This window comes from Ranitomeya imitator, chromosome 1 (genome assembly GCF_032444005.1).
Source record: "Ranitomeya imitator isolate aRanImi1 chromosome 1, aRanImi1.pri, whole genome shotgun sequence".
Classification (NCBI taxonomy): Eukaryota; Metazoa; Chordata; class Amphibia; order Anura; family Dendrobatidae; genus Ranitomeya; species Ranitomeya imitator.
This window is the reverse complement of record NC_091282.1, coordinates 192,402,731-192,546,909: the sequence shown is the minus strand read 5'-3', so window position 1 is coordinate 192,546,909 and position 144,179 is coordinate 192,402,731. Positions and strand designations below refer to the sequence as shown.

Sequence of the window (144,179 nt, the reverse complement as noted above, 5' to 3'; positions counted from 1 at the left end):
ATAGTAAGTTATCATTTCTAGATACAATCCAGGGTTATATTGTTGTAGAAAGAACAATGTGTTTTCTGTATTGTCACAGATCAGTTTCCAAATCTAACAATTAAAATTATCGATGGATCTGAACCTTTAACCCCTTAGGAAATTGTCAGTTTTTGAGCTTTTGTTTTTTTCTCCCTTTTCCTTGAGACATAACTTTTTATATTTCCACCCACATTGCACTATGAGGGCTTGTTTTTAATGTGACGAGATGATCTTTTCAATGACAACATTTATATTACCATATAATGCACTGAAAAATGGGAAAAAATCCAAGTGAGGGGAAATTGTGAAGAAAAAAAAAACACAATTCCAGATTTGTATTTTGCTTTTGATTTTTATGGCATTCATTGCACAGTAATATTGACATGAAAATATAATTTTCCATGTCAATATCATTATGTCCATACCAAACTTGGTAAGTTTTTCTAAGTGTTAACATTTTTGTCTGAAATTGTTACTAAATATATTTGCTTGTGTCGCCATTTTCAGAGATACGGTATGTAACATTTTTATTTTGCTGTTGGTGGAGCTGTCTGATGACTTGCTTTTTATCAGGCGAACTGATATTTTTGCAGATACTATTGATGTGGTCTGATCCAATATTCATAGTTTTATTAGCTCTCTACACTCCATATCTATAGGCCCCTCTCTAGTACGGACCTGCATACTAACATGTCTGATTTGAGCCTTATAAAAAGCATTTTCACTCTTTCATATTTCTGTACAGATGATTTACCATCTGATTGTGAGGAGAGCTCCACTACAGAGGAGAGGTGAGTTATGCCGGATGCATCTATCTTTATATAAGACCAAGACCTCGGTAAGAAATATTTCTCGTGGATTCATATATGATTCCTTATCTTCCCCAGAACACAACTATGTAACATCTCCGGCTATATCCTGGAAGACATTATTTCTCCTACTTCCTTCTACGTTACCCACTTCCAGGTAACTAAGGAAGAACTGGTGGAGCGACTGTACCATCTATACAACACGACAGTCTTCGAGAATAAGGTATCTTAGCATTGGTATCTGGGTGACGCGTGACTTATCCATTATCTCTCCCTTCAAATGGTCAATTCCATGACTGACGTTCTGAAGAGCATACTAACCCCTTTTGTCATGAATCTGACACTTAGCTATTGAATATCTCTGTTAAGAGTCCCTTAGTTTGGTAAATTATGTCACCCTCTTCTTATCTGTGGGATGAGTGGAGACCGTACATGAGCCACCATGCAGAGACAAAGTAATAAGCAACTTTTGGCTTGAAGGTCACAGGGTTTTGACACATACACACATATGTATATATATATATATATATATATATATATATATATATATATATTTAACCCCTTTACCCCCAAGGGTGGTTTGCACGTCAATGACCAGGCCACTTTTTACAATTCTGACCACTGTCCCTTTATGAGGTTATAGGTCTGGAACGCTTCAACGGATCCTGGTGATTCTGACATTGTTTTCTCGTGACATATTGTACTTCATGACAGTGGTAAAATTTATTTGATAGTACCTGCTTTTATTTGTGAAAAAAACGGAAATTTGGCGAAAATTTTGAAAATTTCGCAACTTTCAAAATTTGAATTTTTATGTAATTAAATCACAGAGATATGTCACACAAAATACTTAATAAGTAACATTTCCCACATGTCTACTTTACATCAGCATAATTTTGGAACCAAAATTTTTTTTTGTTAGGGAGTTATAAGGGTTAAAAGTTGACCAGCAATTTCTCATTTTTACAACACCATTTTTATTTTAGGGACCACATCTCATTTGAAGTCATTTTGAGGGGTCTATATGATAGAAAATACCCAAGTGTGACACCATTCTAAAAACTGCACCCCTCAAGGTGCTCAAAACCACATTCAAGAAGTTTATTAACCCTTCAGGTGTTTAATAGGAATTTTTGGAATGTTTAAATAAAAATGAACATTTAACTTTTTTTTCACAAAAATTTATTTCAGCTCCAATTTGATTTATTTTACCAAGGGTAACAGGAGAAAATGGACCCCAAAAGTTGTTGTACAATTTGTCCTGAGTACGCCAATACCCCATATGTGGGGGTAAACCACTGTTTGGGCGCATGACAGAGCTTGGAAGCGAAGGAGGGCAATTTGACTTTTCAATGCAAAATTGACAGGAATTGAGATGGGACGCCATGTTGCGTTTGGAGAGCCACTGATGTGCCTAAACATTGAAACCCCCCACAAGTGACACCATTTTGGAAAGTAGACCCCCTAAGGAACTTATCTAGAGGTGTGGTGAGCACTTTGACCCACCAAGTGCTTCACAGAAGTTTATAATGCAGAACCGTAAAAATAAAAAATCATATTTTTTCACAAAAATTATCTTTTCGCCCCCAATTTTTTATTTTCCGAAGGGTAAGAGAAGAAATTGGACCCCATAAGCTGTTGTCCAATTTGTCCTGAGTACGCTGATACCCCATATGTGGCGGTAAACCACTGTTTGGGCGCATGGGAGAGCTCGGAAGGGAAGGAGCGCCGTTTGACTTTTCAATGCAAAATTGACAGGAATTGAGATGGGACGTCATGTTGCGTTTGGAGAGCCACTGATGTGCCTAAACATTAAAACCCCCCACAAGTGACACCATTTTGGAAAGTAGACCCCCTAAGGAACTTATCTGGATGTGTGGTGAGCACTTTGACCCACCAAGGGCTTCACAGAAGTTTATAATGCAAAGCCATAAAAATAAAACAAAATTTTTTTCCCACAAAAATTATTTTTTAGCCCCCAGTTTTGTATTTTCCCTAGGGTAACAGGAGAAATTGGACCCCAAAAGTTGTTGTCCAATTTGTCCTGAGTACGCTGATACCCCATATGTGGGGGGGAACCACCGTTTGGGCGCATGGGAGGGCTCGGAAGGGAAAGAGCGCCATTTGGAATGCAGACTTAGATGGAATGGTCTGCAGGCGTCACATTGCGTTTGCAGAGCCCCTAATGTACCTAAACAGTAAAAAACCCCCACAAGTGACACCATTTTGGAAAGTAGACCCCCTAAGGAACTCATCTAGATGTGTTGTGAGAGCTTTGAACCCCCAAGTATTTCACTACAGTTTATAACGCAGAGCCGTGCAAATAAAAAATATTTTTTTTTCCACAAAAATTATATTTTAGCCCCCAGTTTTGTATTTTTCCAAGCGTAGCAGGAGAAATTGGACCCTAAATGTTGTTGTCCAATTTGTCCTGAGTAAGTACGCTAATACCCGATATGTGGGGGGGAACCACCGTTTGGGCGCATGGGAGGGCTCGGAAGGGAAGGAGCATCATTTGGAATGCAGACTTAGATGGATTGGTCTGCAGGCGTCACATTGCGTTTGCAGAGCCCCTAATGCACCTAAACAGTAGACCCCCCCACAAGTGACCCCATATTGGAAACTAGACCCCTCAATGAACTTATCTAGATGTGTTGTGAGAACTTTGAACCCCCAAGTGTTTCACTACAGTTTATAACGCAGAGCCGTGAAAATAAAAAATCTTTTTGTTTTCCCACAAAAATTATTTTTTAGCCCCCAGTTTTGTATTTTCCCAAGGGTAACAGGAGAAATTGGACCCCAAAAGTTGTTGTCCTATTTGTCCTGAGTACGCTGATACCCCATATGTTGGGGTAAACCCCTGTTTGGGCACACGGGAGAGCTCGGAAGGGAAGGAGCACTGTTTTACTTTTTCAACGCAGAATTGGCTGGAATTGAGATCGGACGCCATGTCGTGTTTGGAGAGCCCCTGATGTGCCTAAACAGTGGAAACCCCCCAATTATAACTGAAACCCTAATCCAAACACACCCCTAACCCTAATTCCAACGGTAGCCCTAACCACACCTCTAACCCTGACACACCCCTAACCCTAATCCCAACCCTATTCCCAACTGTAAATGTAATCTAAACCCTAACCCTAACTTTAGCCCCAACCCTAACTGTAGCCCCAACCCTAACCCTAGCCCTAGCCCTAACTCTAGCCCTAACTCTAGCCCTAACCCTAATCCTAACCCTAGCCCTAACCCTAATCCTAACCCTAGCCCTAGCCCTAACTCTAGCCCTAACCCTAGCCCTAACCCTAGCCCTAATCCTAACCCTAGCCCTAACCCTAGCCCTAATCCTAGCCCTAACTCTAGCCCTAACTCTAGCCCTAACCTTAGCCCTAACCCTAGCCCTAACCCTAGCCCTAATCCTAACCCTAACCCTAGCCCTAACCCTAGCCCTAATGGGAAAATGGAAATAAATACATTTTTTTAATTTTTCCCTAACTAAGGGGGTGATGAAGGGGGGTTTGATTTACTTTTATAGCGAGTTTTTTAGCGGATTTTTATGATTGGCAGCCGTCACACACTGAAAGACGCTTTTTATTGCAAAAAATATTTTTTGCATTACCAAATTTTGAGACCTATAATTTTTCCATATTTTGGTCCACAGAGTCATGTGAGGTCTTGTTTTTTGCGGGACGAGTTGACGTTTTTATTGGTAACATTTTCGGGCACGTGACATTTTTTGATCGCTTTTTATTCCGATTTTTGTGAGGAAGAATGACCAAAAACCAGCTATTCATGAATTTCTTTTGGGGGAGGCGTTTATACCGTTCCGCGTTTGGTAAAATTGATGAAGCAGTTTTATTCTTCGGGTCAGTACGATTACAGCGACACCTCATTTATATCATTTTTTTATGTTTTGGCGCTTTTATACGATAAAAACTATTTTATAGAAAAAATAATTATTTTTGCATCGCTTTATTCTCAGGACTATAACTTTTTAATTTTTTTGCTGATGATGCTGTATTGTGGTTCATTTTTTGCGGGACAAGATGACGTTTTCAGCGGTACCATGGTTATTTATATGTCTTTTTGATCGCGTGTTATTCCACTTTTTGTTCGGCGGTATGATAATAAAGCGTTGTTTTTTGCCTCGTTTTTTTTTTTTTTTTTTCTTACGGTGTTTACTGAAGGGGTTAACTAGTGGGCCAGTTTTATAGGTCGGGCCGTTACGGACGCGGCGATACTAAATATGTGTACTTTTATTGTTTTGTTTTTTTTTATTTAGATGACGAAATGTATTTATGGGAATAATATTTTTTATTTTTTTTCATTATTTAGGAATATTTTTTTTTATTTTTTTTTACACATTTGGAAATTTTTTTTTTAACTTTTTTACTTTGTCCAAGGGGGGGACATCACAGATCAGTGATCTGACAGTTTGCACAGCACTCTGTCAGATCACTGATCTGACTTGCAGCGCTGCAGGCTTCACAGTGCCTGCTCTGAGCAGGCTCTGTGAAGCCACCTCCCTCCCTGCAGGACCCGGATCCGCGGCCATCTTGGATCCGGGCCTGGAGCAGGGAGGGAGGGAGGTAAGACCCTCGCAGCAACGCGATCACATCGCGTTGCTGCGGGGGGCTCAGGGAAGCCCGCAGGGAGCCCCCTCCCTGCGCGGTGCTTCCCTGCACCGCCAGCACATCGCGATCATCTTTGATCGCGGTGTGCCGGGGGTTAATGTGCCGGGGGCGGTCCGTGACCGCTCCTGGCACATAGTGCCGGATGTCAGCTGCGATAAGCAGCTGACACCCGGCTGCGATAAGCAGCTGACACCCGGCTGCGATAAGCAGCTGACACCCGGCTGCGATAAGCAGCTGACACCCGGCCGCGATCGGCGGCGCTCCCCCCGTGAGCGCTGCCGATCGCTATGACGTACAGGGTGGAGCGCGGTAATTTGCTTTTTTGCACTGCATGCTGTGGCGGCACTGTCGGTCGAAGAGAGGGGAGAGTGGGTGTGGCTTACAGTGGCTGATGGGAGATTTGTATTCCTCTGCCTTTCAGTTGCCATCATGCAGTGGACACGTGAGGAGAGGTCATTTTGTGTTGAAGCGTATTTTTCAAATGCCCACTCGATCATTGCAGCGCAGCGTGCTTTTCGTTTACAATTCGCTGTTCCTCCACGCGGACGTGTTCCTGGACGGCAATCAATTGTAAATTGGGTGAATGCATTCAGAACAGCAGGGAATGTGTCATGTGTACGAAGGGGACCTGAGAGAAGGATTACAACACCACAAAACATCGAGAGAGTTAGAGCAGCAGTACTGCAATCTCCGAAACGCTCTGCTCGGAAGCAATCATTTGCTCTTGGCATTTCAAGACGCTCTCTCCACCGGATTCTTCATGATGAACTGAATTTTCACCCGTATAAAATGTGCGTGGTCCAACATTTGTCAGCATGGGACTATTACTATTACTAGGCACTGCTCCTAATAGCCAGATTCCTACTCCACACTGATGAGGGGCAAAAACCCCAAAACAGCTGTCTGTGGATGGATACCATGCTTGGCATAGGTGGCTTTCCTTCATAGGATGCTGCCCTTCCCGTGGTTGTTCCTTCCCGGGGAAAGGCCTGGCTATTCACTGCTTGCGTCGAGAAACACGTGATGGTGTCTCCGCAGCTTCTTTACATGCATCTGCATATTTCCCATAAGGGATGGGGGCAGTGTTCTGGAATCACTGCGTTGAGAAACACGTGATGGTGTCTCCGCGGTGTTGGATGTTTTGGTCTCCCCGAGGCCAATCATCTGTGCCTTTATAGCCTTTTTACTAGGCACTGCTCCTAATAGCCAGATTCCTACTCCACACTGATGAGGGGCAAAAACCCCGAAACAGCTGTCTGTGGATGGATACCATGCTTGGCATAGGTGGCTTTCCTTCATAGGATGCTGTCCTTCCCGTGGTTGTTCCTTCCCGGGGAAAGGCCTGGCTATTCACTGCTTGCGTCGAGAAACACGTGATGGTGTCTCCGCAGCTTCTTTACATGCATCTGCATATTTCCCATAAGGGATGGGGACAGTGTTCTGGAATCACTGCGTTGAGAAACACGTGATGGTGTCTCCGCGGTGTTGGATGTTTTGGTCTCCCCGAGGCCAATCATCTGTGCCTTTATAGCATGGGACTATTTGACACGGCGGACCTCTTGTGAAGACATGTTAGCAACGATACCCCGTGACGCAATTGTGTTTTTTTCTGATGAGGCACATTTTCACCTCAGTGGGTGTGTAAACAAACAAAATATGCGTTACTGGAGTGAAACAAACCCCAGAGAAGTTCACGAGAGACCTCTGCATTCGGACCGCGTCACTGTGTGGTGCGCCATATCACGAGTAGGCATCATTGGTCCTTACTTTTTTCAGGATAATGGTCGTGCCATAACTGTGAACTCCGAACGGTACTTGTCTATGATACAGGATTATTTTCAGCCGGCTCTTGAGGCAATGGAACTAGAGGATACATGGTTCCAACAGGATGGTGCCACTGCACACACAGCGAGGGTTACCATGAATTGTTTGAGGCAAATGTTTCCTGGACGGCTTATCTCTTTGAGGGGAGATGTGAACTGGCCAGCACGCTCACCAGATTTAGCCCCATGCGATTTTTTCCTTTGGGGTTACCTGAAGTCTAAGGTGTATATCAACCGTCCCAACACCTTGGAAGACCTAAGGAACAATATTGAAGCTGAAATTGGCAGAATACCAGTTGACATGCTTGTTAGAGTTCATGAAAACTTCAGAAAACGTATGCAGCCGTGTGTGGATAGCGAAGGTCGACATTTGCCAGATACACTATTTAAAACCATGTAATTTAAAAATTCCATTACTGTTCAGTATAATTAAAATATAAAACAAATTTTTCTAATGATCACAATTTTTTTATTTCATTCCCAAATCAGCAAATTACCGCGCTCCACCCTGTACTATCCCGTCCAGGGTCAGATAGGCCCAGGGCACCTGGACGGGATAGTACGTCTAAGGCCACAGAGGGGTTAAATATAACATTTTGTTGGCATCTGGACAATCTTGAAAAAGTTTATTTTTGCTATCTCATTTTGCACTTCTCCATAGACCCCAGGCTCGCTCCATACAAGGAGAGCAGTGCTGAAAATCAGGCATTAGAGTTAGTTTGTTAGATTGGGGTCAAAGAGTTTCCAGGTTTAATGGAATTGGTTTCCTCTATTCTAGCTCCCTGAGAAAATGGACATTGTGTGGAATAAGAGGCTGACAAAAGCATCCGGTCAATGCCGCCACATGGAGCAGAACAACCAACGTTTCTCAGTTATTGAGCTTTCTGATAAAGTCTGTGATTCTGCAGGTAGGTTTCACGTCACGTCCATCCTGCGGCTTCATAAGACAACCTGTATGCAGGGCACAAAGCTGCTACTTGCAATGTAATACATCTTATATCAAGCAGGGTGTACTTAGCTTTTCTAATGTCTGTATAAACTCTTATTTTAGAGCGACTACGATCCGTGCTTGTGCACGAGATGTGCCATGCTGCCTGCTGGATAATTAATGGTGAAGACAGAGACAACCATGGCCCATTATGGCAGGCTTACACAAGAAGGGTAAATGATATCCACCCTGAGCTGCCTGAAGTGACGATGTGTCACAGTTATACCATCAACTATAATTACAAATACCAATGTTCCCTGTGTGATAACAAGTAAGTAGATTGTATGATTCATCGTGTCATGAAACACAATCGCTGTGAAGAGACGTCAGTCCAGTGCTGTTGGTATAAGGTTTTTGTACTTTACTACTATCAGAGCGGACCGACGTCTGGGGGCTGTAGGGATTAGGACGTTATATATTATATTTTCTGTCCAGGGATCAGATTTTAATATATGGTTTCAATTTGTTCTTTTTATTGTAACCCATGGTATTAACCAACCTTCACTCCAGCCTGGTAACCAATATTCCTCCTCTATTTCTAGATTCGGCCGTTTTCGACAGATAGCTCTGAAGAAATGTTATTGCCGCCGCTGTGGATGCCGATTAGTTCAACTGCCCACCAGCTAAACATGTAACTATTCTCCAGAATATTTAGTCGTTAACTTTGTTTCATTATAATTTAAAGTTCAGATACCTTTATACATTTTTGCCCGAGTAGCGACACAATGAGTATCTGTGTTCACCACCAGCACCAGCAATTAGCAGCAAACACTCAGATTCCATCCTCATAGGTTACCAGATAAATACTGGATACATTTTCCATGACTTGCTGGATATGTAATGATTAGCAATTCTCATAATATCTACAATGCCTTTGCAAATCCTTTAATTTCAAGTTTAGCTGAATGTAATTTTTTTTAAATATTTTCAGGTTCACTATTTGATCATTGACATGTATGTAAGCATCGTCACCTCATCTACCTGTGATGGAGGTAAGAAAGAATCCTCCACTATTGTCAACAATCAATAATAAGTTATTGTAAAAATATTGAGAATCCTGAGTATCTAATTTAGTCTCTTATTGCCTTATATTATTTAAAGTTTAAATACCTTTGTTTATTTTGCCTTTTTTTCACCATGTAGAAAGACAATGAGTGAATGTCTTCATCACAAGTAATTGCAAGCAAACATTCAGAATCCACCAATTCTGATTCACACAAAGCTTCAAACATGAATTTTCCAGGTAAATATTTCTGTGTATAATACAACATTGTTACAATTTCATGTCCATGTGAACTAGTGAGGTGATAGCCAGCAATAAAATAATAAAGTTACCTTTGCTTTAGTTTGTTACATTTGATAACAAGTATATATTTTCAATTTTATAAAAAGATGTCTTTTAAATTGTTTTCAGATTAATGAGAAAGGCGCCTTATCACTTCTATATAAGCACGACGCCTGGTTGTTCTGGAAAAAAGAGGTGAATATCTGCACGGGCCTACGCTGAGAACATTATCAGAGAGAGTTTCCTTGACCAAGACATTCTCCATATGTTTATTTTTCAAAGCGGTGACGACCCAGCATTAGATTTGGCGATGGACAATAGTAGTCATATATTGCTTTGTTTTTTTTCCCATTTTTCTGGGTTAAATATAAGAACCATTCAAAAATGAATATCTTAGTAGATCCTTATAGCTTTGAACTTTTGTTCTACAAATCGATGGCTTTTGCTAAACATATCACAATCAATGTTGTCTAGTTCTAACATTTGATAGTTGGTCTCTATTTATAATTATACAGTATAAAAAAATATGCATTTTTGAAATACATATCAGAATAACCAGAAACACCATCCAAACTTGGTGAGTTGCCTAACATATCCCTAACCAAGTGTGTTCCTAAGATACCTTAATCCCTTACTGACAGAGCCAATTTGGTACTTAATGATTAAACCAATTTTTACAATTGAACAGTGTCATTTTATGAGGTTATAGCTCTAGAACGCTTCAACCTATCCCACTGGTTCTGAGACTGTTTCTTCGTGACATATTGTACTTCATGTTAGTAGTAAAATTTCTTCGATATAACTTAAATTTATTTATGAAAAAAAGGAAATTTGGCAAAAATTTGAAGTTTTTGCATTTTTCAAACTTTTAATTTTTGTACCTTTAAATCAGGGAGTCATGTCACACAACAATAGTTAATAAATAGCATTTCCCACATGTCAACTTTACATCAGCACAATTTTGGAAACATAATTTTTTTTTGTTAGAACGTTATAAGGGTTAAAAGTTGACCAGCGATTTCTCATTTTTCCACCAAACTTTACAAAACCTTTTTTTAGGGACCACCTCACATTTGAAGTGAGTTAGGGGGTCAATATAACAGAAAATATCCAAAAGTGACACCATTCTAAAAACTGCACCCCTCAAGGTGCCCAAAACCACATTCAAGAACAGGGTCGGACTGGCCTGGCAGGGTATCGGGGAAATCCCCGGTGGACCCTTGTCTCTGGGGGCAGGAGAGAAGCAGAAGAAGTAGAAGAAAAAAAAACTGCAGTTTTTAGAGGCATGGGCCCTCTAAAAGCGCAGCCAGAGAAAGTGCAGCGGCGTGGGCGCGTGAATGCAGCTTTCACTACCTGAACTGCTTCAGTGCGCGTCCCGATAGTAGCTGCCAATTGTGAGCCCATCGTCACCGGTGTATGATGTAAATGTCATGCACCTCATGCGACGGGCGCACATCAGCCACCGGCCTCTGCTAGGTCGGCGACCATTTTACTATGTGTGCCGGTACCGAACTGCAGAGGGGAGGAGGAGAACGCCACCGCCGTGAGCGCAGGAAGGTAAGAGTAAACTTCTTTCTCTCTGTCTGTATATGTCACTCTATCTCTGTCTGTCTTGACTCTGTTGTCTGTCTGTCTCTGTCTTTCCATAAAGCCAGGATAAGGGGCCAAGATGGATAAATGGGGGGGGGCAGGAAAAAAGGACCAGGGTGGATATAAGAAGGGCAGCAGGATGGATATATGGGGGACAGGAAATAAGGCCCTGGATGGATATAAGGAGGGCAGCAGGATGGATATATGGGGGGCAGGAAATAAGAACCAGGATGGATATAAGGGGGAGGCAGGATGGATATATGGGGGGAGCAGGAAAAAGGACCAGAATGGATAATTGGGGGAAGCAAAAAAAGGACCAGGATGGATATAAGGAAGGCAGCAGGATGGATATATGCGGGACAGGAAATAAGGACCAGGATGGATATAAGGGGGCAGCAGGATGGATATATGGGGGGCAGCAAAAAAGGACCAGGATGGAAATAAGAGGGCAGAAGGATGGATATATGGGGGGCAGGATATAAGGACCAGGATGGATATAAGGGGGGCGGCAGGACAAAGCACTAGGATAGATACATGTGAGGGGCCAGGAAGGATACTTATGGGAAGATCAGGATATATATGGGGGCAGGAGAAAGGACCAGGATGCATATATATGGGGGACCAGGATGGATATATGGTAGAGCGAGGATGCATATACAGTATGGGGGGCCAGGATCGATATATGGAGGGGGCAGGATGGATTTATGGGAGGGGGCGGGACAAGTGAACAGGATGCATGTATATGGGGGGCCAGGATGCAGATATATGGGGGAGCCAGTATGCATATAAATGGGAAGCCAGGATGGATATATGGTAGAGCCAGGATGCATATACAGTACATGGGGGCCCAGGATCCATATTTGGGGGGCAAGGGTGGATTTATGGGGGGGCAGGAAAAGAGAACAAGTTGCATATATATGGGGGCCCAGAATGGATATATATGGGGGCCAGGAGGATATAGGTGGGCAGGACAAGGATGAATATATATGGTGGAGCCAGGATGCATATATATGGGGGGCAGGATGGAATTATGGGGAGGCAGGACAAGGGACCAGGATGCATATATATGGGGGCGAAGATGCATATTTATGGGGGGGTCCAGGATGCATACATTTGGGAAGCCAGGATTGATATATATTGGGGAGCCAGAATGGATATATATTGGGGAGCCAGGATGCATATATATTGGGGAGCCAGGATGGGTGTACATGGGGGGACCAGGATAGTTACGGTATATATGGGGTAGCCAGGATAGTTATATATGGGGGGTCAGGTTGGCTATATGGAGAGACAGGATGCATATATAAGTGGGATCAGGATGGATAATATATGGGGGAGCCAGGATGGATTAATCGGAGGTGAGGCCCGGACAATGGACCAGGATGGATATATGGGGGTGGGGCAGGATAAGGGACATATGGGGGCCAGTATGGATAGCTGGGGGCAGGATGGATATCTGGGAGCCAGGCTGCATAAGGGACATAGGGGGGCAGGCTGGCGCATATTATAAAATAAAGGGGACCAGGCTGGGAGAGATTATGAAATAAAGGGGTCCAGGATGAGGGACTTAATTACTGTTTGGGGGCCAGAATGAGAAACATGCTATATTAGTCTATGGTGACAAGTGGGGAAGATCATTTCTTTAGGGTCCAATTAAGGACATTATTACTACTGCAACATAATTTACTTTTTAGGAAAGTTTTTCATGGAGGGAACAAAATGGGGGTCCTGTTATGTGCAGGACGGCACTACGTCGCTTTTTTCTTCATCTGACGTAGTGTAGAAGTTGGGGAAAAAGTGGGGAATGTGCTCTGGAAGTGATCAGCAATTGATGAATGTGTTATTTTTTGCAGAGATGAGTCCTGGCTGGAAGAAGTGATGGTGGTCTGGCCTGGCAGAACAAGAAAAGCGAAGAAGGACTTCAACTAGAGACGTCACCGATGAGTCAGTTTATTACATGTACAGGCACACTATACACTATATACTGTGTACAGAATTCCTGTGCATAATGTCACCGATGATCACTGTATTACCTGTACACTGACACTATATACAGAGCTCTTGTGCATAATGTCACTGGTGATCCCTGTATTACCTGTACACTGAAACTATATACAGAGCTCCTGTGTATAATGTCACTGGTGATCACTGTATTACCTGTACACTGACACTATATACAGAGCTCTTGTGTATAATGTCACTGGTGATTACTGTATCACCTGTACGCTGACACTATATACACAACACCTGTGTAGAATGTCACTGGTGATCCCTGTATTAGATGTACATTGACTCTTATGTATAATGTCACTGGTGGTAATAACAGTGTTGTTAGTATTGTTGTTTGTATTCATGATCAGTATTGTAGTATTTAGTCACTATGTGACGGTAATATGTGGTCTGGTAACAGTGTGGTGGTATTTTTCCCTTATATGTGGTATTAGTCGGACACTATGTGGTGGTAATTTGTGGTCTGGTCACAGTATGGCGGTATTTATCCTGTTTGTGGTATTATTCAGTCACTATGTGGTGGAATTTATAGTCTAGTTATGATGTGGCTGTATTTCTCCTAGTATGTGGTATTATTTGCTGCCTATATGCTGGTATTATATAGTATTATTCAGTCACCATGTGATCTGTTCATGGTGTGGTGGTATTTCTTCTCTGTATGTGGTATTATTGGTCTTGGTATAGTAGATTGTGTTGTGTATGGTGGTCATTTGCTCTCTGATATTAATTAGGAGAAGATTCTTTATTTTATTTAGAGATTAAATACTTGGATCACAATGTCAGAGATGCACTTACAGGGGTTCTCCTGTGAAAAAAGTAATCACCTCTCCACAGGATTAGTGATAACATATTGATTGGTGGCTGGTGGGGGAACTTTTATCCCCATTAGACTGGAGTGGTATGTCCGACTTGACCACTGGTCCATTCATTCACTCTGTGGCTGCGAGCGCTGCTCTTGTTTTTTTCTGGAAGCCCCAAAGAAAATGAATGGAACAGCGGTCAGACATCTGAACTGCAGCTGCATTTTAAAATAGGGATAAGTGTAGTGATGAGCGAACGTGCTCGCCACTGCTTGTTACTCGCCCGAGTATCACTATGCTCGGTGTACTTGGCGAGCACCAAGCATTTCCGGGATTATTCGGCGGTAACTGGTGTCTCCACCCAGCATGGACTTTAGAGACCCAATCACGCTGCAGGGATTGTCTGCCAGGCCATTCAATGCCGCAGCCATCTTTGTTGTGGTCCTGCAGTGATTGGCTTGGCCGCACAGCATCATAACGAGTATAAGAAACCTGGCGCCGCCCTGCTCGCCGCATTCTGCTCTGGATTTAGCGAGAGTAGGGAGTGCTGCTGCCGAGATAGGGTCAGAATCGTGGTTTTTATAGTTAGTGTAGGCCTGCAACTCCTAAATTCACAACTCCTGAGAAACCAACAGTCCTTTTTAGGGCTAATTCATGGGTCTCCATATTGCTCCCACTGCAACCCTCCCAAAGCTCCATAACTGTCTGCTGCTGCAGGTTCTTTACTATATACCTAGTTGCATTTGTTTTTTTCCCAAAAATTCACCCCCCGCAAAAAAATATACAGCGTGTTCTGTCAGACTGAGGCCGGTTTAAAAATCATAGTTTGTCAGGCATACGTAGCATAGTTGTGTGTGCTAGCCTTGTGCCACCTTTTTATTTTTTGGGGTATTTTAAACTCACCAAACAAGGCCTCATATATCTGCGTGCTCCAAGTTTTGGCATTTTAGATTATTTTCCCACTGTTTTTGCTGTCTGTCACTCCAATTATATACTGCACTATTTAGCATAAAAAAATATAAAAAGGCCACATATTTGCCAATGTGGTATTTCTGTGACAGCCCTCATATATCTGCGTGTTCCAATTTTGGTCATTGTAGGTCGGTGTACCACTTTTTTTGCTGTCTGTTACTCTAATTATATACAGCAGTATTTAGCATAAACAAAATATAAAAAGGCCACATATTTGCCAGTGTGGTATTTCCGTGACAGCCCTCATATATCTGCGTGCTCCAAGTTAGGGCATTTTAGGCCGTTTTTCCACTGTTTTTGCTGTCTGTTACTCTAACTATATAAAGCACTATTTAGCATTTAAAAAAAAACAGGCCACATATTTGCCAGTGTGGTATTTACGTGACAGCCCTCATATATCTGCGTGCTCCAAGTTTGGGCATTGTAGGCCGGTGTACTACTTTTTTTGCTATCTGTTACTCTAATTATATACAGCACTATTTAGTTTTAAAAAATATAAAACGACGACATTTTTGCCAGTGTGGTATTTCCGTGACAGCCCTCATATATCGGTGTGCTTGAAGTTTGGGCAATGTAGGCCGGTGTACCATTTTTTTTTGCTGTCTGATACTCTAATTATACACAGCACTATTTAGCATAAATTAACTTCATAAAAAAGCCCCCAAAAATTGAATACAGTCTGTTATGTCAGGATGAGGCCTGCTTGGTGTTTGGGTTTGAAAAATCGTAGATTTGCAGGCATACTGATCAGATATTATTTCCCTACTAATAAATACATTTGTGTTGAGCATTTGAAATAGTGCAGTAGTCCATTTAAAATGGGCAAGGCAAGGGACAAGAGACGGGGAAGTGGACGTGATGCTGATGGTGCATGCAGAGGATGAGGCCGTTGACAAGGTGAAAGTGTGCAACAACAAAGACCCACATCTTCTCGCAAGACCTTCCTGTCCCAGTTTCTAGGGGACCGCAGCACACCACTATTGAAGCCAGAGCAGTGTGAATCGATTGTTGGCAGGATAGCGGATAATGCTTCCAGTCACTTAGCCGCCACCACCACCACCTTCCACACAGTCAAGTCAGAGTAGCCGTGAGTGTGGCCCGGATATTCCTCACCCTGATCCTCCTTCCTCTCACCATGTCGAGTGCCCTGAGACAACTGATCCCACACTTGGACACTCTGAAGAGCTATTCCGTTTTCCATTTCAAGATTCTGAACTCTCGGCCGGTCAACTTGAAGTGGGGACAGATGAGATCGCATGTAGAGATGCCCAAAGCTTTGACCAGCCCCAGTCACACGAAGGCGATGGTGGGAAAGTGTCAGAAGAGGTGGACGATGATGGGACACAATTGCCAGAAAGTCAGTAAGAGGAGCAGGTTGCGGACGTGGAAGACGAGGTGGTGGATGACTATGTGACTATGTGACTGACCCAACCTGGCAGGAGGACATGCAGACCGAGGGCAGCAGCACACATGGGGAAGGAGGCATATCACCCCAACAGGCAGGAAGCAGTGTGGTGGCCACAGGCAGAAGGCGTGCATCCATTCCCTCTAACACCAACATAAGGAAAGTTGCAATTCTAACTGTTGGATCTTGCCGAGTCTGGTTATTTTTTAAAGACTCTGACGATAACCCCAGACAGGCCATTTGCAGCAACTGCAATGCCCAAATCAGTAGGGGTAGCAAAACGGGTAGCAAAACAACCAGCGTGACCACCACCAACATGATCAGGCACATGTTAGCAAAGCACTCGACTTTGTGGGTCAACCCCAGGCTCCAGGACCACTGTCTGCAGGTGACACCACTCCTTCCACTGTTTTGCGTAGAAGCCAATCCCCAGTCCACTGTGCATGTGAAGATGCCTCTAGCCCTGCACCTGTTGTGGCCCACAGTCAGTCAAGCAGCACCATCATCAAGCCCGTCCAAGTCCTTGTCCCAGCACAGCCTTCAGTTGTCTATACCCCAGTTTTTGGAACGCAAGCGGAAATACCCAGCCAACAGCCCACAGGCCACAGTCCTAAATTCTAATATTTCTCTTCTGCTTGCGATAGAAATGCTGCCTTTTAGGCTAATTGAGACGGAAGCTTTCCGCAACCTGATGGCGGCGGCCGTCCCAAGGTACTCGGTCCCCAGTCGCCACTATTTCCCTCGGGGTGCCGTACTGGCATTATACCAGCATGTGTCATACAACAATGCTGTTACAGGGAAAGTCCACCTAACCACGGACACATGGTCAAGTGCATGTGGGCAGGGATGGTACAGCTCACTGACGGTACACTGGGTTAACATAGTGGAAGCCGGGACCCAGTCGTACCTTGGGATGGAACACATCCTCCCCAAGCCGAGGATTGCTGGCCCTATGTCAATCAGGGTTGCCTCCACAGTCTACAGCTCCTGCACCTTCTCCTTCTCCCCTTCATCCTCCATCTCTGAAATCAACACATCAGTCAGAAGCTGGAAGCACTGCAGCACTGCCTCAGCCAAGTGGCAACAGGCTGTGCTGAAGCTAATCTGCATAGGTGACAAACCGCACAATGCAGAAGAGTTGTGGACAGCGCTGAAAGAGCAGTCAGATGTTTGGATGACACCGCTGAACCTACAGCCAGGCATGGTCGTGTGTGACAATGGCCGTAACCTGGTGGCGGCTCTGAGGCAAGGTGCGCTCACCCACGTACCTTACTTGGCCCATGTGCTTAACCTCGTGGTTCAACGTTTTCTGAAAAGCTACCCGGAGCTGCTGGATCTGCTAGTGAAAGTTCGCCGTCTGTCTGCCCATTTTAGAAAGTCAGCTATAGCTTCAGCCGCCCTTGCCGTGTTTCAGCAGCGTTTGCAGCTTCCAGCACACAGGCTGGTGTGTGATGTCCCCACACGCTGGACCTATATGCTGCATATGTTGGAAAGGATCTGTGAGCAGAAGAGGGCAGTTGTTGACTACCAACATCAACAAGGCCATCGATATTCAGTTCACTCCACACATAAGACCTCAGAAGTGGACATGGATGTCCGAAATATATACCATCCTCCAAAACTTTGAGGACTGCACCAAGATGGTGAGCGGAGATGACGCCATAATTAGCATCACCATCCCGCTTCTCAGCATTCTGAAAAACTCTCTGCTCACAATTAAAGAGGATGCATATCAGGCAGAGCGCAAGGAAATGGAGCAAGGAACCATACAGGGGATTACATTCAGCCCAGCCTCATGTCTTCTCAACGTGGATTGGTAGTTAATGAGGAGGAGGAAGAACAGGAGCTACTTTCATGTGCTATAGACGGTACTACAAACACAGCTGTCATACCGTCTGTTCAGCAAGGATGGCCTGAGGACAGGGAGGAGGATGAGGAGGAGGACAGCATGGTCAGTCATCCTGTTGGTGAGGACATGGAAGTCTTGCCTGTTGGCAGTCTGGCACGCATGGCTGACTTTATATTGCGCTGCGTTTCACGTGATCCTCGCATTATAAAAATTTTGGGTGACACTCATTACTGGTTTGTGACAATTCTAGACCCACGCTACAAGGAGAACTTTCAATCTCATCTGCCAGAGGCAGAGAGGTGTACCAAAATGTTTCAGTACCAGAGGTTCCTTGTAGCGGAATTACTTAGAAAATTCCCATGTGAGAACGCTGGCAGCAGACGTCAGAGTTTGTTGTACAACCAAGGAGTCCAAGCGAGAGAGACAGAAGTACAATCCAGCTCAGGCAAGGGAACAATGGCAAAGTTCTGAGACAGTTTTCTCAGACCCTCCCATCGTGCTGGCACAGAGGCAAGGGGTACTGTCACAAGAAGTGCAATGTTTGGGAAGATGCTGAGGGAGTACCTTGCAGATCGTACAAACGTCCTCCGGGATTTCTCTGTGCCTTTTAATTATTGGGTATCCAAGCTGGACATGTTGCATGAACTGGCTCTCTACACCTTGGAGGTCCTGGCCTGCCTTGCTGCTAGCATTCTTTCAGCAGGTTTTTAGTGCTGCTGGTGACATTATAACAGATAAGCGCATCCGCCTGTCAACCGAAAATGCTGACAGGCTGACTCTTATAAAAATGAACAAGGGCTGGATTGGGAAAGACTTCTGTACACCACCAAGTGAAAACAGCAAAAAGTAACCTCAAATACATTCTCTCTTTTGGGGAGGTATATTCTCATGCACCTCTTCACAACCACACATGGGTTTACGCTTCCAGATTTGGTCAGTTTGTTGCTATCCTCTGTTATGATGCGGTGGTCTAGGAGCAACATGGAACGAGCTCTGAGGGAAGTGGTAACTGTACTGACCGCAGACCCTAAGCTCAACACAACACTAGAAGCAGCCGTGGAATGCTCCTAACTCTCCCTAGGCATCTCGTCACAGCCTAAGAGCTAACTACCCCTGAAGACAGAAGCAGGAAAACTATCTTGCCTTAGAGAAAATCCCCAAAGGATAGATTAGCCCCCACAAATAATGACTGTGAGTGGAGAGGAAAAAGACATACACAGAATGAAACCAGGATGAGCACAGGAGGCCAGTCTAGCTTGATAGATAGGACAGGATGGAACACTGTGCGGTCAGTATAAAATACTACAAAAATCCACGCAGAGTAAACAAAAAATCTCCACACCTGACTAAAGGTGTGGAGGGTCACTCTGCTTCCCAGAGCTTCCAGCAAGACAGAAAAATAATTCAAACTGAAAATACTGGACAAACAAAAAAAGCACAGAATGGATAAGTCCACAAACTATGGACAGAAAAAGTAAGCAAAAACTTAGCTTTGCTAAACTGGTCAGGATAACAGGGAACTCCAAAGAGATGTGAATCCAACCAGGAACCATTTACAAGTGGCACTAGCTGAAGGAACAGCCAGGCTTAAATAGGCGAGAGAGGAGACAATAAGTGGAGGCAGCTGAATACAGCTAACTCCAAGGAGCAGCCATACCACTTGAAACCACAAGAGGGAGCCCAAGAGCAGAACTCACAAAAGTGCCACTTACAACCACCGGAGGGAGCCCAGGAGCAGAATTCACAACAGTACGCCCCCCTTGAGGAGGGGTCACCGAACCCTCACCAGAGCCCCCAGGCCGATCAGGACGAGCCAAATGAAAAGCACGAACCAAATCGGTGGCATGGACATCGGAGGCAACAACCCAAGAATTATCCTCCTGGCCATACCCCTTCCACTTGACAAGATACTGAAGCCTCCGCCTCGAAAAACGAGAATCCAAAATCTTCTCAACCTCATATTCCAACTCCCCCTCAACCAACACCGGGGCAGGAGGGTCAACCGAGGGAACCACGGGCACCACATATCTCCGTAACAAAGATCTATGGAAAACATTATAAATGGCAAAAGAGGCTGGAAGAGCCAAAACGAAAAGACACCGGATTAATAATTTCAGAAATTTTATAAGGACCAATAAACCGAGGCTTAAACATAGGGGAGGAAACCTTCATAGGAACATGATGAGAAGACAACCAAACCAAATCCCCCACACGAAGCCGGGGACCAACACACCGACGGCGGTTAGCAAAACGTTGAGCCCTTTCCTGAGACAACGTCAAATTGTCCACCACATGAGTCCAAATCTGCTGCAGACTGTCCACCACAGAATCAACACCAGGACAATCAGAAGGCTCAACCTGCCCAGAAGAAAAACGAGGATGAAAACCAAAATTACAAAAGAAAGGTGAAACCAAAGTAGCCGAACTAGCCCGATTATTAAGGGCAAAATCGGCCAACGGCAAGAAAGCCACCCAATCATCCTGATCAGCAGACACAAAGCATCTTAAATAGGTCTCCAAGGTCTGATTAGTTCGCTCAGTTTGGCCATTACTCTGAGGATGAAACGCGGAAGAAAAAGACAAATCAATGCCCATCCTAGCACAAAAGGCCCGCCAAAATCTAGAGACAAACTGAGAACCTCTGTCAGAGACAATATTCTCCGGAATGCCATGCAAACGAACCACATGCTGAAAAAATAATGGAACCAGATCCGAGGAGGAAGGCAACTTAGGCAAAGGTACCAGATGGACCATTTTAGAGAACCGGTCACAAACAACCCAGATAACAGACATCTTCTGGGAAACAGGAAGATCCGAAATAAAATCCATGGAAATATGCGTCCAGGGCCTCTCAGGGACCGTCAAAGGCAAAAGCAACCCACTAGCGTGGGAACAGCAAGGCTTGGCCCGGGCGCAAGTCCCACAGGACTGCACAAAAGCACGCACATCGCGCAACAAGGAAGGCCACCAAAAGGACCTAGCAACCAAATCTCTGGTACCAAAAATCCCAGGATGACCAGCCAACACTGAACAATGAACCTCAGAAATAACCTTACTTGTCCATCTATCAGGAACGAACAGCTTCCCCACTGGACAGCGGTCAGGCCTATCAGCCTGAAATTCCTGAAGCACCCGCCGCAAATCAGGGGAGATAGCAGAAAGAATCACCCCCTCCTTAAGAATGCCAACCGGCTCAAGGACTCCAGGAGAATCAGGCGAAAAACTCCTAGAGAGGGCATCAGCCTTAACTTTCTTAGATCTCGGAAGATACGAGAACACAAAATCAAAACGGGATTAAAACAGGGATTATCGAGTCTGTCTAGGATTCAGCCGCTTGGCCGACTCGAGGTAAATCATATTCTTATGATCGGTCAGGACCACAACGCGGTGTTTAGCACCCTCAAGCCAATGTCGCCACTCCTCAAACGCCCACTTCATAGCCAACAATTCCCGATTGCCGACATCATAATTGTGTTCCGCAGGCGAAAACTTTCTGGAAAAAAAAGCACACGGTTTCATCAAAGAACCATCAGATTCCCTCTGAGACAAAACAGCCCCTGCCCCAATCTCAGAAGCGTCGACTTCAACCTGAAAAGGAAGAGAAACATCTGGCTGACGCAACACAGGGGCAGAAGTAAATCGGCGTTTAAGCTCCTGAAAGGACTCAACAGCCTCTGAGGACCAATTCGTTACATCAGCGCCTTTCTTTGTCAAATCAGTAAGGGGCTTAACCACACTGGAAAAGTTGGCAATGAAACGGCGATAAAAATTAGCAAAGTCCAAAAATTTTTAAAGGCCCTTCACAGATGTGGGTTTGATCCAGTCATGAATAGCTTGGACCTTAACAGGATCCATTTCTATAGACGAGGGAGAAAAAATAAAACCCAAAAAAGAGACCTTCTGAACTCCGAATAGGCACTTAGACCCCTTCACAAATAAAGCATTATCACGAAGGATCTGGAACACCATCCTGACCTGCTTCACATGAGACTCCCAATCATCGGAAGAAATCAAAATATCATCCAAATATACGACCATGAATTTATCAAGATAATTGCGGAAAATATCATGCATGAAAGACTGGAACACAGATGGAGCATTAGAAAGCCCAAATGGCATCACAAGATTCAAAATGGCCTTCGGGCGTATTAAATGCAGTTTTCCATTCGTCACCCTGTTTAATACGAACAAGATTATATGCCCCTCGGAGGTCAATCTTAGTAAACCACCTAGCCCCCTTAATCTTAGCAAACAAATCCGTAAGCAAGGGCAAGGGGTATTGGAATTTGACCGTGATTTTATTAAGAAGACGATAATCAATACAGGGTCTCAAGGAGCCATCCTTCTTAGCAACAAAAAAGAAACCCGCTCCCAAAGGTGACGAAGAGGGCCGAATATGCCCCTTCTCCAAAGACTCCTTAAAATAACTCCGCATGGCGGCATGCTCCGGCACAGACAGATTGAAAAGTCGGCCCTTAGGGAACTTGCAACCAGGAATCAAGTTAATAGCACAATCACAGTCCCTGTGCGGAGGAAGGGAACTGGACTTGGGCTCATCAAATACATCCAGGAAATCTGACAAAAACTCAGGAACCTCAGGAGAGGGGGAAGAGGAAATTGACATCAAAGGAACGTCACTATGTACCCCTTGACAACCCCAACTAGTCACCGACATAGTTTTCCAATCCAGCACCGGATTATGTTCCTGTAACCATGGGAAACCTAGTACAACAACATCATGCAGGTTATGCAACACCAGAAAACGGCAATCTTTCTGATGTGCTGGAGCCATGTACATAGTCATCTGTGTCCAGTACTGAGGTTTATTCTTGGCCAGGGGTGTAGCATCAATACCCCTCAAGGGAATAGGGCTTTGCAAAGGCTGTAAGGAAAAACCACAGCGCCTGGCGAATTCCAAGTCCATTAAGTTCAGGGCAGCGCCTGAATCCACAAATGCCATGACAGAAAAGAACGACAATGAGCAAATCAGGGTTACAGATAAGAGAAATTTAGGCTGTATAGTACTAATGGTAACAGACTTAGCGACTCTCTTAGTACGCTTTGGGCAATCAGAGATAACATGAGCAGAATCACCACAGTAGAAACACAGCCTATTCTGACGTCTGAATTCCTGCTGTTCTATTCTAGTCAAAATCCTATCACATTGCATAGGTTCAGGACTTTGCTCAGAGGATACTGCCATATGGTGCACAGCTTTGCGCTCGCGCAGACGCCGATCGATCTGAATGGCTAGAGACATAGATTCGCTCAAACCGGCAGGCGTAGGAAAGCCCACTATAACATCTTTAAGGGCTTCAGAAAGACCCTTTCTGAAAATAGCAGCCAGAGCCTCTTCATTCCATTTAGTGAGCACAGACCATTTTCTAAATTTCTGGCAGTATAACTCTGCCTCTTCCTGACCTTGACACAGGGCTAAAAGGGTTTTTTCTGCATGATTAGATTCGTCGTACAATAATCCGAGCGCTTGAAAAAATGTATCAACATTCAATAATGCCGGATCCCCTGCTTCAAGAGAAAAAGCCAAGTCTTGAGGGTCACCCCGCAGCAAGGATATGATTTTTACCTGTTGAATGGGATCACCAGAAGAACGGGGTTTCAAAGCAAAAAACAATCTGCAGTTATTTTTAAAGTTCAAAAACTTGGATCTGTCCCCAAAAAACAAATCAGGAGTAGGAATTCTAGGCTCTAAAGCCGGAGTCTGGACAACATAGTCCTGGATGCTCTGTACTCTTGCAGCAAGTTGATCCACACGAGAAAAAAAACCTTGAACATCCATGCCAAAGCATATATCCTGAACCACCCAGATATCAAGAGGAAAAAAAAAGACAAACTAGAGCACAGAAAAAAAAATGGTTCAGAACTTTCTTTTCCTTCTTTTGCGATGCAATTAATTCATTTTGGCCACTTGTACTGTTATGATGCGGTGGTCTAGGAGCAACATGGAACGAGCTCTGAGGGAAGTGGTAACTGTACTGACCGCAGACCCTAAGCTCAACACAACACTAGAAGCAGCCGTGGAATGCTCCTAACTCTCCCTAGGCATCTTGTCACAGCCTAAGAGCTAACTACCCCTGAAGACAGAAGCAGGAAAACTATCTTGCCTCAGAGAAAATCCCCAAAGGATAGATTAGCCCCCCACAAATAATGACTGTGAGTGGAGAGGAAAAAGACATACACAGAATGAAACCAGGATGAGCACAGGAGGCCAGTCTAGCTTGATAGATAGGACAGGATGGAACACTGTGCGGTCAGTATAAAACACTACAAAAATCCACGCAGAGTAAACAAAAAATCTCCACACCTGACTAATGGTGTGGAGGGTCACGCTGCTTCCCAGAGCTTCCAGCAAGACAGAAAAATAATTCAAACTGAAAATGCTGGACAAACAAAGAAAGCACAGAATGGATAAGTCCACAAACTATGGACAGAAAAAGTACCGTATATACTCGAGTATAAGCCGAGATTTTCAGCCCAAATTTTTGGGCTGAAAGTGCCCCTCTCGGCTTATACTCGAGTCAAGGTGGGTGGCAGGGTCGGCGGGTGAAGGGGTGAGGGCGCTGAGGCATGCTTACCTAGTCCCAGCGATCCTGGCGCTGTCCCTGCCGTCCCACGGTCTTCGGTGCTGCAGTTCTTCACCTCTTCAGCGGTCACGTGGGACCGCTCATTAGAAAAATGAATAGGCGGCTCCACCTCCCATAGGGGTGGAGCCGCGTATTCATTTCTCTAATCAGCGGTAACGGTGACCGCTGATAGAGAAAGAAGCTGCGGCACCGAAGACAGCTGTGACAGGCAGAGGGAGCGTCAGGATCGCTGGGACTAGGTAAGTATGTAATATTCACCTGTCCGCGTTCCAGCCGCCGGGCGCCGCTCCATCTTCCCGGCGTCTGCGCTCTGACTGTTCAGGTCAGAGGGCGCGATGACGCATATAGTGTGCGCGGCGCCCTCTGCCTGATCAGTCAGAGCGGAGACGCCGGGAAGATGGAGGCGCCGGGAGCTGCAAGCAAGAGAGGTGAGTATGTTTTTTTTTTTGTTTTTTTTATTGCAGCAGCAGCGGCGGCACAGATTTATGTGGAGCATCTATGGGACAAAATGAACGGTGCAGAGCACTGTATGGGGCAGAGCTATGGGACAAAAATGAACGGTGCAGAGCATATGTGGGGCACAGATATGGGACAATAATGAACGGTGCCGAGCACAGTATGGGGCACAGATATGGGGCAATACTGAACGGTGCAGAGCACAGTATGGGGCACAGCTATGGGACAAAATGAACGGTGCAGAGCACTATATGGGGCACAGCTATGGGACAAAATGTACGGTGCAGAGAACAGTATGGGGCACAGCTATGGGACAAAATGAACGGTGCCGATCACTATATGGGGCAGAGCTATGGGACAAAAATGAACGGTGCAGAGCATATGTGGGGCACAGCTATGGGACAATAATGAACGGTGCAGAGCATATGTGGGGCACAGCTATGGGACAATAATGAACGGTGCAGAGCACAGTATGGGGCACAGATATAGGACAAAATGAACGGTGCCGAGCACAGTATGGGGCACAGATATGGGACAAAATGAACGGTGCCGAGCACAGTATGGGGCACAGCTATGGGACAAAATGAACGGTGCAGAGCACTATATGGCACAGCTATGGGACAAAATGAACGGTGCAGAGCACTATATGGGGCACAGCTATGGGGAAATATGAACGGTGCAGAGCACTATATGGCACAGCTATGGGGAAATAATGATCTATTTTTATGTTTGAAATTCACCGGTAAATGCTGCATTTCCACCCTAGGCTTATACTCGAGTCAATAAGTTTTCCCAGTTTTTTGTGGCAAAATTAGGGGGGTCGGCTTATACTCGGGTCGGCTTATACTCGAGTATATACGGTAAGCAAAAACTTAGCTTTGCTGAACTGGTCAGGATAACAGGGAACTCCAAAGAGATGTGAATCCAACCAGGAACCATTTACAAGTGGCACTAGCTGAAGGAACAGCCAGGCTTAAATAGGCGAGAGAGGAGACGATAAGTGGAGGCAGCTGAATTCAGTTAACTCCAAGGAGCAGCCATACCACTTGAAACCACAAGAGGGAGCCCAAGAGCAGAACTCACAAAAGTGCCACTTACAACCACCGGAGGGAGCCCAGGAGCAGAATTCACAACAATCCTCCTCCTTATCCTCATCATCCATAACCAGTAGAGCACCAGAGTGAACGGATTCCATGATGCCAAAGGCACAATTTTTTTTTTTGCAAGGGTGTAAATATTATGCCCGTAACTAATTGGAAACCAAAGCAAATGTTACTCCCACAGCGGGAAAAATCATAAAAAAGAGATGTAAGTCTATTTATCCCCTGTATTCTTATATTTTCCATATCTCTGGACAGTTCTGTTAGGAGTTAGTGTATACCTCAACATTAGAAAATTATTCAAAGACTTTTAAATTATATTTTTATTTATAGCCCTGTCTCTGAGCTGTTGCTAGGGACAAACATATCTCGTTGGACACATTCAGGCTTCAAATCTATGAACCTGTGTTCGCCCCTCCCTTTTCTTATTTACTTTCATTGGTGGATTCACATCTTTTATTTCCTTGTTTAATTTCATTATGATTCAGCTTTATGTCTCCTCATTGCCCACCACTAGATCACCAGGCATATCGGCCTCTGGGCCGCTACAGGCAGTCAATTTTTTGGCAAGGGTGTCTCTGGTTGCCCATAGTATGTTTTTAATCAATGTATCCTCCTTGGGGAAATGTTTGTCAGCCCATAGGCACTTAGTGTATGGGCATTACAAGTGTAGGAGACACAATCCTTCACATTGGGCCTAGGTTTTAATGAGGCCTTCAGCAATGTCTCCTCATTCTCCACCACTAGACCACCAGGATTCAAGTGTTGTGTGCTGCTACAGAAAGTCAATTTTTTTGGCAAGGGTGTCTCGGATGCCCATAGTATGTTTTTAGTCAGTGTATCCCCCTTGGGGAAATGTTTGTCAGGCCAGAGACACTTAGTGTATGGGCATTACAAGTGTAGGAGACACAATCCTTTACAATGGGCCTAGGTTTGTATTGAGGCCTTCAGCAATATCTCCTCATTTTGCACCACTAGATCACCAGGGTTCACGTGTTCTGTGCCGCTACAGTCATTTTTTTTGGCAAGGGTGTCTTAGATGCCCATAGTATGTTTTTAATCAATGTATCCCCCTTGGGGAAATGTTTGTCAGCCCATAGGCCCTTAGTGTATGGGCATTACAAGTGTAGGAGACACAATCCTTTACATTGGGCCTAGGTTTGTAATGAGGCCTTCAGCAATGTCTCCTCATTTTGCACCACTAGATCACCAGGGTTCACGTGTTCTGTGCTTTTACAGTCATTTTTTGGGCAAGGGTGTCTTAGATGCCCATAGTATGTTTTTAATAAATGTATCCCTCTTGAGGAAATGTTTGTCAGCCCATAGATACTTAGTGTAACAAGTGTAGGAGACACAATCCTTTACATTGGGCCTAGGTTTTAATGAGGCCTTCAGCAATGTCTCTTCATTCTCCACCACTAGATCACCAGGGTTCACGTGTTCTGTGCTGCTACAGACAGTCAATTTTTTGGCAAGGGTTTCTTGGATACCCATAGTATGTTTTTAATCAATGTATCCCCCTTGGGGAAATGTTTGTCAGCCCATACGCACTTAGCGTATGGGCATTACAAGTGTAGGAGACACAATCCTTTACATTCAACCTAGGTTTGTAATGAGGCCTTCAGCAATGTCTCCTCATTCTCCACCACTAGATCACCAGGGTTCAAGTGTTCTGTGCTGCTACAGACAGTCTATTTTTTGCAAGGGTGTATTTTTTGTCAATTGTATGTTTTTAGTCAATGTATCCCCCTTGGGGAAATGTTTGTCAGCCCATACGCACTTAGCGTATGGGCATTACAAGTGTAGGAGACATAATCCTTTACATTCGGCCTAGGTTTGTAATGAGGCCTTCAGCAATGTCTCCTCATTCTCCATCACTAGATCATCAGGGTTCACGTGTTCTTTGCTGCTACAGTCAATTTTTTGGCAAGGGTGTCTATGATCCATATGAAATATTTTTACAAAATTTGCCCCCATGAGCAAATTCAGGCCAGGCACTCCATTACAAGTCTCAGAGACCCACACCCCTACATTGGGCCTACTTTTTAACTCTGTCTCCTGCAATGTCTGGTTAAAACTAGAGTTGCTACATAGTGTAAATCACTATATAAGACCAGACAAAAATGACTAAGACAGATGCAAAAAACTGGGGTACCTGTACATGCACAGTGTGCTCATACCTGCATAATTGGGGACGCACATGCAGTGTAGGTAATCTTCCAGGGGTAATCTGTCTTGGAGTTGCTTCTCTGATATTTCCGACGGACGATGTTTAAAAGCCTCTTGTGGATGATGTTAGTATATTGTATGTAGTTAATCTTCATATATATGTAATCACTATATGCATTTAATGCTTATATGTAATTATTAACCTTTGTATGTTAACATATACAAAAGTGTACGCACTCACACTATTCAATCATACTGTTCCTTGAATTTTGCAGTTTGCAATAACATTGCGTTGTATTGCAAGGATTAGCCTTATTTAAAGCCGCATCGGAACCTTAGTGTTAAAAACATGGCAAATAAAATTGCCAAATTCTCCTGTAAATAATTCTGCAAAGAGGGAACCATACCATTAAAAAATACGAGAGGATTTTCATGGGCCCATCCAGTATGTGAGTTCCAAGGTGTAATGGGGTGCATGACTGACTATGCAGCAGGGCTGGCCTTGCTGCCAATGTGTAAAGCAAAGGAGTACGGAGTACAAAATGCATATTGTGAAGTGGATTTTCATGGGCTCATCAAGTATGTGGGTTCCAAGGCCTAATGGGGTGCATATGATTGACTATGCAGCAGGGCTGGCCTTGCTGCCAATGTGTAAAACAACGGAGTACAAAATGCATATTGTGAAGTGGATTTTCAGGGGCCCATCCAGTATGTGGGATAAAAGGCTTATTGGGGTGCATATGAATTGGTAGCAGGACAGGCCTTGAATTCAATGCAACACTTTTTCAGGAGTCCCCCCTGGACATCTTATGAAAGGGGTATTGTGGTGCGTCGTAATTCTTGGCAGCCCATCCACTCACAGCATAGGTTGCCTGATGCACCAGTAAAAATAGGCTCTGTGACTTTAAGAGTCCCTCCTTCATAAATGAAACAAGATGGGTCTGCTTATGTGTCACAAACCACATGGCCAGCTAGAGTTGTGAAATGTTACAATGACATTTCCCAGTGAATGCATTTGTAGTGGTTGAAAGCAATGTTAAAGTTGAAAAAAACGCTTCAAAAACGCTGCGTCTGAACTAAGCCCAAGTGGTGGAGGAAATTTTCGGTCTGGGGTTAATTATTTGGCTTTACAGGCAAGTCATTAACCTGCAAAGGATGTACCTTGACATATTTTCCAGCAAAATCCGTTTTGGTTTCGTTTTAGTGTGTTTTTTATTGCACAGGGAAAAATGGCATGAATCACCAAAAAAAGTTTACAGCTGTGAACTAGGAGTCAGGAATGCTTCCAGGGGCGATCCCCATGATGTCCCTGTGTCATTTTAGCAGTGTTTCCATCATTTTCAGACGTTTTTAGACCTTAAAAGGACCCCCGGGGGAGGAATCACTGTAAAAATACTCAGATCTCCCATAGACTTACATTGGGCTCGTTGCTCGGGTCGAGTACCCAAGTATACCAATCAGCTCGACCCGACCAATGAGCACTCGAGCATTATAGTGCTCGCTCATCACTAGATAAGTATCCTGTCATGGATTAAACTTCCCCATTCTTCTGATCGGTGCAGTTTCTAATGGTCATATCTAAGCGATCACCTATCCTGTGGAGCCCATGGATTGGTGATAACTTGTTTTAACCATAGATCCTTTAATGTCAAATACCGTAATTGTACATCCGAGTTATTGGAGCGCACAGTAGATGTGCAGGAGCCGCCTGTGTTTTACAGTTGATCCAATTTTGTTTTATTTTCACAAGGGTATCAGGAGAAAATGGACCACAAAATTTGTTGTGCCATTTCTCCTGAGTACGCCGATACCCCATATGTGGGGGAAAGCCACTGTTTGGGTGCATGGCAGGGCTCAGAAGGGAGAGAGCATCATTTGACTTTTGGAATGCAAAATTGGCTGGAATCAATGGTTGGAGACCCCCCTAATGTACCTAAACAGTGGAACCCCCTCAAATCTAATCTCAACTCTAACCGCAACAGACCTCTAACCCTAACCATAACCCTAACCACACCCTAACCCCAACACACCGCTAACCCTATTCCCAACCCTAACCGTAATCCCAACCATAACCACAACCCTAACCCTAGCCCAACCCTAACCCTAGCCCCAACCCTAACTTTAGTCCAACCCTAACCCTAGCCCCAATCCTAATCCAAACTTTAACTCAACCCTAATTTTAGCCCAACCCTAACTTTAGCCCAATTCTAAATTTTGCCCAACTCTAACACTAATGGAAATAAATTCATTTTTTATTTTATTATTTTTACCTAAGGGAGTGATAAAGGGGGGTTTGATTTAATATTTTTTTATTTTGATCACTGTGATAGGGTCTATCACAGAGATCATAATGAACCAACAGGAACAATTTCCCATTGTTGCCGGGTGCCGGCCAGCAGATCTCAGCACTGCACATGCGCCTGCTATTTTCTTCCCGGAATAAGACTCTGGTGGCCTGGGAGACTTCACAGGGGATTGCAGGGACTTCGGAGGAAGCGGTGGGATCAGGGAACACCAGAGGAGAGAGAAATTAAATGGGAAATCTGACTTTTTTTTGTGGTCGCTGTTATACCATTAATAACGGCAACCGCATCACTGGGGTCAGTAAAATTCAACCCAAATCAAGTTCTCTGGGGTCTCAGAAGCAAGAGAATTCACATTATAAAAGACCCTTTCACTTCTATTTAAAACAACTGCTTTAAAAGGAATTTGTCATTAGGTTTTTTTTAGCCCATTTGAAAGCAGCAGAGACAGTGATTTCAGCGATGTATCACTTTCTGGGCTGCTTCTTGCAGTTTTGGCAAAATCACTATTTTATCTGCTGCAGATCTAGCAGTTCTCTAATGCTGAGCTATGTATAATCCCACTCACATCACTGATTGGTCACTTTCTGTATACATTCTGCATAGGCATAAAGCTGCCAATCAGTGGTGGGGACGGGGTTATAGAGAGGTCGTGAATATGGAGGACAACATGACAGCAGATTTAATTCTAGTGATAATCTCCTGCTGACTAAAACTGTGATTTAGTAAAAATTACAGCAAGCAACCCAGTAAGTGACACATCACTGGAATCAGGGTCTTTGCCCCTACATTATGTTGCTACAAGTAGCAAGAAACCAGAATTGTACTATTTACATCAATTCAAATTGCAACAGTATCCAATGAGGACAAAAAATAGAAATATAAACTAAAAAAAATGTTTCAAACAATACCTGTTTCCTTTGTGCAAAATATAGAAAGAAAAGAAAACATATTTGCTGCTGCCAGATTTGCAAAAATCCAAACTATCAAAATATAAAAAAAAATCAAATTCCAGAATCCGCACACTCTTTTATATGGGCAGTAGTATAATATTTAAATAAATTTATATATATATATATATATATATATATATATATATATAGTGCCTAGCGAAAGCATTCGGCCCCCTGGAACTTTTCAACCTTCTCCCACATATCATGCTTCAAACATAAAGATACCAAATGTAAATTTTTGGTGAATCAACAAGTGGAAATACAAAAACTGAAAAGTAGGGCGTGCAATATTATTCGGCCCCTTTCACTTAATACTTAGTTGCGCCACCTTTTCCTGTGATTACAGCTGTAAGTCGCTTGGGGTATGTCTCTATCAGTTTTCTTGCCCATTCTACCTTAGCAAACAGCTTGAGCTCAGTGACGTTTGATGGAGATCATTTGTGAACAGCAGTTTTCAGCTCTTTTCACAGATTCTCGATTGGATTGAGGTTTGGACTCTTACTTGGACATTCTAACACCTGAATACGTTTATTTGTGAACCATTCCATTGTAGATTTTGCTTTATGTTTGGGATTATTGTCTTGTTGGAAGACAAATCTCCGTCCCAGTCTCAGGTCTTTTGCAGACTCCAACAGGTTTTCTTCAAGAATGGTCCTGTATTTGGCTCCATCCATCTTCCCTTCAATTTTAACCATCTTCCCTGTCCCTGCTGAAGAGAAGCAGGCCCAAACCATGATGCTGCCACCACCATGTTTGACAGTGGGGATGGTGTGTTCAGGGTGATGAGCTGTGTTGCCTTTACGCCAAACATATCGTTTGGCATTGTTGCCAAAAAGCTCGATTTTGGTTTCATCTGACCAGAGCACCTTAATTCACATGTTTGGTGTGTCTCCCAGGTGGCTTGTTGCAAACTTTAAACAACACTTTTTATGGATATTTTGAGAAATGGCTTTCTTCTTGCCACTCTTCCATAAAGGCCAGATTTGTGCAGTGTTCGACTGATTGTTGTCCTATGGATAGACTGTCCACCTCAGCTGTAGCTCTCTGCAGTTCATCCAGAGTGATCATGGGCCTCTTGGCTGCATCTCTGATCAGTCTTCTCCCTGTTTGAGATAAAAGTTTAGAGGGACAGCCGGGTCTTGGTAGATTTGCAGTGGTAGATACTCCTTCAATTTCAATATGATCCCTTGCACGGTGCTCCTTGGGATGTTTAAAGTTTTGTACATCATTTTGTATCCAAATCCGGCTTTAAACTTCTCCACAACAGTATCACGGACCTGCCTGTTGTGTTCCCTGGTCTTCATGATGCTTTCTGTGCTTCAAATAGAACCCTAAGACTATCACAGCACAGGTGCATTTATACGGAGACTTGATTACACACAGGTGGATTATATTTATCATCATTAGGCATTTAGGACAACATTGGATCATTCAGAGATCCACAATGAACTTCTAGAGTGAGTTTGCTGCACTTAAAGTAAAGGGGCCGGTATCTTTATGTTTGAAGCATGATATGTGGGAAAAGGTTGAAAAGTTCCAGGGGGCCAAATACTTTTGCAAGGCACTGTATACACTGCTCAAAAAAATAAAGGGAATATAACTCCAAGTAAATCAGACTTCTGTGAAATCAAACTATCCACTTAGGAAGCAACACTGCATGACAATCAATTTCACATGCTGTTGTGCAAATGGAATAGACAACAGATGGAAATTATTGGCAATTATCAAGACAACCTCAATAAAGGAGTGGTTCTGCAGGTGGGGTCCACAGAACACATCTCCATATCAATGCTTTCTGGCTGATGTTTTGGTCACTTATGAATGTTGGTTGTGCTTTCACACTCGTGGTAGCATGAGATGGACTCTACAACCCACACAAGTGGGTCAGGTAGTGCAGCTCATCCAGGATGGCACATCAATGTGAGCTGTGGCAAGGTTTGCTGTGTCTGTCAGCGTAGTGTCCAGAGGCTGGAGGCGCTACCAAGACACAGGCCAGTATACCAGGAGACGTGGAGGGGGCCGTAGCAGGGCAACAACCCAGCAGCAGGACCGCTACCTCCGCCTTTGTGCAAGGAGGAACAGGAGGAGCACTGCCAGAGCACTGCAAAATGACCTCCAGCAGGCCACAAATGTGCATGTGTGTGCACAAATGGTTAAAAACCAACTCCATGAGGATGGTCTGAGTGCCACAGATGGTGGTTGTGCTCACAGCCCAACACCGTTCAGGACACTTGGCATTTGCCACAGAACACCAGGACTGGCAAATTCGCCACTGGCGCCCTGTGCTCTTCACAGATGAAAGCAGGTTCACATTGAGCATATGTGACAGACGTGACAGAGTCTGGAGATGCAGTGGAGAGCAATCTGCTGCCTGCACATCCTTCAGCATGACCGGATTGGCAGTGGGTCAGTAATGGTGTGGGGTGGCATTTCTTTGGAGAGCCGCACCGCCCTCCATGTGCTCGCCAGAGGTAGTCTGACTGCCATTAGGTACCAAGATTAGATCCTCAGACCCCTTGTGAGACCATATGCTGGTGCGGTTGGCCCTGGGTTCCTCCTAAGGAAGGACAATGCCAGACCTCATGTGGCTGGAGTGTCAGCAGTTCCTGCAAGACGAAGGCATTGAAGCAATGGACTGGCCTGCACGTTCCCCAGACCTGAATCCGATTGAGCACATCTAAGACATCACGTCTCGCTACATCCACCAACGTCATGTAGCACCATAGACTGTCCAGGAGTTGGCGGATGCTTTAGTCCAGGTCTGGGAGGAGATCCCTTAGGAGACCATCTGCCTCCTCATCAGGAACATGCCCAGGCATTGTACAGTAGGGAGATCATACAGGCACAGGGAGGTCATACAGGCACATGGAGGCCACACACAAAACTGAGCATCTTTTCCTTATCATGAGGCATTTCCACTGAAGTTGGATCAGACTGTAATTTGATTTTCCACTTTGATTTCGAGTGTCATTTCAAATCCAGACCTACATGAAATATTCATTTTGATTTACATAGATCATTGTTATGTTTTATTGTTCTCAACATATTCCATAATGCAATGAATAAAAATGTGCAACTGGAATATTTCATTCAGAGATATCTAGGATGTGGTATTTTAGTGTGCCCTTTATTTTTTTGAGCAGTGTATATACACACACATATGTATATTATATTTTTGGATAATACAAACCTGAATGTTTACATTTTCCGATGATACATTTCCTTTAAACATTATGCACCAAGATTAGAGCTTAAAGGGAACCTGCCCCCCCAGGCGTTTGTAACTGAAATAGCCACTTTGTGCAGCACTGATGCTGCATTCTGACAAGGTGGCTCTTTTAGTTCGGGTCCCTGGCACTGCTGAAAGAATAGTTTTTGAAATTTGCCCCTCATACTGTGAAATCGCCAGGGAGGCAGGGCTTTCCTGGCTAATCCAGACGCCTCATAGCCGTCAATCATGGCCTCTGCACGCCAAGCGCCGCCTCCTTTCCTTAAGCGCTGCCCTTTGAACTTACAGCGCAGGTGCCGGGGACGCTAATGAAGGAAGAGGAGGCGCGCCCGGCACTTAGTAACCCGATGTTTACCCTGGTTACCAGTGAAGACATCGCTGAATCGGCGTCACACACGCTGATTCAGCGATGTCTGCGGGAGATCCAGCGACGAAATAAAGTTCTGGCCTTTCTGCTCCGACCAACGATGTCACAGCAGGATCCAGATCGCTGCTGCGTGTCAAACACAACGATATCGCTATCCAGGACGCTGCAACGTCATGGATCGCTAGCGATATCGTTGTTAAATTGTTCAGTGTGAAGGTACCTTTAGTCATTAAGTACCAAATTGGCTCTGTCACTACTGGGATAAGGTATCTTAGGAACACACTTGGTTAGGGATATGTTATGCAACTCACCAAGTTTGGATGGTGTTTCTGGTTATTCTGAAATGTATTTTAAAATGCATTTTTTTATACTGTATAATTGTAACACTATCAAATATTAGAACTAGACAACATTGATTGTGATATGTTTAGCAAAAGCCATCGATTTGTAGAACAAAAGTTCAAAACTATAAGGATCTAAGATATTCATTTTTGAATGGTTTTTAGCAATATATGACTACTCTTGTCCATCTAATGCTGGGTCGTCCCCGTTTTGAAAAATAAACATGTGGAGAATGTCTTGGTCAAGGAAACTCTATCTGATAATGTTCTCAGCGTAGGCCGTGCAGGTATTCGCCTCTTTTTTCCAGAACAACCATGCGTCGTGCTTGTATAGAAGTGATAAGGCACCTTTCTCATTAATCTGAAAACAATTTAAAAAGCATCTTTTTATAAAATTGAAAACATATACTTGTTATCAAATGTAACAAACTAAAGCAAAGGTAACTTTATTATTTTATTGCTGGCTATCACCTCACTAGTTCACGTGGACATGAAATTATAACAATATTGCATTATACACAGAAATATTTACCTGGAAAATTGATGTTTGAAGCTTTGTGTGAATCAGAATTGGTGGATTCTGAATGTTTGCCTGTAATTACTTGTGATGAAGACATTCACTCATTGTCTTTCTACATGGTGAAAAAAAGGCAAAATAAACAAAGGTATTTAAACTTTAAATAATAAAAGGCAATAAGAGACTAAATTAGATACTGAGGATTCTCAATATTTTTACAATAACGATTTATTGATTGCTGACAATAGTGGAGGATTCTTTCTTACCTCCATCACAGGTAGATGAGGTGACGATATTTAAATAAGTGTCAATGTTCAAATAGTGAACCTGAAAATATAGAAAAAAAATTATTCAGCTAAACTTGAAATTAAAGGAGATTTGCAAAAGCATTGTAGATATGATGGGAATTGCCAATCATTACATATCCAGCAAGTCATGGAAAATGTATCCAGTATTTATCTGGTAACCTATGAGGATGGAATCTGAGTGTTTGCTGCTAATTGCTGGTGCTGGTGGTGAACACAGATAATTATTGTGTCACAACTCAGGGGAAAAATATATAAAAATATCTGAAGTTTAAATTATAATGAAACATAGAGACTAAATATTCTGGAGAATAGTTACATGTTTAGCTGGTGGGCAGTTGAAGTAATCGGCATCCACAGCGGCGGCAATAACATTTATTCAGAGCTATCTGTCGAAAACGTCCGAATCTACAAAGAGAGGAGGAATATTGGTTACCAGACTGGAGTGAAGGTTGGTTAATACCATGGGTTACAATAAAAAGAACAAATTGAAACCGATATATTAAAAACTGATCCCTGGACAGAAAATATAATATGTAACGTCCTAATCCCTACAGCCCCCAGACGTCGGTCCGCTCTGATAGTAGTAAAGTACAAAAACCTTAATACCAACAGCACCGGACTGACGTCTCTTCACAGTGATTGTGTTTCATGACACGATGAATCATACAATCTACTTACTTGTCATCACACAGGGAGCATTGGTATTTGTAATTATAGTTGATGGTATAACTGTGATACATCGTCACTTCTGGCAGCTCAGGGTGGATATCATTTACCCTTCTTGTGTAAGCCTGCCATAATGGGCCATGGTTGTCTCTGTCTTCACCATTAATTATCCAGCAGGCAGCATGGCACATCTCGTGCACAAGCACGGATCGTAGTCGCTCTAAAATAAAAGTTTATACAGACATGAGAAAATCTAAGTACACCCTGCTTGATACACCTGCATACAGGTTGTCTTATGAAGCCGCAGGATGGACGTGACGTGAAACCTACCTGCAGAATCACAGACTTTATCAGAAAGCTCAATAACTGAGAAACGTTGGTTGTTCTGCTCTATATGTGGCGGCATTGGCAGGATGCTTTTGTCAGCCTCTTATTCCACACAATGTCCATTTTCTCAGGGAGCTAGAATAGAGGAAACAAATTCCATTAAACCTGGAAACTCTTTAACCCCAATCTAACAAACTAACTCTAATGCGTGATTTTCAGCACTGCTCTCCTTGTGTGGAGCCGGGGGTCTATGGAGAAGTGCAAAATGAGAGAACAAAAATAAACTTTTTCACAAAAATAAACTTTTTCAAGATTGTCCAGATGCCAACAAAATGTTTATATATATATATATATATATATATATATATATATATATATATATATATATATATATGTGTGTGTGTGTGAAAACCCTGTGACCTTCAAGCCAAAAGTTGCTTATTTCTTTGTCTCTGCATGGTGGCTCATGTAAGGTCTCCACTCATCCCACAGATAAGAAGAGGGTGACATAATTTACCAAACTATGGGACTTTTACCTGAGATATTCAATAGCTAAGTGTCAGAATCATGACAAAGGGGTTAGTATGCTCTTCAGAACGTCAGTCATAGAAATGATCGTTTGAAGGGGGAGATAATGGATAAGTCACGCGTCACCCAGATACCAATGATAAGATACCTTATTCTCGAAGACTGTCGTGTTGTATAGATGGTACAGTCGCTCCACCAGTTCTTCCTTAGTTACCTGGAAGTGGGTAACGTAGAAGGAAGTAGGAGAAATAATGTCTTCCAGGATATAGCCGGAGATGTTACATAGTTGTGTTCTGGGGAAGATAAGGAATCATATATGAATCCACGGGAAATATTTCTTACCAAGGTCTTGGTTTTATATCAAGATAGATGTGTCCGGCATAACTCACCTCTCCTCTGTAGTGGAGCTCTCCTCACAATCAGATGGTAAATCATCTGTACAGAAATATGAAATAGTGAAAATGCTTTTTATAAGGCTTAAATCAGACATGTTAGTATGCAGGTCCGTACTAGAGAGGGGTCTATAGATATGGAGTGTAGAGAGCTAATAAAACTATGAATATTGGATCAGACCACATCAATAGTATCAGCAAAAATATCAGTTCGCCTGATAAAAAGCAAGTCCTCACACAGCTCCACCAACAGCAAAATAAAAATGTTACAGATTTCTGAAAATGGCGACACAAGCAAATATATTTAGTAACAATTTCATTGAAAAATGTTAACACTTAGAAAAACTTTGCCAGTTTGGTATGGACATAATGATATTGACCTGGAAAATTATATTTTCATGTCAATTTTACTGTGCAATGAATGCCATAAAAATCAAAGCAAAATACAAATCTGGAATTGTGTTTTTTTTTTTTCACAATTTCCCCTCACTTGGATTTTTTCCCATTTTTCAGTGCATTATATGGTAATATAAATGTTGTCATTGAAAAGATCATCTCGTCACATTAAAAACAAGCCCTCATAGTGCAATGTGGGTGGAAATATAAAAAGTTATGTCTCAAGGAAAAGGGAGAAAAAAACAAAAGCTCAAAAACTGACAATTTCCTAAGGGGTTAAAGGTTCAGATCCATCGATAATTTTAATTGTTAGATTTGGAAACTGATCTGTGACAATACAGAAAACACATTGTTCTTTCTACAACAATATAACCCTGGATTGTATCTAGAAATGATAACTTACTATTATATGTGGAAGATTCACCAGAATCGGAATCACCATCGTCAACAATGATGTCATCATCGGAGCTGTGACATAAATGTAACAGAATATGAGCCACCATTAGTCATTATTCCCCAGCAGGTATCTAGTAATGGATGAGACGTGTGTCTTACCAGGTGGTACTGTCCGGAATATGATCTGAAGGTGGTGAAGTCAGATCTGTGGAGGAAACACAACATAAATCTCTTATTAGGATATTGTAATATCAGCGACTGAGGCTCAACATCAAGGAAATCCTACTAAAGTATCCAGTGTACCCCGATATGTACATGGGACAAAAGATCACTTTCAGCTACAGTAACCTGCACTGTGCACGGCCTCCATGAGAAGAAACCTCCAAATCCCATTTCTGCCTGAATTTAGAGCAGCTGCAGGAATATTCCTGACCAAATGCTGAAAGTAAAGGTTGTTCTCCGAACATGGAAGTGTCCCAGACATGGACCCACACCAATACAGCATGGCTAAAATAGAATTACCCTCATAATGTATCTTTAATTTAAATATGCACACAACCTTCTATAATTTGCCTTCAATCATTACATCTGGAAACTGATCTGAGATAAAACTGAAAACTCAATGTTCTTTCTACAATTACATAACCCTGGATTGTATTTAGAAATGATAACTTACTATTAGATGTGGACGTTCCAGCTCTATTGGAATCATCATCAACAAATATCAAAATGATCTCATCGGAGCTGTAAAATAAATGTAACAGAATATGAGCCACCATTAGTCATTAATCCCCCTCAGGTATCTAGTAATGGAGGAGACATGCGTCTTACCAGGTGGTACTGTCCGGATCACGATCTGAAGGTGATGAAGTCAGATCTGTGGGGGCAACACAATATAAATCTCTTATTAGAATAAGGCTAATAGCAATGACTGAGCCTCAACATCAAAGACATACACCCTAATATGTATTCAGTGTACCCCTATATGTACATGGGGCAGTCAGTCACATTCAGCTACAGTAACCTGCACTGTGCAGGGCCACCATGAGAAGAAATCCCCATATCCCATTTCTGTCTGACTTTAAAATGGCAGCAGGAATATTCCTGACTAAATATTAAAAATAAATGGTTAATATGAATTCATTACTGTAGACATGGAAAAGACCTAAATCCAAGCCCTGACCACAATGTGCACATGATCTGCATCCAATGACTATAATAACTCCTCAATATATCAGGACCTTTACTGGATCGGAGCACAGTACCTGGTATACTCGGGGTAGAGCCCGAATTGAAGCCACTGATGTTATCCTGGCTTGGAGACCTCGGTATTGGCCTCTTTCGCGGATGAGACTGTAAAAAATAGCAAACATGTCAGATAGAATCTATAACCATGAAGATCTCCAATTTATAATCTTAGTCCATTTTCCAGTAAGTTACAGTTAGACGCCTATATGAATGTGGTTACTATTGGGCTGCGCTTATTTCATGTGCAGAGTATAACGGGTATACGGGATACTTATGGTTAGGAAGTGGATAAGGGCGGTGGTGACATTTGCTTTTCTTCATACAATATTATGTATCCTGTACATGGACATATTGTCACAAATACCGCAACGTAGGGCAGTCTTTACTCTGCAAACATGATCGACACGCCTCCTGCCATATTTCCTTTTTTTGGAGCTATATTTTTGGTCCAACCATCTTTTTCTGGGATTTTTTGTCTCAATTGTATTCTAATTATTTGAAAATCTAAAAGTGATGCTCACCTGATGGAAATCATCATCATCACTGCTGTCCTCGGTGTCAGAGAGAACTTCAGTACGCCTTAAGCGCTTTTTTCTCATTATATTCGCAATAGTCGCTCACAACGCTCCTCTCTCTACAAACGCCTACAAAACCCTCAACGGAACTCTGGATGACGGGGTATTCTATATCGTCCAGTCATTTGTGACATCAGCAGAATGCTGTGATTGTTGGTTGTCATTTTTTATAACTTTATTTAAATATACAAAACATACTGTACAAATACAAGAAAAGAAAGAGACAAAAACAACAATCCTTGTAAATTCCCCACTGCTGCCCATTTCCAAAGGTTCAGATTTTTTTTTGTAACATTACACAATTTTAAAAAAATAAATAAAAATAATCCCAACTGTTGTCTTGGTGGTTGTTTATCCCTCTTCCTTAAGTTTTAATGTTCTCCATTACATTTTTCCATATTGTCTCCCAATTACAAAAATGTTCTGAAGAGCAAAGCCGCACCTTCTCATATTTTATAGCTTCCATCTTCCATCCAGAGAACAGTTTACAATTGCTGACTAGACAAAAATGGAGATCTAATTGCCCAGTTCCCTTAAATATCTGTATACCCTCTGATAATGGTATTAAATCTAACCTTGTTTCTTGCACAGTTTACAAGCATTGTCAGCTTGCTTTTCCCCTTTGTGTAATATTTGGTTAAAATAATGTAATCAATGGATCAATTTATGATTTTATTGATTGAGATCCCAGTTATGTTTTTATATACTGTGGGTATTTTGTGACAACCATATTGCACTGTAATCTGTATTGCACTTCTGTCTTAAAGGGAATCTCACTATGTTTTGTTGCCTTATCTGAGAGCAGCATGTCAAGATCCTGGTGTTCTTCAGCGGATTGACCACTAGTGGCTGCTATTAATCACCATGATAATTGTGCTGCATTTCCACTCCTTACCACTGGAGGCTGCAGTTGTGTTCAGCAGTCGCCCTCTGCTAACATGGCAGATTGTGAACCTGTGGAAGCCATCTTGTTTCCTGTTTGGGCCTAGTAAAGCCACCTACTGGAACACTTAACTCATGGCTTGAGTATTGTGCTTTGCTGTTTCTCTAGTTCCAGTCTCCAGCTCCTAGCACTGTCTCACCCAGACTGTTCCCACTCATATCAGGTTGTTTCCTACATTTCCTGTTGCTACCTCCAAGGACTTCTACTATCGATTGCTTTTCCCTACTCGTGCTCCTCTGGCCAATGGATTTCAGCTCTGCTCCACCAATAACGTGACAGATGTAGGGGCAGAGACCCTAGTCCAAACAGTGGGTCATTTACAGGGCAACTTGCTGGCTGTAGTTTTGAGAAAATCACAATTTTAGTCAGCAGAAGATTACCACTAGAAGTAAACTTGCTGCCATGTAGTTATCCATATGTACAAGCTCGCTATTACCCTGCTCCTACCACTGATTGGCTGCTTGCTGCCTATGCACAGTGCACAGCTCAGCATTCAGATAACTGGTATATCTGCAGCAGATAAAACACTGATTGTATCCTAGCTGCAATAAGATGCTCCATAAGTTTGAATCATGGTCTCTGCCCCTACTTTATACTGCTTTCAGATGAGCGGATCTTTTGAAATTTGAATTTGCTGGATTTGCTGAAATTCTTCCTGACTGAAGGCTGGCTGTCTCATTTGGTATTATTGCACCTGTGCAGTTGCCATTTTACTTGTGTCCGCTGCACCCTGTTAGTGTATTATGGCCCAGTTAGACAGGTAAGCATCTCAGCCTGTTTTGTTTTTTCTTGAATATTGAAGGATTTTTTCCTCTTTTTGTGGTTTTTATGTTAGAGTAGGACTGGCAAGTGTAAGGACCCTTGACGCAGGTTTCCAGCTAACGTATTATGGCCAGAATATCAACCAATACCTTACATATATTGATATGTTTTTGTACACTTTATATTTTTTTGGGGTTGCAGTTGGGCCCAAATGGTTCTGTAAACTGTGGCTTCTGTTCACACAGGATGCATGTTTTTGGTTTTCCCTCATTTTCTTAACCCTTACCCAACTGGGCGATTTTCTGTTTTTGCACTTTTGTTTTGTCCTTCCCTCAATCCAAGAGCCATAACTTTTTATTTTTCAGTTGAGACATAACAGTGTGAGGCTTTGTTTTTTTTGTGGGACGAGTTGCACTTTTGAATTATACCATCTATTTTGTCATGTGATGTACTGAAAGTGAAAAAATCGAACTGTGACAAATTAACAAAAAAAGCGCAATCTTGCATTTTTTATTTTTCTGGTCATTTTATTTAAAGTATTGATTTAATAATAAAAACTACCTGGAAATATTATTCTCCAGTAGAGTATGATTATGCAGGTACCAAACATGCATAATTTTGGCTTTAATTGAGTGGTAAAACAAATTTAGAAATGTGTAGAAAAAAAAATTTGCTTGTGTCGCCAGTTTCTGTGAGCTGTTTTATTTAGAATTTTTTAGGATTTGGCGTTTGATGACTTGGATATTTGTGCCCTGAGTAGATGTTTTTATTGATGTCACTTTTGGGGTGAGTGCAATGTTTTGATTATATTGTTGTGTTTTTGTGAATTTTACAAATGCAGCAATAACAAATATGTTTTTTTATATATTTTTATTTCATTATTTTTAATGGAGTAAAAAGGAAGGTTTTAAACTTTTCTATATTTTTCTTGTTAAAAAAAATAAATTCTCTTTTCACTGTATTTGTTATTGTCTCATGACAGGTGCAGGGGTGTTCAGCAGACTCCCGGCCATAATGGCAACCCATCGGCGCACAACGGCCTGCATTAAATGCTGCTATCACAGATTGACAACGGCATATCGCTGTATGAGGCAGATGATGGCTGAATCTTGTAGATTGTGAGCCCTCGCCGTCAGGGTCCTCTCTCCTCCTGTAACAGTCATGACTTGTATTAGGATTACTGTACTTGTTTTTTATTATGTATTCCCCTTTTCATATGTAAATCTCCATGGAATAAATGGTGCTATAATAATAGATAATAAGAAAAAAGAATGCAGCACTCACCCACGACCTTCATGAAAAAGTGTGTCCTTTATTCAGCGACGACAGCTTTACAGGACATTAAATGGCATCAGCAGGGAAGTGAGAGGGAGCGGGAGTGGAGAGAGACCGGACGACGGCCGTTTCACGCTACGGCGCTTCTACGGGTCCATATACATAAAACAGGTGATGTCATTTCCTTATGAAGGTTTAGACCCACCTGATTCTATTAATTACAAAATGTGCGATAAAAACAAAACAATCTCTTAATACAGAATACAATACTACAAGGATATTAGATGAACACTGCCATGTCTAATTTGTCGTTGAGACCACCCGGTCCTTGAGCGTTAGTTTTAAGGATCCATTTAGCCTCGCGCTGCAGGAGTAAGCGGTCATGATTACCGCCATATTGTTGGAATTTAACTATCTCTAGACCTGCACTAGGGTCACCGCTGTGCGCCTCCACCATATGTCTCACAACGCGCACGCGTCCCTTGCCTGTCAGAATCGAATTATAATGCTCACGGATTCGGACTATGAGTGGTCTAATCGTCTTCCCGATATAAAATCGGTGACAAGGGCAGAAAATGGCATATACTAAGAATCTACTCTTGCAGGTTATGAAATCTTTTACGTAATGTTCAATTATGCCGATTCGCAATGGATTGTCCGTTTTGTGCAAGTGACATACACTGCAGTTGCCGCATTTATAGTTACCTCGCGGCGTAGTTTTATTCATCCAATTATTTGTTAATGGTAAGAGTCTATTTTTTACAATAAGATCTCCTATATTAACTGACCGTTTGTAAGCGAACAAGGGGGAAGTCTCTGGAAGGTTTCTGAAATCAGCGTCTTTTTGCAGCACATGCCAAATGTACAGCACCTCCCTTACTTCATGTGGAGACTTCATTCGTCCTGCCTAATCAGATCACAGTTGCGGAGCTCCTGCTGCTGGCTTGTGGAACTCGGTGCCGGTCATTCATTTATTCTTGTTGGAAAAGTGATTTTTTCAGTGGATATTTTCTGGTGTGGACCTGAGCACGAGCCCTATTTTACAGCGATTATTGTGTTCCATTATGGAAATTAATATGGAAGGAGCAGTGGATCTGGCAAAGGATCGAGAAGTTTCAAGTGGATTACTCGCAGGTAGAGAGGAAGCAGTGGAGTTTTTTATGGACTGCAACTACAAGGATGAACTGGAATTAATCAGCACTAAAACATTGGAGTCTAAGATATACTCTTTGGCGGAAAGAGAAATTCGATTGTATTGGACTATAAAATCTTTGAAATCCTATGCTGAATGCAATCAAGTGCCGAGAGGTCTTAGAGTTTATAAGGACATTTCTCAATTCAGGGAGGATCCCATGTTTTTAAAAGCCTGGGAACAAATCCACCTAGAATGTTCACAAAAGTTACTCCTATTAGTGATTACACAAAACGAAAAGGACTATAACGTAGTTTGCGAGCAATTGGAAAAGTCAAAAGAGGAGTTGTCCTCGCGTATTAATGAAGAAAATTTTAAAAATTTTGGGAAAAAACTGGAAAAAAGGCTGATGGTGATTCAGATGGAAACTAAAGAAAAGAAAAAAGAAAAATTCCTTCGTGACAAGAGGGATTTTGAAATGGGCCAGATTTTTTCGTGGAACAGAAATAATCCAAGAAAAGCATTTCCAAAAAATCGCTCCAGGAAATTTACAAAGAAACCGAAAGTAGTGAGAGATGGTTGGATCACCGACTCTGACTCTAGTGCCGCTGAGGACCTTAGTGTAGAGGTCCCGTCCACTTCAGCAAATCTCCCCCCCTTATCCCTTTAGGGGGAAAAAAATCAGATGGGGAGAGAGAAAAAAGAGCGTTAAAAAAACACAAGCAAGTATCGTGGAGGCGGTAAATGTTTCAAGTGTTGTAAGTGAAAATGAAAAAACCTTACAAATCATCAATTTATTGAAAAAAAAAACTCTCACGATACACCAGGAGAAGGTGCTCTCAAGTGGATTAAATTTCTGTCTCCCGGAATCATTTGATTTATGTGACTTTAAAGTGGACTTGTTCAAGAGCGTCAAAAAGTTACATTTGTATAAACATTTTTGCAAAAATAATTATGAGAGAGAGTCTGTGCCAGTTACTACTGATTGTCCAGCTACAATTGTATCTTTGGGATTCATGGCCTATCCGGTCATGGATCCGAAAGATATAGAAATGACAAACGTGTTAGCAGAGTTGAGCAGAGATATTGAGGATCTAGATGACAGAGTGCCCATGTTTCCGATATCCACATCAATTGATCCGTTTGTGGGTGGGGTCAAATCTAGTTGGATGCCACCAATATCACCAGGGAATACGATTTATCTCTTTCAGGATCTAGTTGTTAAAGATATAGAGGCAATATTATACAGAAAACCGCTTAAAAATTTGTCAGTGCAGGAAGAAAGAGCCTTAAGAGAGATACAGGCTTGGGATGATGTCATCATTCGAAAAGCCGACAAAGGCGGTAATATTGTGTTGCTAGAGAGATCTTATTATATTGAGGAGGCGTTATCTCAGCTTAATGATACAGACACGTATGTTATTCTAGACAGCAATCCCACTAGTAAATTTAAAGAAAAATTGAGTTTATTAAGGAAGTATGTGGAAAAGGGGACGTTGACAAAAGGGAGAGCAGAAAAATTACTGCCAGAATTTCCAAATTTTGCACATTGGTATAGCATCCCAAAAATTCACAAAAGTGCGGAAAAACCGCCAGGTCGACCGATAATTTCGGGCAAAGAATCATTAACGGAACCGCTTTCCCAATTTTTGGATTGGTTATTAAAACCATTGCTATCCAAGATCCCCTCCTTCGTAAAGGATTCAGGGGATTTTTTGTTAGCCCTCAAGGACTTTCAGTGGCAGCCAACGTTTGCTCTCGCATCAATTGACATCGTTAACCTCTATACAAGAATCCCACAACAAAAGGGTTTGGAGGCAATTCATCGTATTCTGATGAATACAGAAAAAGATCAGAATTTCATTTCATTTGTGTTAGTCTTGAATTTGTTCTGTCGCATAATGCCTTTAAGTTCCTGGATAGATGGTATCTCCAAAAAGTTGGCACCGCGATGGGGACCCCGGTGGCATGTGTCTTCGCAAATCTGTTTTTAGAAGCATTTGAGGAGAGACATGTCACCGGACCCCAGAATCCATACTTTCGCCATATATGGCTTTAAGATTCGCTGATGACATTTTTATGGTATGGGACGGTGGAGAATCCACATTCAATGAATTTGTAACGTTCCTAAATAACAACAATGATGAAAACATGAAATTCACCTCTGCATTTAGCAATAGAGAATTAGAGTTTTTAGATGTTAAAGTGGAAATTAAAAATGAAACTATTGTAACAAAAGTCCACAGAAAAAGTACAGCCACAAATAATATTTTACATTTCAAAAGTGCGCATCCGAATCACACAAAGCATAGTATCCCGTTTAGTCAGATGGTCAGATTGCGAAAAATTAATAATGACGAGGAAAACTACAAAAATCAGGTGGATGAATTAAAAAGACGTTTTTTGAACAGGGGATATCCAGTTGGTGTTCTCGAACAGGCAGAATCTAGAGCGGCTGGGTTATCCCAACGTCAGCTGTTAGAAAAGGGCAAAAAAAGTAAAAATAAAATCAATAACGTGAATGGAAGCCACAACAAAAATCGTAGGTTCACGTTCACATTCAAACATAGCCCATTAGATAAAGATATACAAGCAGCAATACGAAAAAATTGGCATGTGCTGCAAAAAGACGCTGATTTCAGAAACCTTCCAGAGACTTCCCCCTTGTTTGCTTACAAACGGTCAGTTAATATAGGAGATCTTATTGTAAAAAATAGACTCTTACCATTAACAAATAATTGGATGAATAAAACTACGCCGCGAGGTAACTATAAATGCGGCAACTGCAGTGTATGTCACTTGCACAAAACGGACAATCCATTGCGAATCGGCATAATTGAACATTACGTAAAAGATTTCATAACCTGCAAGAGTAGATTCTTAGTATATGCCATTTTCTGCCCTTGTCACCGATTTTATATCGGGAAGACGATTAGACCACTCATAGTCCGAATCCGTGAGCATTATAATTCGATTCTGACAGGCAAGGGACGCGTGCGCTTTGTGAGACATATGGAGGCGCACAGCGGTGACCCTAGTGCAGGTCTAGAGATAGTTAAATTCCAACAATATGGCGGTAATCATGACCGCTTACTCCTGCAGCGCGAGGCTAAATGGATCCTTAAAACTAACGCTCAAGGACCGGGTGGTCTCAACGACAAATTAGACATGGCAGTGTTCATCTAATATCCTTGTAGTATTGTATTCTGTATTAAGAGATTGTTTTGTTTTTATCGCACATTTTGTAATTAATAGAATCAGGTGGGTCTAAACCTTTATAAGGAAATGACATCACCTGTTTTATGTATATGGACCCGTAGAAGCGCCGTAGCGTGAAACGGCCGTCGTCCGGTCTCTCTCCACTCCCGCTCCCTCTCACTTCCCTGCTGATGCCATTTAATGTCCTGTAAAGCTGTCGTCGCTGAATAAAGGACACACTTTTTCATGAAGGTCGTGGGTGAGTGCTGCATTCTTTTTATGTCATGGGTTCAGACTAGCTCCTGCAAATGTACAGCACCTCCCTTACTTCATGTGGAGACTTCATTCGTCCTGCCTAATCAGATCACAGTTGCGGAGCTCCTGCTGCTGACTTGTGGAACTCGGTGCCGGTCATTCATTTATTCTTGTTGGAGAAATAAATAATAACACATGTAGACAACATTAATTGAATATGTTTAGCAAAAGCCATCGATTTGCAGAACAAAAATCCAAAACTTGAAGGAATTAATATATTTATTTTTTTTATATTTATCTCAGAAAAATGTGAAAGAAAAAACAAAACAATCTGTGACTACTAATGTTCAAATGTCCAACACCACATCCATTGCTGAACAGCTTTGAAAAAACAGATATAGAGATTTTCTGGGAAACTGCATCTGATAATGTTGTCAACCCAGGAAGGTGCAGATATTCTCCTCTTTCTTCCAGAATAGCCATGCCTCGTGCCTGTATAGAAGTGCCTTTCTCATTATTCTGCAAACAATTATAAGATATCTTAAAAAAAATAATAATAATTTATACTGGTTGTCAAGCATAACAAACTAAAGCAAAGGCGACTTTAACAGTTTAGCCATGGGCTATTTTCCATTTTTGCATTTCTGTTTTTTGCGCCCCTTGTTCCCAGAGCCATAACTTTTTTATTTTTCCATCAGTATGACCATGTGAGGGCTTGTTTTTTTTGTGGAGCGAGTTGTTATTTTGAACAACACCTTTTGATTTTACCATAAAATGTACTGGAAAACAAAAAGAAAATTCCAAGTGCGGTGAAACTGCAAAAAAGGGCAATTCCACAACTGTTTTTTGGTTTTGTTTTTTACCATGTTCTCCAAATGTTAAACTGACCTGCCATTATGTGTTTCAAGGTCAGTACAAGTTAGTTGATGCAAACATGTATAGGTTCTTTTTTATTTAGGTGGTAAAAAAAATCCAAAGTAAAAAAAACAAAACAAATAGCAGCATTTTCCGAAACCCGTAGCATCTACACTTTTCGGGATCAGGGGCTGGGTGAGGGCTTATTTTTTGTGTGCCGAGCTGACATTTTTATTAATACCATTTTGGTGTAGATATGATGTTTTGATCGCCTGTTATTGCAATGTAGTGGCGACCAAAAAAACGTTTTCACTATCTTCAATAGTCTCCATGGGAGACTAGAAGCTGCGATCATCTGAATGGTCACTTGCGATGAGCGCCGACGACTGATATGACATGTGTGGGGAAAAGATATGTGCTCAGCGTCAGAGCCCACATCAAAGGGGGAGAATCGTCATGTGGCCTACATGTATGGCGCATGTCGTAAAGGGGTTAAATGTACATGAAATTATAACAATATTGGATCATAAATTGACTACAGAAAATGGACAATTTTTAAATTGGGAAAATGAAGTTGCCAATATTGGTGTTATAATAGAAAAATGCAATACCAACCATAAGAGTATGATGAGTGTATTCAAAATATACTGTATCTATGTAACATGTAATGCTGCTATACCTAATAGGAATATACTCACCCTCGGACGCGCCCTGCTTATTTCCGGCAGCCTTCCTTACTAAGAATCAGCGCTTGAAGGACCTTCGGTGACGTCGCGGCTTGTGATTGGTCGCGTGAGCGGTCACATGGGCGGTCGCGCGACCAATCACAAGCCGCGACATCATCTAAGGTCCTTCACGCGCTGATTCTAAGGAAGGAAGGCTGCCGGTTAGTACCAGGGCGCGTCAGAGGGTAAGTATAGCAATATTTTTTATTTTAATTCTTTATTTTACACTTAAATATGGATCCCAGGGCCTGAAGGAGAGTTTCCTCTCCTTCAGACCCTGGGAACCATAGTATCCCATTGCACTGCATTGGGTTTCGTGTTTTGGCCGACCCCGAACCCGACTTTTCTATAGGATCGGCCGATTTCACTCGACCCAACTTTTGAGAAAGTCGGGTTTCGTGAAACCCGACCCGATCCTATAAAAGTAAAAGTCGCTCAACCCTAATGGAAACCCCCCAATTATAACGGAAGCCCTAATGCAAACACACCCCTAACCCTAACGGTAACCCTAACCACACCTCTAACCTAGACACACCCCTAACCCTAATCCCAACCCTATTCCCAACCGTAAATGTAATCCAAACCCTAACTTTAGCCCCAACCCTAACTGTAGCCTTAACCCTAGCCCTAACCCTAGCCTTAACCCTAACCCTAGCCCTAACCCTAGCCCTAATTATTTTTATGATTGGCAGCCGTCACACACTGAAAGACGCTTTTTATTGCAAAAAATATTTTTTGCTTTACCACATTTTGAGAGCTATAATTTTTCCATATTTTGGTCCACAGAGTCATGTGAGGTCTTGTTGTTTGCGGGACGAGTTGACGTTTTTATTGGTAACATTTTCGGGCACGTGACATTTTTTGATCGCTTTTTATTCCGATTTTTGTGAGGCAGAATGACCGAAAACCAGCTATTCATGAATTTCTTTTGGGGGAGGCGTTTATACCGTTCCACGTTTGGTAAAATTGATAAAGCAGTTTTATTCTTCGGGTCAGTATGATTACAGTGATATCTCATTTATATTATTTTTAATGTTTTGGCGCTTTTATACGATAAAAACTATTTTATAGAAAAAATAATTGTTTTGGCATCGCTTTATTCTGAGGACTATAACTTTTTTATTTTTTGGCTGATCATGCTGTATGGCGGCTCGTTTTTTGCGGGACAAGATGACGTTTTCAGCGGTACCATGGTTATTTATATGTGTCTTTTTGATCACGTGTTATTCCACTTTTTGTTCAGCGGCATGATAATAAAGCGTTGTTTTTTGCTTCGTTTTTTTTTTTTTTTCTTACGGTGTTTACTGAAGGGGTTAACTAGTGGGCCAGTTTTATAGGTGGGGTCGTTACAGACGCGGCGATACTAAATATGTGTACTTTTATTGTTTTTTTTATTATTTAGATAAAGAAATGTATTTATGTATTTTTTTTTTCATTATTTAGGAATACTTTTTTTTTTTTTTTTACACATTTGGAAAAATTTTTTTTAACTCTTTTACTTTGTCCCGGGGGGGACATCACAGATCACTGATCTGACAGTTTGCACAGCACTCTGTGTCAGATCAGTGATCTGACTTAGAGCACTGCAGGCTTCACAGTGCCTGCTCTAAGCAGGCTCTGTGAAGCCACCTCCCTCCCTGCAGGACCCGGATGCCGCGGCCATCTTGGATCCGGGCCTGGAGCAGGGAGGAAGGTAAGGAGACCCTCGCAGCAACGCGATCACATCGTGTTGCTGCGGGGGTCTCAGGGAAGCCCGCAGGGAGCCCTCTCCCTGCGCGACGCTTCCCTGTACCGCCGGCACACCGCGATTATGATTGATCGCGTTGTGCCAGGGGGTTAATGTGCCGGGGGCGGTCCGTGACCGCTCCTGGCACATAGTGCCGGATGTCAGCTGCGATAGGCAGCTGACACTCGGCCGCACTCCCCCCGTGAGCGCGGCCGATCGCTATTACGTACTATCCCATCGAGGGTCAGATAGGCCCAGGGCACCTCGACGGGATAGTACGTCTAAGGTCAGAGAGGGGTTAATATTTTTATTGTGCTATATGTTTCAATAAAATCTATATATTTTTATATTATATCTTTTTCATGAGGGGTGTGTCTGGATACTTGTTATCCATTTTTTGGTTATGAATTCTCAACACACCCCTATTGTAGTTATATTTTGGAAATCACTATTAGGCTGCCGTCACACTAGCAGTATTTGGTCAGTATTTTACATCAGTATTTGTAAGCCAAATCCAGGAGTGGAACAATTAGAGGAAAAGTATAATAGAAACATATGCACCACTTCTGCATTTATCACCCACTCCTGGTTTTGGCTTACAAATACTGATGTAAAATACTAACCAAATACTGCTAGTGTGACGGCAGCCTTATAGTAAAGGTTCCGATTAGTATGCCTTTGGACATGTTTGTAGTTCCAATAGGTGGTACTACAGTTCTAGTCCTCTTCCTCTCTGAAGAGAGAATTTGCATATTTCCCAGAGGAGCATTGCAGCTTTAAGTCTCCTCATCTCGACATGCTTAACATTTCACTCTCCGCAAGGAGAAATGATACGTCTAATATACAAGTTATTATACAGGAAAACATGTTTAACATTTTTTTCCTGTAAAATGCAATTTCTCTCAGTTGTGAATGTTTTAGTGTCACTCCTTAACCCCTTCATGATAGGAGTTATTTTCGTTTTTGCATTTCTGTGGTTTGCTCCCCTTCTTCCCAGAGCCATAACTCTTTTACTTTTTAGTCAATATGGCCATGTGAGGGCTTTTTTTTTTTGCAGGATAAGTTATACTATTGAACGAAACCATTGGTTTTAACATATCATGTACTGTAAAAACAGGAAAAAAATTCCAAGTGCGGGTGAAATTGCAAAAAAAAGTGCAATTCCACAATGGTTTTTTGCTTTTCTTTTTTACTATGTTCACTAAATGCTAAAACTGGCCTACTATTATGATTCTACAGGTCCTTACGAGTTCATAGACACCAAACAAGTCTAGGTTCTTTGTTATCTAAGGGGTGAAAAAAATTTCCAAAGTTAAAAAATAAAACCTGTGCCATTTTCTGACACCCATAACTTCTCCATTTTTCACGATCTTGGGTTGGATGAAGGCTTATTTTTGCATGCCGAGCTGACGTTTTTAAAAATACCATTTTGGTGCAAATACGATCTTTAGATTGCCTGTTATTACAATGTTAAGGCAACCAAAAACGTAATTCTGGCGTTTGACTTTTTTTTCTCATTATGCTGTTTAGCGATGTTTTTTTTAATATTGATAGATCGGGCGATTCTGAACGCAGCGATATCAAATATGTGTAGGTTTGATTTTTTAATTGTTTTATTTTGAGTGGGGTAAGAGGGGGGTGATTTGAACTTTTAAAAAATATATACCGGTATATTTTTTTTTACTTTTGGCATTCAATGATCTTCGTGGGAGACTAGAAGCTGCCATCACCCAATCACTTCTGATACATAGAGGCGATGATCAGATCACTGTATGTAGCAGAATTGCGGACTTGCTATGAGCGCGGATACAGTCTCAAGGCTGCAACACTTGTAGGGATTGCGGTTTGTTAGTCAGTCCCTGTACATGGTGCAGCTGTTGTACAGCCACGAGACATGCAGCCATGACAATTTAAACTTAGCATTCGAGCGCGCCAAAAGTACTCCTCCATATCCAAGCATGCTCGCGTGCTAACACTATCTCAGAACCCTCGCTCATCACTATTTACATAAAAAAAAAAAAATATCAACTACTGAAGGGGAACAGGGTCTTCTAAAATCCGAGAACCCTATACACATCGGTTCACAGGGCAGACACCTGACAGGGCTGTGTGAGAACTGCCAAGGTCCGCACACTGATGATCGGACATGTGACAAGCCGGGCCTAGCACGTCAGAGTGAGAAGACATACACAAGGTCTAGTCACAAAATGAACCTAGAAACCACCTTCAACTTTCCTGTGAGAATTTTTCTCTGAGTGGTCACAATTGCTGCCTTTTTCTGTTAGATTGTACACAGCTGGGTGCCAGCAGCACTGGGCCTACAGGGCAACAACCAGCCACCAGCTCAACAGCTGTAGTTACAGTATTCACTATGGAGTTAAGGGCAAAAAACTAAATTACCCCCGTAGGAAATCATTACTACGCGGAAAAAGCCGATACAATTAGTACGTGGGGGAAAAACAGGCTAGTAAGCAGCTGAAGAGCGGACGACCACACAAAAGCCTCGGCTACTAGCACTGTCTGAGAATGAAGCGAAGCAAAGTCACGGGCGGCTCACACAGAAGCCTCCGCCAGCACTTAAGTATGAAGCGGTCACCGGCGGCTCACACAGAAGCCTCCGCCAGCATTTCCCGCCTTTTCTCCTCAACCCCGCGCTCAGGTACGAGGCACTGACTGCACCTCTATTCCTGTCTCCGCCCACTTCCCTTTCTCGGACCTTGCTCCGCCCAGGGGCGTGTCCTGTTAGCGAGCGCTGCTTGTAGCGATAACATGGCCTCCTTAGCAACCGGGAGCACGGAGACAGCAGAGTCCGCGGTGCAGGTACGGGCGTAACGTTATATGGGTGTAATAGGGAGCTCAGACACCGGCGGCTACAGCTGCCTCCAGATCGTGTGCCAATTTATTCTGCGTTATTACATAGGTTATAGCTTCTGATGTCATATCATTGTAGTGACGTCATGGCTGTAATCGTGTGTTATAGGATCTGTCACTGTCGCCTTTAGTTGCTTTCCATGGTACCTTAAAGGGAACCTGTCACCCCCCAGGCGTTCGTAACTAAGAGCCACCTTGTGCAGCACTAATGCTGCATTCTGACAAGGTGGCTCTTTTAGTTATGATGCCTGCACATGCTGTTTATAAAATGTGCCCCCTCATACCGTGAAACCGTCCCGGGGGCGAGACTTTCCTAATCAGCCTCCTCTTCCTGCATTATCGTCCCCGGCGCCTGCACTGTAAGTTTTTTGGGGGCGTGCGCAGTTGCGCTGCCCTTTGTACTTCCAGCGCAGGCGCCAGGAACTATATGCAGGAAGAGGAGGCGGCGCGTACAAGCCAGGAGTGACGGCTATGCTGCGTCTAATTAGGAAGGAAAGTCCCGCCCCCTGGACGGTTTCACGGTATGAGGGGGCAAATTTTATAAACGTTTATTTCAGCGTGTGCAGGCATCATAACTAAAAGAGCCACCTTGTCAGAATGCAGCATTAGTGCTGCACAAGGCGGCTCTTTTAGTTACAAACGCCTGAGGGGGGTGACAGGTTCCCTTTAAAGGTATGTGCACCGCGGATTTCCTGCTTTTTTTGTGCGGATTTCACCTGCTATTTTACATCTGCAGATTCCTATTATGGAGCAGGTGTAAACCGCAGCGCAATCCGCACAAAGAATTAACATGCTGCGGAGTGTAAACCTTGTCGTTTCCACACGTTTTTTTCCGCAGCATGTGCACTGCGGATTTTGTTTTCCATGCATTTACATGGTACTGTAAACTCTTGGAAAACAGCTGCATATCCGCAGCAGTTTTGACGTGTACACATACCCTATAAGTTTGGGCACTACAATCCACTTGTTACATGCTTTTCTTAGGCTATGTGCACATAGTGCGTTTTTGATGCGTTTTTGCTGCGGTTTTGGAATTCTTAGGGTACGTTCACACAGGGCGTTTTTGCTGCTTTTTTTTTCTGCAGTAAATCCTCATCTTCTTGGCAGGAAATAAGCAGCGTCAAAAATGCAAGTTTTGTTGCGTTTTTGGTGTGCTTTTTTCTCTTTTTCCTTGCTAATGTCCTTGAATTTTCAGCCTCAAAAACGCAGCAAATAAAGATACCTGCGTTTTTGCAGCGTTTTTTTCAACACTCATACAAGTCAATGGGTGAAAACGCTGCAAAAATGCTGAAAGAAGTGACATGCTCCATGTCCAAAAAACGCAGCAAAGTACAAAATCCTGATGACACAAAAAACCAATGTGTTTGCATGAGATTTCTGAAATCTCATAGGCTTGGCTGGAACTGCAAAAAGCAGCTGTAAATTACCATAAAAAACGCAGCAAAAATGCCCTGTGGGAACATACCCTAAGGGCTCATACTTGCGCGAGACTCGGATGAGTCTTGCACGGCAATACCCGGCCCTGCGCCTTGCACAGAGGAGCGGAGCGTGCGGCTGCATGTATTCCTATGCGGCCGCACGCTCCCAGTGCTGGCAGCAGCGCCGGGTATTAACATGCGAGACTCATCCAAGTCTCGCGCAAGTGAGTATGAGCCCTTAGGGTATGTTCCCACGGTCAGTAGATGCTGCTTACATCCGCAGAGTCCAGATGTTACAGCATAGTGGATGGGATTTGAAGAAATCCCATGCCCACTATGTGTGCATCGGCACCCGCGGCTTCCCTACGGAGACGGACATGTGGCGCGTCTTTCCAGAACGCAGCATGTCTATCTTGCGAAGACTCGGGTCTCTGCAAGAGAAATGTCACCCGTACAATATATTGGACTCGGTGATTCTGCACGGTTCAATGATCACATGCGGAATCACCTGCGTACAATAGCCGGCAGCACTATGGACGGAGCGGACATGTGCTGCATCCAAAGCGCTGCAGATTCCTGACCGTGAGGATGTAGCCTTATGCAAGCTAATTCAATGACAATCCTAGAGTGTTGTGCACATGATCAGTACATTTCCTTAAATATTTGCAGTGTGTTTTTTCTGCAGCATATCAATTCTTTGTGTGTTTCTTCAGCGTTTTTCGCCCATTGACTTCGATTGAGTCAGTCAAATCCGCAGCAAAATCGCAGTTATTAAAATGTTTGTGGATTTGCTGAGTTTTTGTTTTGCATTTTACCGGCGTCCTGTGGTTTTGCCCACACTGTCATCTGTGTGACAGCGTGGGAAACACTAGCCTGGTAGTTATCGGCCATAAAGCTACCGCCGGTAAGACCGTCAGTCAGAGGGCTGCGGGATTATGCTGTCAGATGTCAGTGTGACAACGCAGTTGTGACGGTCACCCGCGGTAACGCTACTTCATACTGTTGATCAGAGCACTGCGGGATCATGCTGTCAGGTGTAGGTGTGACCCCGCGGCTGACGGTCGCCCGCGGTAACCTACAGCAGGCTGTCGGTCAGAGCGCTGCGGGGTCATGCTGTCAGATGTCAGCATGACCCCTCAGCTGTGACTGTGACCTGCAGCAGTGACCTGCGGTAAAAAGGTTAGGATATTAATAGCCTGGGAACCTTTAGGCTATGTGCACACATTCAGGATTTTTTGCGTTTTTTCGACCGTTTTCTGCGGAAAAAACGCTAAAAAAGGTTGCATTAAGCATCTCATCATTTTAATGCATTCCGCAATTTTTGTGCCCATGCTGTGTTTTTTTCCGCAAAAAAACCACGATAAAAACGCAAAGAAAAAAAAACGTGAGCAGATTTCCTGCAGAAAAAGTCCAGTTTTGTTTAGGAAAATTCTGCAGACATTCCTGAACGTGTGCACACAGCCTTATGGCTATTGGCTTCTTCCCAGAATATTAAAGGGAACCTGTCACCCGAAAAATCGAAAATGAGCTGCGGCCACTGGCATCAGGGGCTTATCTACAGCATTCTGTAATGCTGTAGATAAGCCCCCGATGTATCCTGAAAGATGAGAAAAAGAGGTTATATTATACTCACCTAGGGGCGGTCCCAATGCGGTTCGGGTCCGATGGGCGTCGCAATCCGGGGCCTCCCATCTTTTTACGATGACGTCCTCTTCTTGTCTTCACGCTGCGGCTCCGATGCAGGCGTAGTCTGTCTGAGAGCAAAGTACTGCAGTGCTTAGGTGCCGGGCCTCTCTGACCTTTCCCTGCGCCTGCGCACAGCATTAATTTGCTGATAATTTGTAGATAAGCCCCTGCTGCCAGTGGCCGCAGCTCATCTTCAATTTTTTGGGTGACAGGTTCCCTTTAAGGGTATGTTGCCACGTTCAGGAAACGCTGCGTGTTTGACGCTGCGTAGAGCCGCAGCGTCGAGATGTTACAGCATAGTGGAGGGGATTTCATGAAATCCCGTCTCAACTATGCGGTAAAAAAGCCAGACGGCAGACCCACGTAAACGGACATGCAGAGCGTCTTTTCAGAACGCAGCATGTCTGTTTACAGTGCGACGACGCTCCATCGCCGCGCCGTAAATTTCCCATAGATAATCATTCGATGCGATAAAATCGCATCTAATGATTAGTGAAATGCGTAGAAACTGCGTTAATGCAGCTTATTACGCATGTCATATGCCGGCTTACCTGTCCCGCCGCAAGCCCCGCGTCCACTGCAGTTCTCGCGGTAAGATAAATTCTCACAATAACTTAGCTTCCCCGTTAACTGCCGTGCACGTCTGGTTCTCATGGTCAGCTGACCATGAGTGCTAGAGTGTAGGTGATCGCTGTAGAGTTATCTCCAGCGGTCATCTACAAGCTCTGCTATGTCTGGATGTCAGGCATCCAGATGTACAGTAGCAGAGCTGGACTCGTCGTGGGACACTCGTTATGAGATATCTGCGGACAGGGAGTATGAATTTGGTTTGTTTTTTTAGCTTTTTTGCAGGACGAGGGTCTTCAAGAGGATTGAGCATACAATAAAGATGTGGTCAAAAAGTGTGTGTAATTTCATTAAAATACTTTTTTCTAGTGTCTGTGTTTTATTTACACTTTACTAGGATTAATAATGGATAGGCGTCTTATTGATGCCTCGCCATTATTAACCAGGCTTAATGTCACCTAAGGTGTCATTAACCCCTTATTAACCCATATCCCACTGCTACTAGGGAGTGGGAAGAGAGGCTAAGCGCCGGATTTGGCGCATCTTATAGATGCGCCATTTCTGGGGTGGCTGGGGGCTGGTATTTGTAGCCGGGGGGCAATATCCATGGTCCCTCTCTAGTCTATGAATATCAGCCCGCAGCTGTCTGCGTAGCCTTTCTGGCTATAAATTATAGGGGGACCCAACATCATTTTTTTGAGGGGGGGGGTCCCCCTATTTTTATAGCCAGTAAAAGCTACGCAGACAGCTGCGGGCTGATATTCATAGCCTGGGAAGCTCCATGGGTATTAACCCCTTCCCAGGCTACAAATATCAGTCCCCCAGTCGCTGGCTTTCCCTCTCTGGCGCAGAAAATTGCACGGGAGCCCACGCCATTTTTTTTTTTCATTTTTTTTTTTAAATTAAACATTGCATTTAAGGCCAGGGTAAATACCCGACACTGCCGCGGGCACTCAGGACCGGAGCGTTCAGCTGCATAGAAATACAAGCAGCCGCACACTCCGGTACCGAGTTCCCGTGGCAGTGCCGGGTATTGAAGCGAGAGACTTGTGTGAGTTTCTCGCAAGTGTGACCCTGGCCTAACGCAGATTTCGTGTGTGTGTGTATTTAAGGCCGGGATCACACATGCAAAAAACTGGCGCCGGCACTCGGGAGCGGAGCGTGCAGCTGCATAGAAATACATGCAACATCACGCTCCGCTCCTGAGTGCCGGCGGCAGTGCCAGGTATTAAGATGCGAGACTCGCCCGAGTTTCTCGCTTGTGTGATCCATCTACCGTATCTATCTATCGTATTTATCTATTATCTATCAATATATTTATCAATATATCTTGATATATCGATAGATAGATATATCGGTAGATAATAGATATATTGATAGATAGATCCATAGATAGACAGATACGATAGATATGTATTGTATCTATCTATTGTATCCATCTAACTTACCATATGTATCTATCTATCTAGCTGTGTGTGTATATTCTTCAATGGAGTAAGTAAATGAAGAGGTTGGACAAGAAATGACATCACAATTCTTTGTTTTGTATATCTTTATTGAGCTTACAAAATCACACACAAATCCGCATGAATTACGTGAATTACGCATCAAAAACGTGTCAAAAAACGCAGGTGACCTGCCAGTGACCTCAGGTGCAGATTTTACCTGCATCAAATCCTGATGCAATCCTGAACGTGGACACATACCCTTACATCACCCTCTGCTGGTTATTAAAGGGAACCTGTCACCCCGTTTTTTGAGATTGAGCTATAAATACTGTTAAATAGGGCCTGCGCTGTGTGTTCCTATAGTGTATGTAGTGTACCCCGATTCCCCACCTATGCTGAGAAATAACTTACCATAGTCGCTGTTTTCGCCTGTCAATCAGGCTGGTCAGGTCGGGAGGGCGTGGTGACATCGCTGGTTCTTCCTCAGCTTTACGTTGGTGGCGTAGTGGTGAACAAGCAACGCGCGATCTGCGCTGTAATCCCTTGCATTGGTGGGGGCGGCCATCTTCCTGGGGCCGCGCGTGCGCAGATCGAGTGCTCTGCTGCACGGGGCTTCAGGAAAATGGCCGCGGGATGCCGCGCGTGCGCATTAGAGATCGCGGCGGCCATTTTCCCAAAGCCGAGTTTGCATCTCGGCTTTGGGAAAATGGCCGCCGCGATCTCTAATGCGCACGCGCGGCATCCTGCGGCCATTTTCCTGAAGCCCCGTGCAGCAGAGCACTCGATCTGCGCACGCGCGGCCCCAGGAAGATGGCCGCCCCCACCGATGCAAGGGATTACAGCGCAGATCGCGCGCTGCTTGTTCACCACTACGCCACCAACGTAAAGCTGAGGAAGAACCAGCGATGTCACCACGCCCTCCCGACCTGACCAGCCTGATTGACAGGCGAAAACGGCGTCTTTGGTAAGTTATTTCTCAGCATAGGTGGGGAATCGGGGTACACTAGATACACTATAGGAACACACAGCGCAGGCCCTATTTAACAGTATTTATAGCTCAATCTCAAAAAACGGGGGTGACAGGTTCCCTTTAAAATTACATGGGAGCCCACGCAAGTTTTGTTTTTTTATTTTTATTTTCTTCTTTAAAATGAACAGTTGCTGTCTGGTTACAGCCTGTGTACTTTCCTTCTGTTAATGTTCCTACATAGGCTGGTGACAATGTGTATGTTGTTTATGTGTTTGTGCTTACTTATCGGCTTAGTGATGAAGGTGTTGGGCTGAAAACATTTCATTACTAAAGGTACCGTCACACTCAGCAACTTTGCAACGAGAACGACAACAATCCGTAACGTTGCAGGGTCCTGGATAGCGATCTCGTTGTGTTTGACACGCAGCAGCGATCTGGATCCTGCTGTGCCATCGCTGGTCGGAGCTAGAAGTCCAGAACTTTATTTCGTCGCCAGGTTTGGCGTGTATCGTCATGTTTCACATCAAAAGCAACGACGCCAGCAACTTTTACATGGAGCTAACAACCAGTGAGAACGAGAAGTGAGTCGCCGTTACGTCACTGGATCGCTCCTGCATCGTTCTGGAGTTGATGTGTTTGACATATCTACAGCGACCTAAACAGCGACGCTCCAGCGATTTAGTTTAGGTCGGCTCGTTGTCTATATCGCTGCAGCGTCGCTGAGTGTGACGGTACCTTAAGCCCAGAGCTAGGTATCAATGACAGCTGTTGGCACCAAGCCCTAATTACATTACCCCGAGACCACACATCAGCATGAAAATGGTGGTGTTGAACCAAGAAATTACATCACAAAACCTTTTTTTTTAAATGTCTTTATTTAGCTCAAAAAAGCATTAATTGTTGTACAAAAACGCATGCAAAAACGTGAGTTTTTTCTGCAGCGTTTTCCCTGCCAAGACATGCAGGAACCTTGCAGAAATTTCTGCAAGCAAATACGCAATGTACGCACGTAGCCTTAGGCTATGTGCGCGTGTTGCGTATTTGATGCATTTTCACTGCTTTTTTCTTTCTGTGCGTAAATGGTCAAAAAACGTAATAGAATACTTAAGCAAGGTAATTCAATGATAATCCTGAAGTGTTGTTCACATGATCAGTAAATTTCCGTTCGTATTTGCAGTGGGGTTTTTTCTGCAGCATGTCAATTCTTTTTGCGTTTTTGACACATTGAATGCACATGAAAAAAACGCATGCAAAAGTGCACCAAAAACACAGCGTATTTTTCCGCAGCGTTTTTGCTGCCAAGAGATGCAGAAATCTTGCAGAAATTTCTGCAAGCAAATACGCAACGTGTGCACATACCTTACAGTGAGGAGGTTTCTGGAGCAGATTTCTTTCAAAAGATTCAATAATCCTGCAGATCCGCGTTACGTCACACGGCAAATCTGTGGCAGAAAGTGAAGGTTAATCCTGATTTCTGCTGCAGAATTTGCAGATACATGTTGAATTTTCCCAAACAAAAAATGTAGTGTGTGAACATGGCATCCACTACTCTGACCTCCCCTTCTCAATCACTTCACCACCCATGTGAAAGAAAAGCATCTGTCCCCCCTCCGATGTCGGCGCCGGATCTCCTGGGGCTTGTGATGTCATGGCCCTTGAACCCTGCAACCAATCACTGGCCGCTTCACGCTCACTTCTTGCGGATGACGCTGACCTGTGAGCTGCTGCTGCTCTCTGCCTCCGGAGGACCCAGTGCTGGCTCCGCCGGTCGGTGCAGGATGCTTTCATTTCCCATGGGGCATGTAGTACCTATTTGTACCTATTTAATTCACATCATGGCAATTCATGCTGCAGATTTCCACAACGGATTTCCCTGTGTGAAATGTATAGGAAGAAATCCTCTCAAAATCTGCATGCAATTGTTTTCGCAGATTTTTTTCTTTTGTTTTGTGTGTTTTGCTTAATTTCCATCCTATGTGCACTTACCGGTCCTAGGTCCATATGATGGTGTTTGGGTGATCAGATAATTATTCGGCCAGGTACTGAGGCGCAGAGGGGCACAGAAATATGTGTCTTTAGTACACTTGTACGAAATTGACCTAAGGCTAAGATCACTTTTGCTGTTTTTGGTCCAGTTTTTGCAGGCAAACACCCAAGTGGATACAAAATTGAGAATGAGGCTATACACACTACATTTTTTGAGAAGTTTATTAACAAAAAATCTTTCAAGTGGTAACCTCTACAGGAAATGTTTCTTTTTTTTGCGTGTTGTAGGAGAGGTTGTAAATGGTGATCAGCGAACTTGCTTGGATAAGATGTTATCCCAGCATGCACGAGTGCTAATAGAGTGTCTTTGGCGTGCCCAAATAATATGATTCAGTCGCCGTGGCTGCATGTGTCGCGTGTTTGACAGCCGCAACACGTGCAGGGATTGTATTCCAGCATCCGAAGATAATCTATTACACCTTAACACCTTATCCAAGCGCATTCACTCATCACTAGTTGTAAAGTGTTTTTTTTTTGAGTGTTCATTGTCTAGCTTGGAGCTTCAAAAAAGTGACATCCTCTTTTTTGTGGGGGTCCATTTTATGGGATCCCAGCCATCAGGGATTTATCATTTGTCTGTCCTGTGGATAGGTGATACATTTTGATTTTAGTAAAACCTCTTTCAGCTTTCTTCACATTTTCTTTTTATCTGGCTTAAAAGGAAATTTAATGCATTTTTTAAAAACATTATGGAGTTTTTCATGTACTTTAGAGAAGCATATGAGAAAACACTAGTAAAAAAAAAGCACAAACCAAAAGCATGTTGCATATTTAGATAAATGCAAAGTGCCCAAAAATGAATGGACTGCACAAGCAAAAAAGCTTGTGGGTTACATTTATGTTTCAGAAGGAAAAAGTAAGGGGCTGATACATTCCGAGCGCTGTGATGGAGGAGACCAGGCTATTCACAGGATGAGACATTTAATGGCCCTACAGGTTTCAAGGACGGACCATGCAACTGATGAATGGGACGGATCATTCCTGAAATGCTTAGTGCCATTAAACGTCTCATCTTGTGAATAGACGGGTCTCCATTGCAGCACGAGGAACATATGTGCCTCCTTCTTTTTCCTCTTGAATTGTATCTCTAGCTCTTGCCCAGTGAGGGTGGGGAACCGACAGTCGGTGCGGCAGCTGATCGGGGAAGCCATCCATCATACACCTCCAAGAGTGTGCTTATTCAGTGCAGCTCTTGCCCGGTGAGAATGGGGAGCTAATGGTCGGTGCGGCAGCTTATCGGGGAAGCCATCCATGATACACCTTCTCCAAGAGTGTTCTCATTCAGTGCAGCTCCTGCCCGGTGAGAGTGGGGAGCTAACGGTCAGTGCGGCATCTGATCGGGGAAGCCATTTGTCATACACCTCCTCCAAGAGTGTTCTCATTCAGTGCAGCTCCTGCGCGGTGAGAGTGGGGAGCTGAGCGGGGAAGCCATCCATCTTACACCTCCAAAAGTGTGCTTATTCAGTATAGTGGTACATCTCCTGCCCGGTGAGAGTGGGGAGCTAACAGTCGGTGTGGCAGCTGAATGGGGAAGCCATCCATCTTACACCTCCTCCAAGAGTGTTCTTATTCAGTACAGCAGTGTAGCTTCTGCCGGTAAGAGTGGGGAGCTAACGGTCGGTGCGGCAGCTGAGCGGGGAAGCCATCCGTCATACACCTCCTCCAAGAGTGTTGTTATTCAGTACAGTGGTACATCTCCTGCCCGGTGAGGGTGGGGAGCTAACGGTCGGTGAGCAAAATCTACTTGGTCCTTGTCTTCTGCGGCTGCCTATTCACAGGGAGCGCTTTTCTTTCTTTTTTTTCTCCACATTTTTTATGTTGACTTTCACCTAACATCTGGCCAACTTGTTTTGTTAAACAAAACTGCTACAAAAAGCTGGTATGCCCGCTAAATAATTATTGTAAAAAACACCAAAGAAACATTTGCTTCTGTTGGAAAACAAACTGGAAAAATGTTCTGACATTGATATTTGACCATGAAACGTTTCTGATGCATTTGTATTTTCACAGGATGATGGTAGTTTTTCTATTCCTGGTGGTGATAATGCTCACATCTGGAAGCTGAAACAAGCAAAAAAAGCTGAATTTATCCGTGAAGCTGAAAAACTCAGACACCAGTAAGTGGACACTGAGGTCTTATTAATAACATTACCATGTAAGGCATTCTGGTACTTAAAAGGATTGTCTACTATTCGGACAACCCATTCGCAATCCCAATGTTTGCCCCTTGTAAAATAACACCTATACTCGCCTCCGCAGCACTGGCTCTCCAAGAAATAGCTTGACATTGGCTGTAGGGGTCACGTGAGATAACAATCTGCTTCAGAAGCAGCTCTCGGTTCCTCTGAATGTATGTGATTCGTCCAAGGTCGGGGAGAGTGAATGCAGCACTGATTGGCTGCAGGGATGTTGTCTCACTCGATCCCTGGGAGAGCCAGTACTGACACCAATGGAATTGCACCAAACATGAGTATAGGTGTTGTTATTTTACTTGGGGGGAAAACATAGTTATTGAGAAGGGGTCATCTGAGTAGTGGACAACCCCCTTTTAAAGGTACCTGACAGCTGATTCATTCATTCATGCAACTCCATCATTGAAGATTGGTATGCAGCATAAAACCTACCATGTGGCTCAGGTGACTAGTCTAAGAGGCCTAGTGGATGTAAGGGGAGAGACCTGTCATTCAATGGGGTGGGGCGGAGAGAACCATTAATTACTTGTTTTTTGGACTAGTTGCCCAAGCTGCATGATCCTCAGCAGGCTTCTAAGGGTATGTGTCCACGTTCAGGATTGCATCAGGATTTTACGCAGGTAAAATCTGCACCAAATCTGCACCTGAGGTCACTGGCAGGTCCCCTGCTTTGTTTGAGCATTGTAAGGACATGCTGCGTTCTGAAAAGACGCGCCGCATGTCCGTTTTCGCGGGTATGCCGCATGCGTCTTTTAATGCATAGTGGAGACGGAATTTCATGAAATCCCCTCCACTATGCTGTAACATCTGGACGCTGCATGTTTGACGCTGCGGCTCTAACGCAGAATCAAACACGCAGCGTTTCCTGAACGTGAAAACATGTTTGCAGTTTTTTTTTGTTTTGTTTTGTTTTTTTTTGCTGAAAAACCATAAAGTTTCACAGTGAAACTTACCTGTCTGAAATTATATAGCCAGTCTCTGGTTCATGCTGCTAGTTTGGGCAGCATGAACTAGCTGTCATGTTTCCTATAAAGAGTTATGCCTTTCATGGTTGAGACTGAAATAACTCTATCCAGCCTAGCACAGTCAGATATACTGAAACTGTGTACGGTAACCGTGTAGCTTAACTGCTCTAGGAAGTTGCCATAATCCAACCTCCATTGGTCGGAGCCTCTGGAGTTATTTCTGTCTTGGCCGTTAGAAGTTGAGATGGTAATAACTCCTGGTTTGAAGGAAATATGTTGGAATGGTTTATGCACTAGTAGTAAGTATATTGTATAACAGTACTTTTAGGAAGATTCATGAGACATTTCTGCTTACAAATCATTTTCTCTTTGTAATACCGCTGTTGGCGTGCCTCCCTCCCACCTCTGGCCACACAGCATGGTCCTCAGTATGCTCCCTGCTTCCATGTGTTGTGCATGCGGTACTTCCCGGAGGCGCACCTAGTGCATGCTCATTGTAAAGTGGCCCCAGCCCATGGCTGGGAGGCATTTAGTATAAAAGGCACCCTACCCAGTAGAGAGGTGCCGAAGCTACAAGTATCATTAGGTAGTGTGTAGTGGTCTACTAGTGAGTTGTGAGGTCTCCCTGTTCCTGGTGCGTCCCGTGTCCTGTACCCGTAGTGCCTGGTCCTTATTTGGCCAGTCTTCAACCTGAACCTTTGTTTCCTGTGTGACTCGTGTCTGAACCTCGTCCCCCGCTTCGTGTGCAGCCAATACCTTAATCCGTATTCGAAACCCGTGTGTCTGAACATGTGTCTACCTGAGTATTCCGTGTATCCGGACTGTTCTATCAGTCTCTGAATTAGCCTTGTCTGGAACTCATTGTCACTAACCTTAATTTACTTTCTCCTTCGCCAATACCTTGTAGATTGTAAGCCCACAAGTGTGCTCTCCTTCTGTACAAGTCTGTTACTGTTAACCCATTAGTGATAGGGCAACATTTTTTAAAATCTGACATGTCACTTTATGTAGTAATAACTCTGAAATTCTTCAACATATCCCATTGATTTTGAGATTGATTTCTTTCCGTGACATATTCTACTTTACGATAATGATCAATTTAGGTTGATATGTTTTGCTCTAATTTTAAAAATATCAGAACTTTGACAAAAAATGTAAAAAATTAGCAATTTTCAAACTTTAATTATCCCTTTAACCCCTTTCTGCCATTGGATGTACTATTCCGTCCATGTGGGGTGGGCCCTAATTCCCAAGGACGGAATAGTACGTCCAGAGCGATCAGCCGCGCTCATGGGGGAGAGCGGCCGATCGCGGCCGGGTGTCAGCTGACTGTCGCAGCTGACATCCGGCACTATGTGCCAGGAGCGGTCACGGACCACCCCCGGCACATTAACCCCTGGCACACTGCAATCAAACATGATTGCAGTGTTCCGGCGGTACAGGGAAGCATCGCGCAGGGAGGGGGCTCACTGCGGGCTTCCCTGAGACCCTCGGAGCAACGTGATGTGATCGCGTTGCTGCGAGGGTCTCTTACCTCCTCCCTGCAGCAGGCCCGGATCCAAGATGGGTGCGGCATCCGGGTCCTGCAGGGAGGTGGCTTCACAGCGCCTGCTCATAGCAGGCGCCGGGAAGTCTGGATCTGTGCACCTTAGATCGCCGATCTGACACAGTGCACAGAAAAGTGTCAGATCAGTGATCTTACACTATAACATGATGCCCCCCCCTGGAGCAATGTTATAGTGTAAAAAAAATTTTTTTTCACAAATTCCTAAAATATATAATATAATATAAACAGGAGGACAGTGAGTCAAAGAAATATGCCAATAGTAACAAATGTGAAAAAGCTTTATTAATAGTGAGATAAACACTTTTTTTTTTTTTTTTTTTCTTGTTTATCTCACTATTAATAAAGCTTTTTCACATTTGTTACTATTGGCATATTTCTTTGACTCACTGTCCTCCTGTTTATATTAGTTATGTTTTGAGTCGTCTCTTGCCTGTTGTCAAATATGCTATTTAGCATATACATGCCACTGTATGCATGGTATTATTATTAGACTATAATGACTTCGGGACTATTTTATATATATATATATATATATATATATATATATATATATATATATATATATATATATATATATATATATATATATATATATATATATATATATATATATATATATTGTTCCTATAAATACATTTCTTTAAATAAAAAAAAACAATAAAAGTACACATATTTAGTATCGCCGCATCCGTAACGACCCGACCTATAAAACTGTCCTAGTTAACCCCTTCAGTGACCACCGTGAAAAAAAAAAAGGCAAAAAACAACACTTTATCATACCGCCAAATAAAAAGTGGAATAACACGCAATCAAAAAGATGGATATAAATAACCATGGTACCGCTGAAAACATAATCTTGTTCCACAAAAATTAAGCCCCCATACAGCGTCATCAAAGAAAAAAGAAAAAAGTTATAGTCCTCAGAATAAAGCGATGCAAAAATAATTATTTTTTCTATAAAATAGTTTTTATCGTATAAAAGCGCCAAAACATAAAAAAATGATATAATTGAGGTATCGCTGTAATCGTACTGACCCGAAAAATAAAACTGCTTTATCCATTTTACCAAACGCGGAACGGTATAAACGCCTCCCCCAAAAGAAATTCATGAATAGCTGGTTTTTGGTCATTCTGCCTCACAAAAATCGGAATAAAAAGCGATCAAAAAATTTCACGTGCCCGAAAATGTGACCAATAAAAACGTCAACTCGTCTCACCTAAAACAAGACCTCACATGACTCTGTGGACCAAAATATGGAAAAATTATAGCTCTCAAAATGTGGTAATGCAAAAAATAATTTTTGCAATAAAAAGCATCTTTTAGTGTTTGACGGCTGCCAATCATAAAAATCCGCTAAAAAACACGCTATAAAAGTAAATCAAACCCCCCTTCATCACCCCCTTAGTTAGGGAAAAACGAAAAAATGTATTTATTTCCATTTTCCCATTAGAGTTCGGGTTAGGGCTAAGGTTAGGGCTAGGGTTAGGGTTGGGGCTAAAGTTAGGGTTAGGGTTTGGATTACATTTACGGTTGGGATTAGGGTTAGGGGTGTGTCACGGTTAGGGGTGTGGTTAGGGTTACCGTTGGGAATAGGGTTGGGGTTATGTTTGGATTAGGGTTTCAGTTATAATTGGGGGTTTCCACTGTTTAGGCACATCAGGGGCTCTCCAAAAGCGACATGGCGTCCGATCTCAATTCCAGCCAATTCTGCGTTGAAAAAGTAAAACAGTGCTCCTTCCCTTCCGAGCTCTCCCGTGCGCCTAAACAGGGGTTTACCCCAACATATGGGGTATCAGCGTACTCGGGACACATTGGACAACAACTTTTGGGGTCTAATTTCTCCTGTTACCCTTGGGAAAATACAAAACTGGGGGCTAAAAAATAATTTTTGTGGGGAAAAAAAGAATGTTTATTTTCACGGCTCTGCGTTATAAACTGTAGTGAAACACTTGGGGGTTCAAAGTTCTCACAACACATCTAGATAAGTTCCTTGGGGGGTCTAGTTTCCAATATGGGATCACTTGTGGGGGGTTTCTACTGTTTAGGTACATTAGGGGCTCTGAAACGCAATGTGACGCCTGCAAACCAATCCATCTAAGTCTGCATTCCAAATGACGCTCCTTCCCTTGCGAGCTCTGCCATGCGCTCAAACGGTGGTTCCCCCCACATATGGGGTATCAGCGTACTCAGGACAAATTGCACAACAACTTATGGGGTCCAATTTCTCCTGTTACCCTTGGGAAAATACAAAACTGGGGGCTACAAAATAATTTTTGTGGAAAAAAAAATAATTTTTATTTTCACGGCTCTGCGTTATAAACTGTAGTGAAACACTTATGGGTTCAAAGCTCTCACAACCCATCTATATGAGTTCCAAAAGGGTGTCACTTGTGGGGGGTTTCAATGTTTAGGCACATCAGTGGCTCTCTAAACGTAACATGGCGTCCCATCTCAATTCCAGTAAATTTTGCATTGAAAAGTCAAATGGCGCTCCTTGCCTTCCGAGCTCTGCCATGCGCCCAACCAGTGGTTTACCCCCACATATGGAGTATCAGCGTACTCAGGACAAATTGTACAACAACTTTTGGGGTCCAATTTCTTATCTTACTCTTGGGAAAATAAAAAATCGGGGGCGAAAAAATCATCTTTGTGAAAAAATATGATTTTTTATTTTTACGGCTCTGCATTATAAACTTCTATAAAGCACTTGGTGGGTCAAAGTGCTCACCACGCATCTAGATAAGTTCCTTAGGGGGTCTAATTTCCAAAATGGTGTCACTTGTGGGGGGTTTCAATGTTTAGGCACATCAGGGGCTCTCCAAACGCAATATGGCGTCCCATCTAGATTCCAGGCAATTTTGCATTGAAAAGTCAAATGGCGCTCCTTCGCTTCCGAGCTCAGCCATGCGCCCAAACAGTGGTTTACCCCCACATATGGGTTATCGGTGTACTCAGGACAAATTGTACAACAACTTTTGGGGTCCATTTTCTCCTGTTACCCTAGGTAAAATAAAACAAATTGGAGCTGAAGTAAATTTTTTGTGAAAAAAAAGTTAAATGTTCATTTTTATTTAAACATTCCAAAAATTCCTGTGAAGCACCAGAAGGGTTAATAAACTTCTTGAATATGGTTTTGAGCACCTTTAGGGGTGCAGTTTTTAGAATTGTGTCACACTTGGGTATTTTCTATCATATAGATCCCTCAAAATGACTTCAAATGAGATGTGGTCCCTAAAAAAAAATGGTGTTGTAAAAATGAGAAATTGCTGGTCAACTTTTAACCCTTATAACTCCCTAACAAAAAAAAATTTTGGTTCCAAAATTGTGCTGATGTAAAGTAGACATGTGTGAAATGTTACTTATTTAGTATTTTGTGTGACATATCTCTGTGATTTAATTGCATAAAAATTCAAATTTGGAAAATTGCGAAATTTTCGCCAAATTTCCGTTTTTTTCACAAATAAACGCAGGTAATATCAAAGAAATTTTACCACTATCATGAAGTACAATATGTCACGAGAAAACATTGTCAGAATCACCGGGATCCGTTGAAGCGTTCCAGAGGTGTAACCTCATAAAGGGACAGTGGTCAGAAACCCTTGGGGGTAAAGGGGTTAATCCAGATAGTCGTACCATAGAAACACATTAATAAATAACATTTAACTAATGTCTGCTTTAAATCAGCACCATTTGTAAAATGTTGTTTTATTTTGTTAGCATTTTAGAAGGTTTATAAATGTAGCAGTAAGGCTAGTTTCACATTAGCGTTCGAATCCGCAGCGTTTAATCCGCATACGCAAGTGCAGGAAAAAACGCATGGAACCACGTACAAACGCGGCGTTTTTTAGACGCATGCGGTTTTGGTGCGCATGGTGACAAATTTTACAGGAGAAAAATCTAGATAACCAGAAACCGCCAATGAGACTACAGAGGGAGTGTATTATGGGATCTCTATATATAGACCCTTGAACAGCTGAAATCTTCAGATGTTGCTCCTGTATGCTGTGTCAGAATGTATTTTTGAATGGAGACCTTTTATTTCAACCTGGATTTAAGCATCAAGCTGTTTCTTGCCTGTGCATTTGCTTGGGAGCAAGACAGAAATCGCGAAAGATGGAGAAGGAGACATCGTAGGCGTTTTTGGAGACACCCCATTATCGAACTACGTGAGAGCCGTGGAGCCTATCACACGCTGTATGGCGAGCTTAATACCAACCCGGAGAAATTCCATGAATATGCAAGGATGTCGCAAGACTCGTTCCGGGATTTGCTTGCTCGTGTCCAAGGAGCCATACGGAGGCAGGACACCCAGCTCCGTAGAGTGATTACACCCGAGGAACGTCTGCTGGTTACATTAAGGTACGTTCCAAATCTAAACCAATGACATTCCAAATTTTGTGTTTTCTGAAATGTAGGTTTTGGGTATTTTCCTTTCTGTCTTTAGCGTAACCACACCATAAATAGAATAGATTGTAATTTTTTTTTGGTTTGTTTTTCTTGCAGATTTCTGGCAACCGGAGAGAGTTTATCATCCCTCCACTTCCAATACCAGCTTGGAATATCCACCCTGTCCGGAATAGTTGCGGACACCTGCCGGGCTGTGGAATGTACTACGGGATGAGTTTATACCCCTACCCACCTTGGACATGTGGCTTGAAATTGCGGAAAAATTCTGGAGTGTGTGTGATTTCCCAAACTGTTTGGGAGCGGTTGATGGAAAGCACACTCGCATTATCAAACCAGCCAGAACAGGATCGGAGTACTTCAATCACAAAAAATATTTTTCTGTTATGCTCATGGCAATAGCCGATGCGGACTGTCGCTTCATCGCCGTGGACATTGGAGCTTTTGGCCGTGGCAACGATTCCCACACTTTTAAGAACTCTGATATGGGCCGCCGTGTGTATGGCAAAAATTGTAATTTTCCACAGCCACAACCGCTCCCCAACACTCAAGGTCCACCGATGCCATTTGTTATGGTTGGGGATGAGGCCTTTCAGATGTGTGAAAAACCTACTGAAGCCCTATTCCAGTCGGGACTTGAACCACACTAGAAGGATCTTTAACTACAGACTGACCAGGTCCTGAAGAACAGTAGAGTGTTCCTTTGGCATTCTAGTCTCTAAATGGCGCATTCTTGCATCAGCCATTAATCTAAAAGTGGAGACAGTCGACGAGGTGGTCAAAGCCTGTGTGGTTTTGCACAATTATATAATGGCAAAGGAGCAACCCAACATTGAACTGGATGAACCAGTTGCACACCCACTGCCCGATTACCAGCATCACCCGCTGCGGTCAACTGCTGAAGTTGATCACATGCGGGACCAATTTGCTGCCTTTTTTGATTCTGATATTGGAAGTGTGTCATCGCAGGACAATGTTGTGTAAATGTCCTGTTGTAATTTTATCTGTACAAGTAATTTTCTTAAATGATAATATTTCTCATTAACCCCTTTCTGACCTCGGACGGGATAGTACGTCCGAGGTCAGAAGCCCCTCTTTGATGCGGGCTCCGGCGATGAGCCCGCATTAAAGCTGGGACATGTCAGCTGTTTTGAACAGCTGACATGTGTCCGTAATAAGCACGGGCAGAATCGCGATCTGCCCGCACCTATTAACTAGTTAAATGCCGCTGTCAAACGCAGACAGCGGCATTTAACTACTGCATCCGGCCGGGCGGCCGGAAATGACGGCATCGCCGACCCCCGTCACATGATCGGAGGTCGGCGATGCTTCAGTATTGTAACCATAGAGGTCCTAGAGACCTCTATGGTTACAGATCCCCGGCAGCTGTGAGCGCCACCCTGTGGCCGGCGCTCAAAGCACACCTGATTTTCTGCTACATAGCAGCGAACAGCAGATCGCTGCTATGTAGCAGAGCCGATCGTGCTGTGCCTGCTTCTAGCCTCCCATGGAGGCTATTGAAGCAAGGCAAAAGTTAAAAAAATATATAAAAGTTTAAATCACCCCCCTTTCGCCCCAATCGAAATAAATCAATAAAAAAAAAATCAAACCTACACATATTTGGTATCGCCGCGTTCAGAATCGCCCGATCTATCAAAAAAAAGCATTAACCTGATCGCTAAACAGCTTAGCGAGAAAAAAATTCAAAACGCCAGAATTACGGTTTTTTTTGGTCGCCGCGACATCGCATTAAAATGCAATAACGGGCGATTAAAAGAACGTATCTGCACCAAAATGCTATCCTTAAAAACGCCAGCTCGGCACGCAAAAAATAAGCCCTCAACCGACCCCAGATCATGAAAAATGGAGACGCTACGAGTATCGGAAAATGGAGCAATTTTTTTTTTTTTTAAGCAAACTTTGGAAAAAATTTTTCACCACTTAGATAAAAAATAACCTAGTCATGTTAGGTGTCTATGAACTCGTAATGACCTGGAGAATCATAATGGCAGCTCAGTTTTAGCATTTATTGAACCTAGCAAAAAAGCCAAACAAAAAACAAGTGTGGGACTGCACTTTTTTTGCAATTTCACTGCACTTGGAGTTTTTTTCCCGTTTTCTAATACACGACATGCTAAAACCAATGATGTCGTTCAAAAGTACAACTCGTCCCGCAAAAAATAAGCCCAGGTTAGAGGGCGCGGTGACGTAGTCAGTGCGCGCCCTCTGCTGAGCGTCAGTGCTGGAGACGGAGACGCACGAGGAGCAGGTAAATATTGAAAGCGCCGGCATCCTGAGCAAGAGAGGGGAGTATGTGATTTTTTTTTTTTTTTTATTGCAGCAGCAGCAGCATTATATATTAGACAGCTTTATATGGAGCATCTATGGGGCAATAATCAACGGTGCAGAGCATTATATATGGCACAGCTTTATATGGAGCATCTATGGGGCCATAATGAACAGTGCAGAGCATTATATATGGGGCACAGCTTTATGTGGAGCACCTATGGGGCCATAATGAACAGTGCAGAGCATTATATATGGCACAGCTTTATGTGGAACATCTTTGGGGCCATAATGAACAGTGCAGAGCATTATATGGGGCACAGCTTTATATGGAGCATCTATGGGACAATAATGAACGGTATGGAGCATCTATTTTTATTTTTGAAATTCACCGGTAGCTGCTGTATTTCCTACCCTAGGCTTATGCTCGAGTCAATACGTTTTCCCAGTTTTTTGTGGCAAAATTAAGGGGGGGGTCGGCTTATACTCGGGTCGGCTTATACTCGAGTATATACGGTATGTACACAGAAGAGAAAATGGAGGTTATACAAGGCAGTTCTCTACTCACCAGGTCAGGTGTCCTAACTAATGAGTTTTCTGAAACCTGACCTGTTGAGTAGAGTTCTTCATTGTATTTCCGCCATTTTCTATTCAGAGTGCAACACTAGTCACAGACTAAGCAGAAAGAATAGATTGGCCCACCTCATATCTTTATACTAAAGACACACAAAGCTGCAGTCTTTTATTTAATAACTACTGGAGATATGATGTGTCCCAAAAATTAAGTGTGTGGCGAAGTTTCTTATTTGGCGCACGGTGTGTGTTGCCGGCGGCGAAAGACACAATAAACCAAACATAATTGGCGCAAATAAAATTGTATTTATTTTTTAACAACCAACAAATTTAACTGCGCCGCCTTGGGGTAGAGTGATGTAAACGGGGGGTGTGAAGCACCGAGGCCTGGCTAACCGTGGACGATGCAGAGGTGGCAGGAGAAGGGGCAATGTAACTAGTGGGGTCTGGTAGTTCGGTGATGTGGCTTGACACATGAGAGGCTTGAGACGCACTGGAAGGGTGAGACAAACCTGGCATTACAGACACACTGGGAGGTGAAGGGGGAGGAATACTAAGAGTCCGCTGTTTTTTTTTTTTGTGATTGCCGGGTTCTGGGAAGCCTCGGTGGGCTCATATGTCTTTGCATGGTCGTGGTGGGTGACCTGTCAGGGTCCGGCTGCATTGTCTCAGACTCCATAGTGCTCGTAGAACGTGTAGCCATGCCAGAGTCCATAGTGCTCGTAGTGTGTGCAGCCATGCCAGAGTCCATAGTGCTCATAGAGCGTGCAGCCATGCCAGAGTCCATAGTGCTCGTAGAGCGTGCAGCCATGCCAGAGTCCATAGCGCTCGTAGAGCGGAAGGCCATGCCAGGGTCCTGCTGCATCGTGGTGGTGGCGGTATGGAAGGCCATGCCAGGGTCCTGCTGCACCACGTCAGTGGAGGAGGTCCAAGCAGGAGCAGCGGTTGTCATGGTGGTGGCAGTGGGCTGTCCAACAGCACTCGACATGGTGGTGGTGCTGTACTGGTGTCCAACAGTGCTAGGAATAGTGGTGGCCGTGCAGTGGTATGCAGCAGAGGTCGGCATTGAGGTTAATTGTGACAGTGAAGGCACAGGTGGATATGCTGCCACTGTCTGCTGAAAATACCGACTCTGCTGCATAGCCTGCACGTAAGCAGCAGTGCAGGCCTGCATGACACTCAGCTGGAGATCAGGAGTAAGGTGTTCCGACAAGCCCTGCTCAATTTGGTTAAAAAAATGATGTGCTGGCCTCTGGAGGTCGGCTTTTACTTGGTTAAGGCTTTTGCTGACCTGGATATGTGCATTCAAGAGGCTATGTGAAATATCCATTCGGTCACCCATAGCCTTGAGTCCTTCGTGAAAAACCGAGCTCAAGTGCAAAAACTCAGGCCCAAAAGAAAAGGGGGCAGTGGCAGAGGACTGGGAAAGGGGAACACCTGATGGACCAGCTTCCTGGTCTCCAGTTAGTGTGGCAGGCCCACTTGCTGCAGGATGGCTGGGACGGGTCCGTGGCTGTCTGATGAAGGACCACTCCAGAACCTGGGCCAACAGTAGTGCTCCATGTGGTGTGAAAAAAGTAAAAAGAAAATGAATACCAAAAATTAACTAGACTCAAAATCCTGTGGAATAGAAATATACAGATTATGGCAATACAATACAACCTAATGCACGAGATAAATACTTACATTCTCTGGGCAAGGACCGGTCTTAAAAATGCCAGAACGCGATGGTATTTGTATTTTCTGATCCTTGCTCCTGATCCACTGGGAACACGGCTCTCTTGACGCAGGTCCTTGTTGAAGCGGTCCTTCATCGAACGCCAACGTGTTTTGACTTTGGCCACTGTTAAAAAAAAAAACAAAAAAAACATTATGGTCAGAAAATGGACTTTTGGCCGCGCTCACACAACTGTGTGTGATGAGAGAAACTCCTGAGAGTTTCTTTCATCACACACAGCTGAGTGAGCACGGCCAAGGTCTCTGCTGCTTCACACTGCAGTGCAATACTTACCAAATGCACTTCGGACCTGTGTCGGGGCGTTGTCCCAGCCATCCCACATCGCTTTGGCCACCTCATTCCATAGGCGCCGGATCGTGACGTTGTTTGAGTGTAGTGGATCCCGGGTGTCCCACAACGGGACTCGCTCCTGGACCAGGGAGATGAGAAGGTCATTTTCTATTAGGTCTTCATCCCGTTCTGGAACCTAAAAATTAAATAAAGACATTAATGTTTGGTCAATTAACATAAGGAAAAGAAAGAAAACAGAGGCTGAGAAATGGCATGAATAGGAAAGTCAAGATACAAAAGGATTCCAGAAGAAAAATGTAAAGAAATATGAATGTAAAGAAAGGAAGATTCAAGAATACTACACTGAGGATACAGTTAACAGTCAGCCTTGTATACGTACACGCTGCCGGCTTGCCACCCGACCTTGACTCCGCTGCTCCTGCCCAGTCTCTGCCGCAGTAGAAGAGCTCTAAAAAAATGAAAAACAAAAATTGTCATATGTGTAGATGTGACAGTGAATACTTAACAATCTGAGGAGGCAAGTACTCACCTCACTGACATGTTCTACTTTAGAAGTCCCAGGACATTGCTCCTTATCAGAAGAAGAAGACATTCTAATGCATGTAGAAAGAAAGAAATGCAAGAAATTAGGACATGTAGAGACACAAAATAGAAAATTAAGGCATTTGCTAGGATATACTCACATTGTTCAGAGTGTAGATTCCTTCCTGTGTCTGCTCTGCTGTGTCTGGAAAACTTCTCTGTCTGCTGCGAAGTGACCTGCAACTGTCCACTCCCTCCCTTTATCTCCTTGTATGTGGGGGGTGGCTTATCAGTGTCTAGACATGTTTTTCTCTTGTGGAACGCATGCGTTCACGAACGCAAGCAAACGCATGTGCTTGTGAACGCATGCGTTCATGTAGACAGCAATGCTTTTTTTGGCGCATTCCTTGCGCAATCGACCGCATACGCTTCCAGGCGGCAAATTGACGCCTCTAAAAATTACTACATGTTGCATTTCTGCAACAAGCCGCAGACGACGAAACGACGCATGCGTCGTGAAACGCGTACGATCGCAAACGCATGCGTCCCTAATGTTAAAGATAGGAATACACAACGCATGCGGATATTTGCGGAAGAAACGCTGCGGACACAACCGCAAATGTGAAACCTAACTTTTCATTTTTTGCAAGGAAATTTACGAAACTTGTTTTTATAGGGACCTGTTCAGTTTTGAAGTGACTTTCGGCATCCTACATATTGGAAACTCCTAAAAGTGATACCACTTTAAAACCACACCCCTCAGCATATTCAAAATTGGTAGTTTATTAACCCTTCAGGTGCTTTTCAGGAATTAATGCAAAGTGACATGTCAGGAATGAAAAAACGTATTTTTGCCACCTAAATTTTGATAGCTTCTGAACAGGCTGCTATAGCTGGCACAAAAGAGAATAGTAAAACCAAAAACACTCAGTTTGAAAAAATGTTGCAGTAATCCGCAAGTGCTAGTAAAAGATGTAAAAAACAGGGTATTTGGTTGATACGTTTTTTGCAAAAAATGTATACTAAGCTGCTCTACCAATCTTCACGGTATACCCTTATCAGAGCAGTCCTAACTAATGTATGCAATCCCTATCTGATGTATTTAAAAACCTGATCATCTGTATATAACCTGTGTGAACAGGGTTCAGAAAGGAAAAATCCATGTGTGCATACAGGGTAGAACAGCTTTTGTGCAGATAGCCCAAGAGGAGTGGTGGAACTCCCCAGTCTTGTAGACACAAGAGAACAATTATGGAAACAGGAACACATGGGCTACTTGCACAGTGAACAAGTCTGTATGATCATGTTCACACACCACCAAGAAACCTGAAGACACAAAAGAGAATAGTAAAACCAAAAACACTCAGTTTGAAAAAATGTTGCAGTAATCCGCAAGTGCTAGTAAAAGATGTAAAAAACAGGGTATTTGGTTGATACGTTTTTTGCAAAAAATGTATACTAAGCTGCTCTACCAATCTTCACGGTATACCCTTATCAGAGCAGTCCTAACTAATGTATGCAATCCCTATCTGATGTATTTAAAAACCTGATCATCTGTATATAACCTGTGTGAACAGGGTTCAGAAAGGAAAAATCCATGTGTGCATACAGGGTAGAACAGCTTTTGTGCAGATAGCCCAAGAGGAGTGGTGGAACTCCCCAGTCTTGTAGACACAAGAGAACAATTATGGAAACAGGAACACATGGGCTACTTGCACAGTGAACAAGTCTGTATGATCATGTTCACACACCACCAAGAAACCTGAAGACACAAAAGAGAATAGTAAAACCAAAAACACTCAGTTTGAAAAAATGTTGCAGTAATCCGCAAGTGCTAGTAAAAGATGTAAAAAACAGGGTATTTGGTTGATACGTTTTTTGCAAAAAATGTATACTAAGCTGCTCTACCAATCTTCACGGTATACCCTTATCAGAGCAGTCCTAACTAATGTATGCAATCCCTATCTGATGTATTTAAAAACCTGATCATCTGTATATAACCTGTGTGAACAGGGTTCAGAAAGGAAAAATCCATGTGTGCATACAGGGTAGAACAGCTTTTGTGCAGATAGCCCAAGAGGAGTGGTGGAACTCCCCAGTCTTGTAGACACAAGAGAACAATTATGGAAACAGGAACACATGGGCTACTTGCACAGTGAACAAGTCTGTATGATCATGTTCACACACCACCAAGAAACCTGAAGACACAAAAGAGAATAGTAAAACCAAAAACACTCAGTTTGAAAAAATGTTGCAGTAATCCGCAAGTGCTAGTAAAAGATGTAAAAAACAGGGTATTTGGTTGATACGTTTTTTGCAAAAAATGTATACTAAGCTGCTCTACCAATCTTCACGGTATACCCTTATCAGAGCAGTCCTAACTAATGTATGCAATCCCTATCTGATGTATTTAAAAACCTGATCATCTGTATATAACCTGTGTGAACAGGGTTCAGAAAGGAAAAATCCATGTGTGCATACAGGGTAGAACAGCTTTTGTGCAGATAGCCCAAGAGGAGTGGTGGAACTCCCCAGTCTTGTAGACACAAGAGAACAATTATGGAAACAGGAACACATGGGCTACTTGCACAGTGAACAAGTCTGTATGATCATGTTCACACACCACCAAGAAACCTGAAGACACAAAAGAGAATAGTAAAACCAAAAACACTCAGTTTGAAAAAATGTTGCAGTAATCCGCAAGTGCTAGTAAAAGATGTAAAAAACAGGGTATTTGGTTGATACGTTTTTTGCAAAAAATGTATACTAAGCTGCTCTACCAATCTTCACGGTATACCCTTATCAGAGCAGTCCTAACTAATGTATGCAATCCCTATCTGATGTATTTAAAAACCTGATCATCTGTATATAACCTGTGTGAACAGGGTTCAGAAAGGAAAAATCCATGTGTGCATACAGGGTAGAACAGCTTTTGTGCAGATAGCCCAAGAGGAGTGGTGGAACTCCCCAGTCTTGTAGACACAAGAGAACAATTATGGAAACAGGAACACATGGGCTACTTGCACAGTGAACAAGTCTGTATGATCATGTTCACACACCACCAAGAAACCTGAAGACACAAAAGAGAATAGTAAAACCAAAAACACTCAGTTTGAAAAAATGTTGCAGTAATCCGCAAGTGCTAGTAAAAGATGTAAAAAACAGGGTATTTGGTTGATACGTTTTTTGCAAAAAATGTATACTAAGCTGCTCTACCAATCTTCACGGTATACCCTTATCAGAGCAGTCCTAACTAATGTATGCAATCCCTATCTGATGTATTTAAAAACCTGATCATCTGTATATAACCTGTGTGAACAGGGTTCAGAAAGGAAAAATCCATGTGTGCATACAGGGTAGAACAGCTTTTGTGCAGATAGCCCAAGAGGAGTGGTGGAACTCCCCAGTCTTGTAGACACAAGAGAACAATTATGGAAACAGGAACACATGGGCTACTTGCACAGTGAACAAGTCTGTATGATCATGTTCACACACCACCAAGAAACCTGAAGACACAAAAGAGAATAGTAAAACCAAAAACACTCAGTTTGAAAAAATGTTGCAGTAATCCGCAAGTGCTAGTAAAAGATGTAAAAAACAGGGTATTTGGTTGATACGTTTTTTGCAAAAAATGTATACTAAGCTGCTCTACCAATCTTCACGGTATACCCTTATCAGAGCAGTCCTAACTAATGTATGCAATCCCTATCTGATGTATTTAAAAACCTGATCATCTGTATATAACCTGTGTGAACAGGGTTCAGAAAGGAAAAATCCATGTGTGCATACAGGGTAGAACAGCTTTTGTGCAGATAGCCCAAGAGGAGTGGTGGAACTCCCCAGTCTTGTAGACACAAGAGAACAATTATGGAAACAGGAACACATGGGCTACTTGCACAGTGAACAAGTCTGTATGATCATGTTCACACACCACCAAGAAACCTGAAGACACAAAAGAGAATAGTAAAACCAAAAACACTCAGTTTGAAAAAATGTTGCAGTAATCCGCAAGTGCTAGTAAAAGATGTAAAAAACAGGGTATTTGGTTGATACGTTTTTTGCAAAAAATGTATACTAAGCTGCTCTACCAATCTTCACGGTATACCCTTATCAGAGCAGTCCTAACTAATGTATGCAATCCCTATCTGATGTATTTAAAAACCTGATCATCTGTATATAACCTGTGTGAACAGGGTTCAGAAAGGAAAAATCCATGTGTGCATACAGGGTAGAACAGCTTTTGTGCAGATAGCCCAAGAGGAGTGGTGGAACTCCCCAGTCTTGTAGACACAAGAGAACAATTATGGAAACAGGAACACATGGGCTACTTGCACAGTGAACAAGTCTGTATGATCATGTTCACACACCACCAAGAAACCTGAAGACACAAAAGAGAATAGTAAAACCAAAAACACTCAGTTTGAAAAAATGTTGCAGTAATCCGCAAGTGCTAGTAAAAGATGTAAAAAACAGGGTATTTGGTTGATACGTTTTTTGCAAAAAATGTATACTAAGCTGCTCTACCAATCTTCACGGTATACCCTTATCAGAGCAGTCCTAACTAATGTATGCAATCCCTATCTGATGTATTTAAAAACCTGATCATCTGTATATAACCTGTGTGAACAGGGTTCAGAAAGGAAAAATCCATGTGTGCATACAGGGTAGAACAGCTTTTGTGCAGATAGCCCAAGAGGAGTGGTGGAACTCCCCAGTCTTGTAGACACAAGAGAACAATTATGGAAACAGGAACACATGGGCTACTTGCACAGTGAACAAGTCTGTATGATCATGTTCACACACCACCAAGAAACCTGAAGACACAAAAGAGAATAGTAAAACCAAAAACACTCAGTTTGAAAAAATGTTGCAGTAATCCGCAAGTGCTAGTAAAAGATGTAAAAAACAGGGTATTTGGTTGATACGTTTTTTGCAAAAAATGTATACTAAGCTGCTCTACCAATCTTCACGGTATACCCTTATCAGAGCAGTCCTAACTAATGTATGCAATCCCTATCTGATGTATTTAAAAACCTGATCATCTGTATATAACCTGTGTGAACAGGGTTCAGAAAGGAAAAATCCATGTGTGCATACAGGGTAGAACAGCTTTTGTGCAGATAGCCCAAGAGGAGTGGTGGAACTCCCCAGTCTTGTAGACACAAGAGAACAATTATGGAAACAGGAACACATGGGCTACTTGCACAGTGAACAAGTCTGTATGATCATGTTCACACACCACCAAGAAACCTGAAGACACAAAAGAGAATAGTAAAACCAAAAACACTCAGTTTGAAAAAATGTTGCAGTAATCCGCAAGTGCTAGTAAAAGATGTAAAAAACAGGGTATTTGGTTGATACGTTTTTTGCAAAAAATGTATACTAAGCTGCTCTACCAATCTTCACGGTATACCCTTATCAGAGCAGTCCTAACTAATGTATGCAATCCCTATCTGATGTATTTAAAAACCTGATCATCTGTATATAACCTGTGTGAACAGGGTTCAGAAAGGAAAAATCCATGTGTGCATACAGGGTAGAACAGCTTTTGTGCAGATAGCCCAAGAGGAGTGGTGGAACTCCCCAGTCTTGTAGACACAAGAGAACAATTATGGAAACAGGAACACATGGGCTACTTGCACAGTGAACAAGTCTGTATGATCATGTTCACACACCACCAAGAAACCTGAAGACACAAAAGAGAATAGTAAAACCAAAAACACTCAGTTTGAAAAAATGTTGCAGTAATCCGCAAGTGCTAGTAAAAGATGTAAAAAACAGGGTATTTGGTTGATACGTTTTTTGCAAAAAATGTATACTAAGCTGCTCTACCAATCTTCACGGTATACCCTTATCAGAGCAGTCCTAACTAATGTATGCAATCCCTATCTGATGTATTTAAAAACCTGATCATCTGTATATAACCTGTGTGAACAGGGTTCAGAAAGGAAAAATCCATGTGTGCATACAGGGTAGGTTCCTGTTTCCATAATTGTTCTCTTGTGTCTACAAGACTGGGGAGTTCCACCACTCCTCTTGGGCTATCTGCACAAAAGCTGTTCTACCCTGTATGCACACATGGATTTTTCCTTTCTGAACCCTGTTCACACAGGTTATATTCAGATGATCAGGTTTTTAAATACATCAGATAGGGATTGCATACATTAGTTAGGACTGCTCTGATAAGGGTATACCGTGAAGATTGGTAGAGCAGCTTAGTATACATTTTTTGCAAAAAACGTATCAACCAAATACCCTGTTTTTTACATCTTTTACTAGCACTTGCGGATTACTGCAACATTTTTTCAAACTGAGTGTTTTTGGTTTTACTATTCTCTTTTGTGTCTTCAGGTTTCTTGGTGGTGTGTGAACATGATCATACAGACTTGTTCACTGTGCAAGTAGCCCATGTGTTCCTGTTTCCATAATTGTTCTCTTGTGTCTACAAGACTGGGGAGTTCCACCACTCCTCTTGGGCTATCTGCACAAAAGCTGTTCTACCCTGTATGCACACATGGATTTTTCCTTTCTGAACCCTGTTCACACAGGTTATATACAGATGATCAGGTTTTTAAATACATCAGATAGGGATTGCATACATTAGTTAGGACTGCTCTGATAAGGGTATACCGTGAAGATTGGTAGAGCAGCTTAGTATACATTTTTTGCAAAAAACGTATCAACCAAATACCCTGTTTTTTACATCTTTTACTAGCACTTGCGGATTACTGCAACATTTTTTCAAACTGAGTGTTTTTGGTTTTACTATTCTCTTTTGTGTCTTCAGGTTTCTTGGTGGTGTGTGAACATGATCATACAGACTTGTTCACTGTGCAAGTAGCCCATGTGTTCCTGTTTCCATAATTGTTCTCTTGTGTCTACAAAACTGGGGAGTTCCACCACTCCTCTTGGGCTATCTGCACAAAAGCTGTTCTACCCTGTATGCACACATGGATTTTTCCTTTCTGAACCCTGTTCACACAGGTTATATACAGATGATCAGGTTTTTAAATACATCAGATAGGGATTGCATACATTAGTTAGGACTGCTCTGATAAGGGTATACCATGAAGATTGGTAGAGCAGCTTAGTATACATTTTTTGCAAAAAACGTATCAACCAAATACCCTGTTTTTTACATCTTTTACTAGCACTTGCGGATTACTGCAACATTTTTTCAAACTGAGTGTTTTTGGTTTTACTATTCTCTTTTGTGTCTTCAGGTTTCTTGGTGGTGTGTGAACATGATCGTACAGACTTGTTCACTGTGCAAGTAGCCCATGTGTTCCTGTTTCCATAATTGTTCTCTTGTGTCTACAAGACTGGGGAGTTCCACCACTCCTCTTGGGCTATCTGCACAAAAGCTGTTCTACCCTGTATGCACACATGGATTTTTCCTTTCTGAACCCTGTTCACACAGGTTATATACAGATGATCAGGTTTTTAAATACATCAGATAGGGATTGCATACATTAGTTAGGACTGCTCTGATAAGGGTATACCGTGAAGATTGGTAGAGCAGCTTAGTATACATTTTTTGCAAAAAACGTATCAACCAAATACCCTGTTTTTTACATCTTTTACTAGCACTTGCGGATTACTGCAACATTTTTTCAAACTGAGTGTTTTTGGTTTTACTATTCTCTTTTGTGTCTTCAGGTTTCTTGGTGGTGTGTGAACATGATCATACAGACTTGTTCACTGTGCAAGTAGCCCATGTGTTCCTGTTTCCATAATTGTTCTCTTGTGTCTACAAGACTGGGGAGTTCCACCACTCCTCTTGGGCTATCTGCACAAAAGCTGTTCTACCCTGTATGCACACATGGATTTTTCCTTTCTGAACCCTGTTCACACAGGTTATATACAGATGATCAGGTTTTTAAATACATCAGATAGGGATTGCATACATTAGTTAGGACTGCTCTGATAAGGGTATACCGTGAAGATTGGTAGAGCAGCTTAGTATACATTTTTTGCAAAAAACGTATCAACCAAATACCCTGTTTTTTACATCTTTTACTAGCACTTGCGGATTACTGCAACATTTTTTCAAACTGAGTGTTTTTGGTTTTACTATTCTCTTTTGTGTCTTCAGGTTTCTTGGTGGTGTGTGAACATGATCATACAGACTTGTTCACTGTGCAAGTAGCCCATGTGTTCCTGTTTCCATAATTGTTCTCTTGTGTCTACAAGACTGGGGAGTTCCACCACTCCTCTTGGGCTATCTGCACAAAAGCTGTTCTACCCTGTATGCACACATGGATTTTTCCTTTCTGAACCCTGTTCACACAGGTTATATACAGATGATCAGGTTTTTAAATACATCAGATAGGGATTGCATACATTAGTTAGGACTGCTCTGATAAGGGTATACCGTGAAGATTGGTAGAGCAGCTTAGTATACATTTTTTGCAAAAAACGTATCAACCAAATACCCTGTTTTTTACATCTTTTACTAGCACTTGCGGATTACTGCAACATTTTTTCAAACTGAGTGTTTTTGGTTTTACTATTCTCTTTTGTGTCTTCAGGTTTCTTGGTGGTGTGTGAACATGATCATACAGACTTGTTCACTGTGCAAGTAGCCCATGTGTTCCTGTTTCCATAATTGTTCTCTTGTGTCTACAAGACTGGGGAGTTCCACCACTCCTCTTGGGCTATCTGCACAAAAGCTGTTCTACCCTGTATGCACACATGGATTTTTCCTTTCTGAACCCTGTTCACACAGGTTATATACAGATGATCAGGTTTTTAAATACATCAGATAGGGATTGCATACATTAGTTAGGACTGCTCTGATAAGGGTATACCGTGAAGATTGGTAGAGCAGCTTAGTATACATTTTTTGCAAAAAACGTATCAACCAAATACCCTGTTTTTTACATCTTTTACTAGCACTTGCGGATTACTGCAACATTTTTTCAAACTGAGTGTTTTTGGTTTTACTATTCTCTTTTGTGTCTTCAGGTTTCTTGGTGGTGTGTGAACATGATCATACAGACTTGTTCACTGTGCAAGTAGCCCATGTGTTCCTGTTTCCATAATTGTTCTCGTGTCTACAAGACTGGGGAGTTCCACCACTCCTCTTGGGCTATCTGCACAAAAGCTGTTCTACCCTGTATGCACACATGGATTTTTCCTTTCTGAACCCTGTTCACACAGGTTATATACAGATGATCAGGTTTTTAAATACATCAGATAGGGATTGCATACATTAGTTAGGACTGCTCTGATAAGGGTATACCGTGAAGATTGGTAGAGCAGCTTAGTATACATTTTTTGCAAAAAACGTATCAACCAAATACCCTGTTTTTTACATCTTTTACTAGCACTTGCGGATTACTGCAACATTTTTTCAAACTGAGTGTTTTTGGTTTTACTATTCTCTTTTGTGTCTTCAGGTTTCTTGGTGGTGTGTGAACATGATCATACAGACTTGTTCACTGTGCAAGTAGCCCATGTGTTCCTGTTTCCATAATTGTTCTCTTGTGTCTACAAGACTGGGGAGTTCCACCACTCCTCTTGGGCTATCTGCACAAGAGCTGTTCTACCCTGTATGCACACATGGATTTTTCCTCTCTGAACCCTGTTCACACAGGTTATATACAGATGATCAGGTTTTTAAATACATCAGATAGGGATTGCATACATTAGTTAGGACTGCTCTGATAAGGGTATACCGTGAAGATTGGTAGAGCAGCTTAGTATACATTTTTTGCAAAAAACGTATCAACCAAATACCCTGTTTTTTACATCTTTTACTAGCACTTGCGGATTACTGCAACATTTTTTCAAACTGAGTGTTTTTGGTTTTACTATTCTCTTTTGTGTCTTCAGGTTTCTTGGTGGTGTGTGAACATGATCATACAGACTTGTTCACTGTGCAAGTAGCCCATGTGTTCCTGTTTCCATAATTGTTCTCTTGTGTCTACAAGACTGGGGAGTTCCACCACTCCTCTTGGGCTATCTGCACAAAAGCTGTTCTACCCTGTATGCACACATGGATTTTTCCTTTCTGAACCCTGTTCACACAGGTTATATACAGATGATCAGGTTTTTAAATACATCAGATAGGGATTGCATACATTAGTTAGGACTGCTCTGATAAGGGTATACCGTGAAGATTGGTAGAGCAGCTTAGTATACATTTTTTGCAAAAAACGTATCAACCAAATACCCTGTTTTTTACATCTTTTACTAGCACTTGCGGATTACTGCAACATTTTTTCAAACTGAGTGTTTTTGGTTTTACTATTCTCTTTTGTGTCTTCAGGTTTCTTGGTGGTGTGTGAACATGATCATACAGACTTGTTCACTGTGCAAGTAGCCCATGTGTTCCTGCTATAGCTGGCAGACTAAGGGTATGTGTACACGATGCAGATTTAGTGCAGAACTGCAGCAGATTTTTCTGCAGCAGAAACGCTGCAGAACTGCACTGTGATTTACAGTACAATGTAAATCAATGTGAAAAAAAAAAAGCTGTGCACATGGTGCAGAAAAATCTGCGCAGAAACGCTGCAGATTTCAAAGAAGTGCATGTCACTTTTGTGCAGTTCTGCAGCGTTTCTGCACCCCTCCATAACAGAAATCCATTGGTAAAAAACGCATGAAAACGCACCTGCGGATTCTGCCAGGAGATGCAGATTTTATGCAGAAAATTCTGCACCAAATCTGCATCGTGTGCACACAGCCTAGCTACTTTCACACATCAGGTTTTCAGTGTCAGGCTAAATCCGGCGAATGTTGGAAAAACTGGATCCGGCGCAGATTGTGAAAAACTGATGCGACGGATCCATTTTTTTGACTGATCCGACTAGCCTATCTAGGTTATTGGATAAAAAAAAATTTGGAGCATGCTCAGTTTAAAAAAACAGATCAGGCCGCCGGATCCGCTTTTTTCCGGATCCGCCTCCCATAGGCTTCCATTCTAGCAAACAGCCGGAAGCGCCGGATCCGGCGCTTCAGGCTTTTTCGCCGGAGATAAAAGACGTTGCAGTGGACGTTTTTTCAAGAAACCGGAAGAGCCAGATTTGCCGGATCCGGCGAAAACCGGACGAAACGCAATGTCATCCGGTGCAATCCAGCACTAATACAAGTCTATGGGAAAAAAGCCTGATCCGGCGGCAACATTCGCCTGATCCGGTTTTTTGAAATTTAGCCGGAATTAGCCTGACGGCGAAAACCTGATGTGTGAAAGTAGCCTAAGGGTACCGTCACATTTAGCGACGCTGCAGCGATTTAGACAACGATCCCGATCGCTGCAGCGTCACTGTGTGGTCGCTGGAGAGCTGTAAACGTAAAAAAAAAAAAACACTACATACTTACATTCCGGTGTCTGTCCTCCGGCGCTGTGCTTTCCTGCACTGTCAGCGCCGGCCAGCCGTAAAGCAGAGCGGTGACGTCATTTTGAATTTTTATTCTGTTAAACCAGAGAGTTATGTGACACAAAATAGTTAATAAATAACATTTCCCACACGTCTAAATCAGCACAATTTTGGAAACAAAATTTTTTTTTGCTAGGAAGTTATAAGGGTTAAAATTTGACCAGCGATTTCTCATTTTTACAACGAAATTTACAAAACCATTTTTTTTAAGGGACCACCTCACATTTGAAGTCAGTTTGTGGGGTCTATATGGCTGAAAATACCCAAAAGTGACACCATTCTAAAAACTGCACCCCTCAAGGTGCACAAAACCACATTCAAGAAGTTTATTAACCCTTCAGGTGCTTCACAGCAGCAGAAGCAACATGGAATGAAAAAATGAACATTTAACTTTTTAGTCACAAAAATGATCTTTTATCAACAATTTTTTATTTTCCCAATGGTAAAAGGAGAAACTGAACCACGAAAGTTGTTGTCCAATTTGTCCTGAGTACGCAGATACCTCATATGTGGGGGTAAACCACTGTTTGGGCGCACGGCAGGGCTTGGAAGGGAAGGAGCGCCATTTGACTTTTTGAATGAAAAATTGGCTGCACTCTTTAGCGGACACCATGTCACGTTTGGAGAGCCCCCGTGTGCCTAAACATTGGAGCTCCCCCACAAGTGACCCCATTTTGGAAACTGGACCCCCCAAGGAACTTATCTAGATGCCTAATGAGCACTTTAAACCCTCAGGTGCTTCACAAATTGATCCGTAAAAATGAAAAAGTACTTTTTTTTTCACAAAAAAATTCTTTTCGCCTCAATTTTTTCATTTTCACATGGGCAATAGGATAAAATAGATCCTAAAATTTGTTGGGCAATTTCTCCCGAGTACGCCGATACCTCATATGTGGGGGTAAACCACTGTTTGGGCACACGGCAGGGCTCGGAAGGGAAGGCGCGCCTTTTGACTTTTTGAATGGAAAATTAGCTCCAATTGTTAGCGGACACCATGTCGCGTTTGGAGAGCCCCTGTGTGCCTAAACATTGGAGCTCCCCCACAAGTGACCCCATTTTGGAAACTAGACTCCCCAAGGAACTTATCTAGATGCATATTGAGCACTTTAAACCCCCAGGTGCTTCACAGAAGTTTATAACGCAGAGCCATGAAAATAAAAAAAAAATTTTCTTTTCTCAAAAATGATTTTTTTTTAGCCTGGAATTTCCTATTTTGCCAAGGGTAATAGGAGAAATTGGACCACAAATGTTGTTGTCCAGTTTGTCCTGAGTACGCGGATACCCCATATGTGGGGGTAAACCACTGTTTGGGCGCACGGCAGGGCTCGGAAGGGAAGGCACGCCATTTGGCTTTTTAAATGGAAAATTAGCTCCAATCATTAGCGGACAACATGTCGCGTTTGGAGAGCCCCTGTGTGCCTAAACATTGGAGATCCCCCACAAATGACCCCATTTTGGAAACTAGACCCCCAATGGAACTAATCTAGATGTGTGGTGAGCACTTTGAACCCTCAAGTGCTTCACAGAAGTTTATAATGCAGAGCCATGAAAATAAAAAAAAAATTTTCTTTTCTCAAAAATGATTTTTTAGCCCGCAATTTTTTATTTTCCCAAGGGTAACAGGAGAAATTGGACCCCAAAAGTTGTTGTCCACTTTCTCCTGAGTACGCTGATACCCCATGTGTGGGGGTAAACCACTGTTTGGGCACACGTCAGGGCTCAGAAGGGAAGTAGTGACTTTTGAAATGCAGACTTTGATGGAATGGTCTGCGGACGTCACGTTGCATTTGCAGAGCCCCTGGTGTGCCTAAACAGTAGAAACCCCCCACAAGTGACCCCATTTTGTAAACTAGACCCGCCAAGGAACTTATCTAGATATGTGGTGAGCACTTTGAACCCCCAAGTGCTTCACAGACGTTTACAACGCAGAGCCGTGAAAATAAAAAATAATTTTTCTTTCCTCAAAAATGATGTTTTAGCAAGCAATTTTTTTATTTTCTCAAGGGTAACAGGAGAAATTGGACCCCAGTAATTGTTGCGCAGTTTGTCCTGAGTATGCTGGTACCCCATATGTGGGGGTAAACCACTGTTTGGGCACACGTCGGGGCTCGGAAGTGAGGGATCACCATTTGACTTTTTGAATACAAGATTGGCTGGAATCAATGGTGGCGCCATGTTGCGTTTGGAGACCCCCTGATGTGCCTAAACAGTGGAAACCCCTCAATTCTAACTCCAACACACCCCTAACCCTTATCCCAACTGTAGCCATAACCCTAACCACAACCCTAACCCCAACACACCCCTAACCCTAACCACGACCCTAATTCCAACCCAACCCTAACCCTAAGGCTATGTGCCCACGTTGCGGATTTGTGTGAGATTTTTCAGCACCATTTTTGAAAAATCCGCGGGTAAAAGGCACTGCGTTTTACCTGCGGATTTACCGCGGATTGCCAGTGTTTTTTGTGCGGATTTCACCTACAGATTCCTATTGAGGAACAGGTGTAAAACACTGCGGAATCCGCACAAAGAATTGACATGCTGCGGAAAATACAACGCAGAATTTCCGCGCGGTATTTTCTGGGCACAGCGGATTTGGTTTTCCATATGTTTACATGGTACTGTAAACCTGATGGAACACTGCTGCGGATCCGCAGCCAAATCCGCACCGTGTGCACATAGCCTAATTCTAAAGGTATGTGCACACGCTGCGGAAAACGCTGTGGATCCGCCGCAGTTTCCCATGAGTTTACAGTTCAATGTAAACCTATGGGAAACAAAAATCGCTGTACACATGCTGCAGAAAAACTGCACGGAAACGCAGCGGTTTACATTTCGCAGCATGTCACTTCTTTCTGCAGATTCCGCAGCGGTTTAACAACTGCTCCAATAGAAAATCGCAGTTGTAAAACCGCAGTGTAATGCGCAGAAAAACTGCGGTAAATCCGCGATAAATCCACAGCGGTTTAGCACTGCGGATTTATCAAATCCGCTGCGGAAAAATCCGCAGAGGACCAGAATACGTGTGCACATACTGAAACCCTAACCCTAGTTCTAACTCCAACCTTAGTGGAAAAAAAAAAGGGGGGGGGGGGGTCATTTACTGTTTTTTTTATTTTCATCACTGTGATGGTTTTATCATAGCGATCGAAATTCACATTGGCCGGCCGGCAGATTCGGTGGGCGCACTGCGCATGCGCCCGCCATTTTGGAAGACAGCGGCGCCCATGGAGAAGGCGGACGGACCCCGGGAGGCTCGGTAAGTATGATGGCGTGTGGGGGGGGAGCATGGAGGGGTGGATCGGAGCATGGGGGGGTGGATCGGAGCATGGGGGGGTGGATTTGAGTACGTGGGGGTGTATCGGAGTGCGGGGGGTGTATCGGAGTGCAGGGGGGTGGATCGGAGTGCAGGGGGGTTGGATTGGAGCACGGGGGGAGCGGACAGGAGGACGGGGGAGCGGAGCACAGATCGGAGGGCTGGGGGGGGGGGGGCGATCGGTGGGGTGGGGGGAGGTCACATCAGTGTTTCCAGCCATGGCCGATGATATTGCAGCATCGGCCATGGCTGGACTGTAATATTTCACCAGTTTTTTAGGTGAAATATTACAAATCGCTCTGATTGGCTGTTGAAAGTGAAACTGCCAATCAGAGCGATCGTAGCCACGGGGGGGAGGGAGGGGGGGGGGTGTGAAGCCACCCCCCCTGGGCTGAAGTACCACTCCCCCTGTCCCTGCAGATCAGGTGAAATTGGAGTTAACCCTTTCACCCGATCTGCAGGGACGCGATCTTTCCATGACCCCACATAGGCGTCATGGGTCGGATTGGCACCGACTTTCATGACGCCTACGTGGCGTCATGGGTCGGGAAGGGGTTAAGTAGAATAGTAATACTTGGAATGTTACTCCATTTAACTATTCATGGCCCTTTCCATCATGGTTGGTACTATCTCCCCCTCATCTCTGAGAGAGCCTTTAGTTTTTGAGCCCCATGACATCTGCTATATTGACTTCTGCTTTGCTGCCATTAATATGTTTCAGAGCTGCTATTGGTTTTAGCTTTCTTTACCCTTTTGATTCTTTCACATGCATGTGGGATGACTGATTTCTATTTTTTTATCCTTTTTTTTTTTCTTCTTAATTTAGAATAACTGTTTTAGAAAAAGACAAGAATGGGCATCTCTATAACAAGAAGAATGACTTCCGGATTGAGTACAGTACGCTTGAAGAGTATGAGCAAAAGCTGTCAAACAGCACAAAAGCAGACAGTATGCAGTTTATTTACTATATTAATGTGTTTTATCTGATGTATGTGTAAATCCTGTATTATATATGTGATACAGGCTGATTTTTTTTTTTTTTCCTTTTGTTTTTGTTCACAGAAAATAAAACTGAACAACAACTCGCAAAAATCCACAACAATGTCCGACGGCTGCAGCTCCAGCTTAAAGATGTCAGACCTACTCCAGAGTGTAAGTACGCTGCACAGAGATGCACACCGCAACTGTAAATGCAAATCTGCTAATTACTATGGTACGGGTTTATGTACAGGGCTTTAAAACAAAAATTAGAAACCGGCAGACCAGTATGCTTTAGGCCGGTTTCACACGTCAGTGGCTACGGTACGTGAGGTGACAGTTTCCTCACGTACCGGAGCCACTGACACACGTAGACACAAAAATCAATGCATCTGTGCAGATGTCATTGATTTTTTGCGGACCGTGTCTCCGTGTGCCAAACACAGAGACATGTCAGTGTTCGTGGGAGCGCACGTATTACACGGACCCATTAAAGTCAACGGGTCTGTGTAAAACACGTACCGCACACGGACGTAGTCCGTGTGCAGTCCGTGTGCCGTGCAGGGGACAGCGCTACATTAAGCGCTGTCCCCCCCACTGGTGCTGAAGCTGCGATTCATATCCTCCCTGCAGCAGCGTTTGCTGTAGAGAAGATATGAATAATCGTGTTTAAAATAAAGATCTATGTGCCCACCGCCCTCCCACCCCCTGTGCCCCCCCCCACCTCCCCCCCCCCCCCCCCCCCCCGCTGTTCTGAAAATACTCACCCAGCCCCCTCATTGGCTGTCGCTGCTTCCTGTCCTGGTCGCACCTTCTACTGCAGAGGTGTCAAACTGCATTCCTCGAGGGCTGCACACAGGTCATGTTTTCAGGATTTCCTTAGTATTGCACAGGTGATGGAATCATTCTGTGCAGGTGATTAAATCATCACCTGTGCAACACAAGGAAATCCTGAAAACATGACCTGTTTGCAGCCCTCGAGGAATGCAGTTTGACACCTCTGTTCTAAAAAGCTATCACAGTATAGAAATGAATAATTAGAGTAACTAAATATTGGGGATCACCGCTAAGCTCTAATGTGTAAATTAAAAACTAAATTTTATTAAATACGTCTAAAATACAACAATATGTGAAAAAGCGCCAACACCAATAAACTAAAATACCAAGACACCCTGGGAAGGGTGCCTGACCCTATATAACCTCTCTCACCCTGCCTGACAGCGGAGGTTGGCACCCTAAAACCTGCGCCTTGGCGCCCCCACTCGTCGGCGGCTCTCCCTTTCTGCCCTGTTATGCCCAAAACTTTGGCAGGGGAGTGAGAAAAGGCACTAAAGGGTGCAAAAGGATAGTATGAGGAAAAGTAAATATGTACTGCTTGTCTTCAAATGATAGAGTTGGTTTTAGACTGGAACTAATGTCATAACTAATACTCTAGCTAACTTTAGAATACTGCTACTAGCACACACTACTACTGCTTCCAAAATGAACAACGGTAGGCTTCTTATATAGATAAACAATATCTGATAAAGGCTATTACTGATGGTACAAGCAGATATTAAAACACTACTGTCTTATTACTATGGATAGAGGAAACAGAATGGAAGATAGATAGATCATACATACTCTTAATCTTCTTAATGATACATAGTCCACAAAATACAACCAAAGATGGAAAAAAATGGGGGTGGACTAGACCAGATGTATTTTGTCACAAATGTTATATGTCTAGAAACCTTTTACAGAAAAAGAAAAGTTCTAACCATACCGTAGCAGTAATTAGTTGCTGTGTATTATGTCCATACACAGCAAATTGGTCAGACCAAGCACCACATACTAATCCCCATAATGCAGCAAAACTCCGGTATAAATACACACAGAGTGCCACGATACAAAGCACATCTCAAATAATGCGATCGACTGCATGCCACAGTGGTGTGACACAGAACACACTCTGCCACAATAATGTGACATAGAACACACTCAACGCGTTTCCCCTCTGCTGAGGTTCATCAGGAGTACGAAGATAAATCAGTGCCAAAGATACATGACATGTTTGAATAAGTTAAGCCTGGTGATACTTAGCTTTCGCAGTCATATTGGAACCGGCTTGGTGGCCAGAACATAAGAGTCAATCCTCCCTTAACCCCTCTGTGACCTTAGACGTACTATCCCGTCGAGGTGCCCTGGGCTTATCTGACCCTGGACGGGATAGTACGTCATAGCCGATCGGCCGCGCTCACGGGGGGAGCGCGGCCGATCGCGGCCGGGTGTCAGCTGCTTATCGCAGCTGACATCCGGCACTATGTGCCAGGAGCGGTCACGGACCGCCCCCGGCACATTAACCCCTGGCACACCGCGATCAAAGATGATCGCGATGTGCCGGCGGTGCAGGGAAGCACCGCGCAGGGAGGGGGCTCCCTGCGGGCTTCCCTGAGCCCCCCGCAGCAACGCGATGTGATCGCGTTGCTGCGAGGGTCTCCTCACCTCCCTCCCTGCTCGAGCCCCGGATCCAAGATGGCCGCGGATCCGGGTCCTGCAGGGAGGGAGGTGGCTTCACAGAGCCTGCTTAGAGCAGGCACTGTGAAGCCTGCAGCGCTGCATGTCAGATCAGTGATCTGACAGAGTGCTGTGCAAACTGTCAGATCACTGATCTGTGATGTCCCCCCCTGGGACAAAGTAAAAAAAAAAATTTTCCAAATGTGTAAAAAAAAATTAAAAAAAATATTCCAAAATAATGAAAAAAAAAAAAAAAATATTATTCCCATAAATACATTTCTTCATCTAAATAAAAAAAAAAAAACAATAAAAGTACACATATTTAGTATCGCCGCGTCCGTAACGACCCGACCTATAAAACTGTCCCACTAGTTAACCCCTTCAGTAAACACCGTAAGAAAAAAAAAAAAAAAAACGAGGCAAAAAACAACGCTTTATTATCATACCGCCGAACAAAAAGTGGAATAACACGCGATCAAAAGGACAGATATAAATAACCATGGTACCGCTGAAAGCGTCATATTGTCCCGCAAAAAAAGAGCCGCCATACAGCATCATCAGCAAAAAAATAAAAAAGTTATAGTCCTGAGAATAAAGCGATGCAAAAATAATTATTTTTTCTGTAAAATAGTTTTTATCGTATAAAAGCACCAAACCATAAAAAAATGATATAAATGAGGTATCGCTGTAATCGTACTGACCCGAAGAATAAAACTGATTTATCAATTTTACCAAACGCGGAACGGTATAAACGCCTCCCCCAATAGAAATTCATGAATAGCTGGCTTTTGGTCATTCTTCCTCACAAAAATCGGAATAAAAAGCGATAAAAAAATGTCACGTGCCCAAAAATGTTTTCAATAAAAACGTCAACTCGTCCCGCAAAAAACAAGACCTCACATGACTCTGTGGACCAAAATATGGAAAAATTATAGCTCTCAAAATGTGGTATTGCAAAAAATATTTTTTGCAATAAAAAGGGTCTTTCAGTGTGTGACGGCTGCCAATCATAAAAATCCTCTAAAAAACTCGCTATAAAAGTAAATCAAACCCCCCTTCATCACCCCCTTAGTTAGGGAAAAATAAAAAAAAATGTATTTATTTCCATTTTCCCATTAGGGCTAGGGTTAGGGCTAGGGTTAGGGCTAGGGCTAGGGTTAGGGCTAGGGTTAGGGTTAGGGCTAGGGTTAGGGCTAGGGTTAGGGCTAGGGTTAGGGTTAGGGTTGGGGCTACAGTTAGGGTTGGGGCTAAAGTTAGGGTTTAGATTACATTTACAGTTGGGAATAGGGTTGGGATTAGGGTTAGGGGTGTGTCAGGGTTAGAGGTGTGGTTAGGGTTACCGTTGGAATTAGGGTTAGGGGTGTGTTTAGATTAGGGTTTCAGTTATAATTGGGGGGTTTCCACTGTTTCGGCACATCAGGGGCTCTCCAAACACGACATGGCGTCCGATCTCAATTCCAGCCAATTCTGCGTTGAAAAAGTAAAACAGTGCTCCTTCCCTTCCGAGCTCTCCTGTGTGCCCAAACAGGGGTTTACCCCAACATATGGGGTATCAGCGTACTCAGGACAAATTGGACAACAACTTTTGTGGACCAATTTCTCCTGTTACCCTTGGGAAAATACAAAACTGGGGGCTAAAAAATAATTTTTGTGGGAAAACAAAAAGATATTTTATTTTCACGGCTCTGCGTTATAAACTGTAGTGAAACACTTGGGGGTTCAAAGTTCTCACAACACATCTAGATAAGTTCATTGAGGGGTCTAGTTTCCAATATGGGGTCACTTGTGGGGGGTTTCTACTGTTTAGGTACATTAGGGGCTCTGCAAACGCAATGTGACGCCTGCAGACCAATCCATCTAAGTCTGCATTCCAAATGATGCTCCTTCCCTTCCGAGCCCTCCCATGCGCCCAAACGGTGGTTCCCCCCCACATATCGGGTATCAGCGTACTCAGGACAAATTGGACAACAACATTTAGGGTCCAATTTCTCCTGCTAACCTTGGAAAAATACAAAACTGGGATCTAAAATATAATTTTTGTGGAAAAAAAAATATTTTTTATTTGCATGGCTCTGCGTTATAAACTGTAGTGAAATACTTGGGGGTTCAAAGCTCTCACAACACATCAAGATGAGTTCCTTAGGGGGTCTACTTTCCAAAATGGTGTCACTTGTGGGGGGTTTCTACTGTTTAGGTACATTAGGGGCTCTGCAAACGCAATGTGACGCCTGCAGACCATTCCATCTAAGTCTGCATTCCAAATGGCGCTCCTTCCCTTCCGAACCCTCCCATGCGCCCAAACGGTGGTTCCCCCCCACATATGGGGTATCAGCGTACTCAGGACAAATTGGACAACAACTTTTGGGGTCCAATTTCTCCTGTTACCCTTGGGAAAATACAAAACTGGGGGCTAAAAAATAATTTTTGTGGGAAAAAAATTTTGTTTTATTTTTATGGCTCTGCATTATAAACTTCTGTGAAGCCCTTGGTGGGTCAAAGTGCTCACCACACATCCAGATAAGTTCCTTAGGGGGTCTACTTTCCAAAATGGTGTCACTTGTGGGGGGTTTCAATGTTTAGGCACATCAGTGGCTCTCCAAACGCAACATGGCGTCCCATCTCAATTCCTGTCAATTTTGCATTGAAAAGTCAAACGGCGCTCCTTCCCTTCCGAGCTCTCCCATGCGCCCAAACAGTGGTTTACTGCCACATATGGGGTATCAGCGTACTCGGGACAAATTGGACAACAACTTTTGAGGTCCAATTTCTTCTCTTACCCTTGGAAAAATAAAACAAATTGGAGCTGAAGTAAATTTTTTGTGTAAAAAAGTTAAATGTTCATTTTTATTTAAACATTCCAAAAATTCCTATTAAACACCTGAAGGGTTAATAAACTTCTTGAATGTGGTTTTGAGCACCTTGAGGGGTGCAGTTTTTAGAATGGTGTCACACTTGGGCATTTTCTATCATATAGACCCCTCAAAATGACTTCAAATGAGACGTGGTCCCTAAAAAAAAATGGTGTTGTAAAAATGAGAAATTGCTGGTCAACTTTTAACCCTTATAACTCCCTAACAAAAAAAAAAATTGGTTCCAAAATTATGCTGATGTAAAGAAGACATGTGGGAAATGTTACTTATTAAGTATTTTGTGTGACATATCTCTGTGATTTAATTGCATAAAAATTCAAAGTTTGAAAATTGTGAAATTTTCAAAATTTTCGCCAAATTTCCGTTTTTTTCACAAATAAACGCAGGTACTATCAAAGAAATTTTACCACTATCATGAAGTACAATATGTCACGAGAAAACAATGTCAGAATCACCAGGATCCGTTGAAGCGTTTCGGAGTTATAACCTCATAAAGGGACAGTGGTCAGAATTGTAAAAATTGGCCTGGTCATTAACGTGCAAACCACCCTTGGGGGTAAAGGGGTTAATGATGATGCCTGGTGTTGTATACCCACCCTCCTTTCTTATATACTAAACCTAAATAGCTTATTACCTGCACCTGTTAATGACAGCCTACGTGTAATGTCCCCCCTTAGGCATCGCGATTCAGATCCACCGCGCATGACCGGAAGTCTCAGCCTCACCAAAAACAAAGTAGTGATGAAAGCGAAACTAAAGCAACTGCGCATGTTCAGGAGCACAAAAATAAAGTTCCCCCGGTTCAGATGGTGCACAAATGTAGTTCCGAGGGTGGACGCATCGGCGTCCGATAAAACCCTCCACTAGACAATAAACCAAACGAAGATGCGCAGGCGCAAAACCGACCTATGTGCAGCCAGGGTTGGGAGCGCCTGAAAACATACGCCCCCGGAAAAATGTACACACCACAATGGGTCCGGGAGGAAGAGCGCTATATGGCAATGACGCGCATGCTCAGTTAGAACCCCCTGTTATAATATAAATAGTGTCCTGCTGTTAAGATACACCAAGGATATAATAGGGTAACATATAGGTAGAAGATGAGGTTGTTACCTTAAAAGATGACCAGAGAAGTACAACTATAATACTATATATATATTGACCAAATGCAACGGAGGGAAGGGGGGGGTATTAACGAAAAGAAAATGTAATAGGATACTATAGTGCCCACAAGATGCATGGGCACTAAAAAACAAGATGAAAAATCCAATAATGGGATAAAGTACTTAATGTCACACTAGCCTATCATGGCCGATAGAAGTGACCAGGTTTTGATAATCTTGCAGGCCAAAGAAGGATACTGTGTTAATGCATGTAAAAGGACACTTATATAAGAAAATATTAGTATTAATTAATTAATAAATTTTTTCAGGCGCTCCCAACCCTGGCTGCACATAGGTCGGTTTTGCGCCTGCGCATCTTCGTTTGGTTTATTGTCTAGTGGAGGGTTTTATCGGACGCCGATGCGTCCACCCTCGGAACTACATTTGTGCACCATCTGAACCGGGGGAACTTTATTTTTGTGCTCCTGAACATGCGCAGTTGCTTTAGTTTCGCTTTCATCACTACTTTGTTTTTGGTGAGGCTGAGACTTCCGGTCATGCGCGGTGGATCTGAATCGCGATGCCTAAGGGGGGACATTACACGTACGCTGTCATTAACAGGTGCAGGTAATAAGCTATTTAGGTTTAGTATATAAGAAAGGAGGGTGGGTATACAACACCAGGCATCATCATTAAGGGAGGATTGACTCTTATGTTCTGGCCACCAAGCCGGTTCCAATATGACTGCGAAAGCGAAGTATCACCAGGCTTAACTTATTCAAACATGTCATGTATCTTTGGCACTGATTTATCTTCGTACTCCTGATGAACCTCAGCAGAGGGGAAACGCGTTGAGTGTGTTCTATGTCACATTATTGTGGCAGAGTGTGTTCTGTGTCACACCACTGTGGCATGCAGTCGATCGCATTATTTGAGATGTGCTTTGTATCGTGGCACTCTGTGTGCATTTATACCGGAGTTTTGCTGCATTATGGGGATTAGTATGTGGTGCTTGGTCTGACCAATTTGCTGTTTATGGACATAATACACAGCAACTAATTACTGCTACGGTATGGTTAGAACTTTTCTTTTTCTGTAAAAGGTTTCTAGACATATAACATTTGTGACAAAATACATCTGGTCTAGTCCACCCCCATTTTTTTTCCATCTTTGGTTGTATTTTGTGGACTATGTATCATTAAGAAGATTAAGAGTATATATGATCTATCTATCTTCCATTCTGTTTCCTCTATCCATAGTAATAAGACAGTAGTGTTTTAATATCTGCTTGTACCATCAGTAATAGCCTTTATCAGATATTGTTTATCTATATAAGAAGCCTACCGTTGTTCATTTTGGAAGCAGTAGTAGTGTGTGCTAGCAGCAGTATTCTAAAGTTAGCTAGAGTATTAGTTATGACATTAGTTCCAGTTTAAAACCAACTCTATCATTTGAAGACAAGCAGTACATATTTACTTTTCCTCATACTATCCTTTTGCACCCTTTAGTGCCTTTTCTCACTCCCCTGCCAAAGTTTTGGGCATAACAGGGCAGAAAGGGAGAGCCGCCGACGAGTGGGGGCGCCAAGGCGCAGGTTTTAGGGTGCCAACCTCCTCTGTCAGGCAGGGTGAGAGAGGTTATATAGGGTCAGGCACCCTTCCCAGGGTGTCTCGGTATTTTAGTTTATTGGTGTTGGCGCTTTTTCACATATTGTTGTATTTTAGACGTATTTAATAAAATTTAGTTTTTAATTTACACATTACACCTCTGTTCTACTGTATGCGGTCACGTGGGGCCGCTCATTTACAGTCATGAATATGCGGCTCCACCTCCCATAGGGGTAAAGCTTCGGCTATGCCGCACTCCTTCCATTTTTGGATAATGGATTGAGTGCTCCATGTGATTTCAGAGCTTTGATTGTTTTTTTTTCCCTTATAACCTATTCTTGCTTTAGTTTTTTCCATAACTTTATCCCTGACCTGTTTGGTGTGTTCCTTGGTTTTCATTATGCTAGTTTGATACCTATTGTTCTCAAATAAACCTGTGAGGCCTTCATAGAACAACTGCAATTATACTGAGAACAAATTGCACACTGCTAGACTCAATTTACTAATTATATTACTTGTGGAAGTAATTGGTCACTGAGGATTTTATTTAGGAGTATCAGACTACAAGGCGACTGTTATGACCTGGTGGTTAGGAGCACCCGGCACGACCTGATAGTTAAACCTCATACAGGACGAGCTCTGGGATGTGGGAGCTCTGCTGACCGCAAGCCCTAATCCTATCACACACACTAGAAATAGCCGTGGAGCGCTCCTGACCAGACCTAGGCGCCTCGTCACAGCCTAAGAACTATCTAGCCCTAGAGATAGAAAATAAAGCCTACCTTGCCTCAGAGAAATTCCCCAAAGGTAAAGGAAGCCCCCCACATATATTGACTGTGAGTAAAGATGAAAGTCACAAACGCAGAAATGAAACAGGTTTCAGCAACGGGAGGCCAGACTTTCTAAATAGAGGATAGGAAAGGTAACTTTGCGATCAGCAGCACAAAAACCTACAAAAGACCACGCAGAGTGTGCAAAAAAGACCTCCGCACCGACTCACGGTGCGAAGGGGCCACTCTGCATTCCAGAGCTTCCAGCTAGCAAGACAAAATCATGAAAACCAGCTGGACAAGAAAACAGAGAACAAAATAAGACTATAATGAACTTAGCTTCTGCAGGAGAAGGCAGGTCACCAGAGAGATCCAGGAGCGAACTGAACGAATGCAAAAACATTGACAGCTGGCATGGAGTAACGATCTGAGAGGAGTTAAATAGAGCAGCCAACCAAAGGATAAACCACGTCACCTGTGTAAGGAACCTCAGAAGCAGCAGCTTCACTCATAGACACCAGAGGGAGCCCATAGACAGAACTCGCCGAAGTACCATTCACGACCACAGGAGGGAGTTCGACAACAGAATTCACAACAGGCGACTGAATATAAATACACGTCATAATTTTCAGATTTATATTTTTTAAATGATTAAATAACCATGAAACATTTACTTTACACTTCAGAAATACTTGCTACTTAGTGTTGATATTCACATAAATTGCCTATAAAATACATTAATCTTGTGGTTGTAATAAGAGAAAATGTGGAAAAGTTCACGGGGTATGAATACTTTTTCAAGGAACTGTACATGGCCAGTAGAAATTTATAACCATAAACAGACGCTGTTCATTGAATTAAATTACGGTATCTTTTGCATAGCACAAAAGATGATCATTCTCAGCGGTGCCTCATCCTGTACAAACTGCCAAGAACAGTGCATCCCGCATAGTGCTCGATTTATGACAGATTAGTGCTCATCAATTACTGCCTGTGTAAACATTTATGTTTGCCAATCGGCAGTCGTTTAGTGCCGACAGTTGGTCAGTGTAAGTGAACCATTAGGCCTGAGTCACATAGCACTCGGACCACTGTTAGGCCATGTGCACACGTTCAGTTTTTTTCGCGCTAAAAACGCTATAACAACTCATTAAAAACGCATACATTATGCATTCTCTCATTTAGAATGCATTCTGCATGTTTTGTGCACATGGATGCGTTTTTTTCTGCGAAAAAAACGCATCACGGTTAAAAAATGTGCATGTTCATTATTTTTGCGGATTTTCTGCATTTTTCCCGCAATTCTATGCATTTGGGAAAAAACGCACGAAAAAGCGTAAAAAAACGCGAGAAAAACCCATGCGGATTTCTGGCAGAAATGTCCGGTTTTTGTCAGGAAAATTTCTGCAAGAAATCCTGACGTGTGCACATACCCTTAATCTCACATCAACTTTTTTTCTCTGGTGTATTCTGCGTGCGAGTGAAATTGCAGCATGCTGCGATTGTACGCGTATATTGGCCGAGTCTTACCAATGCAAGTCTATGAGTGCGAGAAAAAAATTGGACGCCACACGGACCATCAGTGTCACTTGCGAGAAATACGCACACATTTTCCTCATTTCTGCCCATTGAGCCATTAAATTCATTGGGGAAAAGCAGTGAGAAATGTAAAGCCATACGCATGTCATACGGATACTTAGTTGCAAGAAAAGCGCATTGCAAACGGATTACACACGGATGACTATACGGCGAATACTTGTGCGACTCTTGGCCGAGAAAATTGGACCGATTTTTCAAACGTTGGCGCCGGACTTAGGGTATGTGTCCACGGTCCGGTTTCCATCCGGATTAGCTGCGGGTTGAACACTGCATACAACCGCAGCGTTCAACCCGCAGCGTCCAGATGTTACAGCATAGTGGAGGGGATTTTATGAAATCCCGTCCCCACTATGCGTGCGAACACGCACCCGGCGGCCCTGCGTTTACGGACATGCGGCACATCTTTTTAGAACGCAGCATGTCTGTTTAAATCACAGGGCCCTATGCATAGGGTGCGGAGGTTCTGGATGTGTGCAATGAACACATCCGGAATCACCGCGCGTACAGAAGGGGGCGGCGATTTGGGCAGTGACAGTGGACACGCACCTTTATGCCGGCGTCACACTTGCGAGTTTTACGGACGTAAGAGCGCAGAAACTACGTCCGTAAAACTCGCAAAAAATACGGCACAATTATTCTCTATGCCCCTGCTCCTATCTGCCGTTTTACACTGATCAGTATTATACTGCTTTCTACGGCCGTAGAAAATCGCAGCATGCTGCGTTTGTCACCGTATTGCGCAAATAAAACGTCAATGAAAGTCTATGGAAGCCCCAAAAATACGGATTACACACGGACCAGCAGTGTGACTTGCGAGGAATACGCAGCGCTGTTAGAGAGAAAAGCCGGCAATTCAGTGCGGTGTACAGTAAAATCACACTGACAGCTTACAGTAGAATAGGTAGAATAAATGTGTACACATAGAATAGGTGTATATATATATATATATATATATATATATATATATATATATATATATATATATATATATAATTGTCTAAGGGTTTTTCCGTCTGTCTGTCTGTCCTGGAAATCCCGCGTCTCTGGTCGAGGCCTGGCGGCCTCGACCAATCAATCAGCGACGGGCACAGCGACGATGATGTCATAAAGGACGTAGACATCCCGCGTCTGATTGGTTGAGGCCTGGCGGCCTCGACCAATCAGCAACGGGCACAGTATCGACGTAGATGTCATAATGGTTGCCATGGCGACGATGATGTCATAAAGGTTGCCTCGACCAATCAGCGACGGGCACAGTCTGCCGCAAATTCTGGAATCATCATTGTCCATATACTACGGGGACATGCATATTCTAGAATACCCGATGCGTTAGAATCGGGCCACAATCTAGTATATATATATATATATATATATGTGTCATTGAGACACATATATGTATATATATTAATATTTCATCCAGCGCGATATAGCAGAAAGACGGTAATTCAATTACCGGCTTTTGCTTTCTCCTTCCTAAACCCGACATGATATGAGACATGGTTTACATACAGTAAACCATCTCATATCCCCATTTTTTTTTTGCATATTCCACACTACTAATGTTAGTAGTGTGTATATGCAAAATTTGGCCGTTCTAGCTAGTAAATTAAGGGGTTAAATGGCGGAAAAAATTGGCGTGGGCTCCCGCACAATTTTCTCCGCCAGAGTGGAAAAGCCAGTGACTGAGGGCAGATATTAATAGCCTGGAGAGGGTCCATGGTTATTGGCCTCCCCTGGCTAAAAACATCTGCCCCCAACCACCCCAGAAAAGGCACATCTGGAAGATGCGCCTATTCTGGCACTTGGCCACTCTCTTCCCATTCCCGTGTAGCGGTGGGATATGGGGTAATGAAGGGTTAATGTCACCTTGCTATTGTAAGGTGACATTAAGCCAAATTAATAATGGAGAGGCGTCAATTATGACACCTATCCATTATTAATCCAATACTAGTAAAGGGTTAAATAAAAAAACACACACATTATTAAAAATTAATTTAATGAAAAAAACACAAAGGTTGTTGTATTAATTTATTCTACTCTCAATCCACTCACTGAAGACCCTCGATCTGTAAATCTAAAAAAAAAAATAAACCAAGAATATACATACCTTCCGAGGATCTGTAAGGTCCAACGATGTAAATCCATCTGAAGGGGTTAAAATATTTTGCAGGCAGGAGTTCTGCTAATGCAACGCTACTCCTGCCTGCAAAACCCCAGCGAATGAAGGTAAAGTAGGTCAATGACCTATATTTAGCTTCATTTGCGATGAGGCGCCCTCTGCTGGCTGTTCCTAGATCGTGGGAACTTTCCTAGAAAGCTCCCAGGCTCAAGATCATAAGAGGGCGCCCTCTGCTGGTTGTCCTCATATGAACTCGAGCCAGGGAGCTTTCTAGGAAAGTTCCCACGATCTAGGAACAGCCAGCAGAGGGCGCCTCATCGCAAATGAAGCTAAATATAGGTCATTGACCTACTTTACCTTCATTCGCTGGGGTTTTGCAGGCAGGAGTAGCGTTGCATTAGCAGAACTCCTGCCTGCAAAATATTTTAACCCCTTCAGATGGATTTACATCGTTGGACCTTACAGATCCTCGGAAGGTATGTATATTCTTGGTTTATTTTTTTTTTTAGATTTACAGATCGAGGGTCTTCAGTGAGTGGATTGAGAGTAGAATAAATTAATACAACAACCTTTGTGTTTTTTTCATTAAATTAATTTTTAATAATGTGTGTGTTTTTTTTTTTTTAACCCTTTACTAGTATTGGATTAATAATGGATAGGTGTCATAATTGACGCCTCTCCATTATTAATTTGGCTTAATGTCACCTTACAATAGCAAGGTGACATTAACCCTTCATTACTCCATATCCCACCGCTACACGGGAATGGGAAGAGAGTGGCCAAGTGCCAGAATAGGCGCATCTTCCAGATGTGCCTGTTCTGGGGTGGCTGGGGGCAGATGTTTTTAGCCAGGGGGGCCAATAACCGTGGACCCTCTCCAGGCTATTAATATCTGCCCTCAGTCACTGGCTTTACTACTCTGGCGGAGAAAATTGTGCGGGAGCCCACGCCAATTTTTTCCGCCATTTAACCCCTTAATTTACTAGCTAGAACGGCCAAATTTTGCATATACACACTACTAACATTAGTAGTGTGGAATATGCAAAAAAAAATGGGGATATGAGATGGTTTACTGTATGTAAACCATGTCTCATATAATGTCGGCTTTTAGGAAGGAGAAAGCAAAAGCCGGTAATTGAATTACCGGCTTTCTGCTATATCGCGTTGGATGAAATATTAATATATATACATATAAGTGTCTACTGATATATATATATATATATATATATATATAACAGTATATATGGGTTTTTTTTTTTTTTTTTTTTTTAACACATGGATCCCTTGTATAGCCGTATGTCGGTTTTGCAAGCCTGCGATAAAAACACGCATTACGGCTGCCATACGGATTACATACGGAGGATGCCATGCGCAAAAAACGGTGACACACCCTGCCTACGGAGGAGCTACGGACCACTATTTTCGGGACTTTTCAGCGTATTACGGCCGTAATATACGGACCGTATTTTCATATGCTGTGTGTGACGCCGGCCTTAGAGTAACCGCAGCTTATCTTTTGGAGCTGTTAAACCAGTAATGGTTGATCACTATATTACACCAGATGTCACATTTCAATATTTCTCTTGCAGTTGTTGAGAGGCTTAGAGAAATGATGGAAGAAGTAGATAATGCAGTTACTGCTTTTAAGGAAGAACAAAGGATAATGTAAGTTACAAAAACTTAACTGTAATTTTATGACCATTTAGTATTCTTCCCTTCTTTGCTTACAATGAATACTATAAAAAAGGAAGGAACCCTGCAGACCAGTACCCTATGCAGTGGGGAACATAAGTATTTGATATACTGAAGATTTTGCAAGTTTTCCCACCAACAAAGAATGTAATTTTTTATCGTAGGTACATTTCAACTGTGAGAGACAGAATCTTAAAAAAAATCCAGAAAATCACATTATATGATTTTTACATAATTAATTTGCATTTTATTGCATCAAATAAGTATTTGATTCAGTAGAAAAACAGAACTTAATATTTGGCACGTAAACCTTTGTTTGCAATTTCCTGTAGTTCTTGAACAAGTTTGCACACACTGCAGCAGGGATTTTGGCCCTTTCCTCCATACAGATCTTTTCCAGATCTTTCAGGTTTCAGGGCTGCCGTTCTACCTTCCTCCACAGATTTTCTATTGGGTTCAGGTCTACAAACTGGCTAGGCCACTCCAGGACCTTGAAATGCTTCTTACGGAGCCACTTCTTAGTTGTCCTGGCTGTGTGTTTTGAGTCATTGGCCAAAATCTCGTAATACATGGACTCATCCATCCTCCCTTCAATGCTATGCAGACATCTTGTCCCCTATGCAGAAAAGAACCCCCAAAGTATGATGTTTACCCACCATGCTTCATGGTAGGGATGGTGTTCTTGGGATTGTTGTACTCATCCTTTTTCCTCCAAATACGGTGAGTGGAGTTGATACTAAAAAGTTCAATTTTGGTCTCATCTGACCACATGACCTTTTCCCATGACTCTTCTGGATCATCCAGATGGTCTTTGGCGAACTTAAGACGGGCCTGGACATGTGCTGGCATGAGGAGGGTGACATTGCGTGCTCTGCAGGATTTTAATCCATGACATCGTAGTGTGTTACTAACGGTAATGTTTGCGAGTGGTTCCAGTGGTCTCTTTAGATCATTGACCAGGTCCTCCCGTGTTGTTCTGGGCTGATTCCTTACCTTTCTCAGAATCATCCTTGCATGGAGCCCCAGACCAAGGAAAATTGACAGTCATCTTCTGTTTCTTCGTTTTTCTAATAATTGTGCCAACAGTTGTTGCCTTCTCACCGAACTGGTTGCCTATTGTCCTGTAGCCCATTCCAGCCTTCTGCTGGTCTACAAATTTGTCCCTGGTGTACTTAGACTGCTCTTTGGTCTTGGCCATGATGGAGAGATTGGAGTGTGAGCAGGTGTTTTTTATACAGGTAACGAGTTCAAACAGGTGCAATTAATACAGGTAATGAGTGCAGAGTAGGAGGGCTTCTTAACCCCTTAATGACCCCATTTTTTTCGGTTTTGTAATTACGATTTTGGCTCCCCTCCTTTCCAGAGCCATAACTTTTTTTTTTCCGTCAATATGGCCATGTGAGGGCTTATTTTTTGCGGGACGAGTTGTACTTTTGAACGACGTCATTGTTTTTACCATGTCATGTACTAGAAAACGGAAAAAAAATTCCAAGTGCAGTGAAATTGCAAAAAAGTGCAATCCCACACTTGTTTTTTGTTTGCCTTTTTTGCTAGTTTCACTAAATGCTAAAACTGACCTGATTCTCCAGGTCATTACGAATTCATAGATACCAAACTTGTGTAGGTTATTTTTTATATAACTGGTAAAAACAAATTCCAAACCTTGCTAAAAAAAGAAAAAAAAATGTGCAATTTTCCGATAACCGTAGCGTCTCCATTTTTCATGATCTGGGGTTGAGTGAGGGCTTATTTTTTGCATGCCGAGCTGACGTTTTTAATGATACCATTTTTGTGCAGATCACCCTTTATTGCATTTTAACCCCTTTCTGCCAGCTGACAGAATAGTATGTCAGCTGGCAGATCCCCTGCTTTGAGGTGGGCTCCGGCGGTGAGCCCACCTCAAAGCCGCGACATGTCAGCTGTTTTGTACAGCTGACATGTGCGCGCAATGAGCGCGAGCGGAATCGCGATCCGCCCGCGACCATTAACTAGTTAAATACCGCCGTCAAGCGCTGACAGCGGCATATAACTAGCGGAGGTGCTCGCACCACTGACCCCCGTCACATGATCGGGGGTCAGCGGTGCATTGCCATAACAACCAGAGGTCTCCTTGAGACCTCTATGGTTGTTGATGGCCGATTGCTTTGAGCGCCACCGTGTGGTCGGCGTTCAAAGTACACCTGCATTTCTGCTACATAGAGGTGATCTGTACTTCACCTCTATGTAGCAGAGGCGATCGAGTTGTGCATGCTTCTAGCCTCCTATGGAGGCTATTGAAGCATGCCAAAAAATTTTAAAAAAGTGTTTAAAAATATAAAAAAAATAAAAAATATATAAAAGTTCAAATCACCCCCCTTTCGCCCCAATCAAAATAAAACAATTAAAAAAAAATCAAACATACACATATTTGGTATCGCCGCGTTCAGAATCGCCCGATCTATCAATAAAAAAGGATTAACCTGACCGCTAAATGGCGTAGTGAGAAAAGAAATCAAAACGCCAAAATTATGTTTTTTTGGTCGCCGCGACATTGCATTAAAATGCAATAACAGGCGATCAAAAGAACGTATCTACACCAAAATATCATTAAAAACGCCAGCTCAGCACGCAAAAAATAAGCCCTCACGTGACCCCAGATCACAAAAATTGAAGACGCTACGGGTATCGGAAAATCGCGCAATTTTTATTTATTTTTTTTAGCAAACTTTGGAATTTTTTTTCACCACTTAGATAAAAAATAACCTAGACATGATAGGTGTCTATGAACTCGTAATGACCTGGAGAATCATAATGGCAGGTTAGTTTTAGCATTTGGTGAACCTAGCAAAAAAGCCAAACAAAAAACAAGTGTGAGATTGCACTTTTTTTGCAATTTCATCACACTTGAAATTTTTTTCCCGTTTTCTGTTACACGGCATGGTAAAACCAATGGTGTCGTTCAAAAGTACATCTCGTCCCGCAAAAAATAAGCCCTCACATGACCATATTGATGGAAAAATAAAAAAGTAATGGCTCTGGGAAGGAGGGGAGCAAAAAACGAAAATGAAAAAAAAAAACAGAAAAAGCTCCGGGGGTGAAGGGTTTAATGCAATGTCGTGGCGACAAAAACAACTTCATTCTGGTGTTTTGAATTTTTTTTCTCGCTACGCCGTTTTTCCAATCAGGTTAAACCTTTTTTTTATTGATAAATCGGGCGATTCTGAACTCGGGGATACCAAATATGTGTAGGTTTGATTTTTTTTTTTTTTTTTTATTGTTTTATTTTGAATGGGGTAAAAGGGGGGTGATTTAAACTTTTATTTATTTTTTTTCATATTTTTAAAAAAAAATAATTTTTTTTTAACTTTTGCCAAGCTTCAATAGCCTGCATGGGAGGCTAGAAGCTGGCATAGCCTGATCGGTTCTGCTACACAGGAGTGATGCTCAGATTGCTCCTATGTAGCAGAATTGCTGCATTGCTATGAGCGCTGTCCGCAGGGTGGCGCTCACAGCAATCTGGCATGAACAACCATAGAGGTCTTCAGTAGACCTCTGGTTGTCATGCTGATGCATCGCTGACCCGCAATCACGTGACGGGAGTCAGCGATGCGTGCATTTCCGGCCCGATTGCCGGAAGCGTGAGTTAAATGCCGCTATCAGAGTTTGACAGCGGCATTTAACTAGTTAATTGTGGGCATGTCCCGGCTTTGATGCGGGCTCACCGCCAGAGCCCGCATCAAAGTAGGGGTTCTGTCCTCGGACGTTCAATTGCATCCGAGGAGAGAAAAGGATTAAAGAAAAATGAACAGGTCTGTGAGAGCATGCAATTTATTTATTTAAAAATCATACAATGTGATTTTCTGTTTTTTATTTTTAGATTCTGTCTCTCACAGTTGGTGTTTACAGTACAATACAAATTACAGACCTCTCTATTCTTTGCAGATGGAAAAAAACGTGCTAAATCGTTAGCGTATGAAATACTTTTTTTCCCTACCGTACTACTTACCGTACTATAGGACCAAATGCTGGTGCATTCACATTGCAAGTATTGACTTCAGTGTGGCATTTACACATCAACTAAAAAGACGAGTGAAGTGTTAAGAAACAAAACATATGAACAGCCCATGGATGTTGCATGAATAACATGTTGCTATTTCCCAGCTTTGTGTTTGTCATTCAGCTGAGATTTAGGAACTAGCATTTATATAGTGTAGGACAAGGGTCTATACTAGTGTTATTTATCTTCATTCTTTATACCTCAAACCCTTCATGATTTCAGGATATCCTAATGAGAGAACAGTTGTTCCAATTTTTTTAGGCAGTGTAGTTACATAGCCATTGTAATACATGACTTTTTTTTTTGAGTACTTGACTGATGTTGAGAAACCCCAAAGAGAAGCAATTGATGCACATTATAAAAACTTTCGCCAATGTATTCCAATCCAAACAAGTTATCACATATTCAGAATACCCCTTTATGTGAGCAGCGAGGCAATTGAAAGCACCACTTTAATAGACTGCAGCTGTGTATTTTCTATGCAGAGAATACAGGTACCACAATCTGCATCGTTCATCTATAGATAGTGCTAAGAAGCACAAGGATGGTGTATTTGTTTCTAGTAATATGCCAAGTTGTAACTAGGTGAGCCAAAAATGCAGCTGACGCACAGGGTGTATGAGAGAGGAAATAGTATTTAGTATTATAGGTGAAAAGGCAAATGTGTAGTTAAAGTGAACCTGTCAGCAGGATTATGCTGAGTAAACGACAGACTCCGTCAGGTTGGCGCTGTTATACGGATTAAAGTGATACCTTGGTTGATGAAAGCCATCTGGTGGTTTTGTTTAATCTTTATTTGTAGTTTTCAGTCATTGATATTCTCGTGCTTCGGGGCGGCCTGTGGGGAGGGCTTCTTTATGTGCTGCTCTGCTTAGCTATTCATCTTTATGGCTTATGAGAGGTCACTGATCCTTCAGTGGCCTGCCCCTATTTTACATACCAAATATAATATGGTTTGCAAAAAAAAAAAAAATTCAAAATCAACAGGTAGGTGGCACCTGCGCTGTAGCATGATACGGTAGATAGTATGCATATTTTCATTTTATTTAAATTTCTCTTTTTTTTTAATAAAAAAAAATCTCGTTCAAAATGGCACCTGCGGCCATGTCTGCGCAAGTAGCATCTATCGTGTACCGATAGATAGTACTGTGCAGGCGCAGCTGACACCATTTTGATGAAGCTCAATTTTTTTTCCGAAACTTGATAGATGCTACTGCGCGGCCGCCAGCACCATTTTTATTTATTTTTATTTTTTTTTAATATATGTCTAAATAAAATGAAGATATGCACATTATCTACCATATCATGCTACGACGCCTGCCTGCGGAATGTGATTTTTTTTTTTAATTTTTTGCAAACTAGATTATATTCAGTATGTAAAATAGGGGCAGGTCACTGAAGGATCAGTGATCTGTCAGAAGCCATAAAGATAAATATGTAAGCAGAGCACCACATAAAGACCCCCCTCGCCACAGGTCTCTCCGAACCACGAGAATATCAATAACTGAAAACTACAAATAAAGATGAAACAAAACCACCAGATGGATTTCATCAACCAAGGTATCATTTTAATCAGTATCAGTAACGATGCCAACCTGACACTGTAGTTTACTCAGCACAATCCTGCTGACAGGTTCATTTTAAGTATGGACTCAAAATAATAAGTTGTAAATAACACAAGTTAACTAAGCATATGATAGTAGAGCAGCTATACAAACCCTACAAAAAGTAGTACATAGCCAAAAAAATACAATATAATTAATTTTTTTATTGATAGAAGATACAAAAAAAAAGGATAAAAAAGTGTATCAATCACTTAGAAGGCACTGTACACAGCAGGAGGAGGTGAATGGTGTTGTATGTTATGAATTGATAATTGGTAACTAAAGGAAAGAGCCAAGCATAGTAGGATGATATAACAACAAGTGCTGAGCATCTGAAGTAAGGCAAGTATATCTGGGAGAAAACTCCACATAAAAATAGACCGATGCATACATAGAAATAACAATGGCACTTACTGATATGTACTTCTCTGGCTGGAAGGGCACCAACCCTTTTTCAGGGAGTCAGCCCTTCTTCAGGGTAGTGTTTTTTGTTATACCATAGCTTGTTGTTATACCATCCTACAATGCTTGGGACTTTCCCACAGTTATTTATCAATTCAGAACATACATCAATTAACTACTCCTGCTGTGGAATTCTCCCATAATGACATTTCTCCCACTTTTTATCATTTTTGTATTTTCTATCAATAAGTAATTACCTATACCTTATACTTTGGCTATGTATTTTTCCAGGATGTCCCTCCTGACAGCACCATGGAGGTCATCCTTCCTTATAGGGACAGGAAATGCACGAGAGGTTAAAAGACCCTCCCCACCCACATTCACCAGTGTTGTGCCTGACCTTACAGGGACAGGAAGAAGATAGAGATTGGGGTTGGAGCTACGACTGGATTTACCTTTTGACGGGCTCAGGGGGCTCGGGGTTCATCCTCTCCTTCCCCCTGTCAAGACGCCCGAGGCCGACACCCCCCAAAGGGGGGTACCTCAGCCAGGTCCTCCATTGAGCGGGAGCTCCGGGGTTGGAGCCGCTTCCCGCCGGCGAGGGCTCTCGGCGTCCATTACCTGCAGGTCGCTTCCACTGACGTCACATCCAGGGCAGTCGGAGGAACTTTCGGATGCGTTCCAGGCTGGAACGCAAGATGCGACGTGCTTACTGGTGACGTCAAATGCCAGGTACCCAGCAGATGGTTTCCGGGAAAGGATCTACCGGGCAGTGAGAAGGCAAGGTAGGAAATAAAAACTGCCTTAGTCAGTGTCAGGCTGTGACAGAGTAAACCTCTGAAACAGCATAGAGGACCCTGGGAGGAGTATTGCCCCCCCTCCACTGGGTTCTTGGCGGATGCCTCAGCGGAATCTATACATTTCGCTGCCTGCAATAACTCTTTGTCCAATGCAGCTCGAAAAGCTGTATAGATGAAGACCTGGTCGGGCGATTACCAATCAAAGAATAAGCTTTGTGCCATACCTTTTTCAGGCTTGAGAGTGTTCGGCCCAGTTCTAGAAAACATACTAGAAAATGCCACCGACGTGAAAAAAGGGTTCCCTTAGGAGAAGTCTAGAAGACATTATCTCTTTCAATGGTCCCGGCCTTCCCAGAGACAGGAGTTTTGGGGGAAAGGAAAATCTAGTCGTTGGCACAACCCTAAAGGGGGAAAGAGCAGAGCCCCTCCCTCACGATTCGGCTCCAGTTCAAAAAGTAGAAGGCAATGACACCGGGTTGGTAGGGGTCGCCTGGGGAAATTCATAAAGTCTTGGAGACTAGTCTCCCCAAATCAACGCGTCTTAAATACTATTTCTCAGGGCTACACCCTAGAGTTTATCAGACCCCATGCAAGGTTTGTGGTGACAAATCCCCGATCCAGTACCACCGCCTCCCCCATATGAACAGACATAAAGGACTTTTTAAAAGCTGGAGTGGTGGTCCCAGTTCCACAGTCAGAGTTGGGTCTTGGACATTACTCAACACTTCTCAATAAAAAAAGCTCTCAGGAGAGAGTTGCACCATCATAAACTTGAGACCGCTAAATTGGTGGATAGTATACAAGAGGTTCAGAATGGAGTCTCTAAAGACCACCATTCCCCTCATAAACCAAAATGCGGTAATGTGCACAATAGACCTAAAGAGCACATACTACCACGTTCCGATTCACCCACTCTCGCAGAAATGCCTACGGTTCGCCCTAAAGTTAGGAAGCAAGTGCTACCATTTCCAGTTTTGCGCTCTTCCATTCGGCCTCGCTTCGGCGCGTCGAATGTTTACAAAGCTGAGCGGAGATGGTGGCCTACCTGAGACGGAAAAAAGTGTCCATTGTTCCATATTTGGACGACTTCCTACTGATATCAGCTTCAAAGGCAGAATTAGAAGAACAGCTAAATCTGGTGATCCCTACTTTAGGAGGTCTAGGTTGGATCCTCAACCAAGAAAAATCAGACCTGCTGCCTGGAACCCGGAAGAAGTTTCTCGGAATTATTTTAGACTCCAAACAGAGGTTCTCGCAACTTCCAGAAGAGAAGCAAGAGACGGTAAAGAGCAGGATTCATCATCTTTTTCGGAATTGAGTTTCCATAAGGACAGCAATGAGGGTTCTAGGAACATTGACGGCCTGCATATCATGTGTCCGTTGGGGTCAGTTCCATACAAGAGGACTGCAGAGGGAGATCCTGTCAGCCTGGGACAGAAGACAGACGTCCTTGGATAAACAGATCCGTCTATCCCCGTCATTAAAGTCATCCCTAACATGGTGGACCAATATTAGGAACCTCACACAGGGAGTTCTGTGGATTTTGTCACCTTGCATAACAATGGTGACGGATGCAAGCAGGGAAGGATGGGGAGCCCATTTAGAAGGAAGGTATTATCAGGGAAGCTGGTCCCCACACCTCCGGTCCCAATCCTAAAATTTCAGGGAGCTACGGGCAGTCCGGGAAACCCTGAAGCAGAATCAGTCCTGCTTGCAAGGCCAGCACATAAGTCAGGTCGGACAATATGACAACAGTAACATTCCTTCGTCACCAAGGAGACCCAAGACATTGGGCACTCCAAGATCTGTCCACAAGGATATTTACATAGGCAGACTTCAGGTGTGGTACTTGGAAAAATCACTGGTGAATGTGGGTGGGGACGGTCTTTTAACCTCTCGTGCATTTCCTGTCCCTATAAGGAAGGAAGGACAACCTCCATGGTGCTGTCAGGATGGACTCCTGGAAACAACATTACCGGTAGGTCGAATTCCGTTTTTTTTTTGTCAAGTTATGGCTAGTAGATTGTTAGTTGTCTGATCTCCTGAATCCCACACATCACAATTATGGTGGTCGTCCCTTTGTCAGTGTCAAAGGGTGTTTGGAATGCGAGTTCTAGTGATTGGATTCCGGGGGTTACTATACGTAAGCCTGTTACTACTTTTGATTCATTTATACATTTATTGCATGTTTTAGATATGAAGAGCTCGTGAAAGAAGAAAAGACAACTGTTATTGAGCTGAATGCCCTGGAAAAAAAAATAGAGGCATCATTCAGGGCTGTAGCAGAAAAGTCCTTCAAGGTTCCCTCTGGTAATGCACAGGTGGACAACATGGCCTGTAGTCAGCTTCCAGAAGATGTTGTGGCATTTGAGAAATTTCTGCAGCAGACAGGTGGCCGTTTAGGAGGATGGGATGACTTTGATCATCAAAGCTTTCTGAAAATTTGGACAAGGCACAAAGGAAGGCCCTCCTATTTGGAAGAGGCCTTGACATACATTCCAAGCAGGACAAGGGAAGATGTTGAACAACATGAAAATTGGTATAAGGAGTTTCTATTCTTAGAAGAGAAAAAGAAAGACGTAAGAATAATTATTAAAAATAGTATAATGGTTATTCACTGGTTCTGATAATATTCATCATAAATGCAAGAGCTTAATTCAAACTTCTGAAAGTACTAATAGATGTAGTCTTGGTAAGCAACAAGCTATAGTACAGATTTGTTCTGCATCATGCACACTGCTGGAGACGGTATGAAGACCATAGGAATTCTGTGGGTGCTATATTGCAGCTGTATTGAACTTGGGGGTGCACAAAGCATAATACATCTGTGTTCATGAGGCTATAGTCAAATATCCAGAAGCCTTGTGTTATTGTCAAGTAATACTGCAGGGGCATTGCAACTAAAGTGGTCTTCATAGTCCATTTCGTATTGTGAATTTAGTTGTACTTCTAAGCGAATGATGAGTTCATGAAGCAGGTGGGACAAAACTAAGTGGCTGATAAGTAGGAGTCGCATTTGTCTCACACTATTTTACAAAGTTTGTTAAATTTGCTAGATTTATGCAGTTTGCTGAAAGTGACCATCTAATAATAATAAATAAATAAATAATCGTTATTTTTATATAGCGCTAACATATTCCGCAGCGCTTTACAGGCTGCACACATTATTATCGCTGTCCCCGATAGGGCTCACAATCTAAATTCCCTATTCGTATGTCTTTGTAATGTGGGAGGAAATCGGAGTACCCGGAGGAAACCCAAGCAAACACGGAGAGAACATACAAACTCTTTGCAGATGTTGTCCTTGGTGGGGTTTGAACCCAGGACTCCAGCGCCTAATAACTAGAAGCACGGATCATTTATTTTCTTTTATTCAGTGTCTGTTATTCACAGACATGTTCTATCTGTGTTTTTCACTGAGAGAACACTTTCCCATTATTGTCTGCAGTACATGAAATTCACGTGTCCTGTGGTTTTTTTTTGTGTACCAAGAAATGACAGAAACGAAACAGAAAAAACTGGATGTGCCAGTTGTTTTTCTGTCATTTCTATGTTAGCTTACTGACTGAGCACTCCTCCATTCACCACGTGGTTTTTAATTACATCTAATCACACTTGGTCCCGGCCAACCCATATGTAGGCTTTGCTGACAGAGGTGTCCACATTCACCCAGGCATACAGACATTGGCCTTCGGTAGGTGTTCACATTTGGACAGGGAGGTCGGGGACCCATCAGATTAATGAGACCACCTTGACGATGGTTGATGGGCTCACACTATTTGATCAAATTCTGTGCAAAGCGTCTCTCAAATATTTTTCCTAATGTTCAAAAGCCATTTTGCTATTCACATTTCATGTATTTCATATTAGACATGCTTTGATAGAGTGCAACCTTTTTTTTTTGTATATTTTTGTGTACCAAGTCACCAATTAAAAACCACCCACATAAACGTATAGATCTGTAAAAATCACACACCGCACATTGATGCCTACCATTTGCAGGCCTTGTGTTGACATTTTTTTTTAACATAGTCATGGGTAGGAGAAGCTCTGCTTTTTTGTTTTGTTTTAAAGCATGTGAGTAAATGATAGGTGGTGAAAAAAAAATGATACTGATGAAAATCTGATCCAAAACACTGCTGAATTGTGTTTTTAAGTACGAGAAAAATCACAGACGTCTGAATAAGGTCTAACTCTGCCAAGCATAAAAGTATAGATAAATGATATCTTGTATTCTTATATATTGACTTTTTATTTCAAGTCTATTCAAAAGTGGAAAGCTAAGAAACAGGAGGAAAAAATAGAAGTATCAAAAGTGCAAGACAAAATACATGAAATTTCTGAGTTTGATCAAAAGCAGCAGGAAGAGACTCAAAGGCAAAAGTTGGAAGAAGAGAGGAGGAAACGGCACCAGGAACTTAAGGCCTGGAAGAGGCAGAAAGAGATTGAGGCAGCAGCAAAACTGGAGGCAAAATTGAAGGAAGAGGAAGAACATCAGAGAAAACAGAGAAAAGAGCGACAGAGGCAACTGGAAGTCAAGCTAGTAGTTGAGGAAAATACCAGGATCAGGAAGGAGCAAGAAGACTTTCTAAGACTAGAGAAAGAGATAAGGGAGGAAGCAGAGAGAGAAGAGCGAAAAAGAATGGCTGCTTATGAGATCTGTAGGTTTCAAGAACGGGTGAGTAAGAATAGTGGCTATTTTCTGAAAATGTCTTGTTTTCTGAAATCTCTTGTAAATGCTGTCAAAAATATATGCAGCTTTGATAGACCTGCCCTCGTTATTTGAGATCCACAGCATGTCAATTAGTGTTTCAGATGTCAGTTCGTATTTCACCTTTTGCAATGCAAAGGATTAGATGAGCAGCTTCTCCACACCATGTTCAGAACAACATATAGCACTAAAAACCACTGCTGATTTTAGTACAGGCAGTTCAGAGGAGGAAGGCAACATGAGAACGCACCCCAGATTCTGAAATGAACACTCCAGGAAAACTGAACTGCTGTATTATGCCTGGTGCCCTGAGGGGGGTGATGTGTGTCAAAGAGATTCAAAGACAGAAGTCACACACCATCCCTTTACACTTACACTATTAGGAGGTACATATGTTTTTTTCCCAGGGTTCCCTTAACTGTAATGTGGTTCGTAGAGGTTTTCCAAGATTTACTTTAACCATTTATTCTAGGACCAACAAAAAATTGAGGAAAAGACACATGAAAAAAAAGCGAAAGAAGAAGCTGAAAAAGATAGAGAGAGAAGGCTAGAGAAACTTAAAGAAAAGGTAATGCCTTCTTTCCTAAGGACCAGAATTACAATTAATTCTGCTTTTACTATTAAAACTCAACAATAAATCTTGCCATACAAGTACAAATATAGGTAGTATATTGTAAAAGGAGGAACACGAGTTATAATGGGTATATATCAAGTAAAAAAATCCAAAATTTATTGAAAGTTCACACAATACATATTACACATACATAGTATTCAAAGAAACATACATAAAATACATGTACAGAGACAGGACCTCAGGGTAACCAGAACCCGCCAAACAACCCTAGTCATAAATGCCTATTAGTTAGCTCTCTAAGGTACATGTGCAAATGGCATTGGTAAGTATGCCTACCAAAAAGACCTATATGCAGGCATAGTACCGCAGTCAGGCAATAAATATAGCATAGGAGGTAGGCAGCAACTCACCACTAGCAGGGATTGGAGTATTCAAGGTTGGGTGTGTTAGAAAGCCCCCCCGACGCGCGTTTCGCGTCCCTATTTGGCCGCTTTGTCAAGGGAGTACCTAATCCCCCATCAGTAGGACCTTTTATGGGTCAAAGGATGAATCACATGTCCGATATGGGCCAATCCAAGTGGTTTTTGAGCGGCGCATGCGCACCGCGAACCACAGGTCCTGGAAGTGCACCGGAGCGTCGCCCCGCACTGCGCACGCGCGGGGAACGAGGAAAATCCCCGGGCGTGCGAGTGAAGCAGAGAGACGCGCCGATGCATAACAGGAGGCCCGGGCCGATGCATAACAGGAGGCCCGGGCCGCGGCGCGCATGCGCACCACCACTGTATCGCCAATGAATGACGCTGAAGCTGCTGTTGTTAAGCCCAGGATGCTGACAGTAAAAATAAAGATACAGAGCACAGAGATGCCATATGGGACATAAACAGAGGCATACAGACATATGTCAGCAGTGCGGAAAAAGTAACAAACTGTACATCATATGACTATATAAATTTAAATCAAAAGGCAACATCTCTCTCTGCCGGTCAATAAGATGTCCTCTGCCACATTCTCCCAAACGACTACTTCGATGATACAGATGGTATACTCTTTAAACAGAATCCAGCGTCAGACATAGATGGAGAAAGTGAAGGCTCACAGATTCATAGGTCCCACTGTAGCGTAAGTAGAATAATAAACATACAAAAAAGTAAACAACACAAAAGAGATAAGTAGTGGGTTAAAAACAATAAAACTAAAAACACCCAAAAATAAAAAGCTGTGGGTAACCATTAGGAGAAATCAAGTACAGCAAAATGCACAAAAATGTATAACAATCAGGGCCCTAAGAAAGAGGAAAAGGACAGGGACTCATTTAAACCCCTAGGGGTCAGGGTATCAAGTATGGTGATCCATTTTGCTTCGACCTGTGCCAATATTTTCTTATAATCCCCCCCTCTAATTCCAAGATGAATTACGTCTATCCCCCTCACCTGGAATGATGATGGATCACTGTTATGATGTTGTCTAAAATGACGGGGGACAGTTTTGAGAAGGTTCACGTCGGTCGCCGTCTTGGCCGCGCAAATGTCCCGCACATGCTCTCGCACCCTTACTCTAAGTTCTCTTGACGTAAGTCCTACATAAATCTTAGAACACCCACACGTGGCATAGTAGATCACATTTGTGCTACCACAAGAGATCCTATGTCTTATGTCAAAGGTTTTTCTGCCATCGGAACTTCAGAAATTAGAGCAGCGCAGGACATTTGCGCAGGCAAGACAGCGACCACATGGTATAGAACCCGGTATTGGACCTTTAGAGCCAAATGGGTGCCTCACAATCAGCACATAATGACATCTAACAAGAAGGTCCTTCAAGTTTCTGGACCTACTTGCAGTCATAAGAGGGTGATCGCCCAAAAATGTTCCCAGGGAGGGCTCAGTACTCAGGATAGACCAGTGCTTAGAAAGGATCTGCCGCATATCCTCCCATTCATGGTTGAATGTCGATATGAACCGAATAGGTCCATAGTTGGTGGTATCCGTTCGAGCTCTGGTACTTTTAAGAAGGTCGCCGCGTGGAGTCGCCCGCGCCCTACGATAACCATTTTTGATACACCGATTCAAATAGCCACGTGCCACAAACCTAGATTTGAGCTCAGAGGCCTGTGTTTCGAATCTAGCATCTGACGAACAGATCCGCCTCATCCGAAGGAACTGTCCGAGCGGGACGGCCCTAATGGTAGAGGAAATGTGAGCTGAAGACGCATGAATCAAGGAATTCACAGATGTCGGTTTACGGTATACATCTGTTTGGATAGACCTATTTGTATCAACTTCAAAACTGACATCCAAAAAGTTAACCTTCTTGACGTCGTAATTATAGGTCAAAAATATGTTCAGTGAATTCCGATTCAGCGTCTCCATGAATTCCCCGAGCTGCTGCACCGTACCATCCCACAGAAAGAAAATATTGTCTATATACCTGTGCCAGCACAGCACATGGGAGGCGGCCTGCGGGCCCTCGTCGCCAAAAATAAATCTCTCCCAGGAGCCCAAGAAGAGATTTGCATACGAGGGCGCACAGGCCGCGCCCATGGCTGTGCCACGCCTCTGTAGGTAAAATTGGTCTTTATAGACAAAAAAATTATGGGTAAGTACGTAGTGCAGCAGCTCGAGGATAAAATCACAAAGCGGGCCGTCACGGTCGGAGGCCCCCAGGAACAGGCGGACCGCGTCGATGCCGTGTTGGTGATCAATACAGGTGTACAGGCTCTCCACATCGGCGGTCACCATCAAAGTATCATGATCCACAAAAATGCCGTCGACCCTAGCCAGGGCGTCCGTTGTGTCCCGCACATATGAAGGTAGTGCCTCCACCAAAGGTTTAAGATAAAAGTCGATAAATTGGCATATGGGGTTACAGAGCCCCCCAATGCCTGACACAATAGGACGCCCCGGGGGGTCGAGGGCACTTTTGTGGATTTTAGGAAGCAGGTAAAAGGTCGGGACCTTGGGATATTTAACCGTGAGACCCTCAAGTACCTGCTTAGTAATAATATCTTTATCCAGAGCTCGAACCAAAATACCCTGGAGACCAAAAGAGAGAAAGAGGCCAGAGGATTGCAAGATAGTCTGGAGTAAGTATTGGGGTCCCTCAGTTGTCTGAGGGCTTCCCGTTCGTATTTATCCTGAGGCCAGATCACAATGTCCCCCCCCCCCTTGTCTGCTGGCTTAAAAATAACGTCAGGCAAGGACTGTAATTGAGATAAAGCCAGACGTTCTTTATGTGTCAGATTGTCATATCGTCTCCTCGTTGAGAGTTTTTTGAAGTCCTCACTGACACATCTAGTGAAGACCTCAATTGCAGGACTTAGAGACAAGGGGGGGAACCTTGTAGACCTGGGTAAGGATGAAGAAGGAAATCTATTGGTATTTGAACCAACCTGTTCGTCCAGAAGATCCTGCAAATTCTGGAGAGTCTCCCTCTCGGTCTCACTCATGGGTTCACATAAATTCCTGTTATGATGTAATTTCTTCAACAGTAATTTACGGGAGAATAGGTGCAGGTCCTTTACTGCTGTGAAAAAATGAAATGAGTTAGTGGGAGAAAAAGATAATCCTTTAGATAAAAGTTTTAACTGGACATCAGTAATCTGATGAGAAGATAAATTGACTACCTGGAGCCCTCCCTGGGAATCGGATGATACCCCACCACTAGTTTTAGATTTGGCAGTCTGTCTCGTGGTCCTTTTGAAATTAGATGAACCGCCTGAGGCACCACTCTGTTTGGCATTTTTTGGAGTCACCTCCTCTTCTCCTGAAAAGTTGGATCTGATGGATGTCGAGCGTGACCTGGAATATGACGAATTTCTAAATGGACGCCTTGATCGCTCATTACTATTCCGCCACCTGTAGACCCGCGAGAGCCTTTTGTCTTCCACATCTCTCTGAAACTTCTTACTCTTAGTGGTCTGAATTTCATTAGCCCATTTCTGAGAGAGAGAATCCATCTCCTCGTTGAATTTTTTGAGGGCATCATTTGTCATATCCCTCCGCAGAGTAACCTGTAACTCCTCTATCTCGACTTCAAGGGAGGTCAGAGATTCCTGATTCATATTTTTCAGTAGTTCCAGGAAACCTCTCGAGCATGTATTAGTTAGAGTTTCCCATTTATTCTTAAAGGTCTCATCTTCCATAGGAAAGGAGGGGAAGACCTGCACTCGCAGACCTCGGGGTATCAGGTCCTTTTGTAAATATTTTTCTAGGAACGCATGGTTCCACCAGATACGTGTTCTTTTCCTCAAAAGATCCTTAAATTTATTAATGACATCTTGTACATTCCTATCAGGTCCCACAGAACACCCTTCAGTTTCGTCCTGCACAGTATCATTGATTAAAGCCCGCCAGGTCTGATCGCAAGCATGAAAGTCCATTTTGACACAGAGGTCAACTGTGAAAAACACAGAGATAATTAGTAACCACAAAAACCTCTTTGACATATTTCGTCAGATATACAGGCTATAATTAGCCTATCAAACACAGAGTATACCCACTCAGAGCAACATATTATAAAAGCAGGAACACGAGTTATAATGGGTATATATCAAGAAAAAAAATCCAAAATTTATTGAAAGTTCACACAATACATATTACACATACATAGTATTCAAAGAAACATACATAAAATGATACATGTACAGAGACAGGACCTCAGGGTAACCAGAACCCACCAAACAAACCTAGTCATAAATGCCTATTAGTTAGCTCTCTAAGGTGCATGTGCAAAGTGCTATGGCATTGGCATTGGTAAGGCCGCCTCCCATGTGCTGTGCTGGCACAGGTATATAGACGATATTTTCTTTCTGTGGGATGGTACGGTGCAGCAGCTCGGGGAATTCATGGAGACGCTGAATCGGAATTCACTGAACATATTTTTGACCTATAATTACGACGTCAAGAAGGTTAACTTTTTGGATGTCAGTTTAAGAAGTTGATACAAATAGGTCTATCCAAACAGATGTATACCGTAAACCGACATCTGTGAATTCCTTGATTCATGCGTCTTCAGCTCACATTTCCTCTACCATTAGGGCCGTCCCGGTCGGACAGTTCCTTCGGATGAGGCGGATCTGTTCGTCAGATGCTAGATTCGAAACACAGGCCTCTGAGCTCAAATCTAGGTTTGTGGCACGTGGCTATTTGAATCGGTGTATCAAAAATGGTTATCGTAGGGCGCGGGCGACTCCACGCAGCGACCTTCTTAAAAGTACCAGAGCTCGAACGGATACCACCAACTATGGACCTATTCGGTTCATATTGACATTCAACCATGAATGGGAGGATATGCGGCAGATCCTTTCTAAGCACTGGTCTATCCTGAGTACTGAGCCTTCCCTGGGAACATTTTTGGGTGATCACCCTCTTATGACTGCAAGGAGGTCCAGAAACTTAAAGGACCTTCTTGTTAGAAGTCATTATGTGCCGACTGTGAGGCACCCATTTGGCTCTAAAGGTCCAATACCGGGTTCTATACCATGTGGTTGCTGTCTTGCCTGCGCAAATGTCCTGCGCTGCTCTAATTTCTGCAGTTCCGATGGCAGAAAAACCTTTGACATAAGACATAGGATCTCTTGTGGTAGCACAAATGTGATCTACTACGCCACGTGTGGGTGTTCTAAGATTTATGTAGGACTTACGTCAAGAGAACTTAGAGTAAGGGTGCGAGAGCATGTGCGGGACATTTGCGCGGCCAAGACGGCGACCGTCGTGAACCTCCTCAAAACTGTCCCCCGTCATTTTAGACAACATCATAACAGTGATCCATCATCATTCCAGGTGAGGGGGATAGGCGTAATTCATCTTGAAATTAGAGGGGGGGATTATAAGAAAATATTGGCACAGGTCGAAGCAAAATGGATCACCATACTTGATACCCTGACCCCTAGGGGTTTAAATGAGTCCCTGTCCTTTTCCTCTTTCTTAGGGCCCTGATTGTTATACATTTTTGTGCATTTTGCTGTACTTGATTTCTCCTAATGGTTACCCACAGCTTTTTATTTTTGTTTTTGGGTGTTTTTAGTTTTATTGTTTTTAACCCACTACTTATCTCTTTTGTGTTGTTTACTTTTTTGTATGTTTATTATTCTACTTATGACCCTACAGTGGGACCTATGAATCTGTGGGCCTTCACTTTCTCCATCTATGTCTGACGCTGGATTCTGTTTAAAGAGTATACCATCTGTATCATCGAAGTAGTCGTTTGGGAGAATGTGGCAGAGGACATCTTATTGACCGACAGAGAGAGATGTTGCCTTTTGATTTAAATTTATATAGTCATATGATGTACGGTTTGTTACTTTTTCCGCACTGCTGACATATGTCTGTATGCCTCTGTTTATGTCCCATATGGCATCTCTGTGCTCTGTACCTTTATTTTTACTGTCAGCATCCTGGGCTTAACAGCAGCTTCAGCGTCATTCATTGGCGATACAGTGGTGGTGGTGCGGCCCGGGTCTCCTGTTATGCATCGGCGCGTCTCTCTGCTTCACTCGCACGCCCGGGGATTTTCCTCGTTCCCCGCGCGTGCGCAGTGCGGTGCGACGCTCCGGTGCACTTCCAGGACCTGTGGTTCGCGGTGCGCATGAGCCGCTCAAAAACCACTTGGATTGGCCCATATCGGACATGTGATTCATCCTTTGACCCATAAAAGGTCCTACTGATGGGGGATTAGGTACTCCCTTGACAAAGCGGCCAAATAGGGACGCGAAACGCGCGTCGGGGGGGCTTTCTAACACACCCAACCTTGAATCCTCCAACCCCTGCTAGTGGTGAGTTGTTGCCTACCTCCTATGCTATATTTATTGCCTGACTGCGGTACTATGCCTGCATATAGGTCTTTTTGGTAGGCATACTTACCAATGCCATAGCACTTTGCACATGCACCTTAGAGAGCTAACTAATAGGCATTTATGACTAGGGTTGTTTGGCGAGTTCTGGTTACCCTGAGGTCCTGTCTCTGTACATGTATCATTTTATGTATGTTTCTTTGAATACTATGTATGTGTAATATGTATTGTGTGAACTTTCAATAAATTTTGGATTTTTTTACTTGATATATACCTATTATTATAACTCGTGTTCCTCCTTTTACAATATGTTGCTCCGAGTTGGTATACTCCGTGTTTGATAGGCTAATTATAGCCTGTATATCTGACGAAATATGTCAGAGGTTTTTTTGTTTACTAAATATAGGTAGTAGCAGTCCACTAAAATGCCTGTTTTGACATTCCCTAGCAAGGCAAGATTTTTTAAAGTTGATATTAGAAAGGTCCATGAATGTTCCATTAAAACGTTTATGCACTCATAGCTCTCTGGTTCCTGCTTTTTGAGACTCCAAAGGTGAGTCTACCATACACTGTAGCATAGAAAATGAAATAATGGAATACGTCAGTTTTACAGCAAATTGCTTCTGCCTCTCCAAATTTCATCTGTTATGCCAGTGGTTTAGTTTATTGAATGTATTTTTTTCCCAAGTAGGAAAGTAGACCACATTATCATGCTGCTGCAATGCAGGTATCACTCCTCTGTAGCACCACCTAGAGTGGACCCTCTGGGTGGTGATACCAGAGCCCCCTGAGCAAGTGGACCTAGTGAAACACCCACCCCTATACAGGGAGCATCAGGGGCAGGCTCAAAGGGGACAATAGCACGATGGCCGGAACCAAAGGGGTGGCCCGTAGGGGACAGATCCACAACAAGGAATAGGACTAAGATGATGGAGGGCACAGGGACAAGGTGTGATGGCAAGGAGCCAGTAGCAATGCAGTAACAGCGGAAAGGGATGTAGATGTAGATACAGGATCTGAGGACCAGAAATCAGGGGGACAAGGAGGATTCCAGGGACCTATGGGAGCCACAGGGAAGGCAGGCACTAGAAGAAAATAAGAGCACAGCAGGGTAAACACCAACGAAGAACACATTAGGGAGTGAACAGGGACCTGAATAAAGAGACTAGTAAGAGCACCAGCATCAGCGCTGGCAATAGAGCAAGTACAAACAATAATCAGGCACCTACCCTAGCATGGAGCAGCCTGAAATACCCGGTCGTGGCCACCTTGACGGGGCTGTGCTTCCGGGTCATGACCTCCCCGCCGCACAAAGTGCTGAAGGAGCGCGCGGCCGGGACCCAGGGCGCATGCGCGAGCAGCGGGACCTCCGGCAACCAGGAAGTGCTGGCAAGACTCGACGAGGAACCTGCACATCACCGTGCTGGGGAGCAGGGGGGACAAGGTGGGAATCACAGGCAGCGGAATATGTAACAGCAGGTAGAAGCTAGCTCCGCTAGGTGGTGATTGAATGGAGAGAGGTTATGCACACAGATGAAGCATACCTACTGTGCAGCAGTGAAGCTACCACCAGGTGGCAGCAGACAAGTCATAAACAAGCCTGGTAAAATCCAAGACTGAAGTTCAGTACTAAAGGAATAAGCAAACTCGGGGTCAAAGACAAGCCAGGGGATCAGTAACGGTCAGGAGCGGATATGCCAAAGACAAGAGAAAAAAGCAGGTCAGGATCCAAGCCGAGTTCAAGTACCAAGAAGTCCAGACACAAAGGGGACACACAGAGACAGGACAGGGTATAACACAGACACGGGTCGAGCAGGAATAACAGCAGGACAAGTCAGGGAGTAAGCTACTCACGCCTTAGGCAGAACTATAACTGACACCACCTGCAGGATGCAGTGAAGAGAAATGGCCAGCCTGAAGCCAAAATGAGGCAGAGAAAAGTTAACCTTTGACATGATCAGAGCGGGAAAGAAAGACAGAATACAAAACCTGGTCTGGATCATGACACACATTTTATACACTTAATATTACCATATGCATTGAAGGGTCTCTGTTAGCACAGGATGACTGTTCAAACCAAGTCCCACCGCTCTGTGCATTATAGCGGGGGCCAATCATTTAACTACACTTTCTCCCCTGCTTGGATTCGCTGTATCTCCACCATTTTGTGGCTCTATAAAGCCAGAGCTATCAATCAAAGAAGAGCAGGGATACAGGTAGGTGGGACGGTGCGCTTAAATATTATGTAATTGGTTTGAGCAGTCCTGTGCTAACAGACTCCCTTTTAAATGTTTGCAGGGTAAGCAAATCTGGGATGCACACCTATAAGATGAAATATGTTGATCATGGATATGGGTATATGTATTAAACTGTACAGTGGAGATGAGGGCAATTACCTGTGCGACTGATTTATTAGGTGCAGTAACTGTGCCAAAGACAATTTATTTGTGCTCAACTTGTGAATCATGTTTGGTTGTGATTGAGTTATTTTTTAATCCTGTTTATGAAATGTGATCTTTTAAAATCTTGCAAAAGATGTTCTACATGTCATCAGGAGGTCGGTGTAAGTAACATCACGTGAAATGTAGTAAGCGAATAAGCCAGTAAGCCAGAATTGATCTGATGATTAGTTATGTGACATAGTACTTTCGCAAACACTGGGAAGGGAAGTTGGGTTCTCATTTTTTTGTGACGTGGTTAAGGAAGAGAGAAAAAACAGACTGAAGTCATCTATCTGATGGTATAAATTATGTGCATTGTTTCAATTTGATTGTTTAATGAAACACTAGGCATACTGTGATTTTATCAATTTTAGGTGCAAGTTCATGTTGATAGAGATCCTTCCAGACTCTGCAAGCTTACTAAAGGATGGGAGGAGCGCTGTAAAAACATTGGCCCAACCGGATCTGCTCCATTAGCACATATTCCACACCGGTAATACTGATTTATATATTTTAAGCACAGTTCAGGGCTGGATCTATCATAAGACAGATGCCACCCATGCCCGACTTTGCCTTATGATTTACTCCTTTGTGGTTTCTGTCATTTTGTCAGGAAGAAAAGTGATGCATATGCAAAGCTGTTCTTAAACATTTGGCGAAATCTGAAGCTGTGGTTCTGAATGGAAATGCCTGAACACAGCCTGAAAAAAAAAAAAAAAAATGAACAGATCAGTTCCTTTATTTCACACTGAGTGAGTGAGGGGCGCATAGTATAGCAGTTAGAATAGTGCTAGTGCAAGAGACTAGTTAGTCTGTACGATGAGAATATTCAGAGGTCATTCCTCAAGGTACTCCTTCTTTGTTCGGTTTGAATGGTGAGTGGATTAGAAAGGAACTTTAAAAAGTGATGCAGAATAGTGTACAAAAATGTAAATCTTTCCAGTTTTTTTTTTAAATAAAATTAACTACGGTATTTGTCCTAAATTATATTTTTCAAGTAAATTAAATTTAGTAACGAATTCTTAAAATTTATAAAAATCTAATAAAAAAATTGATAGAGCATTTTAAATTTTATATATTCTTTTTATTTGTAGGGCTGTACCAACATGGAGACAAGGTTTATAATCTGCTACAATCTGAAGATTATTGGACTATTAGCATTCACTAACTACAATACAGGACATCATCTCCTTTGTGCTGCGTTAAATCTATACTACAACCGCAACTTGTAAATGCAGACTTGTAGTTGTTTAGTTCATTAATTTATAAAACCTGCGGCAGCTACAAGGATCAGTTTGACTTTGCCTTTCCATGATGGATTTTAAGGCATATTGCGGTTGAGAGTGATGTCTGACCACTGAACTGTACCACAGACGGCCGGCAATGGCACCTGATATGTAGGTTCACTAACATTGTAGCAGGGTTGTTTCAGTGTCCGTGTCCTTTTTTTTTTTTTTTTGAGTCGGAATCGATATAAAATGGACCTACTCCTGACTCCTAAAATACACAATAAATTGGATACACTAGTACAATACAGGATGTGCTGTAAATGTTTTCATAATAATTTGGGAAAGTTATGAAATGTCCTAGAAATGTTTGTTCTGTTCCTGATCTAAGGATCTCGGCTTTTAGCAGAGATGAATCTGTTCTGCAATTTACATTGAAGGAAATAATTATTCGATCCCTTGCTGGTTTTATATGTTTACCCACTGACAAAGACATGAACAGTCTATCATTTAAGGGTAGGTTAATTTTAACATTGAGAGATAAAATATAAAAAATAAAATCCAGAAAATCACATTGTATACATTTATGTGCGTTTGCAGTGAGAAATAAGTATTTGATCCCTCTAGCAAACAAGACTTAATACTTGGTGGCAAAACCCTTGTTGGCAAGCACAGCAGTCAGACGTTTTTTGTAGTTGATGATGAGGTTTGCGCACATGTCAGGAGGAAATTTGGTCCACTCCTCTCTGCAGATCAACTCTAAATCATTAAGATTTTGAGGCTGTCGTTTGGCAACGCAGAGCTTCAACTCCCTCCATAAGTTTTCTATGGGATTAAGGTTTGGAGACTGGCTAGGCTACTCCGTGACCTTAATATGCTTCTTTTTGAGCCACTCTTCTGTTGCCTTGGCTGTATGTTTTGGGTCATTGTGTTGCTGGAAAACCCAGCCACGATCCATTTTAATGTCCTGGCGGAGGGAAGGAGGTTGTCACTCAGGATTTTACGATACATGGCTCCATCCATTCTCCCATTGATGCGGTAAGGTAGTCATGTGCCCTTAGCAGAGAAACACCCCTGAAACATAAGGTTTCCACCTCCATGCTTGACAGTGGGGACGGTGTTCTTTTGGGTCATAGGCAGCTTTTCTCTTCCTTCATACAACGTGAGCTAATGCCAAAGACCTCAATTTTTGTCTCATCTGACCACAGCACCTTCTCTCAATCACTCACAGGTGTTCATTGGCAAACTTCAGACGGGCCTGCACATGTGCCTTCTTGAGCAGGGGGACCTTATGGGCACTGCAGGATTTTAAACCTTTACGGTGTTATGAGTTACCAATGGTTTTCTTGGTGACCGTGGTTCCAGCTGCCTTGAGATCATTAACAAGTTACCCTGTGTAGTTTTAAGCTGATCTCTCACCTTTCTCATGATCAAGGATACCCTACGAGGTGAGATTTTGCATGGTGCCCCAGATTGATGTCGATTAACAGTCATTTTGTATTTCTTCCATTTTCTTACTATTGCACCAACAGTTGTCTCCTCACCCAGCGTCTTACGTATGGTAGCCGATTCCATCTTTGTGCAGGTCTGTGATCTTGTGCCTGACATCCTTCTAAGACTCTTTGGTCTTGCCCATGTTGTAGAGGTTAAAGTCTGACTGATTAATTGACTCTGTAGACAGGAGTCTTTTTATAAAGGTGACTATGTAAGACAGCTGTCTTTAACCCTTTCACGACATGCGCCGTACTATTACTGCGCATGCCGTGTCACCCCCTTTGATGTGGGCTCCGGCGGTGAGCCCACATCAAAGTCGCGACATGTCAGCTGTTTTGTACAGCAGACATGTGCGCGCAATAGCGGCGGGTGAAATTGCTATTCACCCGCCGCTATTAACCTGTTAAATGCCGCTGTCAAACGCAGACAGCGGCATTTAACCGGCGCTTCCGGCCGGGCGGCCGGAAATTATGTCATCGCCGACCCCCGTCACATGATCGGGGGTCGGCGATGCATCAGGATGGTAACCATAGAGGTCCTTGAGACCTCTATGGTTACTGATGCCGGCCTGCTGTGAGCGCCCCCCTGTGGTCGGCGCTCACAGCACACCTGCATTTCAGCTACATAGCAGCGATCTGATGATCGCTGCTATGTAGCAGAGCTGATCAGGCTATGCCAGCTTCTAGCCTCCCATGGAGGCTATTGAAGCATGGCACAAGTAAAAAAAAAAAAAAAAAATGTTTTTAAAAATATGAAAAAAATATAAAAAATATAAAAGTTTAAATCACCCCCCTTTCGCCCCATCCTAAATAAAACAATAAAAAAAAACCTACACGTATTTGGTATCGCCGCGTTCAGAATCGCCCGATCTATCAATAAAAAAAAAAAGCATTAACCTGATCGCTAAACAGCGTAGCGAGAAAAAAATCCGAAACGCCAGAATTACGTTTTTTTGGTCGCCACGACATTGCATTAAAATGCAATAACGGGCAATCAAAAGAACGTATCTGCACCGAAATGGTATCATTAAAAACGTCAGCTCGGCACGCAAAAAATAAGCCCTCACCCGACCCCACATCACGAAAAATGGAGACGCTTCGGGTATCGGAAAATGGCACTTTTTTTTGCAATTTCACCGCACTTGGAATTTTTTTCCCGTTTTCTAGTAAAAGACATGGTAAAACCAATGGTGTCATTCAAAAGTACAACTCGTCCCGCAAAAAATAAGCCCTCACGTGACCATATTGACGGAAAAATAAAAAAGTTATGGCTCTGGGAAGGAGGGAAGTGAAAAACGAAAACGCAAAAACGAAAAAGGGCCGCGACTTGAAGGGGTTAATGCAGGTAGCGTGTTGATTAGGAGCGTCTAACTGGTCTGTAGGAGCCAGAACTCTTGATGGTTGGTAGGGGATCAAATACTTGTTTCTCACTGCAAAATGCAAATAAATTTATATAATTTATACAATGTGATTGTCTGGATTTTATTTTTGATATTCCACCTCTCAATGTTAAAATTTTAACCTACCCTTAAAATTATAGACTGCTCTTTGTCAGTGGGCAAATTTACAAAATCAGCAAAGGATCAAATACTTATTTCCTTCACTGTATGCATATGCTGAGTAGTGAGGCAGGGCTGTGGAGTCAGGATTCAGGGACATTGCGTAGTCGGAGGTTGGGCTTACTGATTCTACAGCCCTGCATTTTAGTCATGCTGTAGAAATATCTGTCAAGACATAATGACTTTGAGAAGTATTTAATTGTTATATCAGTGGTAAGACTGACAGTATATACTCGAGTATAAGCCGAGACCCCTAATTTTGCCACAAAAAACTGGGAAAACTTAATGACTCGATTATAAGCCTAGGGTGGGAAATGCAGCAGCTACTGGTAAATGTCAAAAATAAAAATGGATACCAATAAAAGTACAATTAATTGAGACATCAGTAGGTTAAGTGTTTTTGAATATCCATATTGAATCAGGAGCCCCATATAATGCTCCATACAGTTCATGATGGCCCCATAGGATGCTCCATATTAAAATATGCCCCATATAATGCTGCACAAATGCTGATTATGGCCCCATAAGATGCTCCATACAGACATTTGCCCCATACAATGCTGCACAAATGTTGATTATGGCCTCATAAGATGCTCCATAGACACATTTGCCCCATACAATGCTGCACAAATGTTGATTATGGCCCCATAAGATGCTCCATAGACACATTTGCCCCATTCAATGCTGCACAAATGTTGATTATGACCCCATAAGATGCTCCATACAGACATTTGCCCCATGTCTGCGATTAAAAAAAAAAAAAATTACATACTCACCTCTCGTCGCTCAGGCCCCCGCATTTGCTATAGTTACAGTGTGTAACATATACTCCCTTTTAAAACATATATATTTTATTTAGAGATAATCTAAAAAATACCACTTCCCAGTGAATACAGAAAAAATGAAATACACAAAACGAATCTAATAGTGCACCTTTCCTCACAAATGCCCTACACTCGCCTGCTATCCCTTCCTAGCAGTGGAGGTTGGCACCCTGATAGATTTTTGGCGCCCCCACTCCGCGACGGCTGACACCTGCTATCCCTATTAATGTAACTAGTCAGCTATAGGAGGGAAAACAATGAGCAATAAAAAGAGATGAAGGAAGATATAGGGTAGAGAAAAACTAAGGTGCACACAAAACCTATATACCGTCCTCCCTCAATGCCATCCCATATTGCATCACAAGACACGAGACAGAAGTATAAATAACAGTATGCTCACAGCGTTACAATGTAACGGTCCCATTGTACATCAGCACGGGACATAACTATGTGCATAGGTGGTGAGATGACAGTGGGAAGGCCGGTATACAAATGACAAAAGACCCGGTTAAGTCTACGTTAGACAGAATGCATGGCAGTACCCCCTTGGCAAACACGGTCAGTGTATTTCAGAATGTATTCAGATGCAACACATCTCAATATAATTACAGCATAGTGCTATATTGGTAGAGAAAATCCCAAAGGAATATTATGAGCTACACACTAGGTGAGCTACACAACATCCAGTGGGCTATAGTGACCAGTAGTAGGTACCTATACACATGCATAGTCAAACCGCCAAAAATGGATAATTTCAACAGCAGCCAGTGGAAGGGGTGTTAACCCAAAAATAGACACTTAGCTGTCCGTATAGCGCCCCGACGCGTTTCCCCGTCATACGGTTCCTCAGGGGGCAGAGATGATAATAAACCGGAGGTCATAGATGCAGGTGCCCTGATGTCCAGGCAGACCTGACTAGATCCTAGAGGAAGGAGATTTATATAGTAGGATATGTCACCTGCTGACCAATCAGCAAGGGACAGCCCCTTCCTCCTCCCAGAGTCCGGAGACACCGGGTGTGTTTAATCCAAGTCCATGGATACGGACCATCGGATAAACATATGTCCATTATAGTATGGGGTTCCCGCCCCCCAACCACAAAAACAGATCATTAATTATGTAAACAATAGAGATCATACCGCACCGGACCTCAATCCCAGAGAACGCTCCTGGCCGCATGATTATAGTTGGGCGCCGCCATTGTGTATCCAAGACGCCAGATCGCGCACGCGCACAGCTCCCATGTCAGTCTGAAGGGGCGGCGCCTGCGCATTAGGACCTGAGAAAATTTAGAGCTGCATCTAGCATGGTCCGTACCGCGCCCCGCCATCTTTGGTGCGCCCATATGGAGGCGGCATCTGCGCACCCGACACCAAAACTGTGGAGCGCCTGAGCGTGAGGAATCTGCGCGGCGCCTGCGCACTAGGACCAGAAAGGTAGAGCGCCGGAGCGCACACAATCTGTGCCAGGCGCCGCCATATTAGGTGCGCCCCCACAGCGGCTGCGCCTGCGCGCTACGAACAAAAAGTAGAACGCCGAAGCGCACACAATCTGTGCCAGGCGCCGCCATGTTAGGTGCGCCCACACAGCGGCGGCGCCTGCGCACTAAGACCAGTTCTCCTAAACCAGCCGCATTCACGCCTAAACAGAGGCGCAGAAGCGGCATGGGCGTTCCAAGTCTACCCAGGCCACGCAGGATAAACACATAGTCCCAGAAGAGGACGGCGTGTCTTCGCTATAAGTATACACCCAGGTGCCCCCTCCAAAACATGACATCGATATAATAGGAATTGATAAATCGCGATAGGCACCAGGGACAGGCCCTAAAACTCACGGACACCACCATATTGATACAGCAGGCCTATCCCCACATACACGGGATTCACTCCCGGGGCACAAAATTACTACCAGCGCAAGCGCCATCCGCACAAACAAAAGATGGGAAATAAAGGGTCTTGAGAATTGTATTAAAAATAGGATCGTGCCCAAAGGGCTACGGATCTCAGTCAGACCCTCCCCTCGAACCGCGAATCAATCTGTTCTGGCGGCCTGGACAAAAGAGTCTGTTGATTCCTCTATTCGCTTTATGCAGATATTGCTTGCGGAAGAAAACAGACTCTTTGAGGAATCTAGTAAAAAATTGAATTCACTGATTGAACAGGTCCAAAAATATAAATCGGATCCTGAGTATACCAGGAGAGAAAATTTTCTACAAACATCTATAGAGAAATTCCAAAACAGACTGAAAGATAGAAAACACTCCCAGTTCACGAGGGATCTGAACGAATTTAAAGATAACAGAGCATATGACTATCAGCCTCAGAACACTGTGGATGTTTCGTCATCCGACATAGATACATCGGACACAGAGCGGTCAGAACAGGGTTCTGCCACCTTTCATAATAGAATATCCAACAATAGATGGCGGCCAACCAAGAACCAACACATACAGAGGGAAAGGGGGGGAAGGGGAAGAGGAACAAGCGGACCTCCGGGTGGTTTTGGGTCTTTGCCACAGGTGCCCTCCTCCTCGTCTATTACAACATCGTCTTTTTTAGACAACAGATTTCCAACAAACTACGACTTGAGGAGAAGACCCCAATAGCACAGGGTCAGATTATCAATCTGACCCCGTTTGTATTCTCAAGGGAGGAATACGCTGTCCTGCAAAAGGGTTTGAATTTTGTCCCCACGCATAGGTATAATTGTTTCAGTTGGGTTAAGGACATCAATCTATTCGGCCGCAACCTCAAATGGAAACTGTTCTTTCAAAAAAATGATTGGGAAAAGTGTAGGGAACTGGGTTTGAGTGAGGAGGACCTTGAAGGATATAATGCTCTTGTGGGTCTCCTTCGAGAGAATGAGAGAGGTAGAGGTGAAGGGCCTTTCACTTCCCTTAGAAGGAGGAGTAAAAAAATGCCACCTTCTGGTGACGTCACTAGTGTGGATATTTTGTTAAGCTAGTGGAGGCAGACTTATGCAGGATCTCCAATAATCATCATTGTGGCGATCAGAATCTGTCTACCAATGAATCTATAGCCCCAAAGAGGTTAGAAAAAAATACCAACCTAATCTTTAAATCATCGGATAAGGGTGGCAATCTCGTGATTCTAGACCACCCTAGGTACCTCCAGATGTGTGGTTTGCTCCTCAATGATCATCATACCTATGAAATTCTACCGGGAGATCCTACCAGGATCTACTCTGATGAACTAATGAGTATACTGAATCAAGCCGCAGCTAGTAGGCTTATATCCAAGAATGAATACTCTTTCCTCGCTCCCACCTCCCCCACTGTGCCTACGTTTTATGCCCTCCCAAAAGTGCATAAGGGCTTTGACCCGTTAAAAGGCCGGCCGATTGTGTCGGGTATTGACTCTATATCACAGAACATCGGCATATATATAGATCAGATCTTGAGGCCTTTTGTTCTATCACTTCCCTCATGTGAGGGACACATCGCATCTTTTGGGTATGCTGGAGGATGTTGCTGTAGAGCCTAATGTCTTGCTTGCCTCCATTGATGTAGAGGCTCTCTACAGTAGCATCCCTCATGATTTCGGTATGCGGGCGGTTGACCATTTTTTGAAAACGAGAGCAATCGAATGTGTTGAGCACAATAACTTTGTCAAACAACTCCTCCTCTTCACCCTCACCCGGAATTTTTTTATTTTCAATGGTAAGTACTTCCACCAGCTCAGGGGCACAGCGATGGGGAGCCCTTGTGCCCCCACGTATGCTAATCTGTTCCTGGGCTGGTGGGAGGAAACCTATGTTTTTCCGGAAGAGGAAAAATGGTGGCAGCCCCACATCTGCCTCTGGGCCAGATACATTGACGATATTTTAATCCTTTGGTCTGGCCCAGGGGCGGAGTTTGAGAGGTTTGTGAGGGAGATGAATATCAACAGTATCGGAATGAGATTCACGTCCGAGTGCCAGGAACACACCATTGCTTTCCTGGACCTCATGATCTCGAAGAATAGTAGTGGGGGTATTAGTACACATACGTACCGGAAGCCGACTGCAACAAACAGCCTGCTACAATGGCAGAGTCACCACCCTACTCCTCTCAAGCGTGGGATACCAAAAGGGCAGTTTCTGCGGATTCGTAGAAACTGCTCCGAGGTGGATACCTTTAAACATCAGGCCAGCGATTTACATTGCAGATTCAGGGAGAGGGGCTATCCCCCAGAAGTACTTGCCAAGCCCTACAAGGAGGCACTGGAAAGTGATAGGTCGACCCTATTGAGAACTCGGCCTAAATCTGGGGAGGCCCCGGACCTGGTTAGACTTATAGGGACCTTCGATAACCAGTCTGATAAAATCTATCAGGTTATTAAAAAACACTGGGGGATCCTTCAGGCGGACCCGGGACTGAAAGACTTTATCTCCCCCACACCCAGTATTACCTATAGAAGGGGGAGATCAATCGGGGACCGCCTAGTGCACAGTCTATACCAAAAACCACAGGGAGCAGGCACGTGGCTTGAGAGGAGACCGTTAGGGTTCTTTAGGTGTGGCAATTGTTCCAAGTGCCAATACGTTAGACAGACTAAACAATTTAGGAGTGCGGCGAATGGAAGATGTTTTGACATCAGAGACTTCGGCAATTGTAAGTCATCCGGAGTGATATACAAGATTACTTGCCCTTGTCCACTTGACTATATTGGTAAAACGAGAAGGGAGCTCAGAACAAGGTTCGGGGAACACCTTGGGGACATTAGGCACAACAGGGATACCCCGATTGCCCGGCACGTCAATCAGGTACATGGGGGCACCATGGAGGGGATTACCTTCTGCATGATTGAACTGCTGAAACCTAAGACGCGTGGAGGTGACTTTGACAAGGACCTCCTGAAACGAGAAGCAGAGTGGATTTTTCGTATGCAGTCTGTGTCGCCAAGGGGACTAAATGAATCCTTAACCTATGCTTGTTTTTTATAATACAGTGTTATTTTGTATCGGTTATACACTTTGGAGGCTGTGTTTTGCCCCTGTGTTCAAGGTGGCATTTATTTATGGGGTGGCTGACCCTGGAACCGCTATACCAAACCCTGCAGCTAGTCTGCAGATGTCGATTGTGACCAATATCATTGCTTATGATTGGTTATCTCCCGATAGTTAATATCGCACGGACACGTCCTGGAACCGCTCTGGCTTCTTTGAATCAAGACACCGGTATTGTTCCCCATATACTATCTATGCCTAAGGGCTATCACAGCCCCCCGGATCCCTGGGGTTTTTTCATATTAAAAAGGAGGGGACGCCGGGGTGCTTGCCTCCGGTTCACGCGCCGATCTTTTGTTTGTGCGGATGGCGCTTGCGCTGGTAGTAATTTTGTGCCCCAGGAGTGAATCCCGTGTATGTGGGGATAGGCCTGCTGTATCAATATGGTGGTGTCCGTGAGTTTTAGGGCCTGTCCCTGGTGCCTATCGCGATTTATCAATTCCTATTATATCGATGTCATGTTTTGGAGGGGGCACCTGGGTGTATACTTATAGCGAAGACACGCCGTCCTCTTCTGGGACTATGTGTTTATCCTGCGTGGCCTGGGTAGACTTGGAACGCCCATGCCGCTTCTGCGCCTCTGTTTAGGCGTGAATGCGGCTGGTTTAGGAGAACTGGTCTTAGTGCGCAGGCTGCTGTTGAAATTATCCATTTTTGGCGGTTTGACTATGCATGTGTATAGGTACCTACTACTGGTCACTATAGCCCACTGGATGTTGTGTAGCTCATAATATTCCTTTGGGATTTTCTCTACCAATATAGCACTATGCTGTAATTATATTGAGATGTGTTGCATCTGAATACATTCTGAAATACACTACATTCTGAAATACACTGACCGTGTTTGCCAAGGGGGTACTGCCATGCATTCTGTCTAACGTAGACTTAACCGGGTCTTTTGTCATTTGTATACCGGCCTTCCCACTGTCATCTCACCACCTATGCACATAGTTATGTCCCGTGCTGATGTACAATGGGACCGTTACATTGTAACGCTGTGAGCATACTGTTATTTATACTTCTGTCTCGTGTCTTGTGATGCAATATGGGATGGCATTGAGGGAGGACGGTATATAGGTTTTGTGTGCACCTTAGTTTTTCTCTACCCTATATCTTCCTTCATCTCTTTTTATTGCTCATTGTTTTCCCTCCTATAGCTGACTAGTTACATTAATAGGGATAGCAGGTGTCAGCCGTCGCGGAGTGGGGGCGCCAAAAATCTATCAGGGTGCCAACCTCCACTGCTAGGAAGGGATAGCAGGCGAGTGTAGGGCATTTGTGAGGAAAGGTGCACTATTAGATTCGTTTTGTGTATTTCATTTTTTCTGTATTCACTGGGAAGTGGTATTTTTTAGATTATCTCTAAATAAAATATATATGTTTTAAAAGGGAGTATATGTTACACGGTTTTTGATTTTCCCTTTTGTCCATTTTTTTCGGATGTTTCCTTCTATAGTTACAGTGCCAGCAAAAAAAATCTTTACACTTGCGCAGCAAAAAAAAAACTTTACATGTAAAATCCACATCATAATTTCACTTTTTAAAAGTGTACACAATGGGGGAGATAATAAAAAACTGTCTAATATTAAAGCTGGCTTTGTTGCAAATATCAACCAATCAACGCTCAGTTTTCACTTCTCTGGTAAAGCGAAAGCTGCACTCTGATTGTTATGTGCAGCTCAGCCAGTTTTGCTATTAGGCAGTCTTTTATTCTCTTCCTCAGTTTTTTATTATCTCCCACAATGGGTCGAAAGAAGCTTAAAATGGAAGAGAAATCCCGTGCCTAGACTCTGCTCGAGAAGGGGGATTCGGTGATTGCTGTAGCTAAAGATCTGGGAGTGTCAAGAGAAGCAATTTATCAACTGAAGCGGTCGGCGGCATCATTGCTTCCTGGGATGGTACCGCAGAGGAAGTCAGGCTCTGGCACACCTAAGAAGACTTCACCAAGGACTGATAAGCTTCTGAAGTGTGAAGTGATGTCACATCCTTCTATAACTGCCATTGAGCTAAAAAACAAGTACCTTATGCTCCTCCAGAACATCGCAACTAGGACAATTCGTCATCGCCTGCAGAAGGACCTGGGTCTACCAAGTTGCCGTGTCGCAAAGAAGCCTTCTCACAGCAGCAATGAAGACGAAAAGGCTTGCCTTTTGTAAGAAATATCAAGATTGGACATCTGAAGAGTGGAAGAAAGTGATGTTTAGTGATGAGAGCACTTTCAGGCTGGTCAGGGGAGGCTCAAAGGTCGTGCGTCGTCCGATTACCGTGTCATGGTATGACCCAAAATATACAGTTAAGACTGTTAAACACCCTGACAGTGTGATGGTGTGGGGTGCTGAATCCATGCCTAGACGACTGCAGATGGTGATAAAATGTATGGGTGACATGACAAAATACTAATTGTAATAAAATATCCAAAACACTTGAATCCACTTGAATATTAAGATTTTGTGGTTTCACTGAACTTGTAAAGATTTTTTTTGCCGGCACTGTACCTTTCCCTGTTTCACCGCTGGGCGCTGCTGTCTTCCGCGTCCTCTGCACTGAAGTTCAGGCAGAGGGCGGCGCGCACACTAATCGCGTCATCGCGCCCTCTGACCTGAGCGTCACTGCAGAGGACGCGGAAGACAGAACCCAGCGGTGGAACGCGGAGAGGTCAATATCACGCACTGCCCCCGTCATACTCACCTGCTCCTGGCGCGGTCCCTGCACGTCCCTGGTTCTCCAGGCATTGACAGCTTCTTCCAGCGTTAAGCGGTCACATGGTACCGCTCAATACAGTAATGAATATGCGGCTCCACTCCTATGGGAGTGGAGTCGGGTCCATATTCATTACTGTAATGAGCGGTACCATGTGACCGCTCAACACAGGAAGAAGCTGCCGGCGCCCGGAGAACCAGGGGCGTGCAGAGACTGGGCCAGGAGCAGGTGAGTATGATTACACAGCTGCCGCTCCCCCTCGCCTGCCGACCCCTGGGAATGACTCGAGTATAAGCCGAGAGGGGGCAATTTCAGCCTAAAAAAATGGGCTCAGATTCTTGGCTTATACTCGAGTATATACGGTACTTGTGCCTTGTGTAAGAAGCTAAACTGGCAAATACAATGGAAATGCCATAGATGTACAAGGTGGCAAAACCCCTTTAAGTCTTTACATGGGATGTGCAGTGTGCACTCAACATTTTCTCAGGTAAGCGAATCATACAAGTTTTTTTTCAAGAGTAATATTTAACAAAAAATTACTGCTTTTTTTTTTGGGGGGGGGGGGGGTTGTAGATTCCTGAGCATTTTTCCAACATTTTTTGACTGGTCAAAAATTAGGAGACACACGAGTCAAAACTGGCCACAATATATAACAAAAAGTAGTTTTTATTAAATAATCAAACTTACAATTATATAGTAATCAAAAAAAGAACTATAAAGTGCATAGCAACTTAATCTAAGGGTACATCCAGGTCACCCATTTATCCAGGACAGGGTCCACACGAGTATAGAACAATAATATATTTGATAATAAATATCAACATTAAAGTACTGCTCACATAAGGGCTATATGGCCTAAAGCATGTGGTGATCCTAATGAAAAAGAGTATATTCACAGTGGCCACATTACATGGAAAACCACATGCTTCAAGCATACAAATAGTCACACAAAAGAATCAAATGGTTAAGTTACCCATGTGTGCTTAAGGGGTCCTGCCTGGGTCCTGGGTGACGTTCCCCAACGCGCGTTTCGCGTCCTATGGTTACCGCTTCTTCAGGGCCCCCTGAGGGTACTCGTGATGACAGTGTACACATGTACTGTAGACACACACATAGACCCAGTCAAGTGAATGGGTCTGTGCACATTTCAGTGTATTTTCACAGACATGCGGTCCTTAGGCAAAATACGCTAACATAACAGCAGCATGGGCCACAAAACGTCCTGCACACATGCACACTGATGACACACGGATAACATCTTTGTGTCATCAATGTGACACCGGCGCCTTGGAATCAGCGAGACTGCTCTTATCATTCTCCCCTGCTCCACCTGCGATCAGCGTGAGCAGGGGAAAATGTTGAGAGTTATTTTCAAATGATAACAGTGAGCGCTACCTGCGCTATAAATAAATAAATGAAGAAAACAGTGTGAGTTCCCCTGTATTTTTGATAACCAGCCAGGCAAAACGGACAGCCGGGGCCTGCAACCCTCAGCTGTTAGCATTAGCAAGGCTGGTTATCAAGAATAGAGGGGTTTAATTAATTAAAAAATAAAAACTTTTAAATAAAAATTGAAAAGTGTCTTTTTGTTTTTATTTCAAATAAAAGACTTTATACTTGCTGTATGTTTATTTACCATACAACTATAGGATTAGTAATGGATAGGTGTCTTATAGATGCTTCTCCATAACTAACCCATGGGCTGGATGTCACCTGACAATACAAAGGTGACATCAACCCCACAAATATGAACCCCACTTGCCACTGCTACAGGGCAAGTGGGAAGAGCGAGACTAAGTGCCAGAATTGGTGCATCTAATAGATTTGTCTTTTCTGGGCAACTGCATAGCAGAAACCCTGCAGCACCTGGACTAGTTAAAACACCACAGAAAAAACAGGCAAAGGTGCTTACCTGTCTAGGCCTCAAATCAAATGCACTCTCATGGTGCAGTGGGCCCAAGTAAAGATGGCGACTACACAGGTGTGATAATACCAAATAAGACAGCCAGCCTACAATCAGGGAATGGCTGCTTGGCACACCAGTGCAAATAAATAATCTGCAGCAGTGTTCACACAGAGTATGCACAGCAACTGGATCCTAGCCTATTAGTAACGCCATGTGGCAGCCTGACCAGCGCTAACTGTAATGCGTCCCGTGTGAACAGAGGCCACAACTTACAAAGCCATCAGAGCCCAACTGCACCTCAAAAAGTAAAAGTAAAAAAAGTGCACAAGAACATATCAAAATATGTAAGGTATTAGTTAATATTATGGCCACAATACATAAGCTGGCAACCCACATCAAGGGTCCTCACGCTTGCCAGTCCTAGTCTAACAGCAAAAACTACAACAGGAGGAAAAAACCTCCACTATTCTAGATAAAACACCACAGAAAAAACAGACAAAGGTTTCTGTGGTGTTCTATCTAGAATAGTGGAGGTTTTTTCCTCCTTTTTTTTCCTCCTGTTGTAGCACCTGGACTAGTGCAGGTGAGAGGACCAAGCTTACCATAAGAGCTTACATAATACATGGAAAAAACACTGCTATAGAAACTGCTTCACTGGGAAATGCTGATTTGTGATATCCCAGGGAACACCCGTGGCCGGCAAAGA

At 43.1% G+C, this 144,179-nt stretch overlaps 1 protein-coding gene across 1 annotated transcript; it reads left to right on the top strand.

Annotated features, from left to right (window-relative positions):
• Positions 1–54,641: 54,641 nt before the first annotated feature.
• On the top strand, positions 54,642–130,288 carry CCDC112 (coiled-coil domain containing 112). Its single transcript, XM_069753052.1, has 10 exons — positions 54,642–54,744; positions 64,941–65,047; positions 92,996–93,117; positions 93,232–93,321; positions 107,301–107,376; positions 116,440–116,824; positions 118,507–118,923; positions 119,429–119,524; positions 129,133–129,251; positions 129,853–130,288. Exons 1-10 carry the CDS (start codon positions 54,694–54,696, stop codon positions 129,881–129,883), a joined length of 1,494 nt encoding a protein of 497 aa, XP_069609153.1. The 5' UTR covers positions 54,642–54,693; the 3' UTR covers positions 129,884–130,288.
• Positions 130,289–144,179: the final 13,891 nt, after the last annotated feature.

Excerpts from the sequence above, each read along its gene's own strand:
- CCDC112 (XM_069753052.1), top strand. The coding sequence starts at position 54,694 with ATGGCCTCCTTAGCAACCGGGAGCACGGAGACAGCAGAGTCCGCGGTG. Across the intron at positions 54,745-64,940 it reads CAGCAGAGTCCGCGGTGCAG|GATGATGGTAGTTTTTCTAT; the intron begins GTACGGGCGTAA and ends GTATTTTCACAG. Across the intron at positions 118,924-119,428 it reads TCTGTAGGTTTCAAGAACGG|GACCAACAAAAAATTGAGGA; the intron begins GTGAGTAAGAAT and ends CATTTATTCTAG.